The 126,002-nt window shown below is 39.2% G+C and overlaps 8 protein-coding genes across 12 annotated transcripts in view; 4 read left to right on the top strand and 4 right to left on the bottom strand.

The window, feature by feature from the left end:
• LOC142377881 (elastase-1-like) overlaps window positions 1-1,162 on the top strand; it is a 2,823-nt gene extending 1,661 nt beyond the window's left edge. The window contains exons 6-7 of the mRNA XM_075462213.1: window positions 38-180; window positions 1,001-1,162. Coding sequence (XP_075318328.1) covers window positions 38-180; window positions 1,001-1,162 — 305 coding nt within the window. The remainder of the gene's footprint in view (window positions 1-37; window positions 181-1,000) is intronic.
• Window positions 1,163-6,465: 5,303 nt separating this feature from the next.
• Window positions 6,466-22,101, bottom strand: gls2b (glutaminase 2b (liver, mitochondrial)). Its single transcript, XM_075461536.1, has 18 exons — window positions 21,812-22,101; window positions 21,283-21,382; window positions 21,043-21,164; window positions 16,777-16,906; window positions 16,369-16,448; window positions 13,001-13,164; window positions 12,620-12,678; window positions 12,020-12,052; window positions 11,841-11,899; window positions 11,625-11,691; window positions 11,250-11,300; window positions 10,956-11,132; window positions 10,722-10,853; window positions 9,853-9,945; window positions 9,702-9,763; window positions 8,685-8,761; window positions 7,422-7,485; window positions 6,466-7,103 (listed from the first exon to the last, which is right to left on the bottom strand). The coding sequence occupies exons 1-18, from the start codon at window positions 21,982-21,984 to the stop codon at window positions 6,947-6,949; spliced, it is 1,800 nt and encodes a 599-aa protein (XP_075317651.1). The 5' UTR covers window positions 21,985-22,101; the 3' UTR covers window positions 6,466-6,946.
• Window positions 22,102-23,770: 1,669 nt separating this feature from the next.
• On the bottom strand, window positions 23,771-25,722 carry rdh5 (retinol dehydrogenase 5 (11-cis/9-cis)). The gene is made up of 5 exons (XM_075460655.1): window positions 25,691-25,722; window positions 25,264-25,586; window positions 24,903-25,161; window positions 24,487-24,650; window positions 23,771-23,991 (listed from the first exon to the last, which is right to left on the bottom strand). Exons 1-5 carry the CDS (start codon window positions 25,720-25,722, stop codon window positions 23,771-23,773), a joined length of 999 nt encoding a protein of 332 aa, XP_075316770.1.
• Window positions 25,723-28,877: 3,155 nt separating this feature from the next.
• Window positions 28,878-34,273, bottom strand: bloc1s1 (biogenesis of lysosomal organelles complex-1, subunit 1). Its single transcript, XM_075461535.1, has 4 exons — window positions 34,081-34,273; window positions 33,881-33,953; window positions 31,737-31,869; window positions 28,878-29,579 (listed from the first exon to the last, which is right to left on the bottom strand). Exons 1-4 carry the CDS (start codon window positions 34,139-34,141, stop codon window positions 29,469-29,471), a joined length of 378 nt encoding a protein of 125 aa, XP_075317650.1. The 5' UTR covers window positions 34,142-34,273; the 3' UTR covers window positions 28,878-29,468.
• Window positions 34,274-34,730: 457 nt separating this feature from the next.
• Window positions 34,731-53,314, top strand: itcha (itchy E3 ubiquitin protein ligase a). 2 transcript variants are annotated; one of them, XM_075461534.1, is made up of 24 exons: window positions 34,731-34,854; window positions 35,679-35,749; window positions 36,864-37,005; window positions 38,270-38,394; window positions 39,849-39,980; window positions 40,372-40,420; window positions 40,567-40,754; window positions 40,943-41,183; window positions 41,477-41,572; window positions 41,757-41,931; window positions 42,322-42,391; window positions 42,512-42,596; window positions 42,853-42,981; window positions 43,275-43,347; window positions 43,541-43,612; window positions 43,717-43,805; window positions 44,006-44,165; window positions 44,441-44,574; window positions 45,254-45,394; window positions 45,658-45,778; window positions 46,678-46,782; window positions 48,998-49,094; window positions 49,203-49,275; window positions 50,070-53,314. In XM_075461534.1, the coding sequence occupies exons 2-24, from the start codon at window positions 35,725-35,727 to the stop codon at window positions 50,167-50,169; spliced, it is 2,622 nt and encodes an 873-aa protein (XP_075317649.1). In that variant the 5' UTR covers window positions 34,731-34,854; window positions 35,679-35,724; the 3' UTR covers window positions 50,170-53,314. The 2 variants fall into 2 exon arrangements, with proteins under 2 accessions (XP_075317649.1, XP_075317648.1); XM_075461533.1 differs by having other exon boundaries at window positions 40,907-41,183.
• A 1,257-nt stretch (window positions 53,315-54,571) lies between these two features.
• pxmp4 (peroxisomal membrane protein 4) lies at window positions 54,572-56,750 on the top strand. Its single transcript, XM_075462212.1, has 4 exons — window positions 54,572-54,722; window positions 55,013-55,075; window positions 55,166-55,364; window positions 55,442-56,750. Exons 1-4 carry the CDS (start codon window positions 54,610-54,612, stop codon window positions 55,712-55,714), a joined length of 648 nt encoding a protein of 215 aa, XP_075318327.1. The 5' UTR covers window positions 54,572-54,609; the 3' UTR covers window positions 55,715-56,750.
• Window positions 56,751-60,959: 4,209 nt separating this feature from the next.
• tgm5l (transglutaminase 5, like) lies at window positions 60,960-66,227 on the top strand. Of its 2 annotated transcripts, none has more exons than XM_075461529.1 (14): window positions 60,960-61,051; window positions 61,199-61,381; window positions 61,480-61,713; window positions 62,665-62,783; window positions 63,061-63,189; window positions 63,552-63,729; window positions 63,975-64,110; window positions 64,230-64,333; window positions 64,420-64,659; window positions 64,771-64,833; window positions 64,923-65,132; window positions 65,238-65,395; window positions 65,509-65,645; window positions 65,891-66,227. In XM_075461529.1, exons 1-14 carry the CDS (start codon window positions 61,045-61,047, stop codon window positions 66,042-66,044), a joined length of 2,052 nt encoding a protein of 683 aa, XP_075317644.1. In that variant the 5' UTR covers window positions 60,960-61,044; the 3' UTR covers window positions 66,045-66,227. The 2 variants fall into 2 exon arrangements, with proteins under 2 accessions (XP_075317644.1, XP_075317642.1); XM_075461527.1 differs by having other exon boundaries at window positions 64,920-65,132.
• A 181-nt stretch (window positions 66,228-66,408) lies between these two features.
• On the bottom strand, window positions 66,409-99,883 carry eya2 (EYA transcriptional coactivator and phosphatase 2). 3 transcript variants are annotated; one of them, XM_075461530.1, is made up of 16 exons: window positions 99,367-99,882; window positions 85,986-86,065; window positions 85,633-85,698; window positions 85,160-85,271; window positions 84,342-84,458; window positions 78,320-78,396; window positions 77,966-78,149; window positions 77,392-77,528; window positions 77,154-77,237; window positions 72,959-73,048; window positions 70,913-70,971; window positions 69,988-70,148; window positions 68,931-69,045; window positions 68,597-68,718; window positions 68,357-68,457; window positions 66,412-67,989 (listed from the first exon to the last, which is right to left on the bottom strand). In XM_075461530.1, the coding sequence occupies exons 4-16, from the start codon at window positions 85,260-85,262 to the stop codon at window positions 67,909-67,911; spliced, it is 1,431 nt and encodes a 476-aa protein (XP_075317645.1). In that variant the 5' UTR covers window positions 85,263-85,271; window positions 85,633-85,698; window positions 85,986-86,065; window positions 99,367-99,882; the 3' UTR covers window positions 66,412-67,908. The 3 variants fall into 3 exon arrangements, with proteins under 3 accessions (XP_075317647.1, XP_075317646.1, XP_075317645.1); XM_075461532.1 differs by lacking the exon at window positions 84,342-84,458 and having other exon boundaries at window positions 66,409-67,989; window positions 99,367-99,883; XM_075461531.1 differs by lacking the exon at window positions 85,633-85,698 and having other exon boundaries at window positions 66,411-67,989; window positions 99,367-99,883.
• Window positions 99,884-126,002: the final 26,119 nt, after the last annotated feature.

Genomic DNA, 126,002 nt, shown 5'->3' with positions numbered 1-126,002 from the left:
CTTTAGCACAGGTATATGTTTTCTCTGCTTTCCTCAGCTGGAGGTCAGCTGTCTGCTCAGCTGAAGCAGGCTTCCTTGCCTGTTGTTGACCACAGGACCTGCTCCAGTTCCGGATGGTGGGGCAGCACTGTGAAGGAATCCATGGTCTGTGCCGGTGGTTACAGTGAATCTGGCTGCCAGGTGAGCCAACTGAATGATGTCTCTATTTTTACATTCACAATGGTTTTCTGTAAACAGAAGTGACATTTTAGCTAAAAGATTTATTGATTTGTTCTAAACTATTTGCAAGACAAACATCTGGGTTTGTGAAGTTTCTAATAACTCAGCTGGGTGTATGATCACTTACCATTAGGGAAGAGATCCAGATCAAGATGTATTAACCAATGACTTTTAAAGGGTTCGTTAAAAACTGTGTATTAACAAATACAGAAGAAAAGATAATTTCCTCCCTAATTTGTCTTAACTGTAATAGTTTGGTGACCCATAAATTATGCTTAATATGTCATTCATAGAGCATACATTGTAAATGATCATTTATAGAGCATAAATAGCTTATATTAGTTTAAGATATTGTCAGCAAAGGTGTTTGGCAGGAGATTTCTTTGCCAAACCCCCATATGTACCCGTAATGTGTGGGTATTATCAGACTGAGGGAAACATTGGTAAGACCTTGTCAAAATCCAGTTTGATTGTCTCCCCAATGAACTGTGGGCTGAACCTGTCTTGTCAAGCAAGATATTTTGGAGGACACATGCAGGGTTTGTTGCTGCATCAGCAGGAGCATAAGTCAGTGGCAATGATTCAAGCTCAGCTTAAGTTTCACAAAGTGTCAGCGTCTTGCAAGCACTTGCTCTGCACAACTGGAGGCTGACTTAGATTAAAAGGGGGATATGCAAAATGGGAGAGATAAGTGCTTTTGAAAATTTGCTCCAAATGAAGCCATCATTACCTTTGCTCTTTGCATTTGTTAATGATGTATTTTTTGTTTTTCCTAATGCAGGGAGACTCCGGTGGCCCCCTGAACTGCAGTGTCAACGGCAAGTGGGTTGTCCACGGTGTGACCAGCTTTGTGTCTTCTTCTGGCTGCAACGCCTACAAGAGGCCCACCGTCTTCAGTCGTGTCTCCGCTTACATCAGCTGGATGAACAGCGTGAGTATTTGAAAATAAGTTGTGAATAACAGTATTACATGGTTAAACACATGTTAAAAATGTTGTCCTCTTTTTGTTTGTTATGACTTTCCTATAGTCACTCCTTACAAATCAACAGTTGTTGAGGATAATTACTTAATGATTCATTTGTCCTTGCTTTTCCAGGTCATGGGTTGAGAAGATGGACTCTCTCATTGGAAACAAAAGAACACCGTGGATCCGCCTCTAACTCCATCAGAATAAAGTGTCCTTTAAGGTGTATTGATCTTGCTTCTTTATTTTCTATTTAGCAAGGCTAAATAGTTTTAGAAAGGTTCTAAACAGTCATTGCTTACTGTTAACAATCTAGTATACAACATGTAAAATGCTCAAAACGAAGGATCAAAAAGCAAAATAAAAAAAGACAGGAAGAAATTTGGGACATTAAACTCAATGTTTTTCAATATAAGTAATATTCAGGGTTGATTTGATGTTAATTAAATTTCTTGTCAATGAGAGAATGTGAGGCCATCTCTAACTGACAGTGTACCATGTAGTTTTATATATGCTGAGGCACTGCTCCACTGGATTTGTCATTCAAGTCTTTTGTTATTCATTTTTCAGTCGTATTCCTGCCTTTCCTATTCAGAATCAGGGAAGTATTATGCTTCTTCCTCTGTCATTTTCCAACCTCTGCAAGATTATATAAAGATGGTCTGGACTAAGCAAATACAGAAGGCTACTATGATATGCAAGCATTATTCATGAAAAAAGTAGCCTGATGACAACAAAGATGGATTATACATCAGATGAAAAATGCCCATAAATATCACAAGAAAAAAAACACTTAAAAATAAATAAATAATAGCTTAATGATAGTCTTGACTTCACAACACAGCATTTCAAATGCAATAACAAAACAATGAATCCACCCTTTCAAATTGCTCCTTTTGTAGACCACACAACACTGTATATATAGAATAGTTATACTACAGTATTGAGCCCACCTAAGAGTTTTCATGTTGCCTATTTCTAAGGTATTGCAAATATGTCTGACAAGAAACCTGCATTTGAAACACTTTGGTCAGGAAGTACATTGTGGCATGAAGAAGACAGAGAAGATTACTTTATAATTGAACATCTTTATTACATGTACAGATATCAGTATTTTATTTTTTATTAGTTTAGTTTTTATTACCTTAGTCACAAAGTTCATACATCTTTTCTCCTTTTTTTCTGTGAACGTGAAATGTCTTCCATGTATGTGTATTTGGGATTTACACATCTTCTATTGTGTTTCTCTCACATGGCAACTACAACTTACTTTAATGGAAAAACTTTCTCCATTTCTATTTCAGCCCCCAAGAAAACTTTCAAGAAAACTAAGAGAACACAGTTCAAAGTCAGAACACAGTCCAAGTGACAATAGACTCAAATATGCATAAAGTAAAGATTTCTTAAACTAACAAACACAGATCCCATTCAATTTGTCATAGCAGACTGTGGCTCTATATATGTGTGAGTCAGTGATGCGGCCATATGGTGGTGATGATAGCCCTACATCCTACATTAAACACCTACATACTGTCTGCTGTACATCTGCTGTAACAGATTTTATTTAAATTTAGACTCACCAGAACACTAACCGCACGTTAACTCATAAGAATGTTCTTAAGAATGTTTTTAAGAAACGTAAAACTATCAAATATCCCAAAATGTTTAGGATGAAGCTTAAATGATAAAAAAAATTATAAAAAAAAAAACACAAACTAACAGGTATACAAAAGCTTTAGGTCAAAGCTAGTTGAGATGGATTTACTTTCAATAGCTACAGTATTGAGTATAAGTGGCATACCCCCGAACTTTGATTAAAGTTTCAGGTAATGTACTTTCTACTTGACCTGTTACCAAGCTAAAAACAGAAATACAGATTTCTGGAATCTACTGGAATGTACTTCAGTTTTTTTAAACCAACATGGTAAAGAAGTGCTGCAAAAGAATCTGAAGGCTTGAACACCAACATCTTTGTCACAAACACATTCAGGTTTCACAGATTTTACAGTAGGCAGGGTTTAAAAAAGAAAATTACATTGGTTGATGTTGAAATGTCCATCTACACAATCTTATCCCACAAAGCAAAGATGAAAAAAAGGAGTTTATTCTTCTACGAGGCTTAAACAACAGCAATTTCAACATTACGAAAGGCTTTCTTTTAAAGACTTTTTGAATTAAACTTTCCACAGAGCTGTTGCTGATAATGGGTGGTGACCGTATGCCAACGGAGTCGACCAATGAGAGTGGACTTTTTGCGGGCGGAGTGTAGCCTCCCTGACGTCTGTGTTTACAAGAATCTGTAAATATGCAGTGACATGTAGCCCTGTCCTTGCTGTTTAATGGGGACTTAAAATCAACAAGACCAAAAATGCAGCACATACTGAAGAGCCATGGAGTGATGGGGGGAGCTGTCAGAGTCTCAGCAGAGTGGTAGTAATCTAAATGTCACATGAATATAACTGAACATGTCCTGTTGCACAGCTGTGAGTGTGTCAGTGATGGTTAAGCATGAATATCATCACTGACATCATTTGATGCCTGAAATACCACCATGTTTACTTTCAGTAAGATCTACGTTAAACATGCGTGTGACATATGTGATGTAAGCGGAAAGCTCCAGAATAAGTGAGTATGCAGATCTTGGGTTTGAGGTTGTTTGAGGTCGAAACAGCTGACTTCTAGAATATGATTTTACACACTTTCATACTTTGATTATAATAGAAAATGGTAGAAGTTTTGTGTGCACTGCATAACATGAAAGGGACTCAAGTGTTGTCTATTGCTCTAAAAAGAACATGAATAACCTCACTTATGAGTTTTTGTGAGTATTAAAAAATCTTAGCACAACATTTTTAAATATTTGCTCAAGATAATTTCAGATTATTACATGAGTTATTCAGCACAAACTTAATGGAAAACAAGATTTCTTATTAAAAAACGTCACAGCTGGTGGAGCTGAATCAAAAGGTCACTGTATCTTTAATATCTCTGCAAGGAAGATATGTTCCCTGCTTTAAAGAGAAACAGATCACACGGAAGAGCAATTACAGTGCGTTCATCAGTTTCTTTTTCTTGATTAATCCATATTTTACACTATTAGCGGTAAGCTGTCATGAACAAACACTGTAGCTAATACATTTATTCTCTGAAGTCATCTCACAGACTGCAGTGGTCAGACATGGTTACAAAAAGTTGATTTATGTTTCACTCAGGGGTCTCTATAGGGCAGATTCTGCTCCCAGAAACCTCTGCTGAATCGTTACTCTGGTCTCCTTTTAGATTAATGAATCATCGCTAGGTTCAGAGTATAAAAGTAAATACATTTCCTGTTAATTACCAGCAGGGCCTTGGCTGTGTCCCTAAAATCTTATGTGATGTGTTTTGGTAGAAAACTGGCCAAAAGAACCTTAACATTTTAAACTCGATCTGCATGTGAAAATTGCTAACCCATTTAACTGTCAGCATGAAGCATTTGATACTGGAGTCTATCCCAGCAGTCATCGGGCGAGTAGCAGGGTGCACCCTGGACAGGTGGCCAGTCCATCACAGGGCCACACAGAGACAAACGAGACAAACAACCACACACACGCTCACACTCACTCCTAGGGACAATTTTAGAGACACCAATGAACCTAACATGCATGTTTTTGGACAGTGGGAGGAAGCCGGAGTACCCGGAGAGCTATATAGGAAGTTTTATCCTATTTCTGCTAAAATGATAAAAACAAACAATACAAATAAATAAATAAATAAATAAATACAAATAAAAACAGAAGATTTTGTGAACCAATATGATTAAAAAAAATACCAACATTGCATTCAGTTGTCCAAAGCGGCAGACCAACCACCCTGCAGACTAACATTTAAACCCTTATAATCACGCTGCTATTACCAGAACTGAAAATATCAACATTGTTGTTTAACAAACAGCCTGCTCCATTACAAGTAAAAATGTCTTTAAGACTTCACTCCCTCTTGTCCTCAAAGTGGTGGTCACTTTGAAAATGTTGTGCAAAGTTTAAGGGGTTCAAAATCAATATTCTTTGGTCCTTTTCAGATATATGTAATTTTCTATATCTGAAAAGGGCATCATTAAGGGCATCATTAATCATTTTGTCAGAAGTTACTCCTGGCTTGTCAATTAGAATCATAATATTTTGGTTTCTTTAATATTCTTAAAGCAAAAAGGTTTATATCATCTAAAATCACTGATTTATTTAATCTAGGAAATGTCCCTGTGTCAAAAACTATAATTATCTTGAGAAAGCAGTAAATGTCTCCTATCCAACAAGTACAGATTGATATATTGCCTGCAGACTTCCTTCAGACAACCCAAGGTTTCCACAAAGAATCGACTGCCAACAAATGGTCGATTTTATTTAATGTTTTTCAGTAAACTAAATGTGGGCAATGACTTGTCATTTTTCAGCTGTCAGCTGCCCATACTGATGATACATCTGCTCGTAATCCTGTGGCTTCTCCTTGCAGAAGACATTAATCAAGCAGAGAAAAATGATTCAGCTTAAGGTGTGCAACCCCCTTGTTTGGCAGCATATTGTTAGCTCAGGAGACTGAGATTCTGTTTGTCTCTGCCATAGAGGAATGTGGGGGATGTGTTAGGATCACCAGGATCTGTTCATGTGGCCGCAGCCCCTCTGGGTGTTACGGCCATCTGATATAAGCTGTTTGATGCCCAGAAGTCTTCTCCTGTGTGCTGTGAGCATTCAGATTTGTTCCATGATGACACATTGCCATCTAATGGACTTTAGAGAAACTGTAGCACACGTGAGCTGGAGCAAAGGCCAAATAAATGTGCTGCATCTCAGCCTTCACTAACCATGTGTTCCAAGTCAGTGAAAGGCCAGTCTGTCAATACTGATTAACTATACATTTAGGCAAAGCCTTGCCAGCTAAAGTAAGTGGATCGCAGTGGACATTCGTAATTTTCCCCTCTGGCAAAGCTGCTATCTGTTTTTTTATTTTTCATATAAAAATGAAAGGTTTGGAAAAAAAAAAAAAAAAAAGAAAAAAAAAAATCACTATTGCAGTGATGGCATTTAAAACAGTTCAGTACTGAGCACCTTTCTTGCTGCTTCATCACGTATTCCTACTTTCAAGTGATTAAGTGGCACCATGTCATATTCATTAATGAATTGGGGGCATTGGCTAACCTAATAAAACAAAACTATGGGTGGCAGATAGATCTTTTATAACAAGTGGAATACATATGAAAACATTTAAATTAATTTTAGATTCTTGTCTGTATGCAGTAAAAATGGTGCTTGTGAAACTCAGTAATCCACTGCCTTTATTTACAGTTAAAGAACATTCCATATTCAGTACAATAAACATTACGTTATGTTTATGGGATCACGTACATTTAATTTCCTTTTCACAATGAACCAAATGTGGAATATTGTATCCAAACCTCTAAAGGTTTTAAAAAGCCAACAATAAGAAAAAAATGCATCATCAAAACCATAAAAACCATCTGTTGAGTTTATAAAATCATACAGCACATTGTTTTCATAAACTGTCTATGTACATTTTTATCTTTTTTTTTTTTTTTTTTTTTTTAAATACTTTTTTTAAAACTGTGTTCTGATGTACAGGTTGATTTGCCTCAATGTGTAATATTCACTTATATACATGTTGTCATGCTTTGTTTGGCACTTATTTCATGTGTTACAATTGGACCTCTAAATTCTAAAAGAAATTGCACACATGCCCAGGCACGATGGAGTTGGAGGCTTGTTGCAGACATCACACCATGCCCTCAATGGTGTCCAGCTTCTGGGAATGCTCAGCCTCACTGTGCTGCTTTTCCTGCCTCTTCCAGTCCTGCTGGTAATCTTTGATCAAAATAACCACTTCTTTATGTCCAAACTGCAAGGCATCATCGACTGGAATGTTCCCCCACCTGCATGTGATGATGAATTTAGCGAATTAAGGCAGAGAATGTTGAGCGGTGCGCGCTTTCTGTCATTGGTCATAAAGAGATCATTGTATAAATGCAGAACATGGCAAAGACCATAAGATATCACATTCCCAATATATAAATGGAGAAGTAGATGTACTATTGTGCGTCATTATGTGTAAAATTAACCAACATAAATGGATATATAAAAAGCATCACAAAGGAAACAAAACCTTTGATCACTTGTGTAAGGTTAAGATGCAGCGAAAAAAAAAACTGAAGGATTGGAAGATGTTGTCAGATGTGCACATCTAGTCTCACCTGTCCTCTACAAATGGATCAACGTTGCAGGTTTCAGTGAGGAACTTCACCACATCCATGTGACCTGAGAATGAACAGAATATCGTTTTGAATCGGGGCCAAATTAATAAGTAATGGAATGGAACCGCACACAACCTTTTTAAAAAAATCAAATAACCCGAATCTACGAAATCTATTATATATTAATAATCATTATATAATACCGTCATTAACTGTAAGTGGATTGGAAAACACAGATACTTGAAAAAAAAAGCTAAAAATAAAACAAACAAACGTATGATAATATCCTCCAGTCATGATTCAACTCACAGCCAGAATAAGGAGTGCAGAGCTATGCCTTTTTTCATTTAGAAGAAAGCATTTCTTAATCTCATTTTAATCATCTAAACAAATAACTTGCTTGCAAACCTCTTTCGGAGAATTAAATTTATGCTTTAAAACTAAGCTCATAATAGAAGATAAATACTCCACTGTATTAGTCTCGAAAAGGGTTTACGAGGCAACTCATTATTAGTTTGTATAATGTGAACGTCTGTAGTTTAAAATAGAAATTAATAGAGTAAAATCACAAAAAAAAAAAATAAATCAAAGTTGAGGGATATCTCAGTCAATCAGATGAACAGGAAACAGCTTTCCCCCATGGGACAATGAGATGTAAATTAAGTTCAGGGGAGAAAAACAGTTTCCTTTCTTGCCAATGGCTCCACATTTAAAGTGAAGAATTTTGGAGGTGAGATCTGTCACCTCTCTTATCATCGTTCAGCAACACCAAGTTTGCTTGACGTCGTTGTGACAAACTCAGTGAAGCTGATGAACTTGTTAGCTCAGGTGCAGTTTAAGTTTAGAACTGTTGTTTGTCCTGTGTAGTCAAGCAACTACTTAACTAAAAAAAAAAAAAAAAAAAAAACCCTGCTTCTTATCAGCTGGTTACATATTTTACCATTTTAAGTGAATACAACCAAATCATTTAATGTAGAAAATGTCTTTTTCTAGACGCATTTCAAGGACATTTTGTTGTGTCGCTGTGCAGAGGCAGCTTAGAGACAGATGTGATAACTATATGTGATTCCCAGATCAGTACCAACCCTTCTTGGGGCTACTAAATAAACATTTTGTTTTACTGTGGTATCAATCATGTTGAGATTTTGACACCAGAAAATTGGCAAAGACAAATAACTGAGTTCTAACAAATGACTCGAGATATGTAGCCGAGGGTTAAACTAAATACCAGGAACATTAATAGCCAGAACATAAGGAGCTCACCCTCTGCTGCAGCGATATGTAGTGCTGTTCGGGAGTCATAGTCTTTCAGATCCATGTCCATTGATGAAAGGGCAAATCTGCACCATAACAGGATAGTCAGTTCAATGATGCATTTTTTTAAATACATGTGGGTAAAAATGGTTTTGAATCAATCGATTATTGACAAAAATCTTTATGTTTATCAATTGCTAAATGGCTGCAATGTTCAGTACATAGACTAGTCCAAGGGGTAATTGTCTGTGTCTGAGTGACGGTGATTGTTTTTGCTAGTAACAGACTCAGAATGTCATTGTAAGTGGCTCACAAAATTATAGAGAGAGGACAAATATAGTTTTTGTTGTAAGACAACAGTGTTGGTGTATAGCTTACCACTACTTAAAGATCACAAAAATTAACACTGGTCAGTGTTTCTGCATTTAAGAAATGTGGCATAAAATGACGTGCCACACCTTACAAAAGTTGCACAGACTGCTGTAAATGGATAGAAACACTGAGCAAAAAGTTTTTGTCCGGGATGATTACTGCCTAACAAATAGAAGAAAAATAATTATTAAAAAAAATAAAAGAATTAATTAAATTTGGCCAAAATTATTCCTTCACATGATATTGCAGCTCTTTCACTAATGTACTTTAGTGCTTTCAGCATTTCTGTTCCTATTATTCATGTGGATTTTAAAGATGGGAATATAGAGCCCAGCCTCAAAAATACTTAACATTTCCGATAGTGAATACAGCAGCTCGACTATAGAAATTTGACTCATTACAAGGAAAATGAGAAGCAGGAGAAAGACAACAAAGGCAGCTGCTTCTGCTCGACACGTTGGATATGAGAGAAAAGAATATAAATCCTAAAGTTCAAACAAGCTGGAAATCCAAGCACCAGTTAGGCAATTTACTACTCTTAACTATGGTTTGCCGTTCTAAATGATTTATTTATTTATTTTTACCTAAGCCTGGTGTAAACAGCTTAAAGGACATTTTCTATGAAGGACAAAAAACAACTGGGACTTCCTGTACCTTCTCAGGGCTGACACATCTCCACTGTAGGCGGCAAACATCAAGTTGAAAACAGACTTGTTCTGCAAAAACATTAAAGCTAAATATATAACGTATTAATACAGAGGGCAACAAGACATTTAATATGACAAACAAATAACAAGCAACTCACCCTGTCGTCTCCGTACTGCCTGCGGGGGTCCTGCTTCTTTACAAAGTGCCTCAAGTTGTCGTAATTGTGGAAATTGAACTGTGACACAAGTTCCTGAAGATACAGAACATTACAATGTCACAGTGAAGCTGGCCTTTGACTTTTTGGATATTAAAACATCATAAATTCCTTATTTCATCCTCATATCAATTGTGTGAACATTATACTCATTTATGCAAGAATTCCTGAGTTTCACGTTTTATGACATCTAAGTAAGCCCGACTTTGACCACCAATGTCTAATTAATCGATACTGGAGTCAAATTAGTGGAGCATTATGTTTCAGCAACATGTAAACACAACTCAAGGTCAAAGAAAGCTTTCTCTTACAAACTTGTTCCAGTGTTAAGATTTTCAGAAACTCTGAAGCACCGATGTGTAAGCATGGAAAACTACAGGATTTCAGCTTCTGAGGTCAATGACTGAGTTGTTATCTCCTTTGTTTATATGAGGCCAGTCCTTTGACATGGTAGGTGTCACTATGCGCTACAGTTTATACTGTAATCTACCATGAAACACAGACAAAAATAGTGTGGTGCAAGTTGGTTTGGCAAGTTCTTAACAGGGCCTCAAATGAGATTTTGTGTTTTCGTGTAAATACAAGTTTATCAGTCAACTGACAAATTTAAGAGAAATGTATTTTCCTCAGGGTATTCAAGATATATTGTGTTAAAAAAAACAAAACACAGTAGGATAAGAGGAAAGATGCACAGCCAGGCACAGAGGCTTAAAAAGCCTGCGTGGCAGACAACAACCAGCTGAGCCATCGGAATCAGTTGATGCTATAATCACATAGAAAATTCACTTTGAAATATTTTCATAAAGACTTGCCTGACAGAAGTGTATTCCCCGGACACTGTTCCCAACTCTGTCCAGCGGAGGAGACCAACACATCACTCCCATGACGTTGGGGATCACTAGCAGTATTGCACCAGACACCCCGGATTTTGCAGGCAAGCCCACCTGGGAGATGAGAGTAAGAGGGAACATGAGACATTTGTTTTCCACAAATGGGGGAATATTATGTATTGTCAGAGCGGCTTGTTGCATCCTGACTTCACTCACATGAAAAGCCATCTGGCCAGAGAAGTCATACATGCCACACGAGTGCATGAGGCTCAAGGTGTTTCTCACGGCCTCAGCGCTTAAGACACGCTCGCCTGTGATTGGACAGATCCCTCCGTTGGCCAGAGTGGCAGCCATGATACTTCCTGATTCGCAAGTCACCTCAATGGAGCAAAGCTGAGTGCAAAATAGGATCAGTTTAATATTGAACCTACTGAAACAATCAACTGTGGCTGAGTCCATCTCAGGTTTAGAGAATAACAAGATTAGAATATTCAAGTCAAGGCAGTTTACCTGAAAGTAGAAGTCAAGGGCATCAATCATGTCTGCTCTGGGAGGAAAACACTAGTGAATAAAATTAGATTATTAGCCAATTATTAGCTTTAGGTTGTTAATGTATGTGGCTGATTCATCTGTAAACCAGATTGAAAATAAAAACCTAATCTTTGAGATTAGTTGTGTTTTCTATGACAGCTTTGGATAATGGACTACTGCATAGACAAAACAAGACACAGGAGTTTATTTGTTCTTTTCCACATTACACATCACAACACACCTTAATGCGTTTGTAAGGACTTGTAAGGAGACAGAGATGGTTATGTCAGCAACAAACTGTACCTCAAACATGCTGCAACAGAAAATAAAATTTCCTAATGTGCTGTAACTGACCTTCTTCTCTTTCATGTAGTATCCAATGGCAAAATTTCTGTCCCCTGTTTCTTTTTCTGACTGAAACCTGAGAAAACAAAAGAAGAGGAGGTCAATACTAAAGCATCAATAATGCAATGAGGCAGTTAACATGTAGTTTGACAATCAGGTCACTCTGGCAGCTTAGTCATACTAAAAAGGTAAAACACGTTTAAATTAATTGTACAGTACACTCACGTTGCATTGCTGAATGCCACATATTCTTGGCCGGCCATCTTTTTCACAAACTCCATAACCTGGGAACCAAAACATCAAAATGTCTGTGTACTGTAGCGCATCTCTGACCACTACGAAAATAACTCTGCATTTTTATGCCTACTGTTTTAACGGAACAAAATCTGAGGCACAGTACTTACATAGTCAAACTTTTCTGCCTTATTAGAATGAGGCTGAAAACAGAGAAAGAGGCGCCTGTATGAAAATATGTTGATTATAATTGTCATGTTCAGTTAGTTCCCTCATTTATGTTTTACTACCAATTACACAGTGTGACAAAGCTCGTGAATATGTTACTGATTGCATAATTTAGTATCTTGGAGTCAACTGGTACAAGTGGAGGAAAGATGGGCAGTGATCATAAGCCAAAGAGCTTAGCTGGAGTTCAGGCAATATTTTACCGTTTATTTTTCTGTTTCAATTCTAAGACAAACCACATATTTTACAAAGGACAACACTCATATTCAGCTCAGTAACAGTAAATACTTCATATGTATTGACTAAGACTTAAGGATATAGTTCTTTTTTTGCTGTTGAGTTTTTCAGACGTCTCTTAAATACATTAAAGCAAAATTAACTCAATGGCTCTAGTGTAAAGTTTGTCACTGTTACACTCATGTGTGAGTCCAAGGTTCCCATTACAGTATGTAAACATTTGTCCATCATCGACTTTAGCTAGAAAGACAGGAGTTAATTTGTTGTGCTGACTCAACTATCTGAGCTCATGTCCATGTGTTTACCTTGATAAGAGAGCTGATTAGGATTGCTCCAGCATTCACCATGGGGTTGTGGGGCTTATCTAGAAGAAAGTGCAATAAGATAAGGGGGAAAGTTAAAGAGGAGTTATTGGCTAAATAGTTGCTTTGTACAAGGGTCCTTGGAAACGTAAATCAATCAACAAATTTACTGTGGATGAATGTTTACAGCATGATATCAGACAGCATACAGTATGACCAAAAGAGAAAATAATTCAGCCACAAACAGATATAAATAAGCACGATACTGTAAGCCCTTTTCAAATCTCTTGAAATTTAAGGAAAAGAAGGCTGAAATTATGATTTTGTTACCATTACTTGATAAGGAAAAAGTTTAGCTGATCGTGGTGATGAGTCCTTACACACCTTCATCATCAAGTGAGAGTACGTTGAACTTGAGTCCGCTGGGCTCCATGCCAACATAGGTGTGAACTTTCTCTGTTCCAGCCTCATGGACAGCAACGGCATATTGCAGGGGCTTCACACATGACTGCAAGCAGAATGGCTGCTTGGTGTCACCTACAGAGTGTCTGAAGAGAGAAGGCAGAGAAGGGCCTTTAAATAATCGGTTTCAGCAGAGAAAGAGGAAACACTGCATTTGACTTGCCTTCCTAAATCTGTTGCAAATGTAGGGCTATGGGACAAAGGACCAAACGACTAATTACTTCCATTCATCTATCCATTCTCTATACCTGCTTAATCAAATTCAAGGTTGCAGAGGGCTGGAGCTTATCCCAGCTGCTATTGGACGAGAGGTGGGGTGCACCCTGGACAGGTCGCCAGTCCATCACATGGCCACACAAGAGACAAACCAGACAAACAACCATACACGCTCACTCTCCGAGGGACAATTTACAGTCACCACTTTAGAACTGACCTAACATGAATGTCTTTGGACAGTCGGAGGAAGCCAGAGTACCTGGAGAGAAGCTACGCATACATGGGAGAACACGCAAACTCCACACAGAAAGGTACCGGCTGAGATTCGAACCAGGAACTGTTCATGAAAATATCATGAAGTTATACTATGAGAAAAGCAGTACCATGTGTGAGAATGGTTTACGATGTTGCAGGGTCAAGGGACACTGTGTGCTGGAGAAGGCCTCCTATCTATCTTATTTCAGCTTCTGTTTGAACCATGATTTACTGAACGAAGAAGACTTAGACAATGAATTACTTTGTTCTCATCCAACTTGGAAAGTGATAGGAGGGTACAACAGGAATGTCTCGTGACCTTAGGTGGCTCATGCTTCGACCGTGTGTGGCTGATGCTTTTGTAGTAGAAAGCATAAATAGCAAAAGTCCCATTTTAGAACTCAGACAACCCTGTGTCAGCTTTGTGATATGTTGTGCAGACTTGTCTCCTTGCTGCAAGATTAAACCTTTGTGTTAACTGACTCCAGCGACTCTGAGCCTCACTGAGAGAATTTTCTTAACGGGAACCCTCTAGCTGTTGCATGGTGTTGTGCAAAATAGGGCAGTCGACTGTTCTTGAGCAATTGATTGGATCACACAGTCTTAAAAAAAGACACCATCCACCATTTATTGTATTTTGCAATAAAATTTGATTGAAATTCCTAATGTTAGATGGGAAATGGGAAATACAACTCCAAAGCTCAAAATCAGCAACTTAAAGCTGCAGTCTGCAACTCCTTTTCAAGCATAATGCCTGGAACTGTCCGGGGATTCTGAAAGTAGTACATTAAATACCCCAATACAAAAAAAAATGAGTTCTCTAGGTCCCCTATATGTCCCGCAAGGTCCCTCCAAAGCCAGCAGGTTTGTTTACAAAATTGCAGACCGGACCGGTAAAAGGTAACCAATCAGGTTACGAGCTGGGCTCTGCTGCCTGTCAATCACCGATTGTGCACGCGCGATACAAGGTAGGCTCGTCCCCACGCTTATTTATCTAGACTATTGAACTTCATTACGGGCTAGTCTACTTACTGTGTCTTCCATGATCGCAAATGACAGGTGAGTTGATGAATGAGGAGTCGTGTACGCGCATCTGGCGTGCACGTAGACGTGCACGAGTTCTCATGTGTTTTGATGGGGCGGGACAGGAAGTTGAATAACTTTTTATTTTTTGGTTAAAAAATAAGCATTTCTTGCATTTTGCGACTACGGAGGTCACCGTTTTCAACTTCAAGCGTTCTGATAGATCATGTAAACTCTTAAAATGCCAAAAATTAGGACTTTACGTATGACAACAACAAATCCTGCAGAGTGCAGCTTTAATAGCCAAGTGCAAAAGTGTATTTGTATTTAGCATCCCATTATCTATCGCCAGGGGGAGGCATAACTTGTCTCATACATACCACTTTCTTAGGTCCAGTCATTTACTCAAATGGCTTCTCATATCACTGCTTTGCAGACAAAACTGTACCTTTCATTCCCAACAGATGACCTCATAGTCTCAGCACAATGGATCATGGCCATGAATGCTACCTTCAGTAAAAACGTTCCAAAGGCACATAATTTATCACCCTCGCCAAAATACCTATAAAACACAACATCCTCTATATTCCTGATCAAGGCTGTGAGAGACCTGGATATCACGGGATGTTGTGTTGTGTCTATCTCTCTACTTCACAAAATAAGAAAGATCAAGCTAAATCTGACTCAGTATGCCGTCCAACTTTTGTTAAAGACCATGTACATTCCTCGCCTTGACTACTGCAATGCTCTGACAGCAGGTCTCCTGGGATGCACAACAGAAACCTTTGAAGGTGGTCAACAACACGGCAGCGACTCGACTGTTCGATCAAAAAGAGTAACTTCTAGGTCTGCACCGAACTATAGAAACTCAAGCATAAAGGCATATGCTCACTGACCACTGTGCTCATCTCAAGAACATTGTCCGTTAAATCTCTAAGCAAAAGGAAGTCTGTGGTTCCACGATGGTAGAATGAGCTACCAAATACAATCAGAGCAGATTCTCTTTAAAACTCATCTTTTCTGACACAACACCTCTCTTAACACCTATAACACACTTAACTTTTCACTTCTTTAAAGCTGCAGTCTGCAACTCTTTTTCAAGCATAATGCCTGGAACTGTCCGGGGATTCTGAAAGTAGTACATTAAATACCCCAATACAAAAAAAAAAAAGAGTTCTCTAGGTTCCCTATATGTCCCGCTAGGTCCCTCCAAAGCCAGCAGGTTTGTTTACAAAATTGCAGACCGGACCGGTAAAAGGTAACCAATCAGGTTTACGAGCTGGGCTCTGCTGCCTGTCAATCACCGATTGTGCACGCGCGATACAAGGTAGGCTCGTCCCCACGCTTATTTATCTGGACTATTGAACTTCATTACGGGCTTGTCTACTTACTGTGTCTTCCATGATCGCAAATGACAGGTGAGTTGATGAATGAGGAGTCGTGTAGGCGCATCTGGCGTGCACGTAGACGTGCACGAGTTCTCATGTGTTTTGAAGGGGCGGGACAGGAAGTTGAATAACTTTTTATTTTTCGGTTAAAAAATAAGCATTTCTTGCATTTTGCGACTACGGAGGTCACCGTTTTCAACTTCAAGCGTTCTGATAGATCATGTAAACTCTTAAAATGCCAAAAAGTAGGACTTTACGTATGACAACAACAAATCTTGCAGACTGCAGCTTTAAATGTTCTACTCATACCACATCCTTTCAAATAGATTCAATGTGCTTTCATCAAGTTTTCTTATTGTACGGAAGATTTTTGTAAAAGTACATTTTAAATGTAAATGTCAATCATACCTCTGGCCATCAACTGTGCACAAAGAAACACCCCATAGCTCTGGGCTAAACTTGGCCAGCTGGGGGATGTAGTTTGCAACCTGTAGCCACAATTCACAAGAGAAACAAAAAGAGTGTCACAATCAAAGACAGAGAAGCTTGAGGGATATTTTTCACAAACAGGCTTAATGAGGTGAGGAATCCTCATTTCATGCAAGCCCATTTATGAGTAAATTGGAAATTAAAAGGGAATGCCATAGCGTATGCAGTGAGGTGCATGAAAATTGAGGGTAATTTAAAGGAAGCCTTATCCCTATATATTGAGAGTTAGGGACCACATACAAAAGTCACATTATGTGAAATACTGTTAAAAATCATTACCCTAAAACATCATGTGAAGATACAATGAAAGAAAAACTAAAGGATTACCTTCCCATCTTTTTGGTTTTGCACAGCTTTGTAGATTTCATCTATTTTTTGCACAAACACATCAAACTCTGGGATGATAAATTTCTTTCTGAAGGCCTGGATCAGCAGGACAATGTTGCCACTGACGCACCTGTAAGAAAAACACCGTGACGTGGGTGACTCCGGGCACATAGTGAAAATGAAGTGCTTTCATTGTGTGTATGTTTTCGTATGCTGCCTTGTGTCAGTGTGTCACAGCAGCTGCCAGCAATCAGTGTGAGTTAATTTAACAGAAATGTCCCGACACATGCCATTTAACATCGACTTTCACATCTCCAGACATTAGACAATTAATCTAAAGAAAGTCCTGACTTGAATGCCTAATGACTTGTCTTGTCAAACAAAATACCAGTGAGCAGGGATTGTTGTAAATACACAGTAAGTATTCCTAAATATATCATTATTATACTTTATTTTAAAATATGAATATGAACTTGACTGCAGATCATATACTAAAAGACACCGTGTGAGGGAAACGTGCAGTCAACACCATCATTTTCATCTGCTGACTGCAGTGCACAAATAAAAGCTTCCAAATTAGGATTTGAACTGTCAGCGTTTCATATGAAACAACTTGTCAGGCTGGTAAGCAATTATCAATGAATTATTATCAGTCTGCTAAAGCTTTTTCATGAAACCAGACTTTAATCCTGATTTTCCCGTCTCAGAAATTTGTTGGAGGTCGCAGACAAATCAACGGTCCAATGGGTGCTCATTAATTGCCATGTGAGAGGCTCGCAGAGACATCCTAATCCCCAATACAATATGTAGCATAACTGATAGTTTGGAAATGACAGAGCTCAACCTGGAAAAAAATAATAACAAATAAACACAACGATGGAAAGCATTGCGAAGACATAATCTTTTTAGGAATATAATCAAGTTGAAGGTAGCTGGGAATGAAACAAGGGGGGCAAGGGGCAGAGGTGAAAGCCGTGGTTCAGCCGTGGTTTTTGTATTTCTCTGGCCCAGAATATTAAAAGAGGCAAAAGCGTAATTACATCTGAACCAATTCAAAGCAACAGTAGAGAATAGAGAGCAGGCTGGTCCACTTCAGAGAGACTGGGCCAAAGAGTAGAACAGTAGAGAAGTTTATGAACCTTAAAACTACGTGCTTCAGACTCATTTTGAAGTACACTGATCTTTGTCATCCACAATCCAGGGCCTGAAACTGCCCTGGAGCACCAAGTGGCTGAAATACCACACTTCACAACTCTGCCAGCTTCCAGCCTTGCACCACACCATTTTGCTTTATGATCGCTCAGCATTCTTGTGGGCTTTTGATGGCATCTTAGTGGCCTCTCTGATATTACTATAAATTTATGTGCAAGACTGTACATGTGTAGGGCTCACATTGGTGTTTGTTTTCACGAAAGTGGTGTCACTAATACTAGTAAATCTAATGAGCAGAGATTAGTTTTTAGCAGTTTAATCAATACCCAGAGAGAGAGGTAAGGGATTTAAAATGACGTAGCCACTTTACAGCCATATGAAATTAGATAAAAACAAACCACAAACCAAAGCCTCCATAAACATAGGACCAAATCAACAAAGTTCTGACCAAGACTCAACTAACATTTATGAAAGCGTTATACATGATTAAAATAAATGTATGCTGTTTTACAGTTCTGACTTCCTCGATGGCAAATGACAATGGGAGAGACTGAGGGACAAGCAATTATGGGACACATCACCTCCAACGAACCCTGTATTAAAATGGATTGTTGTCAGAAGGTCGGACTAAAAATAGCTGCTCTAATGCCTGCACCAGCAAGTGTCATGCGTGGTGATGACGGATAACAGAATCCCATTAGTGTTGTGATCCGAGTCCAATCTAAATCACAGCACAGAAGAAAACTTCCACAAAGAAACATATTAAGACTAAAATGCCCCATTCCCTGTCAACAACAACACTAAATTAAAAACTCCTCACTGTGTGTTACTTCCTACGTTTCATGTGATGATCAGCTGAGCTCAAGAAGCACAAGGAAAAAAATCTGCACCACATCAGTATCTGTGATAAAGATTTCCTTTTACCTCAAAAAACATTCCACCTCTTGGACTGTAGGTACAGCATGCTATCCTTGAGAAAAACACCATAAAATACTTGAAAGAGAATAAAGACCAAAGGGAGCTGTGTTATCTCTCCAGTGGCAAAGCAGCTGCCTGTGGACTGAGAGGTGACTTCCCAGCACATGCAGAAGTGAAGTCTGGAAATACTGAGAGCAAATCCCCTCCCAATACAATAAACTGAGCTACTTTTGATTTGTGCTGACCCAGCCTGAAGTAAGCCTGTAAAAGCAATATTAAGCATATTTCTAAATATCATCATATTGATGGAGGCAGCTGTGGCCTCAGATAAGAGTGCAGGCAGTTCATCTGATACCTGATTTCTGTCCTCATGAGAGAGAGGCAAATTTTGTTAAGAGCTTTGTCCATTAAGGTAGAAAAGTGCTTCTTAAGTACAGGCCATTTCATCAGAAAGACCATAGATCGTTTGTGAGCTGATTCTTCCTTTTAGCACTGTGAGCATGATTCAGTAAAAGATCAAACTCTTACTTAAAGGGACACTATGTAATATATTAAGTCATTTATTAGCTCAAATCAACATATTCATTCATAAATTAGTCCTCATTGGTGTAAAATGATCTGTCAAAAATCTCAATTATCCTCCTGAGTGAAGAATAACTTGTCTGTATCTACATAGAGCGGGCAAGCTCTATGGAGGCTGCCATGTCCTTCCGGTCTATGAAAAACGACGAAGTGCCGAGAGGGACTTAAAGCACTTCGAATTGCGTTTTCCCCAACGCCAGGCCTGCAAGCGGAAATGACGTCATTTTGACTTCACGTTTAGACGGTGGTAAATGATGCTCTTATGAATGCCATGAAGTAGTAATATTATTTTTTAACCTCTTACTACACCCAGCGGGGTTGGGGGTGTGGGGGAATGGTAATATATATACATATATGTGTCTAACACCGTAAGAATGCTCAGCCTAAACAGCATGGTCTGCTAGGTTGGGTAGCTAAGGAGCTAACTCCTAGCAAAATAATGTGTATACATCACTTCAACCTGGTCCCGTTAAAGCAGATGACCTAGCGTCATTTCCACCATGACATCCAGCCAAATACCCCATCAGAAGCATCTTTAGCAATGGTCAACACTGGTCAAGATAGGGCTATCCACCGAATGGCTTATTACTGGCGCTAATGGTAAATAGATTTTATCTCGTAAATTATCCCACTAATAATGCATTGATTGTTACCAAACTTCTGCCGTAGTACACATAGGCTCTTAACTCACAAAACGAGGCAGTAGAAAGTTTGTAAGTTTACCGGGAGTTTACTTAAAAGAACACTTTCCAGACAGCAACAGTGCTGCTAACGCTACCGCTGCTAACGCTAACGCTGCATCGACGTCACTTCCGGTAACTCCCGGAATATGACTAATTGCATTGTTTGCACACCAAAGGCTATGTCAACTTCTGTTATCTGACATGTTATCTGTCATCTGTATTTATAGTGTTATTGTATGTGTGTTATGTAATCCTTTGTACTGTGTGTCTTGATGTATTTTTGTTTGTATGGACCTTGAGTCTGAAGCTATAGCTTCTTTAATCTTGACACATGCCGCCTGCCGTAGTTCAAGAAGTTGCAACGCACATTTGAAAACGCGAGGCGCTAGAGAGCAAATTCATTCGACTTTGCAAAATAAAATTGCACCTCTAGATGGGGGAAGAAATTACATAGTGTCCCTTTAAAGCTACGGTGACAGCTACATGTGTAGGTGATCAGCGTTAGCTGTTTATCTTTACCAGAAATGGATGAACCAATATAATGCAGTGGGGTGAGCTACAGCCAATCGGACTTGAATCAAATGAATCAAAGTAAAACAATCTACGAATAACAATTACAATACCAATAATACACAGCAGAGTGCCAGTGAGCTTGCATGTATAATATCAAGACCCTATAACTGATGCAGTCAAATAGAATTCAACCAATATTAATTTCTATTTTAACTCGTGCTTTTCATGTCAAAATGCTCTTAATGAAAAAGGCATATTATTTCTTTATGTCACAATTCATTCCAGCGGCAGTAAATAAGACTAGTGAGGACATTCCTTTCTAATCCATCTAAATTTCCCCTCTGTTTGAAAGGTGAAATACAACTGCTCTGAGTTGAGAAACAACTTGACCATGTCTCTAGAGATGCAGCTGTCTCACTTGTGGAAAAGGTCTCTGTCCATCGTCACCTCACCATCAGATTCCCCCACAGCCTGTCGCAACTTCTCCATGCACTCCCTCAGACGAGGGTCCGAGGGCTGAAGGCCGGTTTTTTTCAGGGCCTACAAAAATGAAATTAGGGTCAACCTTCCAGTCTTTACACAGTGTGAAACACAATATAGTTACAGAGCATATGGAGTCACGGGCAGCCAACCGAATACACAGATAATCTATGCTTACCGCAGTAAAGTATGAGATGGGTACTCGCTCTTTTCCTTCTGTGATGGTGTAGAAAAGCATGTTCTCCACTCCAAAACTGGGGGACTCGGAGTGCATGCTCCTGGTGAAGTAAAGAATACAGGTTTAAGAAAAAAATCATTCTTGGATTCATTTAGAATGCTTGAGTGAAAGTTCATACAAGTAAAAATGACTTGAAAAAAGTTATATTAAGAAATGTGGAGCTTAGCATGTGTGGTTTTTATTTTTAGGACCAATGCTTCTTCGACAGGTGGCACCTCCTGAATGTGAACAGGACCCCATGTAAACTCTCAAGTTCCTCTGAAAACCAAAGGGTTGTCGTCTCCTTTAATAGGTGACACCTGCTGCTGACTTAAACAAGCTGATTACAACTTCTGGGACTTTTGAGCCACATTGGATTGCCATTTATTTGACCCTTTTACCTAAAATAAATCATGTCTGAAACCTTGGCGACAGTGGAGTGAATCAACGCCAGCGGAAAGGTGTCAACTCATCACACAGACGCACTTACATTTTGAGATGGAAATGATCCGGATGAGTGGGCGGTGGTCGCTTGAACGCGTTTGTTGACTTTGTCCTCCAACAACATGCCGAATTAATGAGAAATTCGTTCCTTGTCGCATCTGGACTTTTGGCAAAAACTTGTACGACGTTTGACAAACGCAGCGCTCTAAGGCAGTGCATGACTGCAACAGTCTACAGCAACCAACCCTCGCCGATAACTTGTTTGTGAGACGGAACACAACGGGTTAAGATTGGCTGGTAAACTGGACGCCAGGTGCTTGCGCAGCGTCGCTGTCATTCTGACTTTTTCCAAGTTTAGAGGTGTCGAAGTTTTTGCCGCTTTCACGTGCTGTCGGAAACGCTACACCGCATGTGTCGCCTTGATCAGGTTTCTCGTTTAAAACTGGTATTTGCAACGCGTTGAACACTTTTAGAAAAGTCAAAACAATATATAATAAAAACAAAGTAATGACATCGAGAAAAAAAAGGGAAAAGTCATTTAAAGTGGGTTTCCATTTTTTCGAAGAGCAGTTGAATGCCACAGACACCGCCCCAGTGTGGCGTCTGTCACATGATTGACAGATACAATCACCAATTAGAGGCCAGCAGTGAACTAAACATTGATTGAGCATATTTGGGTGAGTAGGACCAAGTATAAACCCATAGGCATATATACATGTTTACATACAAGTTTATATATGTCTATGATAAAACCTACAGTAAACATTATCTTAAAACAGGAAGTAGTATTTGAGAAAATCAAATATCCTTGCATACAGACCATGTGTCTATTTTATGGGGCACACGGAAGGCATAAATGAAAGACGGCCACCTTATCACTCAACAATTGATAGACCCACTTTTAAAATCCACAACCAAGATTAGTTAGTATGTGTGACTAGGTAAAATATAAAAAAAAAGTGAAGACAAAGTACAAGTGAATTTGAGTGTTAATGTACAAGAATAATTTCTATATGAAAATAATACATAAATACACTTACCAGAAAATTCAAAATATTAAGCAGATGTTGAGAAAAATCTTGTGTAGTCTCAAAAAAGTGTAATGTTTACATAACATACACAATTTTTCTTCTGTTTTATTGATTGATAAACATTGAAATGATATACTACATTGAGAACAATGTGCAATTGTGACCGCAATTTAACTCCATGTATGGTGTTGCTTTACATTCCTCGGTCAGTAGGAGTCACTGCAGTTTAACTAAAACTAATATTCATAATATGAAGGCAAACTAAACATAACTTTGATGAGATAAGAGTTTTGGTACAGATGATGATAAAAACCACAACATTTGAGATATGGTCAATGATATTTAATTGCCATATTTCACTCTTATGATGTCGGTTTTACAGAAAGATTTTGATGTTAGAGTTTGACAGTTTGAACACTTACACAAGTTCATGAATACAATGGGCATCTTTACTCAAATTCAGCAGCAAGGCAGAACTGCCATAATGTCACTGGCCATCAATGAGCTAAGAGTGCACACAGTTTTTCATGGCATAGCTACCAACTGAAAAAAATATTTGATTTGCATCCACAATAACCTCATAACTGTACTCTGAGAAACACCATTTCTCAAAAGTAAAAATCTCTTTATTCAGGCTATGATGGCTATCCATACCAAGCAACATAAATAACAGTGTTAAATGGCACATCATTGGACTAACAAACAAAAATAGTATATTTTACCAATATTTTTTCTCTTCAAAATGTCTTGTGTACAGCAACATTACGCAGTGAGGAAAGAACACTTTTACTTGGCAGATAATGTACCTATACCACATATGCACATATACCAGTACATATAATAACGGTGACATCAGATCATTGCATGGCCAGTGAAGATAAGGATTATGGGCATCAGGCTCTGTGCTTCAAATGACTCAAAATGACATAAAAGGGCAAACAACTCTGAACACATCTCTTCAAAGTCATCACAAGTTACGCACTCTTTGAAGGACGAGGCAGCACCAGCTTCAGTCCAATATCAACTACAAAGGAAGGCATATAAGAGAGAGGAATCCAGATAAGCTTGGCATCCCAGCCGGCGCTGTATCGGGTGCGTGGGTATGCTGCAGTCAGAGCGTGCTCCATGCAGCTGGTCACCTTGGTGAGATCAGAGTCGCAGATAGCGTTCATGATCAAACGCTGGACCTTGATGTCTGGAAAGGAGAATCACATATTGTGAATCAACAATTAAATTTTTATACTTGATGTAAAAATTTAAGCTATATTGAACCAGTTTCTTGATAATGGCAAGTCATGTTTTAAAGAGCCTTTTTAAAACCTTAATTTGATTGGTCTCTCTCTTGATTGGCTGATATATTTTAGGCAGACTTATTAAAAAGATAAGTGAAAGTATTCTTGGATTGGGATTTTCAATGAGAAAATATATTAATAAATCTAAAATCTAAACACATCTTTTAAAGCAGTTACTTTTTATGGAAAATTATATTTTTATTATGACCTTAAAGCTTATACTATCATTTAAAACTATCAGAATTAGTAACATAGTTGAGCTTTTTTTCTTAAAATCAAATTGCAATGAACACAAAGAAGGACAGTTGATACAACTGATTTTAAGACACATTTCAGATAGTGTTTAGCATAATAAAAGGCTTTTATGTTGAAATGATAACCAAGTCTCCCGTACTTACACTTGTCCAGGTACTTGTCTCCATAGCTGGCTTTTACTTCAGGGGTGAGCTGGTTCCACAGGCGATGCAGCTCCCTCTCGATGGGGTCGAGGCTGGTCACGGCTGTCTTGAAAAACCCTGGCTCAATGATGCAAACTTTGATTCCAAAGTGATTAATATCTCTCCTGAGAACAGAGAGGTCATTTACATTACCACTTTGTAGTTTTTTCCCCTTTCGATGTCAACAACAGAGCTTCACATATGTTCAAGTATCACTTTTTAACACGTAACCCATACAGAGCTTTTATAAACTACATTTCATTTTTCATTATTAGTTAATAAACATTTGACATGTACTCTACAGTTTAGCAATAAGCCAATAATAATGCCGTTACAGTAACTTCTTTGATGATTGAATCAGTATTCTTGTTTCTCACCTTAGGCAGTCAGAGAAAGACTCCACTGCAAACTTGGAGATGCAGTATCCACCACCGTTTGCAGCTACCCTACCCAGCACTGATGCAACATTTACAATACGGCCATGAGCCTTTTTGATGAGTGGCAGGAAGGTTATTGTCATGCCAATCACTCCATTCATGTTTACTTTCAGTGTGCTGTGGAAATCCTCCACTTTCATCCACTCTGAAGGGCCCATGGGTAACGAACGTCCCGCATTGTTCACAATACCCCAAAGTCCTACACAGAGGAAAAAACCATACAACAACCATGAATATATTAGACATGTTACATGTGACGAACTAAGAGTCCTATATTTAACTAGTGCATGCCGTTTCTTACCTTTATCACCAACCTCCTTCTTGGTCCACTCCATGGCCTTCTGGATGCTGTCCTGACTGGTCACATCCAGTTGAACAGTCTTCAGATGAGGCCCAGCCACTCGTTTCAGATCATCAGCTCCCTTCTCTGTGAGGCAGCCAGCCAGCACACGGAAACCTCTACGGTCGAGCTTCTTACACAGAAGGTTTCCAAACCCAGTGTCACATCCAGTCACAAAGACGTACTTGTTAGTGAAGTCCTCAATCTCCAGGCTGTCTCTATACAGCCACCCGAGAATCCACAACACTACGAAGGTGGCAGCTATGTACGACCAGGCATTTTCCCTAAAAGAGGAGAGGCATTAGAGTATGGAGCAAGAAGGATTCAGAGATGTGCTTTCAGGCCTAAGTTAAAAGAAAAAATGTAGATCGGCATTGGGATTTCTTACCCTAAAAGATCGTAGATAAACTGCATATCCATGTTGCCTTCCGTCTGTTTTTGGTCAGCTTGTCGGAAAAACATGCTGTACAAAAGTCAAACCATGTTTTCAGGGAATGGAATGAAAATTGGAAATACACTAAATCAGAGGTCTTCAACAGGGGGTCCGCGGAGGTACTGCAGGGGGGTCGCATAATCTTTGGTTGATAGACAATTTTTAATTTTTAATTTTTTTTTTAAACAGTTTTTTCTCACAAATTGTGTGCAAACGTGTGCCATCCACAGATGGTTTGAGGATTCATTGTCCTATCTACATGTATGTTTAAAGTTAAAATCTGTGGATTATTTGAATAGCTCAGTGTTGTATGCAAGATGTTTGTTTATAAATGGCAGTGGCACGGCCACCCTGTACCTTGCACATGTTTAAAATAAAAACATGAATATATTAACCTGTGTATTATTTGAATAGCTTAGTATTGAATGTACAATAACAGAGTAGCTATGTTTATACACGGCACTAGGCCCCGTTAAATATAAAACACAATTGTATGCCATATAAATAGTAGGGGGGTCCCTGCTCCAACTGTCCATCAGTTTGGGGGTCCCTGGCCTGAAAAACATTGAAGACCCCTGCACTAAATATTTTCAGAATTTCCCGATAACCAAATCCCAGCTTTATTTCATAATATTGTGCTGTTTTATTGAGGCATTGTAGTGTTCTTTTAAACATTCTTGACAACTACTGAAAACAATGTCTTTTTTGACTAAGGGCCTCAATAAAAGAAGTGCTTGTAATGCAGAACTGTTTTGGCTGCTTTGGGCACATGAGAAATCTTTGGATAATACTCTTAAGGAAGAAAGAAAGGCATTTGTGAGGGAGACAGACGTAAGCGGGCAGTGTTACATTGTTTTGAGGTAAAATTTTAATGCCCAGAATAGAGCTGCTTAGGCTGCTTACTGCTGAAAGCCAATTAGTTTGCAGGCTTATTAATAAGTAAAACAACAAAAAAAACCTCTGTAGGTACCTAAAATATCAACATTTGGGCTGAAAACTAAAATATAACACTATTGACATAAGTGATACATTAGTTTAACTGTAAATTATGCAGTGAGATTTAAAGTTGAGAATTATGATATATTTTTATTTGTAAACACTTTCCACATCAACAGTTTTCAAACATCTATAATGTTTCCAGTTTTTATCAATTTATTTCAAAGCACTTTGTCCTGAGAGGGACCCAAATGGCATAAATGATAATAAATTAACTGCCCTGTGAATATTAAACTATGCCAACAAAAACGGGAAAATCCTATTACTTTCAAGGGAAACTTACTTTTTTCAGTAATTACGAAATTTGTTCACATACAGTTTCCCTACAGCACTGTCTGTAAGATAATGTTTGCAGCCTAATAGCCAAACTTTTGTTGCTTTGCTGTCACCCTTGAATCCAGTTCATTAAATACCAGCTTGATAGTGAATATCTGTTGAAGCAGTGCCAGTCTTCCATCTGTCAAAGCACACCTTACCTTCTAACTCTTTCTTTTTTACCCTCAACATAGTTTTAATCTTTTAGCTGAGTTTTTTTCCCAACACTTTCCAGTAACAAATTGGTTTACAGAAAGATAATGACTCGGTTTACTGAAAGAAAAGATTCGAAGGCTTCAAATAATGAAGCAGGACCAGCTCAGTCTGCACACTTTGACAACATCAGGATGGTTTGGAATGAATCAGACAAAGTGGTGAAAGGAAATCAAAACAGTTGGGGCTTCTGTAGGAACTGTTTGTATTAATTATCAATGCTTATCAATTGTAACGAGATACTGTATACTGAATAAAAGAGTGATTTTTTACAAACATTACAAGGATTAATCAGTGAAAAAGAATGTACACAACATGCATGAAAATAAAATAACAGAGTAGGTAATTCAGTTGTGAGACCAACCACTAATCGTATTTCTTACCTTTTTCTCTTTTTTTTACAAGTGATGGAACTCAACAAGTTATCCGTCCTCTTCCCTTTCCCTTTCTGGTTATTCTTCTGTCTTAGCTCGAGGAGGCTGACCAAAGAGAAGCTTTATCCCAGTGGTTTATCCCTTAAGACAAGTCCGTGATAAGTAATCCCCATTCCGTAACCATCTGATTTGTGTGTTGAAGAAAAAAACGTGATGGAAAACAAAACCCCAAAGAATTTTCTGTCCAATTGGCATTCAGAAAACGTTCTTTTTTTTTTTTTAAAGATATTCAAAAACTAACTTTATATGGATGAAACTACATCCTGTACGTTTCAAGTGGTTGCCAAGAAAGGTGAAAACCTATTTTTAGAGCCTGGTAGTTCACATGGTATGGTCATAAGTACTTTATGTTTTAAGAGTGTTAAAACAAAGTTATGATAATCCCACATGCAAAAGCCTTTTGTACCCTTAAACCCATCCGTAGAGTCTAAAAGGCTCACTGTTCACGAATTATATCAGTTTTCCAGCTCAAAAAAAATACATGCTGTACTCTATAACTGGTTATATTTTTGATGCTGTCAAGGCACAAGAGATGCTGCAGCAAACAAGACTTCACCATTGTGCTGTACGTTGTGTTGTTGCTTATCAATGCTATTTCCAACAAAACCTTGAAACAAGAAATAATATAGTCTCAAACTTAAAAAGTCTTTATGAACTAGATCTTGAAAATGTTAAAACAAATTTACAAATGAAGACTAACAAAGGCATCTAGTCAATCAATGGTGTGATGGTTTAAAAGTGCAATTAATTCCCAAATATGCTTTTAATTATGTGAGTGAACTTAGCATCCACATGCACTGTGACGTATCCTTAACGTCATACATTCCATGGATTGTCCAATCACTTTAACCCAATATTTATCCAGTTATTGTATTTACTGGTTCACTTGGAGTTTTGTTGTAAAACCTAAGCCATCAGCCAAACCCACAAAGCTTCTTAGTGTCTAAAGATATTTCTCAAACACTATACTGCAGCACGGACTCATCTCCTGTTCGTCGTTAACATTCCATTTTTGCTTGCTCACTACTGAAGTGGTTTAAACATCATGACAAGACAATCGCTCTCCAGCTCCCCATTTTGAAATGTGGTTCCTAATGGAAATATTTTGGATTTCTTTGCATTTATTTTTCATATATGATGTGATCAATTATCATAAACTGTTTAATAAGAAAAAAAAGACAATGCCATTTTTTACACCTTTATTAAAAACAATGTTCCATTAATAAATGGCAACAATAAAAACATCACAATTCTTACTGCAGGCGCAGGCGTGCGATGCATAAACACAGACAAGCACAATGCAGGTTTGAGCTGTTGAAAACAAAGCTGTCCCACTAAAAGCTTTTAAAGTGGTAGTTCTGACAAAAAAAACATATGACTCCTTAAACTGGCCACACATCTTTACATGCAACATTTATCTTTTTCCCCCTGTTCAGTGACTGATTACAAATGAGCAAAAGTAACTCTTACATTAGGACATCTCTACAAACAAAATGTTAGATCTTGCACTGATGCATCTCCAGCACTACTGCGAGCTCACTCTGATCAGCACTGTTGCTGTCATAACTTCCACCAGTGAAGCATGTCTGTAATTTATTGTCTAACAGCACAGACTGTTGATATTCTTCTGAGCAAAGTGTGAGCCTCGGTCCACAAAGAGGGGCGAGCAAATGAGCGATGGGGTTGCTTTGCTGTTACAACTCAACTGGACTTTATTCATTTTTTAATCCACTGTATCCTGTCACAGCTGTAAATGTCCCCACATACAGACTTGCTTATGAGCAAGTGGACTGAAGCTGCCCCTTGTGTACATACTCCAGAGCTGTGGCGATTGTCCTCATGTCCATCTCAATACTGCGGGCCCAGTTTTCCACATCTCCAATTTCCTGTTTGAAAGAGAAAGAGAGAGAAAATTTAAGTGGTCATTACCTTGAATAATTCCCAACCTAACTAATCATAAGCCCCTTTCACACTGCGACCCGCTACCTTAGCGGGTCCAAATTGCACCTTCGACCCGCGTCGAGCAATGTGAACGCTTGGCGTGTCAGGGTGACCCGTGTCGCCTGAAGCAGAGTTCAGGGGGCGTTGCCTAGTGGCAGAGCGTCACACGAAACACATAAAATGCTGGGCGTGTACAATGACGTAGGCACAAGCCATGCGTCGGAGGTAGGGTGAAATACACCTGTCTGCATCAAATTTTTCAAACAAACGATGGCGGGACACCTTGAGAACTCATTTTTGCAATGCAGTTCATGGAGATGTTACTTTACGGTGCGTCTTGCTGCGTGGGAAACCGCGCTCTCCCATCTTTCTCACCAGCCCTTCCAGCAGAGGTCCATCTTTCACCGTCCCGGACATGTGGCGGTAAATAACGTCCTCTGCTCGGAGGCTGAGGAGCTCGCGGACCTCCTTGTCTCCCCAGTTGGCCATATTAAAAAATGTCTCGAACTTGATGTAGGCTAAAACAGAGTAAAACTTGTCCTCACCTGTCGCTGTTGTTCTGAATCAGCTGTCCATTCTGTCTTTTAAACTCCTCACGTCACGCCCACGTCCGACCCGCGTCGATTGTGTTCACATCAAACTCGGCTCGGCAAAAAGACTAGGGTCCGACGCGGGTCGAAAGGCGAGTCGAGTTGACGCGGCAGCCCGGGTCGGCAGTGTGAACACAACAGCGGACACGCTAAATTCGCGAATTAAACGCGGGTTATTCGGCAGTGTGAAAGGGGCTATAGAGAGCAGCTTTAAGTCCCGTTACACGCAAAATGTATTTCTGGATATTTTTCATATCCACCCACAGGAGAATGAAGGTTTCTCTTTGTACAGTCCCTGCCTAAAGTCCACCATACACTGTGCAATCATTGGCATCCCCAGAAGGAAGATGACCAACATGAAAGAATCTTTGATTGGGGCAAAAATATTGTACTCAGCGAGACAGGTTTGAAGATCACTGCTGTAACAATCATGCGACCAAAGACATCCAGGAAACAATTTCTGACAGTGTCAGAACAACTTACATCGACAAACCAACCAATAGCCAACTATGATTCAGCAGCTGTTGTCATCACTGTACTAAGCAAACATCAAACAGGAGGTCATAGCCAAGTTCACTAGAAGTCTGTTGCAGTGTGGCCTGCAGTGCACTCATGAGATGGCTAAAATCGTACAGTGCATAGCCGCCTAAAAACATGTTTGTGAAAGCTTGAGAGGCCAATCACGATCCAGCGTGTCCCTTACATAAGTGTGATGTGCAAACTTGTAACCTTTAGTGCATTTACACAGAAAAACACTGTGAGAAGACGTGTGTACAGTTGTTAACATCTGAAACAAACATTTTGGCATGTTTTGTTTTTTAATTAGAAATCCAAACACTTTTTTTTTTAATAAAAAAATAAATAAAGCAACACACGTTATTATAACAAGCAATGCAAATTCAAACATCTTAGAATTTGAGGAGATTGTTTAAGGCTTCCAAGCATTCCTGGCAGACCATGTTAAGATGATGTAAGCTTTATGATTTTGAAATGAATAGGAACTCATTTGAGAATATATTTGACCACCTGTCAAATGCATTCAGATCTAAGAGCTGTGTCAAGGTCCCTGAATGGTTTAATCTGCTCTTGGTAAACCAAATAAAGCAATTGTACTGGGCTCTGATGAGTCTGCCCTTTGCAATGAGACTGGTGTGGTGATACCATCTTTCATCTTAAAAAGGTGCATAATAGGACGAGACAGATAGCATTGTTGAAACTGCAATAAGCTATTTTTCTTTTTTCAGACAAGTGTGAGGTTACATGTGCTGAGAGGGTTCTGCCCTATATGCAATTTATTATATCATATGTATAGTATGTTGTATTTAGTCCAACAGTATTGAAAGGAGACTGGACATTATTTAGAGGATATACTTATCCTACAAACAGAGGCATTAAATGAGGTCTGATGCTGTAAACTTGTAGATTACGTCAGAGATATTCCTCAATTGAGAAAAAATAGATAATAAGGTATAAGGTTTCTACTATAAGACACTTCGATGTGTTGTAACCTACCTTTAAGGCCTGATTGAAGCCTTCCACCATACTGATCCACTGAGCAGTTTGCTTGGAGAACTGGCTTGCCTGCACTTGGAGAGTCTTCACCTCATGGTCCAGTTTGCGTTGATTTACATATGCCTGGGCAACACTTGGAGAAAACAAACACATCAATAAGCTTCACACCTTTTTATATGCATGTAAGATGTAATTATGTATTATATCACCACTGTGTCATATAGGGATGAATTTGTGTTTGATAGTCCAGTATCTTAGGACTAAAAATGCAGCCTCTCAAAATCTAACCATGCCACTAAAGGATTTTGGTTATAATCTTTTTCATAAAGGAACAACAAAACAATGGTCTTTACATTCCACTCACACTCTTTAAGCTGATTGTCTTGGTTTCTTCACATCGTTCACAATGGCAGCAATCTCAACAAACTATTTGTGTTACACATCAGGCCAGTTCTGTTCAGCCAGGAATGGATTGCTTCATTTCACTGCCTCAGAGACATGTGTAGTGAGTCTGAAACCCACTGGATACAGCTTTACTGAGATCTGTTGAGGAACAATCATATCTGGACAATCTATACGGGTAATGTGCCCCCGCAAAAACAGTGTCTGAGGCAAGCTTGTTCAGGTGGAACGGGTGGGCATGTATGTCAGACAGCTAATGCTGTAAACATTTTCTTTACAGATCTTCACAATTATTCATTAGAAAGACTCAAGATGGTCTTCCTTACTGCACAATTAAAAGTTGTGATTGTGAGCATACAGGCTGTAGTTCAGAGGTCATTGTTTCCTTTAGAGAAGGAGATTTGCAAATCAGTAACATGCTGACAGAAGAGGAGGAAGCCGGCAACATCAGGTGAATCACACCTGGGCCTGTACTACATTGCGGGGATTGCAGCTAAATTAGGTAATTTCAAGTATAACTGTGGGTTTTCAGATTCATGACAGCGGTTTATTTCTTTACCGAGGTGTATCATCATAGCAACTTATTTGAAAAACTACCCTGCCCTGGAACAATTATATTCCAGATAAGAGGTCATCACATCAAAAGGACAGTCTCCTGAGCAAAAACGAAAGAGACACGGGTGTGTGGCTGGTCAGAGTAAGATGAAACTTCTTCATGAAAGATATCTCAGCAGAGCAAAAAATGTTTATCTCAAATGGTGAGTTACTACTCTAAAGTTTGTTCTTGTTGGCTGTCTAATTTTGAAAAGGGAAATTAAAACAAACAAAGGATTTTCTTGTTGTTTTCTCCTTTTCGTTCTCTTAACTTCAGACTGGTTTCTCCTGATTGCGTTCAAATATATCACTGTATGTTCATTGTTTAAGACATCCAGCTTATACATTGTTTAAATAATTATTTAACTTAGGGAAAAAATGACATATATTACAACCTTGACTACATCAAAAAGATGAACTTGCATCATAATCAGATGTACTTGCACCATGATGTCGACAGGGCAGTGCAATGTATATATATTCTTTTAACTTACAGAGTCTTATTCTATTTAGCCAGTAACCTGGCTTTAGAGTTTTCAGCCTTAATGACACAGTATACATTTAAATTTGTTGTGGTTGACACAGATTATGGTCTGCTCTGAGAAGGATGGGGGTCTAGATCAATGTTTGTGACTGCTCATCTAATGTCCGTATGTCTCGATATTCTCAAGGATTTAACTTTGTTCCTGTAACAGGGTAAACTTGGCATCATTATGCTAAATATTACCATGGTAGTTATTGCATAAAATTCTCTAAAACTGACTAGAATAAGATTTAGTGCAATTACAATCTGACCTAATTTCCTCCTGGAGGTTTTTAAATTATGATTTGTTGTCATTATACAATTTAGTCAATTTTTTTTATTTTTTTTATTGTACTACAAGAGCTGGTTCATCTTTTATAGTTTAGGCAAAGTGTTAGAATGCAGGCATAAAAGTTGTGGGAAATGTATCTTTCTCCGAAACAAACTTATCTCACATACAGCGCTAAAATAAAATGAAACTATTGAGAAGTTAACGTAGATGACTGAATAATTGAAGCTTGGGTTTAATAATTGAGGCTCGGGTTATCATCGGGTTCAACAGATCACATTTCCGAATACTCCTGGACATCAATTGAACTGTGACAGACTCGGAGATTTTTCATACCCAACGTTGAGGTGGTCTACCAGGGCTTCCGTCAGACAAGTGGCAGCAGCAATCGCCTCACGTCTGCGTCTCTCTGTGCAAGAAACACCAGGAACCCATCATGAGCCAGACTGTATAGTCATGCAGCGGCCTCATATGTTAGAGCTGTGTTTTTAGCATCTGTTAGCATCATAGCGAGCCAACTATCAGCTCTCACCCACCTTGCAGCTCTTTCCGCTCATTTTGCTTCGCCTGGTGTTCCTTCAGTAGACGAGACAACATCTTGTTTCAGTAGTCGCTGTGTCTGAGCCACAAATGTCTGTTCATATGAACAATAACAGGCCATTCATCAGATGGACATGTCAGCTTGCTGGCAACGACGACGACGGACTGCTGTTGTCACGAGACCAAGCTCGAGGATGTCAGGAAGGGGCGTGACCCCAAATATAGCCGTCATTATTGTGTTGTGTCATTTTTTAATAATTAACGTAATAAACAGGAATTGGGAAAAATAAGAGGAACCTAAGAAAACTCGCAATGTAAGAATATGTAAATGCTCTTTTTCTGTATGATTAAAAAACGAAAAATCGAATTGATTATGACGTCATTGATTTAATCCCCTATGGAAAAAAACTTCAAAATAAAAGTGTGCACCGCAAAAAATCAAAGCGTATATTTTTGAGTAGATATCACACGTTGATTTACATAAAAGTTGAAATACGACACTAAACAAATATGTTTAAAATGTGTAACGCAAACTTAAACACAACCGAGAAAAAGCTCATTTAAAGGTTTGTTCTTACGGAGTTGTTTTGTATTTAATTTCCATCGATCTAGGCGCCGTTTTATTTTGAAAAACAGATACCGGAAAAGCTGGACGGCGCTTAGCTAGCGGAACACAAGTTCATGCTTATGGCGGACTTCCAACTGTCAACAGTCTAGTCATAGCTGGAAAAAAGAAATCCCTGTGACCCTTTGTCGTCTTCATTTGTCAGGTATGAGACTTAAGTCTAGAGCTGAATGACAAGTGTGTTCCAAACAATCGAAGTTGCTCAATTGGCCGGTTGCTGTTAGCTTAACGGGAGTTGATGCAGAGTTAGCTCAGCTCGTTATTCTGTACATCGGCGAACAAAGTTGCTGTAGGTGTTGGAACTCATCAGCTACTAATAGTTATTGTAAGACATTTTCATTCTGGTCAGCTATCCATCCAAGCAACGACAGATAATAACCGATGTTTTTCAATAGAGTTTGAGGTTGTCAAGACATAAAATATCCAGCTGGCTAACACTCGCTTTAATATCAGATAAACAAAGCTACGCACTGCCATCTTTTTACATATAGCAGATTTCCTCATTAACTGTATAATATGCGTTCGACATTTTTTTTTGTGTGCGAAATGAATGTTATCATGCTTTTGTATAATCCAAATTATTTACTGTTAAAGTACACTGTCAAGCAAGGCAGGTCGAGTGAGACGTAGTCAGCCAAGTTGATGATGGGATTTTCTGTTATGGAAGGTGCTCGACTAGTTCTAGAAATAGCCGAGATTACACCAAGTTACTAGGTAACGTGCAATGTGGTGCGTTGAAGGTTTGAACACTAGAATTATGTCACCGTCGCATATTCGGTTAAGCAGACGTGATGATTAAGATTTCGAGTGAATACCACTGACTTTGTTTTAATAAAATAGTTCCCTAATATTTATGCGACATTGCATGGAGAGCCAGGTTACATTTTACACTGACTGCAGAAGCTCAACCACTAAGTAGGTTACCTGCATGGAGTGTCCCTGGTTTACATCTGATGTCACTGGTTGCAGGTTGACTCACTGTAGCCAAACAAGGATCAAGTGTTATGGATGAACCATGAAGGCCCAATTGCAAGTCACAGGTACGTTTTTGTTCTATTAAGAACCTTATAAATGTCAAGTGTCAAGTGTTATGACTGCTTCTTAAAGTTTTAGTCTGTTATATTGCTTGGCCTCGGTTTTGGAATCTACAAGTTTATCAATTCATGTCAGACTAGTCACCGTTGTAATCTTTATTTGGAAAACATATTGTCCGAGATGTAGTTGTAAATTAATTTCATGCTACTGATACAATGATAATATAAGAATTCTCAAAAACGCTGCAAATAACCTGTTATGACCATCTAACAGCTCCCTATAGGTGAGGGCCAACGTAAATTACAAAGGGCAAGCAGTTGCAACAGGTTGGTTCAACTCGGTAAAGAAGAGGAACACAACTTGATCATGACCCAAGCATTACTAAGCAACAGAAAAAAACAAATGAGCCAGGCAAAATCAACAAAAAGAAGTGAGGCCACTTGGACCAGCCCTCAAAGGGATGTAGGATCGAGTGTCTTTTATTTACAAAGCTGTGAAAACAGCACTACAAATCCCATCACTAAAGAAACATAACAGAAAAGCTAAATCAAGAGTCACCAACACACTGCTGCAGCAGGAGAGGCGTGAGCAAAGACTCCTGCCCTCTCGATAACTGTTTGTCTGTAATCAGGTCTGACCAGCTTCACCCGAGCAGAAAACACAAGACAACATGAAACAAGGTCAGCTGCAGAGAGAAACATGTAACATATCCTAAAACGATACTGGTAATCATAAATTAGTACAAATCACGGAACTAAAATGGTGATTACAATGGATTTTCTAACAAAAGAATCACTTGGATAACAAATAAATATTAGACAGATGATAGTAAAATAATTATTAGCACATCCTGTACATATTTTTTTCCATTTATTTGTCTTTTCAGCTAATAATAATTGTATTGTGGTGAAAAAAAAAAAATAAATGCCTGAGGAGCAGGCAACTGAAATGTTGAGTTTAGCTTTAAGAGGTCACAGGAGTTAGCAGCTTAGAAAATACTCCTGAAGTGAAAGTGTTATCAAGTGGTAATATTTTTTCCTCCTCCTGATGAATTCTGGTCATATCTTTGTAAATGTACTTGTAATATCAGTGTGGTTCCTGGTGCTTCCCTATTTCTAGTGCTTTCAGCCAAGCTGAGGGAAAACAAAAAGAACTGGTTCGGTCCGAGTCCATATGTTGAGGTAGCTGTGGATGGCCAGTCAAAGAGAACCGAGAAGTGCAACAACACACACAGTCCGAAATGGAAGCAGGCTGTCACAGTGTGAGTACAATTGTTGTTTGTCATAACAGCGGAAGCCGCTGCACTTATGGACAGATGGCTTGAATATAAGATCATTGCACATGATGTTAAAGGAGAACTGCGGTATTTTCAACATTAAGCCTCTTTTCTGAGTCTTCTGCAATGTTTTAGAACCCCCCTCACCGCTTTTTTTAATTTTACTGCTGTCTCCGGTATTTGCCTAATTTTGATTCATCTCAACCTGCTTCAGAATGGCAAGTCATATGCATGTCCAAAAAGGTCCGTAACAGCACCATAAAAATCCGTTTTCAAAATCATCAACTTACCGGAGTGGTTACTGGTGTGCATTGGTAATCCATATCAAATTTCGTTGCGAAAAGTTGCTTCTGTCGTGTTTTATTTGACATTTTGTACTGGATGTTCGTTGATATTACTCCGCCACCGCTAAGAAAATAGTGCGAGCATGAACGAGCTGCCAAATAAAACACGACAGAAGCAACTTTTCGCAACAAAATTTGATATGGATTACCAGTGCACACCAGTAACCACTCCGGTGAGTTGATGATTTTGAAAACGGACGTTTATGGTGCTTTTACGGACCTTTTTGGACATGCGCATTACTAGCCGTTCTGAAGCAGGTTGAGAAGAATCAAAATTAGGCAAATACCGGAGACAGCAGTAAACATCAAAAAAGCGGTGAGGGGGGTTCTAAAACATTGCAGACGACTCAGAAAAGAGGCTTAATGTTGAAAATATCGCAGTTCTCCTTTAAAGATATTGATTTGAATTGAATTTGGAATAGATAGGACATTGTGTTTCCATTTCTATTTATGTTCCCAAACTAAATCCTTGGTTGTGATACCACTGGCTCAATTCTCAATTCAAGTCACGATAATTCAAAATCTCTCCAAACCTCATCCTCTGAGATGCACACATGATGTCCTTTGTCGAATAAGAACAATATCTAAAAATGAATGACTGCATCAAACCCCTCAAGTGTCTCTGTTTGAACCAACCTGAAGTACAGAGGTGATGACTCAACAAATCCTTTTGGTTATTTAACAAAAAAAAAGATATTTAGTCGAATAATAAACTAATTGAGTAAAAAGCTATAGACCGACAAAGTTAGCCTCTTCTCAACTATTGGGGGGAAAATAAATAAATAAAAATGGTAAATACTGAAGTTCATTCATTTTATTTCACACAAACCTTTAGTGTTGGTGCATCATAATCCTTTACTTTGCTGGTTCTTATAGTATCTGGTGATGTTCTCTCAATGCTACAGAATTGTGACTCCAGTCAGCAAGCTGATCTTTCGTGTTTGGAGTCATCAGACCTTGAAGGCAGACATCCTGTTGGGGATGGCCACTCTGGAGATTAGTAAGACCCTTAAGGATAATGACCTGAAATGTGAGTTTACATACATTTTTTTCTTCTAAGTAGCTAATTTTGAGGACTTTTAGTGGTGTAATAACTTTCCAATTTACCTACCAGCATCAGCCATTTGTGAACTCGTTATCATGCAGTGGTATCTGATAAGAGCCTGCCTGCGCTGTTATCTGTTATCTGTTGCTTGTTGTCTATGTTTGTAAAAGGTGCAGAGTATGGGACTAATATTTTTAGGCTCTCATGGTTGATTACCACAGATTACTTGGAGGTTGTCAAAAAACTTCTCACTGAATGGCTTATATATTTTTTTATTTTGTTAGCAAGTCGTATCCATTGCATATCTTACTGTCTGTAATGATTGTGTGTCATATTTAGCAAATTGTGCACGCTCTGTAGACGCTGTACTTAGTTGTTCTGTAAAAGTGCATATCTGTCTGTGTTTATTGTGGGAATGTTTTATTGGGCTGTGATAAGATTAACAACCAGCATGCATATTATTCACTCTGTTTCCTCTTCAGGGATCTTTTAAACGTATGACTTTCTCTGTGCTTGCAATTGGTTTATAGCTGATACAATGGCTCCTGTCAGTCGTGGTCAACAAGCACAAAACATGTGACTGCATAGTCTCATCTAAATTCTATGCTACAGACGCTTGCTTGTAATACCCCCCCCCCAAACATGGTTAAGTGCTTTGACCTTACAGAATGACTGACATTTAGTGTATTACTAGAGATGTATTACTAGAGATTTGTTATTAGATATGGTCTATAAGCAGTTAATTAGGTTACAACGTTACTATCAATTAAAAGTAATCAGTTACGTTACAGCGTTACCTATTAATAAAAGTAACGCGTTAGAGTACTCCTGCGTTACCAAAAAATTAAAAGCTGTTTGCAGCGCCTCGTACATGCTGCAGCTTAACTGACGCAGACACACAGCCTACTTTAAATGCACGGAGACGTCCTGACAGGGAATAACATCAGTCATCCAACCAAATTAACTCTGCAGGATAACAACAAGAAAGACAGTCAGTTACATATTGAAAATAATGTGCGTACTTCCACGATGAAAACGCAGACCTCTCTGCCATCTTGCTGGGGGTTCGAGACACTCACACACTCACACACACACACACACACACACAAACACACAGGTAATGTAGGTCAGCAGCAGGGCACAGACGCATCACAGCGCTGCGCCTCCGCTGACACATCCGCAGGTGGCACAGAACTGTCTGACAAAAAGCAGGCTGCAGTCGGGATTTTAACGGATTACTTTTTTAAAAAAAAATAACTAAGTTACTGATTACCGAATGCACGAAACTAACGGGTTACGTTACTCGATAAAAGTAATTGGAGTACTCTAACGCGTTACTTTGTAACCACAACACTAGATATGGTTTTCTATCTCTGTTTCTGTCTTATTGTTTGAGTCGATGTGTGTGGCATTTTGTGTAATTTTTGTCCCCTCCTTAGTATGTGAAGTGGTGCAGACGTTGCAGCTGTGCTCTGACAGAGACCCCAGGGATATTGTAGGTGACCTGTCAGTCTGTCTGGATGGCATGCAGGTAGACCCAGAGGCCTTTGCACATGCAGAGACAGAACAAAGTAAGGGACCACACAATAGCCCACAGCAAAAATCTGAATGAACATTTCTGCAATTTTTCAAATGAAAACATTTCAGCACGATTCTCCCTTTGATAATCATTGGTGCGACGTATAACACGTCTCACATAAAGTAAGTTTAATAAAATTGATGTTGCTGTTACATACTTCAACCACCAGGGGGCAGTTGCATTACATTATTTAACTGTAAAATGTTTCTCTTAGAGCACATTTTCCACATACAATAGTTAGTTTGATACGAAATTTAAAGTATCAACTGATAAAGCTTTTATCTAATAATAATAAACTTAGTGACTAAGTAAATCTTTCTGTTGTAATCAGTCACAGTAAAATACCATACATGAATCATGTCACATTTTTCTTGTCATTCTAGCTGCTCTTCCGAATGGAAATTCACGACAAAAAGGCAACACAGGCAACAGGTTTGTAAACTATTACTTTGAAGATCTATGCATGCTTTTGTCTTTACATCTTGTCTCTTTGGACTTGCAAAGAAAAAAAGGCTGCTTATAAATTGTCCAGTTTTTGGGAAAAAGCTGAAGAAATATTTTGTTACGTCTGTTTTTAGATCGAGCAGGGATACGTCTCCGTCCAGTGACTCGGATGAATGGGTCATCGTACCTAATGGTCATGCTGTCACTGCGGTCAACGGTACAGGTTCTCCCTCACCATCTCCAGGGGGCTCTGCTACTTCACGTCCTCCTAGACCTGCTAGACCTCCCCCTCCGATGCCAGGGAGACCTGCCGCCTCACCAAGTAGGAAAAGCATGTGATCTTAAACATTTCACAGTTACCAGATTCTCCATGTTTTTATGTACATTTTATTTTCTTCCATACAAAATTGCTATTTGCATGGCTTTATGTACTGACTGCAATCAAATCAAGTACAACTCTACAACTTAATTTAGACTCTCCTCCTTCCTTTCTATCACTCCTCTCAACAGCCTCTTCCAGTAGTTCTTCCCCTAGCGAACTGAGTGAAGCCCCAGCTTCTGATGGCTCCTCTCAGGCATCAGCAAACGGGTGTTCAGACCAGCCGGAAGAATCAGGTTCAGGTTCAGGTGCAGCGACAGCAGTGTCCTCACAGTCGGCAAGTGGCCCCAAACCAGGCGCTGCTACCTCAGCAGCTCCAGCAACAGCAGCTCCCAGAATCACTCCCATGAACAATGGCCCTTTGCCACCAGGGTAAAGAGTAACTCATTATGTATTGAATTTCCTATCTATCTATCTATCTATCTATCTATCTATCTATCTATCTATCTATCTATCTATCTATCTATCTATCTATCTATCTATCTATCTATCTATCTATCTATCTATCTATCTATCAGCCCTCACTCTAGCTGTAAATAAGTATATAATACTGCAGCCGTAGCAGTATTTACATTATGTATCTTCTAGATTTGTAGGAAATTTCAGTTTCTTAGTCATGAAATCCATCAGAATCTGTTTTGATATTATTTGTATTGTCTTTGCAGGTGGGAACAAAGAGTAGACCAGAATGGACGGATGTATTATGTGGACCACATTGAGAAAAGAACTACTTGGGAAAGACCTGAGCCTCTGCCTGCAGGGTAACAAAAAAACCAAACTGATTAATATTTCATTCAAAACGAATCCTAACATGACTAGCAAAGACTTGCATGCATATTTTTGGAATGATTTTGATTATTTTCCTCATATTATAGTTTCATATCTAACTGTTAAAGTACAGTTAGCCAGCTTAACACTGCCTGCTCTCCACTCTTCCTTCTGCAGGTGGGAGCGAAGGGTGGATCCGATGGGCAGAGTGTATTATGTTGACCACATAACACGAACTACAACTTGGCAACGGCCTACGCAGGAGTCGGTGCGTAATTATGAAGAATGGCAGCACCAGCGCAACCAGCTCCAGGGAGCAATGCAGCAGTTTAACCAGAGGTTCATTTATGGGGTGAGTGCAATGACCGTACTAATGTTAACTGAAAGGGTTAGTTTGGTTTCTTTGAAATGAGCGTGTAGTTGATACTTTTAGTGAAGTGGGTTAGCTGTGGTGTATGGATTTAGCTACAATTTCTTTTGGGGAAAAAAATTCTAAATATCAAGGGCCCACAAGGAACAGATGTAGAATTAATGAGAGGCGAGTAACTCTTATAGTTCATGAATTTTAATTGTACTGAAGTCTTGTAGCCTAGAAATCTAGACGCCCCTAGCGGCCGCAAATGGAATTTGCTCCGGGGCTACAGCTTTTTGCTGTACGGGTCTGGCTTGCTAGGCTAGAAGTCTTGTGTTTCGTCATATGTTTGTAGACTTAACACGTGTCCCATTTTTCTTCCTGGACCAGCTCCAAGACCAGCTTGCAGCCACAGCCACCAAAGAGTTTGACCCGCTGGGACCTCTGCCGCACGGTTGGGGTAAATACACTGACATGATGCGAGTTGCTGTAGTTTTTAGAGTGAGAAACTGTTTTTTGAGGATGGCTGTGATGGCAGTAAAGCGACACTGGTTCATGGAGAAAATGTGCTTCATTCCAGAGAAGAGAACAGACACCAATGGCAGAGTATATTTTGTTCATCACCCAACTCGCACGACACAATGGGAGGACCCAAGGACGCAAGGGTGAGTGTGTTGTTGTCACAGTGTTGTTTTATAGTTATTTAATATTTTGAGGAATTGACAACAAGTGCTGTTAATAAACTGTAACAATCTCTTCAGTTTTGAATTTTGATGTGAATAAGAATTTATCCTCCTCTGCAACTAAGACACAATTGAATTAGATTGCTCTTGAAGTGCATTTTTTGTGCATCAGTAATTTGTCTCTTTAATGGGTCCATGCACTGTATATGTATTTATTTGCTTGATTTGCTTTGCTCAGGCTCCTGAATGACAAGCCCCTGCCAGAGGGTTGGGAGATGAGGTTTACCGTGGACGGTATTCCTTATTTTGTAGATCACAACAGGAGAACAACGACCTACATTGACCCCCGCACAGGGAAATCTTCACTGTGAGTTTTGGTTAAAATGTTGAAATTGAATGAATTGAATAAAGCTGTGAGTTGAGCAGACTGCAGATTGCCCCGATTTTCAACTTGATTTAACCAGAATAGACATCACTGTCCCAATGAATTATTTAGCTGTTATGATGAAACTGATTACTCCAGGCCCACATTATTTTCATTGCCCTAACAGAGCTTAAAAAGGGATTCTCCTTTTATTAAATGCATTTGCAGCACATGCACACATTGCCAAAATGCACTTTTTTCATTTGCGAAAGTAATCCCTGGGATTGTTTCCACAGTGAGAATGGGCCACAGATAACCTACGTCAGAGACTTCAAAGCCAAAGTGCAATACTTCAGATTCTGGTGTCAGGTATGTGATTTCCTAACATCCCAGCACAATCAAGCTTTTACTGTATGCTGTTTACTGTTACTGTGCTTTTGTATCTTCCCATGTTATGATATTGAAATATACAGAGAAAAAAGTTCATGTATATGCAATTGAACAAAGTTTTGTAGTAGTATTTTTTTTTTAAGCATTTTTTTTATGTGTTTTTCACTCTTAGCAATTGTCGATGCCTCAGCATATTAAGATCAATGTCTCCCGGAAAACCTTGTTTGAAGATTCGTTTCAGCAGGTAAAGATACGAGTGTCCTTTCCCGTCTAGGTATACAGATTCAACAGCATTATCTCGTCACTGCATGTTGAGTAACTGATTTGACTCTTGGTTGGTGTTCAAAGATCATGAGTTTCCACCCACAAGATCTGAGGCGAAGATTGTGGATCATTTTCCCTGGGGAGGAGGGCTTGGACTACGGAGGTGTGGCCAGGTAATTCTGATTAAATTTGGCTTTCCGGGTGTGTCCTGTTCCATGACTAGTAAGGCTCGCTATGTTCTCACTTGTATATTTTTTTGATGGCACTCATGAGTCACAAAGTCTGTAATAACAGCTTGCGATTTCTCATCGAATTCCTTAAAACCTGTTTAACCACTTGCACTTGTTTTGTCCTCTGTTGTTATCTTTTTTAGGGAATGGTTCTTCTTGCTTTCTCATGAAGTACTTAATCCAATGTACTGCTTGTTTGAGTATGCTGGCAAGGACAATTACTGCCTTCAGATCAACCCTGCCTCGTACATCAACCCTGACCACCTCAAGTACTTCAAGTTTATTGGACGCTTCATTGCCATGGTACCTCTATGTCTTTGAACTTAATTGCTCGCATGATGAATTTGGCCTGCCAGGTTGAAAAATGTTTGTGTGGAAAAATCCATTTATGATGTCCATTGTCCAATAAATAAACGATTGACTTTTAAATTAAAACTCTAGTCATTTCACCTGCAGGCCAGCTGAAATGCCTTATAGCTATATTACTGTTCTAAATATATCCACCTACAGCACATTTTCCTCAAAGCTCTTTTTCTAATGCATTTCTTTCTTCGTCCATCTTTATTGTTTCTGCATAGGCCTTGTTCCACGGCAAATTCATCGACACAGGTTTCTCGCTGCCCTTCTACAAGCGTATTCTGAACAAACCCCTCGCTCTTAAAGACCTGGAGTCCATAGATCCAGAATTTTATAATTCACTCATTTGGATCAAGTAAGTAGCTCACGGACATGTGCGGGATGGGCAGGGCTTAGGCCCTGTGAGTCTTAACTGGTATTCGTTGTGGTGCTCCCTTGTTTATTTCAGTATATAAGGTGTTTATTAAGATATGTTGAGTTCCCTGTTGAAGTGTAAAATGTAAACCAAAATACATCAATATTCTTAATATACTAATTTTACAAGGCAGTTTAGGATTTTTGCCTGACCCCCAAATGTTTGCTTGGACAAATTAGGCAATTTTTTTTTGCATCAATTACTAATTTCAGTGTACAAACTATAAATTGGTACCGTTGGTCATTTAGCTTTCTTCGTGATTATCACCTACTTAGTCTCATGTAACTATAGCAGAGAAAAACACTGACATTTTTTACATGGAAGAGAATGGCTGTCCATGTTTATTGCCACAAAATTTAAACAGTCATCACCATGAATTTACAGGAGAAGAAAAAGTTGCAATGGAAGGAACCATGCATATGCAAATCCTGAGAAATTTGGATTGCCATATCCGGCAGGTCCTGCACATGAAGAACTACTCATTACATTTGCATAACTCAAATATCCTTTTATTAAGTGAGGAGCTCTTGAGTCAGCCATGGCACATGCAATCTGATACAAATCAACATGCATATTAAAGATTTCTTAATCATAACCGGTGACTGTTTGTGTCTTGTAGGGATAATAATATAGTGGAGTGTGGTCTGGAGATGTTCTTCTCAGTTGACAAGGAGATCCTGGGTGAGGTCACCACTCATGAGCTGAAACCAGATGGAGGAAACATCCAAGTAACTGAGGAAAACAAGGAAGAATACATCAGGTACAGTTGCATCCTCTGCTCCTTCTCCTTGTCACTATCAATATTCAGCTACATTAGAATTAGAATTAAAAAAAGTGTTGCACTACATTTTAACTCACTACTGTCACTCCTATGGTGACACTATTTGAACAAAAAAGTAAAAGTGATAAGGATGATTTCAGGATCGACTGTATTGTTTTGCTATTTTTAGGTGATTGCAAATTTCCCTTCCTTCATTATTTTGATTTACTTGGATTGGATTGTCCTCATCTGTCTGTATGCAGGCTGGTGGCAGAGTGGAGGCTGTCCAGAGGTGTGGAGGAGCAAACACAAGCGTTCTTTGAGGGTTTCAATGAAGTTCTTCCCCAGCAGTACCTTCAGTACTTTGATGCTAAGGAATTGGAGGTACAGATTACTTGACTTTTTCTCTATAACCTTTACAAAGCAGGAAGGTTTCATATTTGAGGCTGTACAGTTAGTTACTTTGATTGTCACTTGCATGACTTTGACACTAACGAGTCAAAAATCTGGTTTAAGTTCCCCAAACACTGCAGAAAAAGCCACATTGTGCCTCCTTCAAGGTGCCCTTGTCATTGCTCCATTTTCAGAGGAGTGAGGTGATGAGGGAGCAGCATGTTGAGGGCTGTTTATACGTATTGACTCACTGCAGAACTGTAATGCGCTAGAGAAAAACTGCAGTGGCACTTTGCTTCCCAGATTGGGCAACCATCTGTGAGAGGATGGGTCACTCTTTCTACTCTGACCCTGAGCACACAGGCATGGGAGCCCAGCATAAAAGGGAGGCAGAGCCACAGAGTTTGGAGTTAAGGGGCCACATCATTTTTCACAGACTTGGACCTTCTCTAGCAAGAGGCTCAGCCACTGCTTTTAGTAAATTAATGAACTGGTTTAAGTCTCCAATCCACTTTGTTTTTCTTGCAACTAAACTTCGCTTTTGGCATTTTCTCCCGTTCCTTACTCACTTTTGCTGTGTTTATGCAAAGGTTTTATGTAACTTACTGTCACCAAACTGTCTCTTGTAAATGAATTTAAAGAAAATAATTGTGTAGCTAAGATTTTATACATTTTTGGAAAAACTTGCATATGAAATGAGATCCATTTGAATTGAATTTTTAATCGTTATAATTTTGCTGGTTTGACTACACACATCTTTGATGTGGCTGTTGCACATGCGCACATCATACTGCTGGTTCTGAAGTTACAGCAATAACCGTCTACATAAAAAGCAGTCAATGTGAAACTTGCTGTGTATAACCTGCTGTGCTCCTTTTTTTTGTCTGAAGGTGATGCTTTGTGGGATGCAGGAGATAGACCTGGTGGAATGGCAGAGAAACACTATCTATAGACATTATGCCCGAAGTAGCAAGCAGATCCTTTGGTTCTGGCAGGTTTGTTCTTTTTTTTTTCCTCCAGAAGTTTTTAACTGAAAATAGACAGACTCTTAGATTCGTTCATTGACAAGCTTCTTCCAAGACTTCTTCCAAGCGAACTGATTTTCATTTGAACCCTTAAATACAAAGAGGAATTTTAGAACAGAAGCTGTTTTAGTTGTGAGCAGCAGCAAAGTGCTGTTCATGCGACTAGTTAGGCACACCAGAGGTCCGTTTCACGTAGCAGGTTTAGTGAAAACTCTGAGTTGATTAACCCTGAAATGAGGGAAACCCTGAGTTTTCCGTTTCACAAAGGGAGGTAACTCAACCCCGAGAAAGAGGGGTAACTCTAGCCTGTTTCACAAAGAGAGGTAACTTAACCTCTCGGTCAGTTACCGGAGTAACAGACTCTCTGAACCTAACCTGGTCGGGACCAGGTTTTCCTCAAGAAACCTCGAGTTTCTCTCTGTCTCCGCCCTCTTTCAGCCACACACGCCATTTGATTTCCTCATTCATTCAGTCAGCAGAGCGAGTTCTTCTACTTCTATAAGTCCATTAGGCACAGTAGGAGGCAACTTTTTTCACAAACATGTCCTTTTGTCAACGATCCCGTGGATGAAGGTGCAGCATTATTGCACAGAGAAATAAATATTCGTCGGAGATGGTTATCAGACCGCGCATAGATTTTTGCATTTAAAGACAATGATCTTTTTGAGCGGCACCATCAGAATGTGTTGGGACAAAAGAAAAAAAGACATAAAAGACAAATAAATATTTGTATGAATAGGCTTAAAAAAGACATATGCCTGTTATATTTTATAAAGGCACTCGTGTCTTGGGGGTGGATTCCCTCAGCCACTGCCCTCCCGTTAGAGGTGGCGGTGCTGGGCAGCACCCGTTGTATGGGCATCTGCCTTCTTTCTGTTGGCTCAGTAGAAGTCTGTGTTAGTTTAAATAGGCATAAGTATTTAACAGAAAATGATATAGATGAGAAGACATAGTTTATGTGTGTGAAAACAGCATTATGTTGGGAATAAAATAACTGCACAGTCAAATAGCCACTTAATATTTATTTTACAGTGTAAAACATGATCAAAATGAGGTACCTCCATGCCGAGGTCTCACCTGTTTGAACAATGTTTTTATATTTCATCTTAAACTGCTGCCAAGTGCGCTTCTCCCCTGCGGGATTGCACCTAAATGAAATAAATGAATGGGCTACCATTCAAGCAGTTTCCCTGTAATATTATTGTGATTGCAAAGGACTACATTTAAACTTACACTTTTGCTGCTGCAGCTGTGTTGCACTTATTTCTAAAAACGTATTGAAAGTCGCCTTATGAGCGCATTAAGATTTCCAATTCGAGGTTGGTGAAAAACGTAGCCCCTCCTCTTCCCCGTTGCCATGGTGACTCGTCGAATCGGGGCTCCATTGATGCTGGCTTTTTAAAGTTGTGGTGCACACGCAAAACTCAAGGTGAACCTACTCAGAGTTGATTAAACTCACTCAAATCAGCGTTTCTGGAACCGAAAACTCAGGGTTTTCTATCTCAGAGTAGATCAACTCAGAGATCAGGAATAGACTCAGAGTTGGTTGAACCTGCTTTGTGAAACGGACCCCAGGCATGAGTGTGTGATTGTAAACAGGTAGCAGAAGCTGAGGATGTGTTGCTTGCTTGTAGAAAATACTAAAAAGGATGAACAGCAACGGCCACAAGTGATACCAGAGAATTCTTTGTTTCGACGAATAACAGTTTGTGAAGTCAGTACATGAATGTAACGAGGTGGTGCAAGATGTTGTTATTCATGTTGAATCAACAACTGATTGTCAAAGCTAATGAAAGGTTTTGAGATGCAACTCTGGGAAGGACACATACTGTAGTGACTGATGAGATCAAGTAAGGAAGTTAAGTATACTTGCGTCCATGTACCAAAACAATTTTTTCATCCATCAAAACTAAAATGCGACTCCTAAATTTTCAAACTAAACCAGTGTTTCCAATGTCTCTATTTCTTTGTTCATAAATGGCTGGAGTACCTTAGGTGGTCAGCACAAACTAAGCCAGAGATATGCATTTTAGATCTGAGACGCGTCACTTTGGATGTTTTTTCTTGGGTCCACACAGCAAATGATCACTTCTATCTCAGCTGAAAACGAAAAGTGGAAGCATATTCATGCAAAATAGATGAGCAGAACAGTCAGTGATGTCATCACAACATGATCTCTTGGCAGTTTGTGAAGGAGATGGACAATGAAAAGAGGATGAGGCTTCTGCAGTTTGTTACTGGAACCTGTCGCCTTCCCGTGAGTGGCTTTGCTGACCTGATGGGTATGAAAAGTGGACAGACACACACACACACACACGGCACAGCATTCCTGCATGTGATATCAGAATCTCTCTTTCTAAAGTCGTTTTCTTTATCTCTGGCGAACATAGGAAGCAATGGTCCACAGAAGTTTTGCATTGAGAAAGTGGGCAAAGAAAACTGGCTTCCACGAAGCCACACGTGGTAAGACCTGTCTTCTTTTTTTACCTTCATACAGATGCCCCGCAGCTTCAGGCATTTAACACGAGGTCTGAGCCAAACACTCACACTAACAGATCTTCTCAATAGTTACTGACGCAACCTTTACTTTTAGCCGAGGATATGAGATTTGGAGTTGTGTAATGTGTTTATGTTAAAGTGCAGTACAGCTTGGAGTATCACTTTAGCAGAAAAGAAAAATCTTAGTTGGCTAAATCTTTATTGTTTGGTTAATTGGGGTAGTAAGGGAACTTTTTGTCTTTACTACCAGTTGCTTAACAGGCTGTGGTTCAGTAGTCAATATAGCTGCCATTAGATTTGAGCTGCGTCACCGGCCCAATACGAAGTCTCTATGCTAAAATCAAACAATTACAATTTTTTGTATTAGATTTAATTAGTTATCTAGTTTAGGCACTTTATAACTAAATTGAACTTAATGTGATGAGTAATCCAGTTACAACCACTTAATTAAAATCCAAATTAGTCTAATTTATTTGATGACAAGTCATGAAAAAATTGCCTAGTGAAGGAAACCGAACACACCATCCTGGGCGTGCGTGAAGAAACAGTGGAGAGAAAAACTCCCTTTTAATGGTTTGTAAACCTCCAGCAGAAGCAGAAGCAGGAAGGCCAGCCATCTACCTCGACTGGTTGAGCGCTGAGAGAACAGGAAACCAGCATCAATACACTAATACAATAATTTTGTGGCAACTGAGTGAGACTTAAATCCAGCGGACTTCTGTTTATACTCATTTCTTTTCTGTCTTGCTTCCATTTAGCTTTAATCGTCTGGATCTCCCTCCCTATAAGAGCTATGAGCAGCTGAAGGAGAAACTCATGTTTGCCATAGAGGAGACGGAAGGATTTGGACAGGAGTAACGCAACAAGAGCAGGACCTGTTGAATGGAACAGAGCAGCGATGGGCTTGGATTAGCTACGTCCATTGTAGGAAAACAGCATATTTCTCCCTGCAGCACAGAGAAATTTATGATCTGGTAGAGATCGTCTGTGTCAATAGCATATTCATGAAAAAAAAATCAAAGCTGTCCGGTCGTATGACTCAAATGTCTGGTCGTATGATCCGTGAATCGTCCTCCCCATGTTTCAGCTCTCACCTGTATGATCTGTTCCTTCCTAATCCAGCTGCTCTCACTGGAGATGAAAGTGACGCCTTCTCTCACTCTGTCATGTCTGCACTTGCTGTATGTTGAGCAAGGACACGCTCTACACACGCAACAGTGATTCTTTCCAGTAATCATTTCGTAAGAGCCCCCTCATCAGGTCTATGCACCAAAATAATGTGCGAGTAGAGAAAGATGTTTGTGCATTTTGACTTTCAATATGAATATTAACAACTAAAATCAACATCAGAGTTCTTTGTGATTTTGGGTCGTAGAGACTTTTTATCTTTCTGTTAATGAAAGGATGAATTAATGGATATTTTTTTGTAATAGCTGACTGTACTGACTCTTAAAGCACATGCAGAAATTTTTAATTAACTTTGATCAATGTGATTATGCTAATTGCAATAATACTTTCTCTTGTTTTCAGGTTTATTTCGTAACTTTATAATGAGTTAAAACGTTATACTAGTTTGCACATGGTTATGAGATTGTTGTGATTGTTCTTAAGAAAGGCTATTTTTATGTGCAATAGTTTTGTAGAAAAGACTTTTGCCTATGATAGAATCAAACAGCAATTTGTTTGATTTGTGTTTTTTAAGACTTTGGCAAGATATAGTGTTTACTATTGATTTCAGTTTCATTGCGAAGTAGAGAACATTTGCATACGTGCGAGTTCATTGGGTGAGGCTGCTTTGGAAGTAATTTGATTTGACAAATTTTGCCTTCACATAACAGTCACTGCTGTAAATATCAACGTATTAGGCTATGAATGGTCACCTTATTTTCAAACACGGAGACAGAAACTGTGATGTTTTTTTCTTGATGAGTGTGAGCTGTTTACTGATGACGTGGGAGCATTAAGATGTAAAGATTTGTTAGATAATAACTCCCACTGAATGGTAGTCAGTTCCCTGTGCAAACGGAAATATGCTGAGAACTTAGAGCCACTCCTAAAAAATCCTAAAAACGTAATCTTTTAGGTGACTAATCCCATTGATGTAAATACACTTCTTGAACTATTAAAAGAAAAAGATATTTCAGTGCATATAGATTATCCTGGGAGTGAACCCCTTCGAGTTGCAGGCCAGACGGGAATTGACAAGGGTTTGAATTTAAATGACAAATGAGAATGGACCCTAGTTTTTCGGGGTGTCAGGATTTCAAATTTTTATATTGCGTTTCTGACCCTCCAAAAGTTCTGTCAACTTTCAACTTTTTATTTTTATCACACACAGAAAGAAATATTGTAGAACCGAGCTCTCAATGGAGTTTCATTCATTCTGTTTGTAAGCCTTTTAACTGAAGTCTTGAAAGTCTCCAGAGTGAAGGCTTTCCTACTCCATGTCCATATGCACTTTTTAATCCATCGTCTGACAACACTGTTAAGCACAGAAGGCTCGCACACTCAATCTGATGCATTTTATTAATCCACCTCTTGTGAAAATTTGTGGTACGAGGCAACATGGAGCCGCCGCGCCGTGAGGATGATTTTGTTGTTTTCTCACTGCTTCAAAGTAGAAAAAAAGTACTGTGTCCATCCATCATTAATAACAGCTGATAAAACAACTGTAAAGGTTATCCCCATTGTTTCCATGTGTGTTTTTAGTAGTGTGGTTCGATACTCTGCTGTTAATACTGGAACCACCTGTTAAAAAGAAGACCACCTAATTCCAGGATTGAACGGACCCCGTATTCTTCACTTAGTGCTTGCTACCTGGGAAATTTTAAATCTTGCTCTTGATTTGTTCATTTTTTAGATGTTTATTTTAGATTGTGGCAAGAAGGTTTTCATAATCCGGTAATCCATTTCAAAAGATCTGTTTATCAGTCACAGGGAGAGGGACGCAGGCTTTTAGTCGCTTGACTTGTTATTTCTTCGGAATCTTTTGTGTATGCACGCTGTGAGCGGGAATGACACTTTGCCCATGGCAAGGCAAGCCATTTCAGAGAAGGCTACTGATGGCAACAGATAAAATTGAGTGGCAGATGAATGCCAGAATTAATGTGACAGTCTGAAAGGGTTTGATTCAACGTGCCTGTTGGCAAAACTGACTTGTCCTTATTCACAGTGTTGTTACTGTGCACCTATTCGAGCTCTTGTTGCAGAATATAGGCAGATCAAAATTTGTAATGTGATCTATTCAGATAGCTGTCCAAGCTTTTATTGATGATGATATGTGCATAGGCAGTGTGGTGTAAGTTTTGTGTCCCACATACCTGAAAGAAAAAAACAGTTTCAGCAAATTCCCTTTAAGATGCCCTCTAAAATAAAAATAAAAAAACAACAGCTTTTACCTGCGAGTTTACTCTCTTATGAATCATTTCTCGTTTTACAATCTCAGTACAGGTAGTAGATGTAAAGATTCTGGTTGTTAGTACTGGACTAACCCCTTTTTCACCGTTTCACCTCACCTTCACATAACAATTTATTGCTCACATTATTTTCATCTCTGTCCGGTGCTTCACGTCATTTCCCATGTATTCCCTTACTGGTAATTCAGTTAAAGCACAACTTACTGATTGTGTAGCTACTGGTGTGCAGACTAATTAAGAGTATAACATGAAACAATGTTGACTTAAGTATTTTTACATGTTAAAACTCATTAACTGCACATTTACACACAAGCTGGTTGAATTACCCACTTCTACTCTTAAAACCACTATGTTCCAGACAAATATATAGAAATTTCCAAAAAAAAAGTATTTTAGTTTTATTGATTTAATTGCAACTCATTGTTATTAGTGTGATCACTGTTTTTTTTTTTTTTTTTTCTTTCAAGCTCTACTTTTTTTGATGAGTGGAAGTCAATGAGTGAATACTATTTATTTTGATTGCTTTCATGTAACAATGGTCTGGATTGATTGAGACAGAAAATAATAAAATGGTGAAAACACTTGAAGTGTGGCATACATTTTTATACTTGCACTGCAATAGCTACCACACATTTCAGTCTTCATTGAATATTCTTCTCTTAAACAAATAATGCAAGAATTCTTTAGGATATTGTCCTGTTTCGGTGTCAAAATTCTGACTTGTGTTTCACATCTTTAAGTTGGTGCAGTATCCTACGCATGCCAAGTTATTTGTACATCATTTCGCGTATATTACCAGTGGTCACCAGTTGGAAGCCTCACAAGGATTCATCATCATCATCAGAAAGTAGCTGTTCCCAGTGGTGTGGTGATCAGAGAAGTGGGCATACTCATCATTTCCAGCCTGATTTCTTTTCTTTTTTTCTTCGGCCTGTTCAGCAAAGGAGAATTCACTGTGCTACAAATGGTGACGTGTAAGAGTATTCTGATATTTAGTTGACCCAAATGGACCTGCAGTATTTGCACATTGTCACATATCTTCTGCTTTTTGACGGAAAGGACCAAGTATCGGTATGAAAGTAGTGCCATATCCCAACTAACCTCGTCCAGTGAAAGCAACTACTGGTCAATCTGAGGCAAAGAAGGGCAGGTCATATCTTTGCCTTTCGGAGAAAAACAAACTGACTTGCAGCACACTGCTAAATGTGATGTACTCCATAGGGTATGTAGAGCATATTGTTTATCATACTTGGCAAAATAAGTGGGTTTACTCCACATGCTCTGCGCTATGCAAGTGGTTGTACCCCGTATCAAACTAACTCTGTGGGAGAGTAAGTTAGGGAAAAGTATTAGAAGTAACCACAAAGATGTCATAATATATTCAAATCTACATCTTCATTTATTTAATTTTTTTGTCATTTGTTTAGAATAAAATGCAGTCATTGCATTAATGATTGTATGACAAGATCATTTGGTGTTGATACATCATGAAACAGTTGTGATATTCTATTTTTTACACTTTTTTAAAGCTAATTTTCAGTCTTCATTTGAGGCAGCAACTCGCATCACTTAATAAGAAACATAGGGAACTTAGTATGTCTGGTAGCTTTACTGTTGAATTGCCACAAGAAAACTATACAGTCATTTGTCTTTTGCGCACAATGGCATGTAAAACATAGTTTTCACATTAGATTATATTTACATCTACGTGTGTGCACTTTTAATGTGTGTGCACGTGGTTTTGAGTGGTGCCAAAAACATAATTTTTCTTTACTTTTTCCTTCAGACATACAGGAACCTTTATTACGGAGCCGACCGACGGTGCATTTTAAAAGGGACACGTCCAGCATTTATTTGTGTTCTCTCGCTTCCATTGGCAGACATGGCAGGTCCTGACCTGATAAGAACTCTCTTGTATACAGTCAATAACCTTCTGCAGCAGGAGAAATACAAAGCAGCCTTGGCAGTTGTTAAAGGATTCAGAAACGGCGCCGTGTGAGTGAACACAGTTTTTTGAAAGTGGCGAGCTAGCTTAGCAGCGCTAGTGAACGGACAGCTAAAGCTGCTAGCAGCTCTTTGGCTAATCAGCTGTAGCACTGGAGGAGTTATGAACTTGACCGGCCGTCTTTAGTTATACTGCGTATCTGTGGTCCAGAGACACCGTGATAATTGCAGCAAATGCCATTAGCAGCTGAAGATCGTAATGTTCTAAAACAGCTGACAATGTTTGACTGTTTAAAGCCAGTTGCGTCTAAGTTTCTTACAATAAAATGTTTATCTCTCAGATATGGGGCCAAGATCAGAGCACCACATGCCCTGGTGATGACGTTTCTGTTTAGAAGCGGCAGGTAATTAACTATTATGTTTTTCTTTTCTTTTCCTGCAATCAATTTCCTGCAATTACACGATGCTTTAACATTTTCTTATCGATCTATTAGTCTGAAAGATAAACTCAAAGCCATTTTGAAGGCCACCTATACACACTCTCGGAACCTGGCATACTTTGTGTTTACATACAAAGGACTACAGGCCTTACAGCAGAAGATCCAAGGAAAGACTTTACAGTCTCACTCCTTTCTGGCTGCTTGTGTTGGAGGATGGTTAGTGTTTGGAGACAACAACAACATTAACAGCCAGGTACAAACATCTGTTGTCATGCTCCCTTTCGTGTTGGCCCTTGAAATTTGTTGACAGCTCTTTACTTCTCATTCCAGATCAACATGTACCTGCTGTCCAGAATCCTGTTTGCTTTGTCTCGGCTGGCAGTGGAGAAAGGATTTATCCCTGCGCCCAAACAAGATCCTTTCCCGCTCTTTGCCACGCTGGTTTGGGGCATTGTCCTGTGGCTGTTTGAGTATCACCCACACACTCTACAGCCCTCGCTGCAGTCCTCCATGAACTACCTCTACCATGACAGCAATGTGTGGCATGACATTTCGGACTTCCTTGTTTATAACAAGCCAAGGACCACCACTTCTCAGAAATGAAGCTTTACATTTTTTATGTAAATATACTCTATGATGCGATCAATGCATTATGATTCTTTTTTTTATAATCGCTAGTCCAAAACCTTTTTAAACCCTTTTCTCTGGGATCATTGTCCGTGCTGTATAAAGTTTAACATTTTTAATTCATAGACTTAGTTATTTATGTCTCAAATTGTACAATATTTCCAGCTTAAGAACACAATCAACATGCTTCAAAGCACTGCTTTAAAAATACCAGATGTATGTCTACCTGAAATCATTCTTTTATTTTTTTAATATTTTGATATATTAATATTTATGATTAAAAAGTTGTGTGAAAAAATATTATTTGTAAAACAGCCTGAATAGATGTTTCTGTTAATTTAAAAAAAAAAAAGTTTGTATTAGTATTATATTCAGCTGATGTGGTTGATAAATAAACAATATTAATCACTTAAAGCACATCCTCAGCGATCCGTAATGAATCCTTAATTAATCAAACATACTTAGATAAAAGAGTAAAAATGGCTGTAACTGAAGCTGTCATTTTATCAAGTTTTCTGTGAGTCTGATTCAGTCTCATTAATGTAATACAACACTTCAGCACTTTCAGAGATGATATTCAGAATTGGACTTGAGAATGAATCGATGCATCCGTCACACTACTGTGAACTCTTCTTGGTACAAAAGAAGTACTGCGTGTGTGTGTGCGTGTCAAAGGTTTCATTAATCTACACTAAGTGCCTGAAGGTGTGCCATTATTGTATCATTTAAGGTGAGTTGAATCAAATCTTGTTTTCAGTTCAACCTGTTTCCAGTTGTTTTCTTTGAAAGGCTGACTCATTATTTGTCAACCCTCCACTGAAAACTTCATCAGTTCATATGTCAACCCTGACGTGAACGCATGCAGAAAGTGTATACTGTAGTTGTACTTTGCAAAATGTGCCATTAATGGTTTGTTAACCATTTTTATATTGAAGTATGCACTTAACTGTGTAATTGAGTTAATAGTTTGAGTATCTGTGGTCTTAAAGACCTTTCCGACACATTTGAGATGTACTAGGATGGAATGTTTTTTCCATGAAAACTTCAGTCACTTTTAATAAATTTTCAAAGTGACAGTATCACTTGCTTTGAATAAAATCCAGAATTTGGTTGCAGTTACACCTAAAACTCTGATCATACGTAAGCACAGACAACAGAAGCAGAAACAATCTGGAAATGGGCTTCCTGCCAAGCTGAATCATACTGCTGTCATCAGCTGCTGCTGTCATCGGCAGGGCAGTGCCAGTAGAAAATATGACAAAAGTTATTGTCATCTACACTGAGCGGAGTAGAACTTTCATGGTAATATGTCTGTAATGCTTACTGTAACAGCTCCCTTACACCTCAATCATGAACATCATTTTCAAGTGATTGCTATGTCGTTAGGAAGTACGTGATCTGGCATTTAAGAAGCTCATGTTCTGTCCATCAATTTAAAAAGTGTCAGTTTACATAAGTAGGAGGGAATATCCATCTTTTTTTTCATTCTTTTGTGTTTTTTTTACAACCCACAAAAAGTAAGAAACTGACTTGTCAACCATCGATGTACAGCTAGTGTTAAAACATTTGTTTAAAACAGTTACAAATCTCAAGACTTAAAGGGATAGTTCGCCTCTTTTGACATGAAGCTGTATGACATCCCATATTAGCAATATCATTTATTAAATTTGACTTACCCCCTGCTGCGTCCTGTGAGCCGAGTTCCGGCCTCGTTTTGGTGTTGACGAAAGTAGTCCGGCTAGTTGGCTAGGGTCCCGAAATTAAAGCGTTTTGCATGCGCGTAATTTGCACGGGGGTTACGGGGGTCATGACCCCCTCAAAAATCAGATCCAGCTAATATAACCCCCCCAATATCATCAAATCAAATCATCAAAAAATATCATAAAATTCTGAATGAATAACTTTTGTTTGTTTTCTTTATTCATTCATTTCATTTCAAGATAGTATCATGTTTTAAATAATCTGTAATGTAACCCCCCCCCCCCAAACCGACTACTTGGTATTACCCAACCCAATTTCTCTACCGAAAGTTTGTTTATGCGCAGCCGCTGGACCTGGTGAGGTAAAGCCAGAGGGTGCCAGGGATCGCTGTGTGGAACCAATGTCACTGAACTGTATCTTAAGTTGCTGTTTGCTCCAAAACAGTCACACTTTTTTGGGGTTTGTTGTGCTAAGAGGTGGATTAACGAGAGTTAAATTGATGGAAAAGGGCTGTGACGGCTGCTCAGAAAGTTCACAAAGCTAGCGCGAAAATCTTCAATGTTGTCTTGCACATACCAAGACGTTCACCTCATGTGTTCCTTATATGTGATCCTGCAAGGCGAAACCAGTCGCTTTGGTAAAATTGACAAAACTAAGTTATTGTGCTCACATGAACGGCCATAAACTAAGTTTCCAACGATATGTATATTGAGGCTATTGCTATCGCTAAGATAACTGCATCCAAAGTTTGCATGGTTCTCCTGTCACGATAATGCTAGAAGAGAAGAAAATCACCTTTTTAAGCGGCGTTGACAACTGGAATGACTGCTAATTTGTTAAATCTTCACCGGGCTTAACAGTCAAAACATATGTTTTTCCGTGAAATTTGTTCAACCCGCCCAGTTTTCCAGTCGTTTCAGTAATATATTGTGGTCAACTGTATCAAATGCAGCACTGAGATCTAGTAGAACTAAGACTGACATTTTTCCACCGTCTGTATTCAGACATATGTTGTTAAACTCTTTGTCAGAGCAGTCTCAGTGCTGTGGTTCTGTCTAAAAGTTGACTGGAAGGTGTCATAGCAGTTGTTTTGTTTTAAAAAGTAATTAAGTGGTTGAAAAACCGCTTTTTCAATGATCTTACTTAAAAATGGGAGATTTGAGATAGGCTTGTAGTTGTTCATTTGTGTCTTGTCAAGATTGTCCTTTTTCAGCAGAGGTTTGATTACAGCTTTTTTTTTAGTGGCTCTGGAAACACACCCGACATTAAAGACAAGTTCACCATCAGTAACAGGTCTTACTCCTTTAGTGTTATTATTATTAATTTATAGCAATCTTAATGTGATAGTAAGTGGGCAATATGTGAAATCAGTTCAGAATAAAGGTGCAAGCTGCACTCCAGTGTGCCACCCTGTATTGTGTGATGTATCGAGAGTTGCATTGTGCATAATACATTTGCTGCATGTAGGTGCCAATACAGTGATGAAATTGATTAATCTTTAAGTTCTTGTCATCTGCCAATGTTGGCTAGTGCTTAAACACTGAATTTAACTACTGTGTCATGGCATAAATAGTGAAGTGAACTGCTGCATTTACGTTAAGTAGCCTAAATCAGTATCACAATGTATTTCTAACACAGGAATGGCAAATTAGCGAGCAAGAAAATGATTAAATAAATAAATAAATATGCTGTGAGTTTAACCCCCCCAATGGTAGACCCAAAGTTACGCCCTTGGCGTTTTGCTTCTCAAAACAATATGCGTTCAAAAGAGTAATACATTCGCATCACAAAATCGTCCGTCCAGAAAAAGTCAGACAATCGCTTGGCGCTATTTCTCTCTCCCTTCGTATCACTACGGGCTGTGTAAACCGTGCAGACCGAAGTGCAGACTGAGCAGTCCCCTGCTTCCGAGCAGTAAACACCGTAACAGGTGTGGGTGTCGGCAGGTGGCTGCACGCATTGATATGAAGGGAGGCAAAAAATAGCGCCAAGCGATTGTGAGTTCTGACTTTTTCTGGAGGGACGATTTTGTGATGCAAATGTATTACTCTTTTGAAAACATTTAACACAGTGTCCAATCTTCCCAGGAATGGGGCTGTCTCAGCAAGGGTTTTAAATGTTCAGGTTCATTAGAGTTCATGTGTTTTTCTTGTCATGTAAAGTAGTAAAATAGTCAAATCTGCTTGGAAATTGTTTACTTAAATCCTGGATTTTGCGATTGAATATGCGTTTTTTTTTAATGATTGTATGCTGTGAAATTGCGAGAAGTTGCATAACTTGCGAATTATGCAAAAAGTTGTGAATTATGCAAAGTTGCAAAATATGCTGCTACTGAATGAAAAAGAGTCATTTTAAAGACCTATGTTAAACAAGCATACTGGAACCCAGTTACTTCACAGATTTTTTTTTTATTTTAACAAAAGCAGTTTCACAATAAATACACACGCGCGCACACACGCACACACACTTCTCGGTCTCATTCTGTTTCATTTTTTTTTTTATTTGGCCAATTTCAAGCTTGTACGCTACTCACCTCGTAGCCCTCGCAATGGTTTTGGAGGTTGATGCCTCGGTGAACAGCTGTCTGGCTTTGGCTTTCCTTTCCGCAGCAGCAGAAAGCATTTTCAAATGTTTTGCGCTGGTAAAGTGGCACATCACCGACGATTTTCTTTTACGCTTTCGTGCAAGACATCGGGTTACTGGTTTGCCCGGTCTGTGGCAGTAATGTGCGTCGGTAGGTGAGATCGATTAGCTTTTTTCATTTTGTCTCTCGTTAATTTTCGACATTTTTTTTCTCTTCCCAACTTTATGCAGAAAAGTGCGGAGATTGTGAAATCAAGCGAGTCCTGCATATTTCGCATATTTTGCGTGGAAAATGTGATTATTGCGGTGAATATGCGGCTTTTTTGAAAAATATTGACCCCCGCATAAATCAGCGGTATTTTGCTGATTTTGCAATGAAATCAGCGATCGCAAAATCGCGTTTTTCTGGAGGGCCTAAAATGTCAAATCCTTTGCACTGTATGGATGTAAAGATGAATTCAAATGATTTACTCTAGCCTACCAAGTTGATCATTTTTAGTTAAACTAATATAAATTACTCCTCGAACATTTTATCAAAAATACAGTAGTATGCACAGATCCTGATTTTAGATGACAAGATTTCTAGATTTCCAATTGAAAAACCAAACCCTGAAATAGTAAGTAATAGTAATAGTAAGACATCCTTTAGTCAGCTAACATAGTTATACAGTATCATGGTAAAGTTTTCTGTACGAAAAAAACTGAGGTTTGCTGCTCACTGATAACAGCATATCAGATTTCATATGCAAAGTTTGGAGTGTCTCACAACATTTGGGATGAAAAAAAATGCCTTCAATATTTTTGTTGACGTGGGTGAGTCTAATTACTCAAACAAAGTCAAACTGCTTTTAAGGAGGGGCGTGGTGCCAATGTAATCTTACCTTGGAAACAGGTGAGGGAAAACTAGTTCACTCCCTCACCCGTATAATACCTAAGGGATGGTTTCCGAGGGAGGGGCAAGGGTTTAAATAAACGAGGGTGAAGGTAACTTCAGAAGCAGTTCGAAAGAGAGACACTAACAAATGGAAGGTGAGTTCTGTCTCCAAGAATGCAAACACCTTTTCCTTGCTTGTTTATCTATTTACGACACAACTTATTTTTGTGAATATTTTGCCTCCTGTCTTTTGAATGCCTCTTATGTTACAATTTGTCCAACTTCATTTTTTCCACTTGCAGCCTTGAGAATACAGCATGTCAACCTGGAGCATCCTGAAAACCTGGCGCGACACAGGACATCAGGCTTTAGCGGTTCCAATGATCTGGTGGTGCGCAGAGGAGATCCCTTCAGAATCAGCTTGCAGCTGGAGGGGCGACCCTTCAACCCTATGACTGACTCGTTGAGGATCAGAGTAATGCTAGGTATTCTTAGACATAGATTTAGATATTTTTTATTGTTGATGACTAAAAGGAGCAAACTTTTCCCTGAACTAAATGTGTGTTTTTCTTTCCTTCCTCAGGTCTGCTGTATGCAACAATACCAGTCACTTTATCAAGGAAGGCGTCTTCCTGCAAATGGCATGCTTTTATCGATCCAAGGAGTTTGAACCCTCAGAACCCTTCCATCTTCATCTCCTCTCCTGCCTCTGCCTCGGTGGGCTCCTACAGATTTCAGCTGTTTGCGTTCACGCAGGATGGCCAGAGGAGTCATGCATTTGGAAAATTCACCCTGCTCTACAACCCCTGGTGTTCTGGTGAGTTCAGACCAGTGAATTACTGCAAATGATATCATTCTTTTTAGGTCAGTCGAAGGGTTGTAGAATCAGGTTTTTGGGAGATATTTTTTGTGGGTAGCTAATGTTGGTAATCAAACTTGAACTTTACCGATGTATATGATTCATATGACTGACATATGACATTAGTTTAGAAGGAAGCATTGCATTCACTTGCGTATTAGTTATTTTTGTTAGACACTGAGGTGAGGTTTTCTCTTTAAAAAATGAAGCAGCCTTACCAGACACAAAGAATAAAGTTACATACGGTAACAGAAAAGTTTTTATTTTTGTAAGACAGAATTAACAAAAGAATACAACAATCTGAGTCCTGAAAGTCTGCTCTTCTTTTATATTGCTTTTCAATCGACCACCCATGAACCAATAGACAAAGAAAGGAGGTTGCTACTTGTGTTGTACACTCTCAGACATATTCATGTGACATATTTAGGTACTTCTCTTTAGTCTCACTGGGTCTGGATGTCATCATTTTCTAAGCCAGAGATAATTCCAAAAATTGTGTTTGTGATGAGGATTAAAATCACAAGTTGGCTTCTGAAATGGGTTACACATATATAGCATGTTTCTAATCTTGTTAACCACTCAAAGAACTTTACGCAGTAAGCCACATTCACTCTGTCATACATTAAAAAGGTCTTTCATCCACGCACAGAGCTCATTCTTCCATCATGGACACACAAATGAGCACCTCAGGGGCAATGTGGGGTTTGATATCTTTACCAAACACTCTTTGACATATGAACTGTGGATTGGGCCACTAACCATAATGGGGCCTTTTCCCCCTCAGTCACAGCTGGTCTACATGACTTTTCCATCTTAATGTTGTTTTTCAGTTGTGTGAAAATATACCAAATCACAGCTCAAGATGTAAACACAGTGAGGTGTATTAAATATAAACTTTATGTCTTTCAGAGGATGCAGTGTATATTCCATTTGAGCATCAGAGAGAAGAATATGTCCAGAGCGACTCTGGGTTGCTGTTTATGGGGACAGCTATGAACCTTGTGTCAAGACCATGGTCCTTTGATCAGGTATGAGGATCATTTCTACTGACCTAAATGTATCCCTTTAGTGCTGAACATGTGTTGACTCCATGACACAGCAATTGAAATAAACTCAGAATAACTGGAGCAAGTTAGAGAAATAATTTGCAAACAGATGCTGTAGTAGAAGCAACAGAGCTAACTGTTGAACACTGACAGAATTTACAATTGGAAGAAAGTAAGGGACAATTTTGATAGAACTGGAACATGCTTCATAAATCCTAATTCTGTTCGTTTTCTCATTTTTATCTCTTTGCCTGTAAAGTATGAGCGTGGTGTTCTGGAGGCATGTCTGAATCTGCTGCAAGTCAGCCCTCTGCACAAACAGAACACAAGAAAGGACTACCTGAACCGAAACAACCCTGTTTACATCAGCAGGGTTGTTTCTGCCATGGTGAGTGTGATTCAATTGTGACAAACAACACAGCATTAACAGAAACCTCAGATGGGAGCAAATCCTTCAATAAGATTGCTCTTTCTCAGCTATGTAATGACGACATAACTTTCAACGAAAACAAGGTGTGACTTGCACTGAGACACACTTCAACAGATCATAAAGACAAGCTAGATTTACATCTACATTCAGGGACACTGTGATTATAGCTGTCAAACCATCTTTCAGGGTAGCCATTAAACTCCCATTCTGAATCATAACCGTCACAGAACAGTATGTGATGCCAAAACTCGCTCTGTTATCTGTGGGACCTGAAGCGCTGATTTGGAAATTTCCATTTGTCTTGTTTTTTTTTCATGTAGATTAACTGTGAGGATGATCGTGGTGTGCTGAAAGGGAACTGGTCAGGTAAATTCGAACAAGGTGTCCATCCCAGCAGCTGGACAGGGAGCGGTGACATCTTGAAACAGTGGGCCCACTCTGGTTACCAGCCAGTCAAGTATGGACAGTGCTGGGTGTTTGCAGCCGTCATGTGCACAGGTAATTGTTTCATGTTAATCTGAAACTTTCAGGGAATTCAATGTTTTCCAGACAATATCAGCCATGATTCCTTTTCCTAACTTCACTTTCCATTTGTCTTTAATAAACGACACTTCACCCCCAGTGTTTGATGTGGGAATTGATGTCTTGATGGGAATTGTGTCAAACACTGATTCATTATCTTCATGACATGATTTCTTTTCCAGCATACAAACGTTTGTCTCTGTTTTGATTACATCTTTCAGTTATGAGAGTCCTTGGCATTCCTTGTCGTGTTGTCACAAACTTCAACTCAGCTCACGACACCAACGCCAACCTGGTGATTGAGGAGTATTACAGCGAAACAGGGAAGAAGCTGAACCTCACCAAAGACAGCATATGGTCAGTAATAATCAGTACCTGAGACAATTTACAGGAGTTTATGACATTTGTTTTATTTCATGAGCCAAAAATGCTGATTGATCACAGAAAAGACGTTGTTTTTCTTACCCTCTAAATAGGAACTTTCATGTGTGGGTGGAATGCTGGATGACTCGCAGAGATCTGGGATCTGAGATGGATGGATGGCAAGTTCTTGACCCAACCCCTCAGGAGCGGAGTGGAGGTGTGTGAGAAACACTGCTAAAGTGTGTTTTTATTCACTTATTTTAATGAATCTTTTCAGAGCTCTCTTTCCTCTAATCATCACAGGAGTGTTCTGCTGTGGCCCGGCTCCTGTCAAAGGGATCAAGAGTCAGCTTCTCAGCCTGTTTTATGACGTCCCATTTGTCTATGCTGAGGTCAACGCTGATGTACACACCATCATCTTGAACCAGGGTCAGATGGTCAGCGTTAGCAAAAACACTGAGAAAGTTGGAGCCCTCATCTGCACTAAAGCTGTTGGTTTTCCACAAATGCAGAACATCACAGGAGACTACAAGTTCATCAAAAGTATGAACAAAACAATAAACGTGTTATAATTTGCGCGCAAGTGAAGTGAAATAATGCTCCATCTAGGAAACAGTACTCACTGCTCACATTTTTATTCTCTTTACAAAACAGGCTCAACTTCAACACTTTCATCAAGAAGTTCCATCATTTCAGATGACTCAACCTCGAGGACAGGTAATTTGTAGTTTTGAAAATGTAAAAGTTTTGAATACGTTGTCTAATCACGGCTACTCATTGAGACTGGTTTTCTTCATATTCAGCAGTTTCATCCAAGGGAGTGGCTATCTTCCTGACCCTGGATAAAACTCCAGTCACAGGGGAGCCAATCCTCTTCACAGTGAAAGTTATGAACAAGCAGAATGTATCCAAGATGATGAAAGTACATCTCAATGCTCAGGCGAAAGAGTACAACCACAGCCCCTCTGACACCTTCTGGGAAAATCATGGCGTCATACAGCTAGCACCCATGGAAGGTTAATTGACTTTTTTTCATTTACACACATTGTTTGTATTGTAACTGGATTTGAGGATGAATTCCACAAACCATGAATTTATTTCTTTACCACTTCTCTTTAAAGCCAAGATGCTGCAGGAGCAGATCCTCCCGACCCAGTATGAGGATGTGGTGGGAGATGACCTGATCAATCTGACTGTTGTCCTGGAGGACACGGCTAGTCATGAGAGTGTCCTCGACTCAGAGGAGTTCAACATCGCGAGCCCACGACTCGCCATACAGGTACTTTATGACAATCCTGAATACAATGTGTGAATAATCTGAATGGAAATTCCCCTTATTTTGCATACAATTTATGAGAATATTGTGGGTTTATTAACATTTTTTTCCTTCAGGTTGCAGATGAAAACTCTATTGGGCCTCACAGAGAGCATACTGCCACAGTGGCCTTCACCAACCCGTTCTCTCATCCAGTTAGTGGATTACTGACTGTAGCAGGGGCTGGCCTGATGCACAACAAGACTCAATTCAGGTAAGAATCAGGAATGAGTATGTACTGAATGTTAAACATCACAGGCATCTCAGAGATTTGTGACACATGGCTGTAAATAAGATAAAAAAATGTCACTGAAAGCTACATTACAGAGGAGTGTGTCAGTGCTGAAGGAATGTAGGTGTGTAAATGTTGTGTAAAACAAGTCACACAGAACCTTTTGACTAAGAAGGCCAGCCAGCAGTTCCAAATAACTGTATTATAACCAATTTCTCTTTCTGCAGGATGCTTTCACTGCATCCAGGAGGAAGAATGGAGCAGCACATTACATTCATCCCCAGCATGGTGGGAGTAAAGATGCTGCAGGCCAGTCTGTCACTCTCAAACGTCAACATTTCAATCAGAGGATTTAAGATGCTCTCTGTCAAACGTATTTAGCTCCTTCAAACATTTTAATGCTTCATATGTACACAAATGACTTAAACATTAATGTAAATTGTATTTATTTTTGCTATGTATTGTTGCTATTTATGTGTTTGAGCCATAAAAACAATATTGTGATTTGAAAATCTGCACCAATACTTGATATTGAAAAACTTCAATAAATGTTCTTTTAATGGATTGTTGTTTATTTTTTATTTTTATTTGTTTGAGACCAAATATTAAGGATGTGCCACGGTGTCACATTTCTTCCAAGAGCTAGTTCTTTTCTGCCCTGTAGAGGGAGATGTTTCCTCACAGAGCATTTAGCTGTTATGCTGCAAACAAGTGGAACAAACTGCCAGTGGAGATTAAACTTTCATCAAATGTAGACATTTTTAAATCCAGGTTAAAAACATTTCTTTTCTCATGTGTCTATGTATGAAATCTGCACGCTATCTTTTAATTTATCTGGACTGTTGCTTGTTTTTAAATTAATTTAAATGATTTGTTTCTCTTTATATTCTTTTATGTATTTTTAATGCTTCTTTCATTCCCTGCTGCAATGCTTTTATTTTATGGGAAGTGCTTTGAATTGTTTTGTACATTAAATGTGCTATACAAATACATTTTATTTTGTTTGACAGAGAAAACAGGCCGCTAGCATGAAATGTTTTCCATTCCTCTAGTTATTACCATGTAATTCACAACAAACTCACCCATCATTCTTAATCTGTCATTTAATCCTACATGTTTACGTATGTCTGTAGGTTGAGTAATTGTGTGAAATTAGATGAAATTCAACTTTATTTTCCCCAAAATGCAATTAATTTATTTCTATTAATCTACATTAACTGTCTGTCAAAACAGATCAACAATAAAGCATTATATACAAATAACAGCTAAGCTGACAGGCAGTGTAATCAGCACATGCACAACCATACCATTTCATCTATATTACAAACAGGTTAATGGCAAATTAAACAGAAAGCAAAAAGAAAACAATGAACAACCCAGAATCAAACTTATGGATTCAAGCACCGGTCTATAATACAGCAACTGCAAGGCAACTTCTTATCAAAACGTTTTTACATGAGCATGATTTTGGTGTTTAAAGATGATTTTTCTTATTTTGCACTTTGCACTGTGCTGTAAAGTTAAACCAATAATAAATAGCTCTCACTATAATGGCAACAGACTATTGTGATAGCCTCTAATTATGAGGCGAATGTTATTTAACATTGCTGTAGGTGACTAAAATAACTGTGGAAGCAAAATCTATCGCACAACAAAAATAAAATCTTTACGCTTTTTTAATTTTGCCTTAAAAACTGTATTGAACAAAGAAAAAGTTTTGAAGTCTCAAAACAAATGAAAAATACACAGCAGAACAAGCAGTCTGAGAACAATCTCAACTTTCCATCAATCCAGACACTGTGCATTGAACAGGGATTAAAAATTTGCATTCAGTGCAATACTTTGTGTACAAAAATGGAACCTCAGTTTTAAAGTTGAGATGAACTACCACAAAAACAGGGAAAATAATGTGTGTCGTTTTATTTCTATATATATGTATTTAAAACTTGCAGTACTAAACATAGTTCCGTGGGATTAGTCAAGCTTTGGTCCCTTATTTTACTTTGGTCTTTTATTTCAGTCCAGCACTTCTGGATTTATGCTTGTGTCCTACTGCAGCCTCGCTTCAAACTCGTCACAGTTCATTTGGCTCTGGTTTCAAATTGTCCACCTTGGTGCTCAATCAAATCAGCAACACTGTCTCTGGATCAGTTTCTTCAGGCACCGTCACCCTCTAGCTGCAATCAGGGTTTCAGGGCCTTCTTATAGCTTGAGTGGAATAGCAGAAGTTGATCTCTGGCACCCTCTAGAGGTAGTCCAGCTCCAGTGCATGGCTCAAAGCCTCCAGATCGGCCCGACAGGACACCCTCCAGAAGGGCATGTTCTTCTAGGAAAACAAATACAATACAATATTAAATTAAGAGTAACTGTTTAACATGCAAACTTACTGTAAGGCAGATGCATTGTAGAAGCTTTGTCTGTATAAATGGGAAATATCTGAGTGTTTTGAAGGGAAATGTAATATGTGACAAAGAACATCTGGACAATATGTTGGCTTATACTGTAAAAAACAAGTAATGCGAGGAAAAAAAAAAACACCTCAAATTCCAGGAGAAATTCTGACATTTCACTATCAAGACATAAAAAACAGAGATGGAAACAGTAGCTGCAGGAATTGAGATTGTCATGAGGTTAACCGATTAGTTGGGGTCCATTTTTAATAGTAGGCTACAAAAAAACAGACTGAATTGTACCTTCTTGGCTACGGTCTCCTCTTCAGCTCCATCCCCTATCACCACATAGACGGCTCTCCGACCAAACCTCTGAGACACACGCTCAAAACAGCTCTCTTTGCCTTAAAAAGTGGATAAGGATAATCAATTTACGAGTATATGAAATTTTGTAGAAAAGAAGAAAACTAGGAAAATGATGAATTTTTGCTTGGTTCTCAGCATCATCTTCTCCTTAAATCCTTCTTCCTGAAATTTCCTTACCTGTCTTGGTGGCACTGTATATGTTCTCAATGGGGAAGGCCGAGCCGAGACCATACAGTAACACCTTGGAGAGGGCTGGGATAAGCTGAGTGGTGGTCACCAACACATTCACACAGTTAGGCCTGGAACACGACAGAACACACATCTTAATTCTTTCATTAAACTATGTCACCTACAGAGAAATGACAACTTTAATATTTACAGAAACTGAGATTTCTTTTAATTCATAAAGTGATATTTTGGAAAACTCAAACTAAAGAAAAATAATATACTGCTGACGTCTAATGTCAATTCCCCAATTGGTGGAAATTAAGCTGTGTTAACATGAACTGACCTCGAGTTGATGAGAGCCAGGGCTTTGAGTGCTTGAGTCAGCCACAGGTCAGTCAGGACTTCCATCTCTCTTCTCAGCTGTAACCACTCTTCCCGCTTGGGGCTGCCCAGTAAACCTGATAAATATTTGCACTGACGTTTAAAGGTTTGTGAACCCTAATTTCTTTCTAGTTTCTCTTCACATATAACCCAAAACAGTCGTAAAGTTGTAAGAGTAGATATAGAGATTAAACAAATGAGACAAAAATAAGATACCAATTTATATTATAATTCTGTCCATGACCTTTGTTTTTTTGTATATAGTGTGATCTCCTTGTGCAGCAACCACTGCAAATGAAATTTTCAGTAACTGTTAGTTAATCAGTCCTGTGCATAAAATGAAAACATTTGAGATATTTAGCTGATTCTTCTGTATAGAACAGCTTCAACTCTGGGATGTTACGCACACAAACTGCCAGGTTCAGCTCCTTCCATGACATTTATGTTGGATTATAATCTGGATTTTGACTCAGACGATCCAAAACATTAACTTAATTCTTCTTTAAATATTCATTTGTAGAACCACTTGTGCTTCGGCTTGTTGTCTGGCTGCATAATTAAGTTTCTAATTAAAACCAAAATGTTACTTTTTACCCTCATAAGTCCACAAAACATTTTTCAAATAGCCACTTGGTTTGACTTTGTAGACTATTACACTTTCTTTTTGGCTTCTACTCACAACTAATTGTCATCATCTTGGCTGAAAACACACAACTCTAACTTTAAAGTTAGCTATTCACACACTTTTGTAACTCAAAGATTTTGATTTATTCTCCTGAGTTAATGAATTACCAAATGTAATATTTTTTGTGTAATTCCTTGATTGGGTTCTCTTTATCAACTTTTAGAGCCTTTCTGACCTTGTCTGCTAATTCTATCAACAATTTTCTGTAAATAATGTTTTAATACGCACAAGGATACCAAACATGACTCTAAATTACTATAAAAAGACTGAAATCATCTTAATGTCTAGGGTTACCAGATAGTGAGGTGTTAAACAAAGTGAGAGGTGAGCCTACCTCCAACATTATTCTTGTATGCATTGTAAATCTCCTTGACTCTGCGGTATCGGAAAGCAAGTTTCCTCATCCAGTCCACCCCTCCATGGACCCCTGACCCCAGGCACAACGAGCCGGCCCCTGCTGGGGTCTGGAAGCCGTCCGACCCAAAGTTGTACGTGCTACAGGATCACAAAGCAGGAAACAACAAGGATTTGAATTATAAAGATATAAACTGAATGTTTCCATACCATGTAATTTTCACACTTTCATCAGTATGGTGTGTCTAGATGCTCTTAGAGTCTGCACAGGTATAAACCCAAATGCATTCTCTGGCTTTAGAGAACCGATTCAGTCACTTCAGGAAATGAAAAAGAGGGCAATGTTTGAACCATTCATCAAATTCAGAGAAATATGCAAGCGCAAGTGAAAAAAATTCAGGGACCAGAGGAAACCCCTTGAAATTGAATGAAGCGGTGAATGAGTCTTTGTCAGTAAAAGTAGTATAGACCTACAGCGAGAATAGGATAAATGCAAAAACATCTTTGAATGAAAAGGGCCAAGTTCAATAAAATAAATACGTCAAAGTACTTTGGTTGAGTCTGGCTTTTTCTCAAATCACTCCTAAAAGTATCCTAAAGTTCTTAAATAAGTTTATGTAATAAAATGTCTGGACTGAGGGAGACAGAGAGAATGAAAAAGAGATATTTTGATGAGAATTGAAAGCACCGGATAATTCTGTGACATTCTATATGACTGTGGAAGCTGAGAAAAAAAAGGTCATGCACTAGCTTGCATGCTTGAACACACACAGATGCACGAAAATGCACACACTCCTCGCTTCATGCACTAAAACCCAGAGGGCAAGTCTGGTTCACAAGACACAGCAGAGCTGTCGGAGTTGCTCATCAGAGCTCCAAGGACAGAAACACAGTAGAAGCTTTACCTCAGGTCCTGTCCATTGTCGTCTGATGCCACATCATCAATATGAACCTGGTCACATTCCTGGGAAATGAAAAAGAGTGAAGATATATTAACAGATCCATTTCAGAGAAAAGCCCTGCACAGGCAAGCCTCTCCTCTGTTGGGGAGCCTCAGGGAATGATAGCGCAACAGAAATAGAAATTAATATGAAAGACAAGGAGGGAGGAAGTAAGGTGTAAGGACATGGGACAGTGAGGCGCCAAAGGTAGACACTCAAGATTGTGTTGAAATTCTAGTTTAACCACACAGTAAATTAAAGTATAGATTTTCTATAGGACATCTTACATAAAAATATTGCCTTTTAAGAATGGCCCATTGCCTTCTACAGGCACAAGAGTTAGTGAGCATGTTGTTCCTCTCTACTGGATGTAAATGCAAACAACAAAACTGCAGCAAATAAATAATAACAAAATAAATATGTTTGCAGCCAAAAGACTGTCAGCAATACTCAGGTAAATTTAGACTGGATACGCTGAATGAAAAAATAACAACAAAAGAATAGTCATCGCTCATCATTATAGACTTAATGAAAATACAAAAGTTTCTGACAAAAGCTATCTGCTAAAAAAGAAAATCCAGCTCTGAGTCTGAATTCGGCAGCTATTTTTCACATTTACAGACATTACACGCAGAGCCCAACATGGAGCAACACTGTGTGTGCAGAAACAGGCCTGGTATAACTTCTACTTGTCAAAAAATGACCCATGACAGTCAGACCCTCATATCACGTTTCAGTCACCCAGGCAGAAACACTACCTCATCCACCTCACATTGCAACATAACTCATTCCCACTGGCTAGACTCCTCCTCCCTCTAAGGTGTCATTTTCCCCAGCAACGCTGCAAAATACTGACCATTTAATGCCATATTACCTTTTGATTACTGAATGCAGACAGTGGGACACAAAGCCTCACACAGTGGCAACAGAAAGTGAAAACAATGTAATTTCAATTCATTTTCAGGAGCTGGATGTAGCCACAGTCACATCCTATATGATCTTTTTTAATCAGAAAACAGAAAATTCTGACTTCGATTGGTCATGCAGTAGTACTGGGCATTCACAAGTATATACAAATTTTTATTGGTATCCCAATCATAACACTGAGTCTGTGTGTGGTTACTGACAAGATAATTGTTCCTCAAGACTTAACAGGAGTTGTCGGCCCAACGTGGAGTACCGCTTAAGAGATTTACTCAGCCCTGACAACAAAGGACGGGATAAAAACTGGGTTTGCAAATGGCTTTGTTGGCCCCTTTCCCTTCTCTCGACTGTTCCTCCTCCCATTTGACAAATTTTCCTCTTCGATACTCAGACACACACCTATAATTACAGCACAATGTGTACTTGTTCTCTTTCTCTCTGCCCTACTTTAATCTTTTTCCTTTGTCAGAACAAGACAGAGGAATGTGGGATGAAAACCAGAAGCACTGTTTAGTCACTAGCAGGTACTAAAACAGCACTTTTCCCTCCTTTTTGAGGAGTCATCACTTTTAGAGGTTGCATCAATACCTATACTAAATTAGTTGCACTTATAGTTTGGTCTTACTGTGGAGTACTTATTCCAGCAAAGCCGTCCTTTTAATATTCTTGCTGTTATGTCCCTCCAAGAGGGAAAATTGTTTGGAAAACGCTGTAGAAAGAATAAATACAGGATTTCTACACTGAATGCCACTGTGCTTTATGCCAAGTAAGAAAACAGCACCCAAATGTCAAACTCTCGCTAGGCTGTGGCAGGGAAGGTTTTCTGGTCATGCCAACTCAGTGCTGGATATAGTCTCAGTGCCTCAGTTTTCCAGCTTACTGGAAAATGGTTCATAGTTGTTGAAAAATACTCTGGGACAACTGTGAATGTGTGCAAGTTAGATTTTTGATTAAAGTCAGGTATTATGTTTGAAATTCCAGCTAAATGGAATGGCAGTCAACAAAGCAGTATGAAAAGATTTGTAAGTTTGTGAATATGAGCCTACGCTTTATTTGTTGTGCGATCATACAAATTTAAGAACTCACCTCCAGGTCATTGAAGAAGAGCCTTGAATCTGCAAGATTGAAGATCGTTTCCTCCATCCACAAACCCAGAGACACTGCCTTTGAAGAGTCCTGATGAACAGAAAGAAAGAGGAAGATTAAAACTCCTGAACCTGTTTAATTTTTTTCAAAAACTTTGAAAAAAAGAAGCAGTGTTTTTTCCCCTTATCACTAAAATTACTTACCATGGACTTATATATATGTATTTCTACCTTAAGACATATACAAGAAACTCTGGGAATAGACACAATTTGAAATTTGTGGCTGACAGCAAGATAGGAACCTATAATGTGAAGAATAACAATTTAGTCAATGGCCTAAAGCGATTGCTTTTTGGTAATTTATTTTCATCTTTGAATGAGCACAAATTTACTCAAACAAATGTATCAACATTTCTTTTATTATAACATTTAAGATGTATATGTATATGTATGTATGTATGCAGTACAGAGGGACCAATCATGACAGCTCAGGAACAGGCCCTGAGCACAAGAGCAACAGAGGCCAGGGTCTACCACACCAGACATGACCCCAGGTGCAGGCTGTGCAAAGAGGCCTCTGACACAGTCCAACACATAATATCGGGGTATAAGATGCAGGCAGGTAAGCCATACATGGAACGCCATAACCTAGTGATGGGAATAGTGTACAGGAACATCTGTGCCGAGTATAGGTTGGAAGTCCCAAAGTCAAAATCGGAGACACCTCCAGAGGTAGTGGAGAATGACAGATCTAAGATCCTGTGGGACTTCAAGATCCAGACTGATAAGCAGGTGATGGCAAACCAACTGGACATCGTGGTGGTCGACAAACTACAGCAGAAAGCAGTAGTGATAGATTTAGCAGTTCCAAGTGACAGCAACATCAGCGAGAAGAAACCCGAGAAGCTCGAAAAATACCAAGGCCTGAAGGAGGAAGCCGAAAAGATGTGGGAATTAAAGGCAGCAGTGGTACCGGTGGTAATCGGAGCACTCGAGCCGTGACCCCCAAACTGGGAGAGTGGCTCCAGCAGATCCCGGGAACAACATCAGAGATCTCTGTTCAGAAGAACATAGTTCTAAAAACAGATACTGCATAGAACCGTCAAGCCCTCAGGCCTCTGGTAGAGGACCTGAGCTTGAAAGAAGGGCGAGTGTGGAGTTTTTATATATGTATCTATATGTGTAAATATATATATATATATATAACGACCAGGACAAGGTTTGACTAACTTAAAAGAAAAAGAAAAAAAGAAGTTAATGAAAATATAGAATTATGTGTTTAGGCTGAAACTGATTGCCCAAGACATTTGGTATTCAAAGAAAAAGCATTTCACTCAGATTATTGAACATCTTACCATCATGTCGACACAGCTGCCTGACTGCCTCTATAATAACTTCCTGCTCATCAACTGGACTGACATAAACAGGTTTCAGGGAGAGGAAAGCGTGAATATGTCAATAAAACTCCTAGCAAAATCTTATCTTTACTATTGCTTTCCTGGTTTAGTATATTACGGCACGTTTTCATGCCTGTTCTCCTCTCGCATCTGTTCTAATTCAATTCACTGAATTTATTTTGAATTAATTTGAACTGTTTTAATTCACTACAGACTTTTACAGTAGATTAAACTCTGAAACATGCTATAAAGATGCTTTTATTATTTTCGCAGAGAGTGGATTGATCCCCTGAAGCTTTAATGACTGAAATTTTAGAAAATTCAACTACTAACTGACAAATATGCTTTTTGATCTTACTTTATATGCCATTTGGGAACAAAGTGCTGAACTAACAGACATCTGCAAGCCTGATTTAGGGCCTTTGAACTTAGTTGTTGGATGCATGCACTCCAACAACTCATGACACAATGAGTTGCTTTTATTGTGTTCACTTGGAGGACCACGTTCCAGTCGATCTGTAAGAAAAGTTTTCCCTGAATACCCATTAGCAATAAAGTCAGCAGACAATTCTTACTCACAGAAAAAATTGCTTTGTGTGGTAACGATTGTCATGGAGACTAACTGAAGTCCTGTACGATCGCAAGGTGTACCATCACTGAAACAATGAATGCAGACGGTTATGATGCATCACGTTTAAAGCAGGTCTAAAGAGTTCTCCACATCTTTTTCAGACAGATTACCATATCAAAGGATAAATGACTAATTGGAATGTTGAGAAGAATACATAAAAAAGTATAAAGTAAATGGTGTGAACAGTTGATTTTGTAACTCAGGAGCTTGTATAACCACATATACAACATATCAAGTCATAAAACAGCACAAGGTTCTAATCTTTCCACTTTTTGTGTCACACCATCCAGCCTCAAATCCCCCATTAATTTAGTCTCACACGGAATGAAAACCAAACAACCAGGTGTTCCGTTACACCAGCTTCAGTTAATAAGTGTAATGAGAAATTCATAAGACCTCACAAACAGAAATACATAAATCACAATATGTAGGCAGGCTGGCTGACAAAGAGCATGACCATGCTGATATTCAAGACTACAAAAGGTGTGTGAAGTTATGTGTGGTGCATTGTTTGAAGGCAGCAATGGCAGCAAGAGAGGTGTCAGCCAAAGGTGAGCATCTTATTGGTCTGTATGACATGTCAAGCCGGGGCTGTCTCTTGGCTCAGAATGATTAAATGCTTGAAGACACAAGTAGGGTAAATTATGGCAATTACAAAATGCCTTCCTCCCCCCAAAAAAGAAAGGGTGTAAAAAAAGGTAATTGAGGACAAGGGGCACAGAAGGTTCAGTAGGAGGAACAAGGAGCATGACAGGGAGAAAATGGCAAGGGGGAGGATTGAGAAATTAAGAAGTGGACAAGAAGGATGAAGAGGGAGGGGTTAAAGGCTTAAGAGAGGTTTGTTCTGTTTGTTTAACAATTAAAATAATGATCTGTAATCATCCTCCTTTTTAAACTAGGGCTGTAACCACACAGACAGACAAACAAAAGCCTCTTTCTTTTAATCCTACATAAGACTTTAAACAAAAACACACCCATAACACTCACTTCTCACCTTTACTCTTATGGAGAGAATTTACTGATATGAAAGACAGCTGCTGGAAGAGAATTCACATACTATTGGACAGACTAGGGTGTTGTATGATAGACGAGATACTGGATGAGATGATATTAGAGGAGGGGTCAGCTTCTCAGGTAGAATGTACCTTTTGCTCACCAAGCTGGTGAAAACAAGAGTCTTTCAACACGCCCGTTATTCTGTCCTAAGACAGATCCCAGTCATCCCCTTACATATAGATCTACACATTTGTTATTGATGAAAGTCTGATAGGCTTATTTAGAGGTGGAGACTACAGAAATCAGGACACAAAGTAGAAACAATCAAATTTGATGTTTTATGTCTGTAAAAGCCATGTGAGATGGCATTAGCCGCAACCTCGGGACAGAGAGACAGAAAACAAACAAAAAGAATGTGCTTTCTTGTAAGCCATTTTGACATACTGGACTGTTAATCTGTTTTTCGCTCATTTATTTCCTCTGCTGCGTGTCTAAGTTTTGATGTAAGACTCTGTCTCACTGAGCTCCCCTGGATCCAGCAGTAGGGTGTTCTGGTGGTGGGAGGAATTTTTGGCACATGAGTCACATTTCAACACGTCCACAAGCTCTAACTCTCATTCTGGCTCTTCCTCCTTTTTTCTCTTCAGCCCTTCTCTGTGGCAGAAAAGAAAGAAAAAGAAACAACGACATGCAAAGCCTGCCGGGGGCTGAACTGATCAGCAACGCTGCTCTCAAACTCCCATCAGCCTTATGTCAACCCACAGGAGGACCGTGAGAATTCAAAACACAGAGCCTTGGCCAAAATCAAGAAACGCACCACTGTCTGCCTCTTGTCAGCTGCCTGTCTGTTATGTAAAGGTCCCGCTGACTGTCAATCACGCTGCAGGTTGTCAGGGTAGCTAAACAACCCTGGTGCATTATGAAAAGAAACAAGAGGGCAGAGAGGCAAAACAAAGTCAGCGTGTGAAAATGCTCAGGGATGAGACCCAAAGGTCATGGACTTACACTGTTAGTTAAATAAGCAGTTAATCACAAAGAGCGATTTTCCTAAAGCCGGATTACATGTTTGCTGTGCCAAACAAACTGTGCCAATCAGCTGTTGTGAGATGGCGATTTGCTACAGAACATACTTCTTACAGTAAATGACAAAGGGAGGGGTCATATGACCTTACCTTGCCAAATCGTGAGGAGAAAGTTCCCGTGAGGAGCGAATGGAAAATGATGATGGTTTCATCCAGATCCCAGATAAACACTCGCTGCAGTGAAATAACAGATATGTAATGTTAACCACATGACAGTTGTTGTGCGTGCGTGTGTGTGTGTGTGTGAGAGAGAGTGTGAGAGAGAGAGCAAGATAAATATTGTAGAGGAACACTGATAATTTCCAACATTGTGTGAGAGTACATTTACCTCTATATCAGAGTCCAGAGGAGGAACAGGGTCACTGACTCTTTTTCTTCCCCTCAGCTTGCCATCTGCCCCCCTTCGTGCTGGGACCCCCTCCTCTTTACCTGGTGTAGAGGGGCTGGGTGGAGGGTGGTACTCTCCTATAACACACACACATAAAAAAAAAACACAAAAAAATTTCAAATACATTCAGCACATCAGGCGGAGGGGTTCCTGTGATTTTACAGGTCTGAATCAATTTACTTGCCATAGATAAGTACACCTGAGCTGCATTGTGGCGAGGATCCATGGGTTTTAGAGGACTCACAGGCACTAATTTTAACAATATATCAGCTGCAATAAATCAGTTCCTTGTAGTGTGGCAGACAGACAATGCGGATAACATTCTAGTAACCTTCTCATAACATAGCTGCCAAAATGATAAAACAATGGCACATCTGTGCATCTCTCTTTCTCAGACACTGCTGTAGTCCAAGTGCTTTGAGAGATAGATCAGAGTAAATGTAATTTCAGAAAGAAAGAAACAAATAAAGAGAGAATACTAGAGATCACAGATTTTCAAACCAAAGTAATTTACCTGTATGCGACTCTGGGCTGTGATTGGGCATCATAACGGGGTGCTCTGGGTGCTGATAGGCTAACGGTGCCGTGATGGCAGCCGGGCTGATGTTGCTGCTGGTTAGGTAGGGGCTGTTGTAGTGATGTGAGTTATAATATGGAGAGTACTGACTCTGGCTGTAGCTTGAATAGGCAGAAAACTCCTAATAACACAAACAAGAATGCTAGTCTGTGACATGAATACACAAACAATAGGAACAATATCAACTGCCAAATTAAAACATAATTTAGACAAGTTTCCAAACTTTTTCAAGAGATGATTGCAGTATATTCAATAGTAAAATCCTGTGGGAGATAAACTGTTACTACTCACTTGTTGGGTAGGGTTGAATGGGGTTGAACTTGAGATTGCATGGGTCCCCTGAAAAATTCCAGATGAAATACCGCCGCCTAAAAATGATAATAAAGAGTTGAAAAGGTCAGGACTTCCACTAATAATCATGCTGTGTTAAAGATGTGATTATAAATCATAAACTATGGGATTTATGACTGTGCTCCATCTTGTGTTGATTGATAAACCTCATATAAGCCACATCATCTGATCTGACCTTTGAAGTCGTTTGGAGGAAGTAGAGAAACTTTGACTCCTTTCTCAGTGACAGCTCAGAGCTGTAGGAGCCTAGAGGTGGATTTATGACTGACATGACAATACAGGTGGGAAAGTCTGTCGCTTCTGCTCTTCCTGCTGCCCTGGGAATTTTCTAATCTAATCAAGCCGAGGCAAGAATGTCTTCCTCCAAGCAATATCTCCCCTTCTGCATCATCCTGTGAAGTCTGCCCCTGCTGTTTGCTTGTCTGTTTAATTAATTCTCTTGCAATCTTATTTCCTCAATTCATGACAGCGAGGGAAATTTTCAGTTTGAAGACTGTTCTTTCTGTTTAACAGTTTAGCTGGATGTGTCACTTTTGAATAAACAAGAAATGTGAAGAGATGCTGGCTACTGTCCAAAGAAGAACAAATGAGCTTTTGACAACAAGTTATCAAAAGACTGCATTGTGTGAGGCCTCATCTATACCACTCTATTTAGTTATATACTGCTAAAAGTAAGCATGTGTTATGCATTTTTGTTAATTAAATTTTGATACTTTTACTAAGAAGTCTCATCTCTAGCATTTGTTAAAAAAAAACATTGATTGCTATCATTATTACCCAAAGGAAATTATAAAATGCAAAGAAACATTTTTCCTTTATTTTTTTGTCAGTGGGGACATGAAATGGTTGAATGTAGCTCTAGTTTGCATAGCACAATTCAGGAGAAAATAAAGGGCATTTTATTGACAAAACATAGAGTGTCTGACAGATTCTAATATACAGCTAATGAACCACAGAAGATCATTTTTATGACAATCCATTTATATCAAACAAAAAACAGAGATTAGATAACATTCCTTTGCAATTGTTTAATTTCCACATGTTCCCCACTGTTTAATGACCAGAAGCTTTAGCCACATATAGTTGGAAGGTTAACTTAATTTAATAAGGTTTAAGTACTGACCAGAAATGGTTTGAATCTTTTCTGCGAGTGCCTTGTTTACTTTTGTTCCTAGCGGTCCAACAAAGTGCCTTCTCCTGTCTGACCTGACTTAAATTGTACTGATATGCATCTTTTTTTTTCTTTTTGAATTCCTTTTCTTAAATGTACCTCAGATCACATCATCGGTCCACTACTGCTTAGTCTAGCCTCCTATTCCTTCTCCTTCATGCCAAAATGCATGACACAAAGGAGATAATGACTCAATGGAAGAAACCTCCCAAGACAACACAACAGCCGTCAGAGTGACTACAAGAAAAATACAGGATGTCGCTCCAGTAAACACAAAAAGGCCTCCATTTGGTTTCAGTTGGACACATACTGTACAGTAAGGTTTATGTGGTGTGTCTATAATGGATGACATGGAAACATTCTCAAACCCTTCAAACATTTGAATGCTGTGGCAGTTAATTACGCTTTGAAGTTTGCAGTTAATGATTTATGCACAAGAGTATTCAAACAAATTTATTTTGTTTGGGAACACTGTCCTTCACATTCTAACTACACTGTAAAAAAAAATGTTTGATGGTTCAACACTGGTGCTCGAACAAAGCACAGTCACTGACGACTGTACAGTTTGCCAAAGGGATCCATCAAAATCCTGCTTGCATGAATATTTACATTCCCGTGTAATGTCTCACATCTGAATATTCTCTTAAGGAGAATATAAAATGGAAAATACTAATTGTTTTCAAAGGGATAAAAATGTTTTGATCAGGACCGCTGGGGAAGGATTAAGAGCGCTGCTTAAAGTACACTGGATGCAGTTTGGAGCAGGTAACATTTTCATGTCTAAAAAGACAAATATTCAGACTCAATGAGTAATATTATAGGCAAAGTCCATCTGCTGATAGAGGAAGTGAGAATCAAATCAAAGCTCTGGAAACAAATGATGACATGGACAATTGTCAAAGTGGTTGAGCACATAAAAAACTTCACAGTAACCCCCCTTCCTTCTTCCAAATCAAAAAAGACTAAAGACTTGAAGTCTTTCCTTTATACACACTTATAAAGTAAGGACTTGTTGTTGCTGTAGTGCGGGTCTCTTAAAAAGACTCAAGGTTTTGTGCCTTTAATTGATGTATAGAAAATTATGACAAGGAGTGAGATGATTTTCAGTCAACCTGTATTTGGGCCATTGGGTTCGAAGGGACTAAGTAATCGTTTGACTTATAGAAAATGAATTTGCAGTTATACAATAAATCAGCCAATCAACCCCAGAAGAGCTGGACGAGATGGCTGGAGAGAAGGAGGTTTGTTACTCCTGGATAACAGGATGAAATTAATGGAAGGACAAAATTTGATACTGTAACCTCTTTAATTATAGATGTTAATCAGATTTATGCACCACTAGACATATCAGCAAAGCTTGCCATATCAGATATAATGCTTAATAAGGCTATTGCTGTGTTAAAGGTAGTTCTGTTATGTTAGTTCTTTTCTGCATGCATTTCTATAAAAAGTAACACAGAGATCTGAAAACATTGTAAAGTAACTTAGCAATAAGTCATACAGTATATTTATTTCTTTTTAATAAGATTAATTTCAAGATGTCACCATAAGCACTGAAATTTGGCCCATTTTGTTGTTTGTTGACATTGCATTTGTCCGTTAGGCAGTAGTTCTACTGTCTGTTATACGGAGGAAAAACATTCAGGTCCTTGTATTCTTTTTAACCAATCACAATCGAAAGACTATCAGCCTGAGAGGAAGCAATGGTGCCAATTGTTTTACAGGAACTGGTGGGCAAACACAAAGGGATTTCCTTATTAGTATTATTTTCACAGTTTTTGACAGTTTAACTAACCCTGTTTGGGCAAAGGCTGGCAGTGCGCCCACCACTCCTACATGTGAAGAATTTGCAGGCCACTTTAAAGGTAAACTATTAGGTTATATTCACACCAATATCAACACAAAAATGTTACAATCCCAGATTTCTTCTTTTTACATGAAGGGAACACTAGAGAATTTTGTCCTGATTGATACTGAGATGTTTGGCAAAGTCATTTACTAAATAAAACCAACCTGACCTGTGTTTTAGAACCGATCTCTGCATCCTTTTTAAAACTGTTTTTTTTAATCTTTTGAAGCATTATAAATTATTATTTTTAAATGGATGTCTTTCTTACTGCTTAGTCTACCATCGTTAAGTCTCATTTAAAGAAAAACTATCTAGATCCATACATAGTCAATAAGTACAGATCAGTTTATCATCTACTATTTCTAAGTGAAGTTTTAGAGAAGCTTGTTCTTTATCACTTAAATCGTATGTCATAAACATTTTTTTATTTTATCACAGCACTACTCAAAATTATGAATAACCTCTGGCACAATATGGACATGAATAAATCTTCTGTACTGATATTACTTAAATGTAAATGCTCTCTAATCCCATCTGAAGCCATTGCAGAACCTGTGCATGGTTATGTGTGCACGCTTATAAAGCCTGCATAATTGATTACTGTAACACTTTGCTTCTTGGTCTCACGAAGAAGAGAATATCACAAGTACAACTACTTCAAAACTCAGCAGCACAAATGTTGACCAGATGAGAAAGAGAGTTCACATTACTCTGATCTTTGAAGACTTTGCATTAGTTATCTGCCAGCTTCAGAAATTATTTCAAGGTTCCGAGTGTTGATTTTTAAAACTCTTAATGACCTCGATCCTGCCTCTTATTATCAATTTAATTCCCAAATTTTATATGAACTTACTTTTTGGTAAATGTAATTAATTTTATTGTATTTTGAGCCAGACTTCAATTGAATTTTTTTTTTTCATTTGTTTAGTCTCATTTCAGTGTTTCACTAGCTATAGTATTTGTTTATCTTTACTTCTATTCTGATTGTGATCCCACCCACATTACCCTCTAGAATTTATATAAATAAATAACTTTGCAACTTTTTTACCTGCCTTCAGTATTTCCTCACACAAATTTCTGATATTTTTTTAATTATCATTTGAAGTACAATGGCATTTCCTCAGTTATTTTGTCAACTCTCTGTAAAGCACTTTGTTATGTTCAGTTTTTAATTCAATGTATGGGACATACTTGTATACCTTTCAACATTAATAGTCACTTCCATTGGCATCATCGCACCCCATACCATCAGAGACTCAGACTTCTGAATTAAGCACTGGTAAGCCAGATGGTTCCTCTCCTCTTTAGTCTGGAGGATGTGGCACCCACGATTTCCAAAAAGATTTTCAAATTTTGATTAGTCTGACCACAGAACAGTTTTCCACTTGGCCTCAGTTAATTTTAACCAAGCTTTGCTCCAGGAAAGACAGCAGCAGTTCTGTTCAGGATCATGTTCAAATATGGCTTTATCTGCACACGACAGAGCCTTAATCTGCATTTATGGATGGCACAGTGAACTGTCTATTCACAGACAATGATTCCTGGAAGTGTTCCTGAGCAAATGCAGTGATTTCCATGACAGAATCATGTCCTAATGCAAAACTGCATATGGGCCTGAAGATCAAAGACATCTCATAATGATTTTCAGCCGTAACCCTTGATCGCAAACATGTCTCCAGATTCTCAGAATTTTTTATGATATTATGTTTTTTACATGATGAATTATTCAGTCTTCACAATTTTACAATGGGGGTCATTATTTTTTGTTTTGTTGAAAGTTATTTGCAGATTGCTGAACCTGTGCCCATCTTTTCCTCGAAGAGACTAATTCCATACCCAGGCATATTACTGACTTATTGACAGTTAAGCATATCAGTTGCAATGTTTTCCTCCAGTTGTTTTCTTTGTAGTGCCACTTATTTTTCCTGCACTGTTGCCACCTTCTCAACTTTTTGAAGACGGGTCACTAGCATAAGATTTAAGATGAGCAAATATTGTTCGTGAAATAGTAAATATATCTCACTGTCAAAGTTGATATGTATTCTGTGTTTTATTCTGAAGAAAATATTGGCTTTTCAGATTTGCATTCTGCTTTATTTACATTTTATAACTTACTTTTGTAAGTGTGGTTGTACTATAATTACAGTTGTGGCAGGATGAAGGTGCTCTGGTTCAATACCATATCAAAAGCCCATATTCCAATGATCAAAGTTACCAAAAACATTTTTAAAGTTTTGTCTCTCCTGTGTTTAATCCATACAGTTGAAACAGCTCATGTCGTGTCTGCAACATTAAACCTGCTCAGCCCTCCGTAAAATAGCCCTTAACTTCTCCCCTGTCACACACAAGGTCAATTTCATGCTGGTTTCAAAGCCATAAAGTCGCATTGAGCAAGTCATGCTTTGGGCGCCGGGCGACTAAGGAATGTGTACAGCACACACACTCAATCACACTCAAACACACACTGACATACGGAGAGCTGCACACACTCCAAACACAATACATCTTCATCAGGATTTCTTTACCAGGAAGACCCTCTGCCCATCTTTTCTTTTTGTCACAATTCTTGTTTTTTTCTTCCTGCTCTCTTTCTCTGGCTCATCGTCTACTTATTTTACCACTTTCTCTTTCTTTGGAGTAACAGAAACAAGCGCTTGCATGCTGTGTTGTTGGTCTGAGTGGAGAAAGGGGGCCTGACCCTGAGAAAAGAGGAGGGGTGGAGAGACTTTTGACGCCAGGAGTCCAGACCGCAGCTAATGGAGAACAGGTGTTGAGTAGAGGAGAGGAGAGGAGGTGAGAGGAGATGAGAAGAGAGAAGACTATGGCAATCATAGATGCTCCGTCAAGCGAGGCCAAATCAGAGATGATTTACAAAAGCTCTGTGTACCAGTGAGATTAACAATGATTCCTGAAATTGAGTGCATAGAGTGTTTCAGACTAACCATGTGTGTGTGAGTAACTGTAGAGGCTTTGACTGGGAGGGGTGCTGCTGAAGTTAGAGTAGCCCAGTAGTCCTGTTTGTCCTGGTGAGTGACTCAGACCGTCCTCAGTTTTTATATCTAGAATAAGAACAGCAGAATGTTTATGTTGCATTCACAATATACCTAACCAGCATGTAGAATTGTAAAATTATATTTGCAGAACTTGAGTTATTCATGTCTTTTATTTGATAATAAACACTGTTATTGGTAGTTGCTGAGAGCCAGCATTTTGATTTGTTATGTTTATTTCCTAAGGCCAAAGCAAACAGTAGTCTGAGATTTTATACAAAATCATGCCCTGACCACCATGTCAGATTTTTATTCCGTATTCTTCACATTTGCATAGTTAGGTTATTTGTGAATTTGCGTCATTGGTTATTCCTTGAACTTGAATTTTTGATTACTGAATACAATTTGTATAAACAGAACATATGCCTATGTCTTTAATATATGACACATCTCTGTCATAGATCTTTTTTGCTGTGACGTCTCCCCCATTTTTCCTCTTTTGTTGTGTGATGCTATTGTATCGTAATGATGCCATTGTATCATAATGGCATCAAGTGGACGCTGCCCTACACACTGTATTGTTTTTTGTCTTGTTGGTAATATTATGAGGTTAAAAGCTGCACTAAATTAACAAATCATATGTTAGTACAATCTAGCTGTACATGCACACCTTGCCATCACATTAAAAATATACAGTATAGTGTTTTTGAGATAATTTCCACAATAATGCATGATTTTTCAAACATAAGACTGTGTCAATTTGTACTCACTGTAAGATGGCATGCTGTAGCCCTGTGTGTGGTGAGTGTACGGTGTGTATGGTCCCGTGGGCTGGAGGGCAGGGCTGTACTGAGTCTGTCCATATGCAGCCATGACACTGATCTTGGAGAAGAAACACAAAAAAAGAGGAAAGCTTTTGTAATTAGTTCTTCTTCTCTTTATCTGTTAGATACAGTTCCTACTGAGGATGAGGAACTGAATGTGAGGAATGACCATTTGCTGTCAGGAACACCTGACAAAAATCCAAAGAGATGTATTTTATGATATTAAAGCATACACCGATGAAAACTCAAAATGATGCTTTACATCCCTTATGATTACAAAAAACTGATATTAACAAATACCAAATTTGACTTTTTATTCTTCTAAATAAATAAAAAACACCAATGCATAACTGTAAAGCATAATGAAAGTGATGCATTTTCACTTTTAATTTCAGGGACAAATATCATAAAAAACTCACCTGCAGAAGGTGTGATGAGTTTACAACAGGTAATAAGAAGCCCTGTGAATGAGGCAAACTCGGGAACTGAAAATAAACAGTGAAACCCATTATGAAGTAAATTAGATCAAACAAAAAAATGCCATGAAATTCAACTAAAATTATTGGCTGTAATATGTAAAAAATTAATTTAGGCCTATTTTTAGATAGCAAAGGAAATGCCTCCTTACTTATTTAAAATGAGGATGTACAGTCCTGATGGGTAGTTTTATCACTATGTATAGGTTTACTTTAGGGGCACAGATCCTGTTTGATGACTTCAACCTTCTATCTGCAATTAACTCAGTCTTTTTGTGGCTTTGAATTTATCTCACCTGCCCTTTTCGAGAGAGCTGTATCCTCTTTATCCTGTCACTCTGTAGTTATTCAGGTTCCTCTGAGGCTGTCAACTCTTCTGTGGAAACAGTAGAAAATATATTAGATCAGGACACAGAAATGCAGCTAACTGACTCATGTTGATTTGCCTTGTGTTCTGTAGTAGCTGTACAAGAAGCAATACTTTCTATATAAAAAGAGCTCTAAAACAGCTCTAAAACAGCTCTAAAAGGTGAGGAGGTGGGGCCAGATAGAGAAACTAAAAGAAGGCAATACAAAGAGTATGTAAAGAGTCTTCTTAACAGAGACTTAGACAGCCAAAGTAAATGACAGCAACCACACAGGTAAAAATAATTCCACAGAAACCATTGTTGACTCACACTGCTGTTTGGCACCTGGCACCGGCAGGCTTATTGTGTGCAGTCTTGGAGGCAACATTCCAGAGAAAACAACCAGAACAAGGATGTGGTTCAAGTTTAGTTTGGCAGCAGTGTGTAGGCCATTCATAATTCTCAGTTCATGATTTTGGGTGATATAATGAAACAATAGGCCTTTGTGAGAGATACAACATTGTTCTGTCGCTCAATAACGGGCACAGTTTTATGGTAATTTTGTAATCCTGTAGAAATATTTCTTTATCTGAATTTAGAGAAAATTGAATCTATCCTTCCATTCTTTGCTATGGGATTTTAGGACAACATTTGCTGTAAAAGAAAATCGTATCTTTTACTGCCTACCCTATTGAGACAGTGTAAGAAAAAAGGTTCTCAGTAGGAAGGCTGATGAAGGAAGGATCAGCACCGAAACATAAATTAGACTAAACTAGTTAAAGCTGGTATAAGATGCAGCCCCAGGACATAATGAACAGCATAAAACAGGTATACAGAATGGGTTTTATGGATAAATGCAACCAGTTTGGAGTTAAAGTGTTTGCTGTGCACTAAGCTGTGAATACAACCCTATTTGGAAAAAAACCCACATCTGCACTGTCCTCACAAATGCTCTCGATCACAAGCAAATGCTCACATCCAGGTTATAATCTTGTGGCAAAAAAAAATAATAATAAAAACTTAGGCTATAGGCACAAATATTATACTTGATACTAAGTCAAAAACTCAGAAAAAAATCCCAGCCCTGTCATTTTCTTTTGGGCCCCATATGTCTGAAAATGTTACATTCAGTAAGCTATTCAGATTTCCAGGGTAAATTTACCCTGAATTTTCACTTCACAAATATATTCAGCCCATTTTCTCATTATCTCTTCCTTGCTTCAACTTCAGATGCTACTACATTCACTGTACCTCAAAAATGGGAAGTTGAAAACAGCTCCTAATATTAGACGCTAAACACTTGCAGTGAAGTCCAGAGTTAATAGGGTTGACATGTGACGAAGGAATTACAACATGAATTTTCAGTGGTGTCTTTAACCAGCCAGCGGCCATTACATTCTGCGGTACATGTTTTAACAACTAAGGCAGTTCAACACATGACCCGCAACAAGACTTTTCCTAAATGAGGGATCAGTAGCCTTCCAGCAGTTTACGGGCTGGGCTCTCGGTCTGTTTACTGAATGTTCTCTCAGACTGTAATAACGTCCTACATGGGTTATCCAGTACTACAGATCTCAAAAGAGACAGACCCCAAAGAAGAGAGGGGCAGAGAGGAGTCGAGTGGATCACTTCACGCCTAAAAATGATCCGCTTGAAAAGAAGTGTGAATAATGATAGAAACAGGAGTAGCAGTGTTTCTAATTTACTTTGGTCAAAATTTTGACCAAAGTAAATTATACCAGGTTGTGGAAAAAAGGACCTCATTTGTCTCCTGGAGGAAAAATCATCCAATCATAAATATTTGTGAGTTGTAAAGTTTTTGAACCTTTAAGATTAGCAGTTAATTAGTAGATGGCTCAGCTGTGGTAGACCTTCCTGTTTTCTTTTAAATGTGGGATCGATCAAAGACTTATCCTCTAAACTCCAGTTTGTGGGAGTGTATCATGACACAAAAAGGGGGATTTCTGAGAATCCCAGATAATAAGTTTTCAGTGCTCAGTAGACTGGAAAACGTTGCAAAACCATCTTGGAAAAGCTTGGACTTTACAAAGGCATAGACTGTGTACAATTTAGGGAAAGTCTGGTTCCTTGTTCCCCCTCCTGAGAAATGGTCAGCCAACAAATATCACTTCAAGAGCAAAGTATGCAATAGTCTGCAAGAACACAATGGAACCCTGGGTAAGATACAGGCTCTATCATGTTAAAAATGTTCATGAGTCTATCAGCAGGAGAACACTGAACACGTAGCGTTATGGTGTTAGTGTTTTTGTAATTGTTTGTGTCTCTGTCCTCTCCTCTCAGTTCTCAGCCAGGTGAGGCAGATGGCAGCCCTCCTTGAGTCTGGTTTTGTTAGTTGTTCCCTTCCTCTAAAATAAAGTTCTTCCTCTCCACTGCTGCCTGCCACCTCGATTGGGGATGGAGTCGAATTGAAAAATCGATTAAATCTGTTGGTCTCCTCAGCTTATTAACTTTTTACAACTTTACATTTTATAAATACCATTATAGAAAAGAGCTTCTGTGCTTCTGAGCCAGGGCAGTTTGCAGTCCTGGACTCAACAATGGATTCTGACATACTGTTGGAAAACTTAAAGGAAAATGGAAAATGTCAGGACAATTGTTTGTGAACGGAATCTCAAGAGGAGGTAGATTCCAAAGCAAGACATAAACTATTAGATAAAATGGTTAACGAAGAATGAAGCTAATAATTAGGAACGGTTAAGTCAAAGTCCTGACCCTGATCCAGAAATGTTGTGGAAGGACTTGAAGTGAGCAGTTCATGTGAGGAAACACCAACAAGCTAATGTGCAGGTTTGATCAACAGTTACTGAAAACGCATAGATGAAGTTGATGCTGCACAAGAGGATCTCATTAGATACTGGAGGCAAGGGTCCACATTTTCTTGCCACTAACAGCTATGTAACAATTGATTATTTTCCGAAATAAACAAACATAACTACAATATTCTTGTCAACAATATTCTTGTTAAGAGTTGAGATCTTTTTATATTTAGGACTAATTTGACAAGTAAGTTGTAAGTTATTGATTATTAGTATTTTGTAAATTCCGTCTCTCCTTCAATCTATCGCTTTCTGTCTCGTTTTGTTTTTCTCTCTCTCCGTGTTTGCCTCCGGGCCATTCCATTCTGGCAAATCTGGAGCTAACTGCTTGACCTCCAACCTCGCTGACAACACAACGACAGAGACAGATGACAGTCATGAATTATCAAGGCATCAGGGCTTTACAGCGGCAGAGAAATGAAAATAATAAATCAAAATCAGAAAAAGGAATAGAATGACATAAAATAGAGATTCACAATCACTGATGTCATAAAACTAGGGACAAGTTGTTCTGTGATTTTCTTATGCCCCTAACAACAGACACAAAAAAGCTGCGAAACCTAGTGCATGTAATACTGTAATCGAAGTAAGAATTAATTTGTATAGTTATTACTTTAAATTTAACTTTAAATCCAAACCCTTATCCTAAACCATGAGCACATGTTCATATTTTGCGTTCATGTGAAGCTTTTGGCCTCAGAAATAATCCTTAACTTTGGTTTATGATCTTAAAGCCTCTTAGACCTTTACCAATTTAGACTTTTACCAATTTTGACCTATACCAATCCTACACACAGAGACAAATAAGTGCTGTTGTGCTTTGCACTTCCAAATACTTTCCAAGGATAATAGCTGAAAGTATTGGCTGCTCAGCATCCTATTGACCTTAACTGCAAAACTTCTGTATGCACACATGCACTTCCACACAGACACAAAAACTGTGCGTGACAGCCAAGGCACTTCCTGGTTTAGGGTGAGGCCTGTGAGGAGGGCGGCCAAGGCCATGGGAACTACAGGACACCGGAGGGAAGATGAGCGGAGCTCAACAGAGATGTGGAGAGCCAAGGTCTGAAACTAAAGCTAAAACAAACCCAGCAGGGCCACAGGGGGCCACAAGGCCACAAGGGCAGTCCCACCAGCTTCACCTGGGTCCAAGGGTTCTGCTAGACCACTGCTTCTTTCACGGGTATCAAATTCTTGCCTTTGTGCTGCGTATTGTGCTTTAAGTTGAAAAGTCATTTGATACAGTTAAAGAAATACACAGTGTTTACGCTGATTTACCAGCTCAACTTTACCACTGAGTGAAGAAAAGATGACCGACACAAAATGAGTCACGTAACAGGAGGGCATGACATGTTAACAGACCAGATTAGAGGAAAGGAACAACTGTTGGAGTAGTGATATGAGAGAACACTTTAAAACAATCTGTGCTCAAAGCCATTCATTCAGAATTGCACTTATTGGTAATAGAATCAATTATGGTAAAATTGGTCAAGATTGAAGAAAAACATTTTTCATATTTGCTCGAAATCACAAATTCAAAAAGTTATGTTGGTGTGGCCTCGAAGAAAAATGTGTGACTTTTTAGTTCCAAATTAGAGGGTGAAGCCAGGGATGTAACCTATGAACATTTCATATAAGTGCCACTGAAATCTGTTTGCTTGTTACAAGGGTGATGAGTCCCAACAACACCACTTCTTTTAACATGCCAGACTTTTATCTATTCAGAGAAGATTTGAGATTTGCTTCTATGGTCAGTTTTCAGTGATGTCAAACTGACCACACTATATTTTTCTAAACCTAAGCACGTTCTTTTGGGGGACATAAAATATTAACACAAAACTAACAATAGAGAAACTAAATGATGGTTCTACTGGGAATTTGAACCAGGGTCTTGTGTTTGAAAGGCATGATGGGATGGACAAGAAAGCAGAGACATGACTGAAACCTGGGCCAGCTGTCATGAGGGGTTAGGCTTCTGTACATATGGTGCCCACACAACCGGTTATACTACACAGCATGCGCAATCATGTGTCCGCCACGAGAAAGCAGATTGCTGGCTTTCCACTGGAACTGTTTCCACAGTGTTAGCACATACTTTCAACATAATACATGCAACAATTCTGTAGTCTGGTGTTATAGAAGGCTTCTTTATTTTACATATTTATGTGAGACAAGGTGGAACCAAATGTCAACACCAGCAAGGGAGGTTGTGTTAGCTGCACTTGTTTCACTCAGACTGACAAACACTCAAATGCAAGAAGAAATCATGTAGAAGCTTGCAGTATCAAATATTAAGAAATAATTTAATAGAGGAGCAGTTAAATTTAGTCGACATAGTTTCAAAACATTAAAAATGTGTGAAGAATGAAGTGCAAACATCTCTTCGGATGAAAAAGGACACCCTCTTTGTGAGATGCATTGAATATATTGAAGTGGTGTCTTAGTATAACACAAAAGGTTAAAAACATGATACAAAATATATACTATGGGAATTACAGAATTCAGAGTTCTGGTCACTGCATGTGCAACAGCGGTTCCAAACCTGGAGTCCTTACCCCCCTTATGGGTTGCACCAAAGATCACAAGGGGTGCACAAAGCTTTCATTCCAAAATAGCTTGTCAAAGTTAAATTTTCACATGTGCTAAATCATAACAGAGTTACTGGATTATCAAATGTCTGTATGAGGCTGAAGTTCTGCTGTTACACACTGACATACATTGGATGTGTGTGCTGGAACTACTGGATGCACCATCAAGCAGATTCAGGGTCCTGAATCACACAACATGCAGTGAAAAGAGGGCCTTATTGTGCAAACAAAAGTGCAGGATTGGAAAAAACAGGGAGCCATTTTAATGTCAACTGCAGATTAAACTGTCCGGTGGAGAAGAAATTCAGTCTCATTTTATCTATGTTGATCCGTAATTATCTATGAGTATTGGACCTCTACATTATAAGACTTGAACAGCTGTAACACTGTGCTTGTTCATCCTCAAGCTGATTCTGTGTAAAATATTGTTTTCACTTTAAAAAGTAGCTTGTTGAAATAAATGTATATATATATATATATATTTCACGGTGACACCCACCAAAACAAGCCGATTAAATCCATTCCCACTGCATGTTGTAGGAGTTTTATAATATGTACTCTGTGGGCTAAAAATCCTGTATATCTTTACCTTCCACAGTGTCACTATACAACATGAAGGGATGACATTACACTGTATCTTGCAGGCTTTGTTTCTGATAATCACAACTCTGAAATAAGACAGCTTTTTAATAGATTCAAGTGGCTTCCAGAAGAAAAAAGTTGGGAACCACTGATGTAGAAGATGACAAATGAGTTTTCCACTGATCCACAATAATAAATATTTTTGATTTATCAGAAATACTAAATGTAGGGGAAGTACCCCAAAGTGAGTTGAAAGTAACATTCTGGCCAGCAAAGAATGATTGAGAATTAACAGTGGTTATCAACACAATCATGCATGGTCATGCGCAATTTTGTGCAGTGGCTTTATAGTTAAGTGCATCAGCTTGAGTAGAATCAAAACTAGGTTTAGATGTTGATAAAAAAAAAGTTGTAGCAAATTGGTATCAGGTTTTTGTACAACCTTTCATCAACTTTGAGACACACATTGTTTCAGACAGAAACAATGTTTCACACAGACATTAGACACGAAACAGATCCTTCATGTGAGACACATATTGGATTGCTGATTAATAGTGACAGAATTAGTCACAGCTGGCCTTTCTATATTTTGTTGTACAAGTCTAAACTTTGCCGGTATGGTGTCTGAGGTTTGTGTTTATATTATGTGAGTTGTGTCAGTTTATGACTTAGTATAACATGTTAAAAGTCTGGTAACACACTGCAGGGACCTTTCTAATGGTTTGACCTTTATTGCAATACTGGTTCTAAAACGGCAGCTCAAAAAGGTGACTCCCCGGTCAGTAATCATGCCATATGGGACCCCACCTGGAGCCCTCAATTTGAAAAGTCTCCATAAGTGCCTGGGGGACTTTGGGGGTTGAATCACAGTTGCACACAAACCTCTCTTCTCAGTTGCTGATAAGGCATAGAACAAGGGCCCACTATCTGAGTCTGTGCGACATGGTCTGGGTTTTTTTTTCCTTTGGAAAACAAGTGCCATCTGCCAGCTACTACGCTCTTGAACCACTTTTTGCACTAAGCTGAGGGCTCAGCAAGACAGGCAGACAGAATTTTAATTTTCATGTTTATAATAAGATGGTTTGGCATGCATATCAGAGTACTGTCTGTAGTTTCTCAAGGTAACATGTAAAAGGTAATGACAAACACAGAGAACTAATTCTTTCAAACCCTGAAAACTCCAAAAGTAGACATGGAGAGCTCATGTCAGGATGAAGTTATCACTAAACTACTGGCCTAATTCATAGCTAAGGATCTGGAGAGGCTGGAGTTAAAAGAACTGCTGGAAACGGTTACTTTCTATAGATATTGTCATAACATTGTAATGTCGATTCTTTTGGCCATGAAATTGTGAAATTGAGATATGCTAAAGTTTCCAAAGGCCGTTGTTTTGTGAAGAGTAGTGTTGTATTACGTGACATGAGCCGAGACCAGTCCATGATAATGTTATTTTCTAATACTAACCGCTTATTTTGTAATATGTTATCTTATCATTTGCATTAATTCTAACCCTAACAGTAACCGTTTGTTGGTGGAAGCAATGTAGAAAAATTAGTTATAGCAAAGTAGAACAGTAAAAGTCAGGGGTTTAATGCCATCCATCAAGTCCAAACTGTGAGGCATTTTTGTCCTAGTCAGCAGTCTGCTGTCAATATTACTTGGCAAGTATCAACATCATCATGTCATGCAAGGAATGGAAATGTCATCAGTAGCATAACGGGAAACTTATTGTAGTAGAGAACAGGGAAAGGGATATGTAGCTTTTGTACATTTGTGGGGGGCTTTAATGTGAAATATCAGCGTATTGTGCTGTGGACCAACATAGGTATTTCACGTTAAGTCATGAGATCGCTTTGATCATGATTTACAAATTTAGCATAGGGTTTTCGCCTGCTTGAAAAATCCAAACATCCCTAATGTTGACCAACATCATGTCTACCCAGTTGAAGCAGCAGACGGGCCTCCTCGGAGCTAAATGGGTACACAATGGGGATATACCGAGCTAATATTATTTCCACAGATCCCAGATACTGAATGAGACAAAAGCGTAGAGTTTCATCTCAGCCATTATAGGACGTGAAAGGTTTTCCTTCAAAGCTTCTAATTTTGTAATTTCATTGAACAGAGATGAGCTTTTAGGGATAATCAATTCCTGAGGAAAAAACACCCTTAATCCCTGTTCATATTTATAAATACGTACAGAGGACAAGTATAAATTATAACCCTTGGCACACCATAAACCAAGGATATAAATGACAATGACTTTGGATGTGAAAAAATGTCATTGATACATGTTTGGATAATAAAGGAAACTAACCACATCCAATATAATTGACCCACATAAAATGACCAAATGTTCTTGTTTACAGACACACAAAGATATCAACCAGATTAAAAACTCAGTACCCGTTTACTTCTGACACTGGGAAAAATGTACAAATCAACAGTCATCTTGCTGTTGAATCCACAAACAAACTGATGTTTGCTGAGGCAGAAAAAAAAAAGTTTCCAAGCTTCAGTCACCTGCTAATATCAAGTGGAGCAATCGTAGTCAGCACTTTTTTATGCCAGCAGATAAATATAAACATTCACAGCTTGCACTAACTGAGTTATTATGTTAACATAGTCAACCAAAAAACTGGGAAACTCGAGTGACCAGTTGAAGTTAAGATCTGTGCAAGTGATAAATCTCCTTATCAACAGGTTCAAAAGCACACATGCACAAAAACACACCTGACTAATCCTCCTAGAAGTGAATGAAATCATAAAACAACAGATACAGAGCTCCTTTCACTGAAACAGAAGTTTTCTACAACAGGGTCCAATTAATCTCTGGCAGCAGTGAACCTGTTGTCGACTGTCTGCACTCTGTAACTTTACCTCCAGCCTTGATGGCCTTTTCTTTTCACTCGAGTAACTCCTGCAATAAGACTGCCTTAATGCCAGAAGCCCCCTGTGTCTCACAGTAATCAAAACCTCGTTGTTCAACAAAGCCAGCGTCTTTATCTCTCTGATTCTCCAACATACACTCTTCTTTCTTAATGACCTCACTAAAAATACTGCATTCTTTTCTCAGTTTCCTACTTCTTTCTTTCATTCATGCAACCCGTGGTTCACTGCCCGTGTCCAAGGACTAACACTAATAATATCCGTAACAATTTCCCCATGTAATATTACCAAATCCAAAAGGGACCACCTACCCAAGGCACAGACTCTGTCTGCCCCAGAATCAGTGCCCCGGGACGGGGGTCAGAGAGAGGGACAGCTGGCAGACCTCCCAGCAGCCTGAAGCGGCGGGTGTGGGGTTGGAGGACAAGGCTGACCCCAGTCAGATGGTGGTCTGGCTCCCAGGTAAAAAACATCTGGTCCAGTGATGGGAGGGTGGTCGAACAGGCACTCACACATTCAGAAATGACACACGCCTGACTGCATAAGCGCTTCTACGTTCTCTAATGAACTCCCTCACACACACATAAGGGTATACACACTCTCAGACTTCTTGCTTTATTAGTCATTAGGATGAAAAGGTTTGCCCTCCATCAGTCTCCTCTGTACATTGTGGCAAGTGGCCGCCCTAGTTGCTAACAGCTGGCCAGACAGAACTCGCCAGTAGGTGAGGCTTGAAGGCGCTACAGACGCGATGAGGTCCAATTACTTCTTTACTGGTAGACTTGATGTGTAAGTGTATGTAAGAAAGGAGACATAGAAAGTAAGAGAACGTATATAGCAAGAGTGAGATATTTTTTATCATTGAGAGATAAAAATGGAAGATAAATGAGACAATATTAAACATGATTTGACGCTAACAGAGGGAAAATTTGTGAACAATGGACAAGATCAACGAAGTGAAAGAACATTTCTGACACCTAAAGAGATATTCCAACAACCACAAAGGATTATTAAATTCTATTCCTCTGGAGAGTAGCCACTGAAAGCACCAAAAATGGAATAAAGTCAGTGAAAGCCTTGCTGCGATGTGTGTGGCTCTACGGCTCTCAAGATGAGATAAGGAGAGCCGAGAAAGCCAGAGACAGCTGCTGTCTGCTGACGGCACATGGGTTTATTACACACACACATCACCACGGGGCCTCCCCAAGAGCTCTCTGGGGACTTTAGGGAATTAAAAAGGGAGGGATGGGTGGGAGAGGACAGGAGAGGAGAGGATATTTAGAGGAAAGTTTGATAACTTCTTTGCCTAAAGAAGTCTTTAGGCTCTTTGAGAGGAGACCAGCCCATGTTTCTGAGAGTATGCTAACCATAACAACAATAGTGTGCAGCTTTCTACACATACCTGTAATGTCTCACAACACAATAACACAATACCAGCAGACTGAATTCAACTGACCAACCCTGCATCATACACAGCTACATATGCAGGGTAAAATATAATTGTAGTGTAGATGCGAGGGATTATTCAATGTAGTGAAATCTTTGTCGAAAAATAATCGAAATGAAATCCTCTCTGTTCAGGAAGGACCTAGGTTATAAACCTTTAAATAACTGCTTTAACGCAGAACACATTAAAGAGTTTGGGTCAGACTGGACTTGCTGCTTGCGCAGACAGCTGCACATGTCAGGTTAGAGTCATGAGGGATTCTTCTGAAGTTGTACAAAGTTGAACAGTTGTTCCATGAGCTGAAACCTTAAACTCTCAACTCGCCCAACAAAATCAAACTTGTGATTTTATAAGCCTAACGTTTGACTTAACATTTAGCCAGTAACTTGCTGTAGTTCCTTGCAGCACTGAGTTCTTTTCTTGACATTGACGTGTTTCTTTGTTTTATAATGTTCTACTTGAGAACGATTGTGGACACAGCTACACATTTAAACAAACAAAATAGAAATAACGCTAAATGGAGAAGTGAAATCTGTTCTGCGGTATGGAGCAAATACAAAATAGTAAGAGAAAAAATAATCAAAAAAAAAATCAGTTGCTTAAAAGCAGCCATTGCTTTTCTGAGTGCTGTCAGTGAGGTATTTTACGTCTGTAATGGTCAGTGTTTGGATTATTGTGTTGTATCACTTAGCAAACATGTTTCTCTTATTCCTTTAAGACTTCCTGGTGAACTACAAAACTTGTCATCTCTTTCACTTGTGAAACAACAAGATAATGATTTCCACATCTAAATTCAGAAAGAGAAAACGAGCACGATGTGTGAATTACTACTAAAGTGTCAAAAAGCGGTGCCTAATTGAGTATGACTTAAACTTTTCTGCATCAAGTACTGAATGCAAACATTGAAGTGCAGAAAATGAAAGATTTCAGACTGTTTGGCTCAATCTGACAGTCCTGCTGTGACCTTGAATTCAAGTTAAGTACGACCACTTGACTCAGTGAAAGAGAGGCAGGGTGAGGAAGAAGTGCAAGAAGGAGACACAAGAACTGAGCAGCTGTAAAGAAATATAACAAAAATTGGTGCAGATAAAGTCAGGAAGAGCAGAACTTCCTATGAAAATATTTATCATTCCAGAAACGTTTGGCTACGGAGGGGTTTGGAATTAATTTGTGTTTTCTTAAGAGGGGGTGCCTTGCGCTACAGGATGGGGAATTCTCCACAACCACTGCAGACTTTTTGGGCTGCTGCTTATTCACAATTTATTAGAAGCAGTAATAAGAACCATGAAGGCTGAGGGGAGAGGGGGAGAAAGGCTGAGAGGGTCTCGGGTCAGTAACAGAGAGGGACTCCAGAAACGGGGCCTAATGTTATTAGGGAACGAACCACAGTGTTAAATCAAACACACTCGAGTACACACCTTTGGTATGTGGTCTGAGCGCACCTCCAAACTGCCTCCACCAGACCCCTGGATGTTATTTGTGAAGGCTAAAATACGGGAGATTTCATAGGATTTACAACCCGCCAAGAATCTGAATTTGATACAGCTCCTATCTAAAATAAGAATGTACCTCTATGTTTGGCCATTACACCAGCAGGTTCATTTGCAATAATTGACACTGACAAGAATGGAAATGAAAGAAGACCGAAGTACATTCAGTTTATTCTATCAAAAACCCAGAAATGTAAGTGACATTGTAAATGACGTTTTTGAAAATTAGTCTAGGCGCAATATATTTATTTGAACTTAAATTTTGCCTTGCAACACAAATATTTGCAATAATAATTATAACAATAATAGTAAAAAAGCTCAGAAGTTCATTTTTGCAACAAGAAGGTCTCTCTCCTGATTAACCTGTACCACCATAACCTAAAACTTAGCAGAAAATAGTTTCAGAGTGCAAATATTGTTTAAGAACATTTGTTTTCATGACTCCCTAACAATGAGAGGGCCCCATCAATTATTTCTCTTCACACTGTGGAGTTGAGAGAACTGTTTGAATGGAGCTTAAATAGTTGGCAAAACACAGAGTGACTTTTTAGTCTGAAGCCATGAAGGGGTCCTTGAAAAATATGAATGCCAGCCTTTGAAAAATGCTTTGCAAGGTTCCCATAATTTCCTTTAATGAGGGTCCCTGTTGAAGGGGTGTCAGTGATTTGGGTGTAATCTTCTGTAGTTAGGTCTGAAAAGAAAGTGCTGCACTGATTCAACCAACACCAAGAAAAACAAAAGAGCCCAATTAAAAAGGGACGGCACTTCACACACTCTTCACAAACTTTAAACGGCTCATTGAGACACAAATACAGCCTCTTTTTAAAAGGTAGTTTTTGAGCGCTTATAAACCACTCTTAAATAATAATGTATAATAATATAATAATAATGAGTAATTGTAAAATAGAATCAAGTGAATTCCCCTCAGCTGATAGGATATTTCAAAGTACATCTTAAAATGTGTTTTTTATTATCATGATGTGTTCCCACATTTTTTTTTCTGTTTCAGTTTTTTTTTTTAATACATAAGATACATATTCAATAGGCGCGTGGCGTTTGTGTCAGGCCTTTTAGGTTTGGCCTGAAAATGAAATTTATTGTAATTTCAAGTTTACCCAAAAATAACAAATTACATCATAAATACAACTATTAAAAATCAAATATCATAGTAATGCAAAAAAAAAAAAAAAAGAAAGACATGTAGTATTTTATAGATTGATTAGATATAGGCAACATCTATCTGATTGACGCATCGTCCGAGACAAAATGTGTCAAATTAGAAAAGAGATAGATAGCTCAATCACAGGTGACCAAGAAGCCACTATTGAAACGATAAGAATCAGCCTCCCTTTTAGAGGATATTGTGCTAATTTTGTAGGTCGGATAAAGATGATAAGTGAACTCATGACCACAACAATGTGATACTTGATAATTAAAAGCCAAAATGAAGGTAGTCCTTCGAGGCACACTCAAAAAACGACATTTTGCACTTACCATTTTTTACAAGAAGGCGAAAGCAGGAAAAATCCGGGTATCAGTCAGAGCAGTTAGCTCTCCATGCCCAGAGGAGCCCCGGCAGACTTTTCCAAGTGTCCCTGCAAAGCAGTGCCGAAGTGAGCGCTCCTGTTGTCTGGGAGATCCTGAGCGGATGGGGGAGAAAAAAGCCGCCGCTCTCGATCGAGAAGCTCAGCGTGACAGCTTTATGCGACTCGAACTCGCATCGATCTCACTTCTGTTTCCCTGCAGCTTCAGGAGGAGTGTTTGTCTTCCCGGCGGTGGGGCAGTGATGTTAAGTAAATGAGCGAAGATTTCTGGTTCCTCCTCCTCCTCCTCCAGGAGTGCGCGCCCTGCACAGCACTCAATCTGAACGCGTGTTCGTGTGTGTGCGCGTGCCCCCTTTATCTCAACCACTCCTCGTTCAGCCCCAGCAGCAGTGCTGGATTTCTCAGCTTTTTCTGTGTATCCCCACTTCAGATCTTTGTTTGGTCAAGGGCTTTCTTCCGCGTGAGTTTACAAAGCGACACTCAAACTATTCAGTGAGACTCTATAGTGCTGCAGACTCTCAGTATGCACTCCAGATAGAAAGATTTCCCTGATTATGGTAGATAACCCCAGGCTGTTGACAGGTTTATCAGGACTGTTATCTTTGCTGCGTTTGCTTGTCGGTGTGTGGGAAAGATGTTTTCCATTCCCCTCTCACAACCCTGAACACTGCAAATGCATGGCAGATACCAAACCAGTTTCCAACAGAAACCATCACGTTTTGCAGGAATGTTTCATACATTCACATTCAATTTTAAGGGCCTTGAGTACAAGTTTTGCTCATTTTTCTTTGGAAATGAGCACAGAGAGGAATAAACAGATAAAGAGAATAATTAGCGATAGTTGTGATGGTATACATAGCTTGTTCAAAACAAGCAAGTTTCTATATTTGATCTAAATTCTTTAGGCTCATATCCTGAATCTATCAGGGGAAAATAATTATATTTCCATAAATCACAATGGTCACCTTACCAAATATCTCTTAAATAAAAGGAAGCGTGGATATTACACATACTTACTTCAACTGACCATTTTCTGCCATGTGTGTCACCTTCAAGCCAATGAAGAGAAGCTAGATATCAAGTAGATGAAAATACTTTCATTTCTGTCATCTTTTCAAGAACATCATAACTATCTAAAAACTGAAATAACCGTCAGGTTTATTGCAGCTGAACAATAGATTTTGATTCACACTTTTTAAAAATTCGAAATGACGTTCTTGACGGCAACATTTGTGCTGTCCGTTTCCCACATGTTCCCATTTTCACATTCAGCTTTAGGTTAGCTTTTACACAGATTTTTAAAAATTTTATTTCTAAACTAAGCCACAGAGCTCTTGGTTCTGATAGTGCTTATGGAAAATGTGACAGATCTTTCAAAGTTATCAAAACAGGTCATGTGGATGTGGAATCTAAACAACACCTGCTGAAGAGGAAGGCAATATTTGATTGTCTTTGAGTCAGCCGCCAATCCCCATAAGTTTTCCTGAAACTGAGGAAGCATGGTGCAGGTGTTTCATCCTCTCCCTATCTGTTTTTTTTTTTGTTCATAGAATGAGAATGTGTTTGTTTCTGCCTGCTTCATGTGTGACTGACATGTGTGCCATTGTCTCGGTGTATTCTCTGTAACACGAGGAGGGGTGGGTCGGAGCAGAGAGCATGAGTCAGGAGGAAACAGGTTCTCCTAAGCAAGGGCAACAGGATGGGCACGCTGACACCATCTCCACAGTCCCAGACATGCGACATGTGAAGAGATTCACGCGACTTCACAGTTGATGTGATGGTGGAATCATCCACCTTTCCAAATACAAGACAATAACAAATATGAGGGGAATTTGACTTTAAAAAAAATATGATCAATGTAACTTGGGTGAAAATGTGATTTACAACACTGTGGAACATAAGGGCAAGAACAGATTAAACAGATATGTAGGAATCAACTTTAGTTTCTGTCAAATCATCATTTTAATCCATAAATCATTAATCCATAAATCACTACGGTTTGGTATAAAAAAAATGTAGCTAGTGCTTTCAAGATAGAGTTCTGTGAAACTCAAAGGAAATTTCCAGCCTCTTTATTTTTGTTTTCTGTGTTATGCTTCCATCTCCTACTTCATCCCTTCATGTGCACTTATCAAGAATTGTGACAGCTACTTTTCTGTGTTACGAAGAATTCCTCTGACAATCCCACAAAACATGAGCCTCTACCTGTTGCTACTGGCACATGCTTAGTGTAAAACTGAAAGTGTTAGCAAGACAGAGGTGAAGCGTTTACAGCCTTCATTACACACAGCACAACTTACTGCAGCAGCAATGCATTTTGGTCTCTTGAGAACCTAAATGCTACGTTTTAAACCCTGCATTGAGTTGAAGCCATTTGTGTTTAATGACACTGTTCATTGCCAATACAAGTAGTCAGATGCAACAGTGCAGCACAACATTAGGGTCTGAAGATACCAGTGGTACAAGGTTCCTTATTTAATAAGCTCATCTGTTTGTCCCACAGTCCTATATGAATGTATTTTGTGGGAAGTTGGCTGGGTAATACCCTCTTTTGAAACCTCAGCACTCCATACATTATGCTGTGATTCAGGATCGCTGTGATCCTTACATAAACCTTAGAGTTGCACCCACTCAAAGTACTTTCTGGCTCTCACAGGTGTCTGCTTTCTTTGCTTGGAGCAAAGTAATTTTTTTCTATCAAATATTTCCATAAACCTCACTGCTCATTCTGAGTTGTTCCTGCACTGCAGATACTTTGCAGCAGGTGTGGTAAGTGCTGCATTTAAAAGCTTGTTCATTTTCAATGAGCAGACCCTTATGTTTGAGTGGTATTGAGATTTTTTCCAAATGTTTGGTGGTCTTACAGCATTATTGGGTCTGTCCAATTCAACATCCGACCCAGTACCAAAAATACCAAGTCAATGAATGTTTCACACAAGTCACCATCGTGTAATTAGCTATAATCATACCTTCTGAGCAATGCCCCTGTGGTCCCCTTGAAAATAATTAGATATTCCAGCAGATAAGATAAGTCTCAAATATAATTTTGTCAAATGAGGGTTCAAATGTCACTGTTCAGCTTCACCCTCTTGTTCAAACATGGCCTCCTCTGGATCCAAAAAGACCAATATGTCAACTGCCAAATTTCAAACTTCAGGCTTCCAAAGTTCACCACACAGTGAATGACATTGCAGGAGCTATGTTCACTTCTTACCAACGGTCAGTGGTACTACATCCAATTAAAAAAAAAAAAGCTGGGAAAAAAAGTTGCAAAACAGTAATAAAAATACAAACTTGCACACACAAACACTTACTATAAAGAGACTAAACCAATGCTGTGAACCACTGCGGTGTTCCACACCTGATGCACCAAATTATCCAATGTTTACAAAGTGAATTCCACCCAAAAGAAATCATTCTTGTTCCAAGAGCATTTCGGTGATTTTCATGTCAAACTTACAAAAAGCAGGTACCTTTACCTTAGTACCAGTAAAAACAATTTCCCTCCCTGGAAGAACACTTACAGACAGATTGATTCCTTCTTTTATTAGCTCTCTAAATAGCTCCTTTAAACACAAACAATAAGTCTAGGAGGACAACAAACCTCTAACCTGACTCTGCTTTTCTACCATATTCATTTGTTTTCAAGAATAACTTATTTTCTTGTTGACCAGAATACCACATCGAGCTCAAGGAACATGTGTTGTGTTTCTACATAATCTTCCCAGAAAATGTGCCATCAGTCATTCTCTTTAAGGAAACATTGAAAATGGGCCAGGGCTTTATTTCTATGTCAAAATGTAAATAAATCAAATAAAATGAGCCAAATAGGATTGCTTATATTATGTCCTGATATATAATGAAACCTTGGCTGCACTGAACACTCATTTGTCTGAGAATATATATTCTTAGATCATCATATATGAACAATTTTGGCAAAACTGGCCTTCATTTTATCGACAGTAGCTGTTTTGGTTTACTATTGATTTTTTACATTTTGTAGGACAGGACCATCTGCCTGCTAACAATAGATGTTTTTGTTTTAAATGTTGCATTTTATATCAGTTACAAAGAGTAATAATTACCAAGAGCATCGATAATTATATACATTCTTTTTGTTTAACTTGTCAGTAATAGGTGACTCCCGGAAATCCATGATGACATTTAATTCAGTACCATGTGTTGACTTAAAGGGGAACTTAACCCAAAAATGTAAGACAGTGTGAAAAATTCTACATTGTGACATTATGGGACAGGGACACAAAATGACAACAGCTCTGGAACGTACAGTAACTTTGACATGATGAACTAGTTTGCCTCTGGTTCATACAGCAGACAGGGAAGCCAGTCCATTACTTTGACTGGAATGTGTGGTGGAGGAACAAAAGCTGCCATTGTCTTCCTCTGTCTTCCTCTGATGGCCTCAGTTGGCTCACTGTTTGTTTGCTGACACACAGTTACTGTCAATGTGTATCATTAGCGATCCTCCTGTCGTGCTACAGAGAAAAAGTTTTTTTTGTCTTTGCTAAGGGTGTCAGCTGGGACTATTAACCAACAAAAAGAATCTATAGCCGCTTTCGGACTGTAGAAACCTTTGGCAGTTCCTATAACCTTTAATCCGCGGGGCCGTTTTCTCCCGTGTTTGGACATACAGGAACTCGGGGCCATCTCCCTCAGTTCCTATAACCATTTAGCTCCTTCTCCTCAGCTGGGTCTTTTCATGGTTGTATAGAACGCATCTGACGGAGGTGTTTGGTGGTTGGTAGCTACGCCCCATGTCATGCTGAAATGTTTACTCATACAACACGGACACAACCGGCGGGTGTTTAATAAATTAAACTTACACGTAGTCTCCTTTGTCTGCAGCGCTCTGCTCTCCTTTCTTCCCTCATGAAATGAAAAAGTATCTCCTGACTCTCTCTGTGAGCTCTTCCAGCCTCCATTTTAGACGCCCGATGTGATCGTCCATGATTAACATCACCATCATGCAGACCATAAACACAGTGGCCTCCCCGCTCTCCATGTTAGCTTCTTTGTGGTGTTTTTTCTTCTCTCCTTACTTTTACCAGGTTTTGTTTTGTTTTGTTTTGTTGTTGAATGTGCCGCTAAATGGCTAACGTAAAGGGTGGTTTATGGTTGGAAACCAGGTCGTCTGCGTGTGTGTCGCAGTTAACGCAGACATGCCCCCCCCCTTACGCAGACACTCTGGTGCACCTCCCCAAAATTGTAACTCATCGCAGACAGTGCCGCAGATATCGTCGCAGGGAGGAGAGAAAGGAGGCCTCTGATTGGTCAACTCTACATCCGCTCTACACTATGCGTATTTCCGGTTTGCTAACCGGCTAATGGTGACGCTAACCGTGCTAACCGTGACGCTTCTTTCGCCTCTCTGCCAGCTCCAGTTGTAGCAATATTTCTTCTATTTCTAGATCGATCAGCTGCATCTCAATCAAAGTGCGCATTCGTCCAGTCGCCATTGTTGTTGAATGACCTCCGTAACCGGAAGAGAAACACGCCACTCACCACACCCACAATCCTAGCTTGTTCGTGATTGTCCCTCTTGTGTTGTGGCGTGGAATTAACATAGCGCAGACTGCGCTTCAAAATTGGGCATAAATCAAAAATAACTGCGTCATGTCTGCGACAAGCTCACTGCGACACACTGCTGCGAGAGTATACACGGCCCTTAACACGTCACTGACGCAGACGGCTGTGCGCGGCGCATAAGTCCCGACCTGGTCCCGACTCATGTGCGAATGCAGACTGAAACAGTTCCGCTGGGGAAGGATAGTTATCAGAACAAAATTCGAGGAGGGTAGTTCTGATAACTGCGTTCTTAGAACGGCTCTGTCCGAAAGCGGCTTATGTTTGAATGTTTGAAGTGAACCAGAGCTCTTAGTTCCAAGGACTCAGATCAGCTACTAAACATGGAGAAGCAGCATTTAGCTGTTATGCTGCAAACAAGTGGAACAAACTGCCAGTGGAGATTAAACTTTCACCAAATGTAGACTTCTTAAAATCCAGGTTAAAAACATTTCTTTTCTCATGTTGTTTTTAATCATTTTAATTCATTTTAATTATTCTATTTGTTTCTCTTTATATTCTTTAACATATGTTTAATTTTTCTTCCACACCTCGCTGCAATGCTTTTGATAATAATTATTATAATAATAATATAGGCAGGGAGTTCCAAAGGGTAGGGGCGGCGATGGAGAAGGCTCTGCTTTTATTATATGTAAAGCACTTCGAATTGTTTTGTATGTGACATGTGCTATACAAATAAATTTGACTTGATTGACTTGACTTGACTTTGTTGATGGAGAATCTTGTAGTTACACATTTTGTTGTGTGAAATATTTATATCATGTTCACATAACCATTATTATTCCTACTCTGAAGAATGCTGAGAGAAATGAAAGAACTCAGAAAAGGCAGAGGAGGAGAATATAAACATTAAGAGGGGTAAATGTAAAATGATACTTTTCAGGGCTAATACAATTCGAAAGGAAGCATTAGGCCCGTAACCACCACAGCACATCTGTGTTTAAATGACTCCCTATCTGATCAGCAAAGTATAAATGCTAGATTGTAAAGTCTTACACTATCATTTACCCTACACCATCAAATCTAAATATGTAATAATGATCCACATCCTATCTTGAAAATCTAGTAAGACAGTGGTTTTTAAGTTATCTTAGCTGCATTTTATTTACTGTCTTTATCAGACATGGCTTTCCTTAACTTTTCAAATTATACATGACATTGATCATAGCAAGCCCCAATAATAGATTTTTTTTTCATTTATTTATTATATAATTATTTTACCTTTATGGTACTTCTCAACAGAGCTCAGCTTTAATTGACTATTTTCCATTAGATAACATATGTTGACTGTTACCTCTCATTCAAGACACGACAAGGTCAACATTTGGAGGTTGGAGGATGGTGCCACACAGCTGGCTGCTAAGAGGGAGGGCAAAAATCTAGTTTTGTCCTGACCAAAAACTCTGCATACCAGTTGCCTTTTACTTTCACTTGCTATTTTGTTGCTGTTTTACACATTAAAAATGACTTGATTACAGTTTTAAAGGTATTAAAAGTTACATGGTTAATGTAGACAAACAAGACAATTAAGGTTTGGCATTAAGAATTAGACTTTAAAAGTAAGGAAAACGTTAGGCTTGCATTAATAGCCCATCCTTTCCCTGGATTACTGGCTGCGGAGTGCCATCTGCTTGGCTAAACATACAAAATATGTTGGGCAAACAAATCAGATGTCCTTTTGAAATACACTGCTTTGAAGGTCATGCTGGATAGCACAAAAAAAGAAAAGAAAATTAAAAACAGATTTTGCCTTCATCAACACTAATACAAGGTTTTTTGTGTGGTAGCTATGTTTTAAATATGTTTTTTGAAATACATTGACTGTATACAATTTAATTGTAACTCAATAAATTTGAAAACCTCAAAAACATTAGCTATCATTAAATTAATAGCTCATGTAGTTGGAGTGGTTAGAAGTTATTCTTTACAGAAAATACCTGATGCGCTATTTTGAAATTACGATTTTCAAATGATCGTATAAAGGTGTTTTTCTTGACTGGTACTTTTCCGGTGAACACCATCTCGTAAAGAAATGGTGGTGAGAAGAACTGTTTGACATCGTTTTTCCTCGGTCCCAATAATTGTTCAGTTTGTTTTAGGCCTGGCAACTCTGAATAATACCACTGCATATGATTCACATCACTGTCATATTCCTCAAAACATCTAGTGGCCCCTTATTTCCTGTGTGGAAGCATCTGGATTCACTCTGTTTTCCATTCACTCATTTGGCCTTTTCCTTTAATCAACAAACTGTACTTAGAGAATAATTCCTTAGGCTGCTTTTTAACTTCTTACTTGCTTGCTTGTTAAGGTTCAGTATTTTCTAATCAATCATCGGTAGGATGAAGGGATCAAGAAATTTGATTTTCATTGTCTCCGATCTCATAAGGACAATTGACTGTATTTGGTGGTACCAAAAGTCTTTACTGTATTTTGAGTAATCAGGACGCAATATTCCCCTCCAGTCTTCTAAAAGCATTTCCCGTCCTTCAGTCTGTCTCTAATAATTATACCCAGCATCCTTCCATTTCTACCCACTGGGGCCAGTGATGAAGCAGTTCTCCCTCAAAATGAGACAGCTTTCTCCAAGACTACTATGCACGTTATTTACCTGACCTCTAACTTAAGGCCTAGAGGAATGCAAGTGTGTGCAGGGTCAAGGAGGGCTGCTTTCTAAATGTTAAATATTACAGTCTATCTATCTATCTATCTATCTATCTATCTATCTATCTATCTATCTATCTATCTATCTATCTATCTATCTATCTATCTATCTATCTATCTATCTATCTATCTATCTATCTATCAGCACACGCACAAACGCACACACACACACACACACACACACACACACAGAAACACAAAATTGGATATAAATATGCTCCAACCTGTTCACTGTGGCTCGACAGCCCTCTTCGCCCTCCTCAGTGCTCCCCCATGTCTCAGGAATGTGGGAATGATTGCCTTAATTTTATAAAGCACAGAGCTTCCTTTGGTTCAATTTTCACCAACACCATAAAAAAGAAGCTGTTGTAAGGTCAGCAAGAACCCATCTGGTTTTGCCATTGCTGAGGCTTTAATGACCAGGTAATAAAAGTTCAATTTGACAGAAATTACAACAGATGTTTCAGGCTCAGAGTTGGCTCCACATGAGGATGAATTCCCAGTCTGCAGAAGCTGCCTACTGGTCTAATATACTATATAAAAGGACAAATGTTTGAACAACATGAGAAACTGCACTAATAATGCACAAATAATAACCCTCATGGATGCCCTTAGAGCTTACTCCTCTAAGTGCACAAAGGATTTGTAAACAGTTTACATTCTTAGTCGACATATATAAATGGAAGGAATGACATGAGAGCATAACCCAGCCAACACACTCTGACTTCAAATTGCTAACAAACATGCAAGATGGGATTAGGCCTGATGACTTAAAAACCTGGAAGACAAAATGCATTTAATTCAACCGGTGACAAATATTACCTTTGTGTTCAAGAGGTGATGATTCATCTTAGATCATTTGTGAGACTGTGGTAAGTAGTGTTACAGTGTTGGACTGAATTAGCCTGTATTGAAGTGTGTTCATGGTATTTTGTCCATATTTGTACATACACAGCAAAATATGACCTGAATACATCCTTTGCGTTACAAATGAAACAGTGCAGCTCTGTTAGGGCATTGTGTTGTAAGCTACATTTTACAGTTTTCATGTCCCAGTCTGAAGAAAAGACCCTGTTTATTATCAGAATTATTATTAAGTGTTTATTGATCAATTGAAATAGTTATTTCTGATAATTCATGTGTTAGATCATTTACTTATGACTTTTCACTTATTTAATATTTTTTTCATTATTGTCCTTAACCCTATGTCAGTTTTTCTTCATCAGCAGGTTGGATAAGAAGTCTTTCTGTTTTATTGTCTCTATAAAAAAAATACTCCAACATAACAGTAACTGTCATTCAATCTCCAGAGCCGTTGCATTTTTTGCTTATTTAACCAGCAGGTATGAGTCTCATCCTCTTTTCAGCATTTGGGTTCACTGTTAAAGCGTGGGAAAGTGATTGGTTGGATGAGACTTTTCTCACCAAACACAGGAACAGTAGCACATAGTATTAAACATTTAGGAATGTCTCAGTGAATATGTCAAATTGAACATCCTCAGGGCAGGTATTCATTGGACTCTTCTGTATCTTTTCCCATACGTTTAAAGAAAACTGTTGCTGTGTCAACCTGTGTGAAAATAACTTACATTTTATGCCCTATGTATTACATGGCATGTGTGTCAACACAGGATAAACAGGATGTCACTTTTATCATTTACACCTACCTCTGATGAAAGAATACCCTTTAATGCAAAGAGTGAAACTGCCATAAAACTACAAACTCTTCCCAGTCTTAGAGGAAACTAAACTACAAATGTCTTTGAAACACAGCTGGTGTTCAAATGACAGCTCTGGCGATTGACACCTGTTCTCACTTTTGCTGATTTATAATTCCCCTATGAAGGTAAATAAAGCAAAACTTCAGTTAGTCTTATATGATGGATGATCTCCTGAGAGAATTCCACAGCCTTTAGCTTTTTGAAACCCTCTACCCGCACCTCAGACAGACACACTTTCAAGTCTTCCATTTCCGTGCTCAAGCTCAGAGGTGAGACACATTCGTTCACACATTATGTTACAAGTTCCCACGACTACAGAGAAAGTGTCCGAGTTGAGAACCATGCTCGAAAGCATACGGAAATTTTTAAACCCCCTCCCTTTCTTTGTCTGACAAGAGCGAGGTGTGTTGAGAGTATCTTATTTCTGTTCTGTCCATGTGACTCTGGAATAGTTTCTCAACAACACAGCTTATTGTTTCATTGACAATTGTTTATTTTAGGATGGTTTCAAATCGTGACGGATAAATGACATTGCTGAGAAATGATCATTTCACTATGAATGTATATTCCTCATGTAATGGTTTTGTAAAGAACAGAGAAGGAGCCTTGTGTCACTAACACTCTAAATGCTAGGGTAAAAAGCAGTCACTATCAGTTCATAGCTTATTTCTTTGGTATTAATAAAAACAAATAAAACATAACCTTGGAAATGAACTGTACATTATGCACCTTGATGATGCTCTTGGAGTATAAGCATTCTGCCAGAGCAAATGAAACCTGAGCTTTCAAATTCGTCTGTTTCCCAGACTACCAATCACACCCTATTAGAAAAAAAAATCCCAAATTGTTGGCTCCTGTTCTGTTTGTTGCTCTTACGAGAGAAAAGCAGGGTGAAAATATCCCTATGGAGACAAACTAAGTATCATGTTATTGTTTCGCTTCTGTATTTTTTTCATTCACAGTAAATCAGCTTTTGATTTTTAAGCATTCCTTGTAGTTAGACCTTAGTTTGAGTATAGAACAGTGTGGCTTCCGATCAACACAGCAATGCTAATCTGAACATCTGAAAAGTTTTTTTTTTTGTTGATGATTGGTGCATTTGATTAAATTACAGCATTAAGTTTTTTTCTAATATAGTGCTGATGGAAAGTTTTCTGATACTATAAACAATTAGTCTCCATGACGAAGTCAGGGTTTAAGAAACAAGAAACTTGAACATTCCATATTACATGTTACATGTAAATAGGGTATAGATACACATTTTTCAGGCAATTCTAAATCCCCTCTTATGTTCATCATGCTCAGTGATGTTGTGCATGAAAAATGTTTTTCTTAGTATTGAAATATGACCCCCCCAGTTCAGGTGCCTTTATTGGATGGGCTGGTCAGATTAAGGTGATCACTGGTAATCATGATCACTGGTGCGATTTAGATGTAGAGTGGGTCATGCTCTACTCAAGTCACCTGCAGCTTATCTGCCTTGTCAATGCAATCAAATACTTTCGCAGTAACACATTTCCATTTAAATATGTTATTGAAGAACCAAGTTCAAAGTTTTAACAGAAAAAAGCACGTTAATTACTAATAGGAACTAGAAAAGGGAAAAGCCTTCAACAAAAACAAACCAAAAGAAAACAAGTATACTATGCACAACAACAGTGGGTTACCTATAAGTACTGGATACAAAACATGCATTTTACCCCTATAATCTACAGTATGTACAATCAGATCTGTCATGCATGATTAACTTTTTCTCACAGGATTATATAAAATGAGTTATACTTCTCAGCACCAGTTAAGGTGGTGGTAGCACATGATGTGTTGAAATTATGTCCTAGCACGATGTGAGCAAGGCCAATGCAAAGGATGTAATACTCGTGAATTTTTAGGTCAAAGTGAACTCCCATATTCTCTTCTGGTAAACACACATCTGCCTTCACTCAGTTGACAGACACAAACTCAGACACAAACAAGAGACTTTCAGACAAGTGACTCTGCTTCTGTTCCTTCGTGGAACGCTGTTCCATTGTTCCATTGCCTCATTCTTTAGTGTTTGATTAGATATTGTTGCTTTTATTTTCAGTAGTTGTTTGACTGCATGTTGGCAAACAAATTTTGCTTTCAGCTGCTGTTTAGGCATAAAAAAATACTTGTCTAAACTGCATTTCATTTCTCAAAATATGATTTGGGAAACCTGATGTTGTAAAGTGACAGTTAAACTCAATTTCTCTCTCTTCTGAATGCACTGCTTTTCACAAGGACAGTGTTTTTTGTCACTACTGGATGGGACAGGACTCATAAACCTGTTAACAAAGTTAATAGAGGACAAGCTTGTTAGATTCTGTGCTACCTTCATGGAATTTCAATACCATAACGTCTTATGAACTCATGCTCATTTGACGCATTATTGTGAAACTTATCCGTGTAAGTTATAAAGACCACTGACGAAAGCTCCCGTATGTCAAAAAGGATCTTCTGTAGTACCCTTTGTGTTACTAATTGTAAAATCAGAGTGAGGATTTGAGTCATGCCACCATTAGTGTTTGCAAAACATGTATCTCACAAATATACTATTTCAGAATATTTTGTTTTTTATTACTATTACTCAAAGGGATGACTTTTTTTTTTACCTGATCTTGTCTTACAAACCATGTCATAATACAACCAAAGTGGAATACCATCTGCTTTAAAAAGCTCCAGATTGTGTTAAATACAGAGAAAATTTGCACTGCTGTACTGGCAGCTCTACAGAGTAAGTCACACAGAAAAAAAGGGAGATTTTCTCACTGAAAATGCATCAAGCTCTAAAACTCCGATGACATTCAATACATTAGCCAAGTGTCAGCATTTATCTGTGTTAGAAAAACACAACTGACATGTTAAAGTATGCATTATGTCAGATATTTATTTTGGTTGCTCTTAAAAATAAGGGGTCTGTGACATTATTATTAATCACCTTTAGTGCTAAAACAAAAATGTTGGTAGTCCTCATGCGTTAATGCAATGATAAGTGATTATCTGTGACCTGTAAAGTAATGCATGATGTCATCGCTTCCAATGTTGTGCTGAATTCCCATCGCTGGAAGGCTAAAGGAAGCAAGATTTCATTACATGACCTGCATGTACTTGTCTTTTTTTTTTTTAAGGAAAGCAAGTTTTTTTTTAATGTCAGCAAAAGAAAGGGAATTCTAGAAGTTTAAAAAGTCACAAGATTGGCTGAGAAGACAGGGAAGAAAGAATGGGGGAATTGAAGGGGAAATTAATATTACTCATAAAGTACAAATATCATTTTATGTTAGAAAAGGAAGTCACACAAGACCGACCAATGCAAATAATGGTTGTCTGATTCTACCTTCTTTTGGTCAGGATGTCAGTAAGTTTTGATCACTGGGACGAGTGATCTGCATCTTTTCTCAAAAAGTCTGATTTTGAGACACTTCACAGTAAACATGTATTACGACAACAAGACACAGACATATAAATCAGACAGTTAGGGATAACGTGTCGCAGTCAAGAATAATGGAGAGGGAATTAAAAGTGAAGTAAAAGAATAAGGAGCTGACTTTTGTATGAAATTGAACAATTTGTATCCCTGACAGAAGACCTATCACAATGTAAGACTGATGGTTTAACGATGAAGAAAAGCTTAGATCATACAAAATTATTGTCTAAAATTGGATGAAAATTAATCAAAACTGTATTGGGTCACAAAGGCAAAAAGGTCCTAATATAAACTGTACCTTTTCCCCACGTGACCTAACCTCAGAAAAGTGGAATAAATTGATAGACGGATGGGTGAAAAATCAAGGATAGTAGCAATGAAGGGCTTTACATCATTCACATATTAAGAAGAAGCACTAAAAGGTGCTCTTGATATACTTTGAAGATGCTGCTTTGTATATTTTACCTTTCAACATGTTAAAGATTAATGCACAAATGAATTTTTCCTTTTATGAAGAAAAAAAGAACAGATAAAAGTTTTGAGCTTTCAGTTAATAGCTGAATACATTTTTACCTTCAGGCAATTTTAAAACCTTCAGAATGAAAATCTGTAATTTTTTAATTTATCTCTACATCCTTTTAGTTCTTTCGAGGCATTCAAATTACTTGTACTTCAACAGATTGTTTCCAATAAAAAATATTTTCATGGAAATAATGCATGGCCCCAGAGCATCTGCTATTATTTAAACACAACTCTGCATATTCAGTAGTCACTGGGCAGCTGGAGAAATTCTTGCCACTTATCTTTTTTTTGTTCATATTACGAGTAACACTGTCTTTAAATTGATGATCAATACGAAGCCCAAATAGAACAAATTACTTTTGCCAAATGACCCATCTGCTGTGACTGTGTAAATATTGATTTATCTAAAATGAAAAGTGTGAGGATTACTTACTCTTGGCCTTTGTCCCTGCATCCTTGTCAGCTGAAGCTTTCACAAAGTCATCGGCTTGATCACTAAAAAACATTTTTTTGAAAAGTGATAGCTTGACAGAAGGTAAAAGTTGCAACATTCATCATTTTTGAATGTTTACAAGATAGATAGATGTATAGTTTACCGATCGTCTGAGGGTAATTGTTTCTTTATGGGAGCAGCAAAAAAAAAATTAGTAACAGTAGCAATAAGATTGTGTGAAAGTATGCAAAAAGGCAAGAAGATAAGATTGTATGATTATAACAAAATAAATATTGATAAAAAGTGTCATTCATGTAACATAAATCACTGTATGCAAAGACTGTTTTAGTCTAATAGATATTGCATTATGTGCTTTTCCTTAGCATCTAAAATATTATGATCATGTACATTTAGAAACTCTTTGATGTTCAAGTCTAGAGAGATGGTAAAGCTTAAAATGTTTATTCCCAATGTATATTGTTGATATTTTCATGCCTTTGAGGAGGTTTCCTCTGCAGCATGCAACTTCTATGTACTTGCAATAGCAGACATTGTTCCCATCTCTGCAAATTAGAGGCACGGCTCTTTACGCATATTGCAGTTACTGTATTTGACTTGAGGCCACAGAATAATATTTGTCACCTTTTCACCTTTATGACTGAAGAAAGGAAGCTCACAGAACAAGGATAGTGTGTGGGAGAAAATTGCTATGCAAAGAAGAGACACTTGTTTGACTTTCAGAGTCACCTGCCCTGGGTGATAGGGTTTAAAACTCCCTCGGGCTTGTTTTCTTCTTTTTTTTCATTGTAGAGGAACGATAGGGAGGGGTGAGGGCAGGAGGCCAAAGGTGACTTTTTTGATTATCTGTTCACTGCCTGGAGTAAATGAACAGGAAAAAAAGAGGGAGTAAAGGAGAGAACAGTTGGGGGCAGGTTGGGGTAAAGGTAAAAAAGCGACGCGTTCATTTCCTCCACTCTGCTTCAGGCAGTGGATTTTCACCAAAGCCTCGCCTTGTTACACATTGTCTTGTCACTGCAAAGTGTGTGAAAACTCCACCCACAACAAGGTGAAGGCACAGGGAAAGAAAGCAAAGAAACCCAAGTTAACACTTCACATGCTCTGCGGTGGGGTGTAGCAAATCTTGAAGAGCTACCAATGAGAGAGTAAAAAAGAAAGTAAAAACAGACTGATAATCACTTTATTTCAGGGAGGACAAAGACAGTTTTTTTCATGTATAGGCAAAAAGACAGAAGTGACAAGTGGTTGGTGGTTTTGTGCTGAGCTCAAATATATCTTCTGAATCATTTAGAGTTAATCAGTAGAGACTGATTCAACACTCCTATCACTCCTTGTAACAAACTTTTTTCCTTTCTTTTAAGACAAAAAAGACATGACAACATTTTCTAAGCGCACATGAATGAGAAGTCAACTGTTCGAAAAGAATTGACTGGTTACAATCTATTTCATGCAAGAAAATTGGATGTAAGATTCATGAGTATGTAAGAGATGTATGATGTCAGAAGGTGATATTGTCATAGGTGAACACGGGACACTATGCAACATAAACATTTCACAATGCAGAGTAATATGTAGGAAAAAAAGGTGGTTTGTAGTTTAGTTTCATTCAATTTTTGTGCAACTATAATGATTTACTGCGATTTACTGCATTAGTCAACATTTTTGGCACATCAGTGTATAAAATCGCATTGTTGACAGGTTATAATGTGCCCTATAATCTGACTGATGTCACGTGCTTTCAAGTGGCAACAATACTCTCAGAACGTAAAATGATGATAAACACTACCAAGTACGTCTCGAGCTATAGATCCTGTTGTTTAACCATATGTTGAATGTTGAACTACAGCACAGCTTTTGAGCTTTTAGTGCATTCATGAAATATCTGATGCAGCAAAGGATTTATTCGCCGAAACGTCCAGAAGAGCAGTCTAATGGGACATCTGGTGAGTTTTATCTCTTGGCATTTATCCCAATGTAACCTATAGATCTTTATGTACATTTTATGTACATCTTACATGTGTTTAAATGGTGCTGTCTACATTATTTCTTATTACATATCTATATGTGACCATACAGTATTCTGTATCAACACTTTATGAGTATATCTGTGCATGTACACTGATCGACTTTGATAGAAATTTACCAAGAAATACGGAGAGTTTTTTGCTGCAGTATCATGCTCTGAAGTGCAGAGTGAAATAAAAAAGATGTTTCAAAACCTCAAGAGTTTGCCGTTGTTTAAAAGAATTTATCATCAGCTTTAGTGTAAACAATTGATTTTTTTGGGGGAGGATGAAAAAAAAGTGTGATATCTAGATTTGAAAAGTTTATTGACCCGACGAGAGATTTTCAGTTTCTTTGTTTGCAGCTTGCTGCTTCCATATTTGGCAGGTAAATTTTTTTTGGGCACATATTGTCTTTTGTACATCTGTTTTAAAATTCAGTGATCCTGCACAGCACATCTTATTGCTTTCATATTAAACATCATACAAATAAAATTGAAATGAGATACAAATAATCTGCTTTCAAGTAATATGTTCCTTGTTTTAAGGCAACTCAGACACTGTAAGTAAGCTATTCATTAAAAAGGAATTGGTTGGGTTTGACTCTCTTGAAAAATCAAACCTCTTTTCCATTCTCCCACACTAAGCTTTTTAACTTATTTAGATAAATTACAGCACAAAATCTGCCCTGATGCTATCTGTGGAGGGTTTGATGAATGATTCAAATTAAACAATTAAACCCCTTAATCATGTAGTCTAATAAACAACCGCCTTGAGGGCTATAGACATAAGTGAAATGTCTTTTCTTTGAAAACGCTGTACATTCTGTAATCACTTAAATATGAGGATGTAACGAATGTTTCATGGTTTTAAACCAAACATTGGCTCAAGGCAGTTTGTCATTGTGTCAGTTCAAAGCTTTGGGCCACTGTGTCATTTTGTCATTTTGCAAAACACATGAAAACCAAAACCACACTTGTCAGTGAGACCACAAATTGTGCAACCAAACTAGTCAATGGCCATACTTGAGATCCAGTTTCGTAAAGTAACCGTAATTTCTTCAGCGCTCATCTTTTACAAGACCTGAAGGTATGAAAAGTGAAAGATTTTGCTTTTAAAGCATTACAGGCTGAGTAAACTTCAGGATTAGAATTTTAAAAAATTACTCCATGTGGTTCTCCAAGGTTACCATGTGATTGTTGAGTTCTCTCTCTTTCTTCTCAGAGATATCTAGGTCCTATGGATTAAGCTGTGACTCCACCGAGTGCTGAGACCAGTGTGTTTATGGCTGTGTCTGCGAGCAGTCGACAGGCTCTGGAACGCCACACACAACCACCCATAATTAGAACAAGACTGTTTGACTTACTGCATTACCCTGTTATTACTCAAACTGAAGGACACGAGACTTGGTTTTAATAGTTCTCCACACGACTGAGAGAAATTTCAAGCAATCGAAATCAGACGAGCATTTAAAGTCTTGGTTGCTGCGCTTTGCTTTTCATTGATGGACTACTGACAGCAAAAACAAATGATGGATTTAGCATGTTGGAAGGATGAATGACAAATTGTATTTTCTTCATGTTAACAAGGTGACAAACCTTCTGAAAGCATGCACATTACCACACATGCATGTTAATGCAATTGGAGTACATTCATTATCAATAAACCATGGGCCTCTCCCAGGATTCCACTGACTTATCAATAATTCATATGTCTGATTAGAAATAGGCTATCTATCGGGTTGATTTAATTATCTCACAAATAGCGATGCTTTTAAAAGAAACTGGTCCATCTTTTAAGGTAATCACCTTATTGATAAACCGCCAGGGTGGAGAGCAATCCAGCTGTCTTGGGACCACAAGTGATGGATGCTGAGTGTTTTTTTCTAACACTGTGACACATCATCCATTCTGACCATCCCCCTTTTCTGGCTTAACCAAGTCTAGGCTTACCACCATCAAGCTGTGGTGATGGAGAAGAAAAGTATGACTCATTAACTAAGTATAGCCTTGTTTGAGAAAAAGAGGGGAAAAAAGCATTCTTGCCACAAAAAAGGAGAAAAAACAATTTAGAAAATTGTTAAATGACATGATTGCCCAACAAAAGCTTATGTAATTCTCAATGGGATCTCAAAATGACATTTGAAGTGCGTCTGCAAATGTTTCAACATTTGAAGTGCGTCTGCACGGCAAACCTTCAGCACAATTTTTATTGTAAAGTTTTTTTCCAATGGGAAACGACACATTCTCAACAGATTAGCAACTTTTCTCATCTCTCCATCTATTTCATTGGAAAGATTTTCATCCTTACTCCATTTTCACTTGTGATTCAGCACCGGTCACACTGCATACAGATAAGTCCCTCCTGGATAAGAATGATGGCGAAGTTAAACAAAGATTTTTACAAGTTTGAACAGTTTTGGGAGAAATGTAAGCACAGTGGAAAAGCCAGAACTAAACTTGACTCACTGGACCAAATGACAAAGCTTGAGAGAATATGTGGTTGTGATAATGGGACTTGCGGGATTCGTAAAAACTGATGGCTGCAGGGCAGGATGCCTGAGTCAATGTGTTCTGCTTCTGAATGCAGGTCATGCACTGCTTCATGGGTTGAATTTGTTATCATTGTTTTCAGATTGTGTGAGAAAGCTCATGAACATCCGAGCTTAGCTTTTTTTATTTTGTTTAGTTTGTATGGAATTTGTTACGGAAGGAATTTGTTGCGAAAACTTTCAAATCTGAACTGTGGTTTGGGGTTTTGAACAGCATTACTTTGGCTCAGTCTGTTCATTTACTCTTGTAATTCAAACATTTCTCCTGTTGCTTTTTCATGTCTCTGAAAACACCATATCAGCAAAAGTTGATGGTACATACTTAAGTGTGTGTCGTATCCTGCTCAAACGTGTCTTTTCAACCAACAAACAGACCTGAGGTGTCACACCCAGAGACTCTTGTTTTTAGTTTTCATGTTTAGGTTATGCTTTTGTTGTCACTCCATGTTTAGTTTTTGCCATTTTAGTTTCCCTGCACTCTGTTAATTAGTTCACTCACTTCACCTGTGTTTTTTCCCTCAGCTGCACTCACTCCCCAATCACTCTCACTCCCTATTTAGTTTCCGGTCTCCCCTGTCTGTTTGTTGGTTCATTGTTTAATGCCAGTGTGTAACCCATGCCACGATTCTCGCTTCCCACGTTTTCCGAGCTAAGTATTTATTCCATGCCATGTTCTTTTGTTTTGTTTTGGTTATAGCAACGTTTTTAGAATCCGGCTTTGCCGCGCCTTTTGTTTTGCACTTTGTTTTTTTGTCAATAAATCACTCTTTTTTGAGAAGTCCGCATCCGTGTCCACCTTCCCTACGCCACACCTGACAGAATGAACCAACCAACAATGGACGCGGCGGATTTTAAAACTGCACTACGGCTGGGTGAGGACCTCTGTTCCTGCTGGGAGCAGGACAGCTCCTCCTGGAGGAAACTAGACGTGGCCAACGACGTAATTGATTTCTTTTTGGAAAAGAAAATTCTTCAGACCTGGCCTGTGGACCTGTCTCGCATCTGGGGGAGGGCGAGGACCATGCAGCGCATTGCAACAAAGGACATCTTTGGCATGGAGCCACACCAGGTAGCTGCGCTTTACTCCTTCCCCCTCACCTTTTCAACACCTGAGTCCACAGGTCCAGTGTCCAGAGACCCAGCAGCCACAGCCGTCCCAGAGCTGGCCCCAGCCGTTCCAGAGCTGGCCCCAGCCGTTCCAGAGCTGGCCCCAGCCGTTCCAGAGCTGGCCCCAGCCGTCCCAGAGCTGGCCCCGGCCCCAGCCGTCCCAGAGCTGGCCCCGGCCCCAGCCGTCCCAGAGCTGGCCCCGGCCCCAGCCGTCCCAGAGCTGGCCCCGGCCCCAGCCGTCCCAGAGCTGGCCCCGGCCCCAGCCGTCCCAGAGCTGGCCCCGGCCCCAGCCGTCCCAGAGCTGGCCCCGGCCCCAGCCGTCCCAGAGCTGGCCCCAGCCGTCCCAGAGCTGGCCCCGGCCCCAGCCGTCCCAGAGCTGGCCCCGGCCCCAGCCGTCCCAGAGCTGGCCCCAGCCGTCCCTGAGCTGGCCCCAGCCGTTCCTGAGCTGGCCCCAGCCGTTCCTGAGCTGGCCCCAGCCGTTCCTGAGCTGGCCCCAGCTATAGAGGCCTCCGGGCCTGACTCCGAACTCGACCAAGAGGCCATAGGGCCTGACCACGAGGCCATAGGGCCTGACCACGAGGCCATAGGGCCTGACCACGAGGCTTTAGAGCCTGACCACGAGGCTTTAGAGCCTGACCACGAGGCTTTAGAGCCTGACCACGAGGCTTTAGAGCCTGACCAAGACCAAGAGGCCACAGGGCCTGACCACGAGGCTTTAGAGCCTGACCACGAGGCTTTAGAGCCTGACCACGAGGCTTTAGAGCCTGACCAAGAGGCTTTAGAGCCTGACCACGACCACGAGGCCACAGGGCCTGACCACGAGGCCGCAGGGCCTGACCACGAGGCCGCAGGGCCTGACCACGAGGCCGCAGGGCCTGACCACGAGGCCGCAGGGCCTGACCACGAGGCTTTAGGGCCTGACCCTGACCACGAGGCCACAGGGCCTGACCAAGAGGCCGCAGGGCCTGACCAAGAGGCCGCAGGGCCTGACCAAGAGGCCGCAGGGCCTGACCATGACCAAGAGGCCACAGGGCCTGACCACGAGGCTTTAGGGCCTGACCCTGACCACGAGGCCACAGGGCCTGACCACGAGGCCACAGGGCCTGACCACGAGGCCACAGGGCCTGACCAAGAGGCTTTAGGGCCTGACCACGACCAAGAGGCCACAGGGCCTGACCATAAGGCGGCAGAGCCCGACATGGACTCACCGGTTCGAGCCCCTCCCTCCCACCCCCAGACTTTGGGGATGTCTGGGATCCATCCCTTAAAGGGGGGGCTCCCCCCCCGTCGGAGGTCCGTCCGACCGGGGGACGGTCTTCGCCTCCTGCTGCCACGCCACGGGATGTCTGGCCGCCCGCCAGACCACCACCTCCTGCTGCCACGCCACGGGATGTCTGGCCGCCCGCCAGACCACCACCTCCTGCTGCCACGCCACGGGATGTCTGGCCGCCCGCCAGACCACCGCCTCCTGCTGCCACGCCACGGGATGTCTGGCCGCCCGCCAGACCACCGCCTCCTGCTGCCACGCCACGGGATGTCTGGCCGCCCGCCAGACCACCGCTTCCTGCTGCCACGCCACGGGATGTCTGGCCGCCCACCAGACCACCGCTTCCTGCTGCCACGCCACGGGATGTCTGGCCGCCCGCCAGACCACCGCTTCCTGCTGCCACGCCATCGGGGGTCCGGGCGTCCGCCGGATCACCGCCTGCTGCCACGCCGACGGAAGTCTGGGCGTCCGCCAGACCACCGCCGTCTCCTGCCGCCGCGCAGAGGTAAGTCTGGCCGCCCGCCAGACCACCGCCTCCTGCTTCCACGCCACGGGATGTCTGGCCGCCCGCCAGACCACCGCCTCCTGCTGCCACGCCACGGGATGTCTGGGTGCCCCGCAGACCACCGTCTCCTGCCACGCCATGGGAGGTCTGGGCGTCCGCCAGACCGCCACCATCTCCTGCCGCCACGCCGACGGAAGTCTGGGCGTCCCCCAGACCACCGCCTGCTCCAGCTACGTTGTCTGCGGTCTGGGCGTCCGCCAGACCACTGCCTCATGCTGCCCGAGGCCGGTACCACGCCCGTTTCCGGTTCCTTGACCGGCTTCGAGCCCCTCCCTCCCACCCTCGGATTCCTTAAGGGTCGTCTGGGATCCACCCCTTGAGGGGGGGGCTCTGTCACACCCAGAGACTCTTGTTTTTAGTTTTCATGTTTAGGTTATGCTTTTGTTGTCACTCCATGTTTAGTTTTTGCCATTTTAGTTTCCCTGCACTCTGTTAATTAGTTCACTCACTTCACCTGTGTTTTTTCCCTCAGCTGCACTCACTCCCCAATCACTCTCACTCCCTATTTAGTTTCCGGTCTCCCCTGTCTGTTTGTTGGTTCATTGTTTAATGCCAGTGTGTAACCCATGCCACGATTCTCGCTTCCCACGTTTTCCGAGCTAAGTATTTATTCCATGCCATGTTCTTTTGTTTTGTTTTGGTTATAGCAACGTTTTTAGAATCCGGCTTTGCCGCGCCTTTTGTTTTGCACTTTGTTTTTTTGTCAATAAATCACTCTTTTTTGAGAAGTCCGCATCCGTGTCCACCTTCCCTACGCCACACCTGACATGAGGATAGCATGGATGGAGATAAACCAGTGGATGTTTCACTGAGTCGGAGGACACTTGAGTGTGGAGCTATTGTTTTTTTTTTCTTTTTTTCATCCACTTTGGTTGCCTTGAACTTTTCTCTCACTTACATATTTGTATTATAGCTAAGCTCTGAAGTACCACCTCAGGTTAGGCCACCAAAATTACTCAGTTAGAATAAAAGACAATAATTGTCTGGCATTGAATAGTGTATCAGAATATTGTGTATTAATCACCTTTCACACCAACACAACTGACACCAACAGAGAACTGGCTACAGTCTTAATGGGGAAAGGCTACAATTGGTGTTCATATTCTGGTTAAATGTTCTAATTTTAATGTTATTCTGGCACAATGTTGCTATCAACAGCAACTAACAAACATGCAATGAAGATTTGTTGGATCTGTTGGTAACATTTGAAGACTCCAAATTTGTGTATATATTGTATTATTGATGAAAGGACAGTGACACCAGGCAGGAATATTGAAGATGTCACTTTTCTGTGGTTAAAGAATATTGAAATTATATGAATCTATTCTAATCTAAAAGATTTTAGAGGCGTTAAAGGGCAATACTTAACAATTATTCTCATCCAAAGCTGTATAACCCACATGTTATTTTTTTGTTACTTATTGCTCTAGCAATGCAATGATCCTATTTCAGTCCACAGACCTCATTATTGCACACGCACAAGGGATCACTAACATGTTGTCAATACACAATGTGGTGTTGTGTGCTTGGATTAAAACCACAATTCTAGCCAAGGTGATCCAGACTATAGTTTGGACTAACCCAACCTTTTATAAAGTTGTCTATATTGCTGTCGCTTGTGAATCGTTAGGTTCAGTTTTTCAAAATCAATGGCTGAGGTCAAAAGTTCTAAAATCGATAGTTATGATTAAGGTTAAAAACTACCTATTGAGACTGGATTGTCTGCCATGACATAACTATCCAAACAGCTTTTGCAAAAATCTATGGAATCTTTTCAGCCCCTCCAGAAAGTTCCCTTTCAAGCCAAATTGTCCTGTTTTAAATGAACAAAGTGTCCATATGTCAATCCTAACTCAGGAATGCCTCTAAACCCTTTGTGAGCTTTGCACTTCATATCAAGAGTGAAGCTCTAAACAGCTGCTGCTTCACTTTCTCTCTGCAATGTAGCAGGGAAACCTGAGCTGTGCTATTGATCAGACTTCCAGGTTGTTAGCTAGCAGCCTGATGTCTCCACATTCACTTTATGACCCTTTCCTAAAAGAAGTGGGGGAGTGATGAATGATGGATAAAACTATACCACATAAATCTTCCCAGTAGGATTTCACGATTTAGACAAAGAGTGAGTGTTTATATCTTAAACTTCATCACCCAAAACTCATTTAGACATCTTTCAGAGTGAAATTTAATGATTTATGTGTAATCAATACGACATAATTGCAAGTTCTGCATTGATCTAAACCCAAAGCATTCTATCAGTATAATGCTGAGGAAGGCTGGCTTTGCTTTCTTACTGTCACTTTGAATGTTTAGCCACTCTCATGTGCCCTGTTTGAGACAAACCAGGCTAAGCGGGATTTATTATTTCATATCTTAATGATTATCTGGCCCACTGTTCTCATCATAATTTTACTAGCTTGTCACTCTGGCCTGAAGCTGAGGACACAGTTGTTCAACTTGGCCTTATCCTGGCCAAGGAACAAGACCAGTAAAAAGATAGGCATGGAGCTGGGGGGATGCTGAAAAAAAATACCCAGACGCCATTTTGCAAAAGGACCTCTTAAGCTAAGAAAACATTGGAATTGAGGAGAAACAGCTGTATGCACTGAAGCCTGGCATCTTCAGGATGAAAACAGGCACTTAATAATAAAATAATAAGCCTGCTGAGTTCCTAATAAAAAGGACTCTGATGAGACAATGCAGTCAAGTGAAGGGTGCTCACTGTATCCCGGGCAGCCCTTGATGTCACACCCACCAAAGAAGGAAAAAAAGAGTAGGTAAGGTTTGGCAGGGAGGGTTGGATGCTTCTGCCTCCATCAAATGGCTCCAAGCACCAGCTTTACCACAGAGGAAGAAATTTGGCAGGCTAACCAGTCTTATTCCATGGTGCCATGCATGGTTATGGACTGCAGTGTGTTAATTTTGGAACAGAGCCAGCAGTTGGACTCAGCCTGGACTGGATACTTTATTATTTATAAGTGGGGATATTTGTGTGTATGTGCATGTATGTGTCTGCGTGGTTTGCGTTCTGAGCTGCAGAATGCCAGGGAAACCCCAAACCACCCAGTTTGTCTTCTTGTCCCATACTTCACTCTTTTTTGCCTTTTCAGTCATCTGTCTCTTTCTTCCCCTTTGCGCTTTCTGCCATCTGGCCTCAGTGAACAGACCTCTGACAGAAGGACTCAGACAGCTCAGCCTTAATGGTTTGCACGTTGGTAAACTTCAGTAATATATTTGCCAAAACATAGCTAAAGAGAGGCAATAAATTGTTTCAGATTTCTCGTTCATTTCTTTAATTTTTCAGTAGTAACAGAAAATACAAAAATTCCTGGATTTTTGATGGTTGTTGCTCGATGTAAAGTAAGGGGAATGAACTGATGATGGCAGGTATGATTTGATAGATTACACACTCCCAGAGGTGGGTAGAGTAGCCAAAAATTGTACTCAAGTAAAAGTACTTCTTCAGAATAATATGACTCAAGTAAAAGTAAAAAGTAGTCATCCAAATAATTACTTGAGTAAGAGTAAAAAAGTGCTTGGTGAAAAAACTACTCATGTACTGAGTAAATGTTGAGTAACGTCTGATTTATTTGTTAACACAAGCTTTCAATCAGACAGACAAAAATACAAAATAATCATCTTTAGGCAAATTAGAGTTCATCCAATTGATAAAATAAATTAAAATTAATTAATTGATTACAAAATAGCTTAAATTAAAAATAATCCAGGTAAATTCAAGAACTTCAACAAAAAATAAAAGAGACTTAGGAAATGTTTAAAACATATGTAACCCACATGTAACCTAAAAAACAAACATTCACCTATCCATGGGAAAAAAAAACGAATTTAGGAAACTTACCGCTACATGTTTGATCAAGTTAGTTAGAGTTGCTGAATGCTGAAATGTCCATTTATTTTGGTTGAAAACGAAGAACTTCGCACTTTTTGTAAAGTAAACATGCTTTCAGTATGAGGCCTCGTCTGTGTCTTCATTTCCGACCGTTGATTCTGACATTCATTTCTTTTTTTTGTTTGCTAATTGTAAAGCTAACCTGCCGCCATAGAAATAGAGAAAGATTGAGTATGGTCACGTGACGAGACTGCATGGCTACGTTTGATTGTTGAAACACAGTCACGTGGTAGAAGCCTTTGGCGGAAGTCTCTCTCTCTGTCAAAATAAAACATTAAAATGAGGCGTACGCGGGGGATAAAAATAATGACGAGTAGAACCAAAGAGGTAAGAAGAAAAGTAACGAGCGCATTGTAGCCTAATGTAGCGGAGTAAGATTACAGTTTCTTCTTCACAAATCTACTCAAAAGTAAAAGTAAAAAGTATAGTGATTTAAAACTACTCCTAGAAGTATATATATTTAAACTTACTTAAGTAAATGTAACAGAGTAAATGTAACTCGTTACTACCCACCTCTGCACACTCCTCTGTGTTTTTTAGCCCTTACATGTCCCATAAGCAGCCAAGATTCTTCTACACTCACTGATTTATGGAAACCCATGGAGTCTGAATAAATGAGTGAGAAGTAAATGTGAAGACAAATCATCATCATCTTCACAAACAAGTTTGATATCATTACATAGCATCCAAGCCTTTGGTGGAGGCAGAAGTGAAATCTGTAAAGAAAGTAGAAAAATGAGAACTGTGGGAAAAAGAAGAGAGAATAAATATGAGCAGTAAGA

Source organism: Odontesthes bonariensis, chromosome 3, assembly GCF_027942865.1.
Source record: "Odontesthes bonariensis isolate fOdoBon6 chromosome 3, fOdoBon6.hap1, whole genome shotgun sequence".
In the NCBI taxonomy this organism is placed as follows: Eukaryota; Metazoa; Chordata; class Actinopteri; order Atheriniformes; family Atherinopsidae; genus Odontesthes; species Odontesthes bonariensis.
Note: the sequence above shows the minus strand (reverse complement) of the source record. Positions and strands in the feature narration are given on the sequence as shown.

What these genes read in the sequence shown, in the direction of transcription:
- gls2b (XM_075461536.1), bottom strand. Translation starts at nt 21,984, where the DNA reads ATGCACTGCCTTAGAGCGCTGCGTTTGTCAAACGTCGTACAAGTTTTT. An exon ending in CCCTTGACTTCTACTTTCAG is followed by an intron (nt 11,133 to 11,249) that starts GTAAACTGCCTT and finishes TTTTGCACTCAG; the next exon opens with CTTTGCTCCATTGAGGTGAC. An exon ending in GGGGAATACACTTCTGTCAG is followed by an intron (nt 9,946 to 10,721) that starts GCAAGTCTTTAT and finishes CTGTATCTTCAG; the next exon opens with GAACTTGTGTCACAGTTCAA.
- rdh5 (XM_075460655.1), bottom strand. Translation starts at nt 25,722, where the DNA reads ATGGATATGCAGTTTATCTACGATCTTTTAGG. An exon ending in TTTATCTACGATCTTTTAGG is followed by an intron (nt 25,587 to 25,690) that starts GTAAGAAATCCC and finishes CTCCTCTTTTAG; the next exon opens with GGAAAATGCCTGGTCGTACA. An exon ending in TCTTTCTCTGACTGCCTAAG is followed by an intron (nt 24,651 to 24,902) that starts GTGAGAAACAAG and finishes CTCTGTTCTCAG; the next exon opens with GAGAGATATTAATCACTTTG.
- bloc1s1 (XM_075461535.1), bottom strand. Translation starts at nt 34,141, where the DNA reads ATGTTGTCTCGTCTACTGAAGGAACACCAGGCGAAGCAAAATGAGCGG. An exon ending in GTAGACCACCTCAACGTTGG is followed by an intron (nt 31,870 to 33,880) that starts GTATGAAAAATC and finishes GTTTTCTCCAAG; the next exon opens with TGTTGCCCAGGCATATGTAA. An exon ending in GCTTCAATCAGGCCTTAAAG is followed by an intron (nt 29,580 to 31,736) that starts GTAGGTTACAAC and finishes TCTTTCAAACAG; the next exon opens with GAAATTGGAGATGTGGAAAA.
- itcha (XM_075461533.1), top strand. Translation starts at nt 35,725, where the DNA reads ATGAAGGCCCAATTGCAAGTCACAG. An exon ending in TAAGGATAATGACCTGAAAT is followed by an intron (nt 38,395 to 39,848) that starts GTGAGTTTACAT and finishes TCCCCTCCTTAG; the next exon opens with TATGTGAAGTGGTGCAGACG. An exon ending in TTGAAGATTCGTTTCAGCAG is followed by an intron (nt 43,613 to 43,716) that starts GTAAAGATACGA and finishes TGGTGTTCAAAG; the next exon opens with ATCATGAGTTTCCACCCACA.
- pxmp4 (XM_075462212.1), top strand. Translation starts at nt 54,610, where the DNA reads ATGGCAGGTCCTGACCTGATAAGAACTCTCTTGTATACAGTCAATAAC. An exon ending in GGATTCAGAAACGGCGCCGT is followed by an intron (nt 54,723 to 55,012) that starts GTGAGTGAACAC and finishes TTTATCTCTCAG; the next exon opens with ATATGGGGCCAAGATCAGAG. An exon ending in TTTCTGTTTAGAAGCGGCAG is followed by an intron (nt 55,076 to 55,165) that starts GTAATTAACTAT and finishes TCGATCTATTAG; the next exon opens with TCTGAAAGATAAACTCAAAG.
- tgm5l (XM_075461527.1), top strand. An exon ending in TGACTCAACCTCGAGGACAG is followed by an intron (nt 64,834 to 64,919) that starts GTAATTTGTAGT and finishes CTTCATATTCAG; the next exon opens with CAGTTTCATCCAAGGGAGTG. An exon ending in GCCCACGACTCGCCATACAG is followed by an intron (nt 65,396 to 65,508) that starts GTACTTTATGAC and finishes TTTTTCCTTCAG; the next exon opens with GTTGCAGATGAAAACTCTAT.
- eya2 (XM_075461531.1), bottom strand. Translation starts at nt 85,262, where the DNA reads ATGGCTGCATATGGACAGACTCAGTACAGCCCTGCCCTCCAGCCCACG. An exon ending in CATTCAACCCTACCCAACAA is followed by an intron (nt 78,150 to 78,319) that starts GTGAGTAGTAAC and finishes TTGTGTTATTAG; the next exon opens with GAGTTTTCTGCCTATTCAAG. An exon ending in TCTCCTCACGATTTGGCAAG is followed by an intron (nt 73,049 to 77,153) that starts GTAAGGTCATAT and finishes TCTGTTCATCAG; the next exon opens with GACTCTTCAAAGGCAGTGTC.